Source organism: Dipodomys spectabilis, unplaced genomic scaffold, assembly GCF_019054845.1.
Source record: "Dipodomys spectabilis isolate Male_0828 unplaced genomic scaffold, ASM1905484v1 ptg000702l, whole genome shotgun sequence".
Lineage (NCBI taxonomy): Eukaryota > Metazoa > Chordata > Mammalia > Rodentia > Heteromyidae > Dipodomys > Dipodomys spectabilis.
In genome coordinates this window covers 307,248-449,474 of record NW_024871379.1, presented here as the reverse complement: position 1 = coordinate 449,474, position 142,227 = coordinate 307,248, and the positions used below count along the sequence as shown (strand labels likewise).

Below are 142,227 nucleotides of genomic sequence, written 5' to 3'. Positions count from 1 at the left end.
TGTTTTACCGACCTGTCCCTGCCCAGACAGTGTTACCAGGGCTTTGTGACAAATTTAACGTGCATCCCTGAGTGTCAGCCCTGTTCAAACTGCAGCCTATTGACACAGACTGGCCCTAGACTGCAGCCTTCTGACACAGCCTGGCCCAGGCCAGACTGCAGCCTCTGCACACAGCCCGGCCCTAGACTGCAGCCTCTGCACACAGCCTGGCCCTAGACTGCAGCCTCTGCACACAGCCTGGCCCAGACTGCAGCCTCTGCACACAGCCTGGCCCAGACTGCAGCCTCTGCACACAGCCTGGCCCTAGGCTGCAGCCTCTGCACACACAGCCCGGCCCTGCCCAGACTGTAGCCTCTGCACACAGCCTGGCCCTAGACTGCAGCCTCTGCACACAGCCTGGCCCTAGACTGCAGCCTCTGCACACAGCCTGGCCCTCCCCAGACTGCAGCCTCTGTACACAGCCTGGCCCAGCCCAGACTGCAGCCTCTGCACACAGCCTGGCCCTAGACTGCAGCCTCTGCACACAGCCTGGCCCTCCCCAGACTGCAGCCTCTGCACACAGCCTGGCCCAGCCCAGACTGCAGCCTCTGCACACAGCCCAGCCCTAGACTGCAGCCTCTGCACACAGCCCGGCCCTAGACTGCAGCCTCTGCACACAGCCTGGCCCTCCCCAGACTGCAGCCTCTGCACACAGCCTGGCCCAGCCCAGACTGCAGCCTCTGCACACAGCCCGGCCCTAGACTGCAGCCTCTGCACACAGCCCAGCCCTCGACATCACAGAAGACCACACAAGGCTCTTGAGGTTGAGGAAGCCTGCTAGCAGCCTCCTGGGGGCTGGGGGGCTGTCTCTGGCGGGACTGGGTGCTCCACCCAGCTGGAGCGGTTCTGGGACGGACGTCTTGGCAGCATCACTGCCTGATCTGTCTCCAGGGACACACAGGGGTCCCCAGAGCAGCACAGCAAGCCTGATGCAGGGTGGGGAAGGGCCGCTTTCCAGGCTGACACAGCTCCCTCTGCTCGGGCTCTGCAGGGGCTCTGCCTCCACAGCCCCGGGAAGACAAAGCACTCAGCCTTTCACAGCAGCTCTTTGACATCCAACCTTAGAAACATGGCTGCAGAGTTTTCCCTCTCCATGAGCAGGAACCTCGGGGAAGAGGGTGTTACTAACGCTGAGCTGTGGCGCTTTGCGAACACCCCTCCCCCGCCCCCTTCGGCTGGAATCACCCAGCCTTATCTGCCAGGCTCCCGGCATCTCGTGCCCACACCCTGTTCTTGGGGCTGTGGAGGGCGCTGAGCTCATCTGAGCGGTGACAACCTTCCCATGGGATCATCCTGGCAGTGACACAGCTGTCCTCAGAGCAGGAGCCTCGCCCAGATTCCTCCAGTCTTTCCTTTTCTGGCTGGGACTCGGGGATCTTTAAGAGCATCGAATGCTGCCCGGAATTTATGGCTGGGGTGAGGCCTTGGGAGGATTAGAATAAACCTTTATAACTGCTAGCTATTTGATCCAACCAGCAATAAAGTATGTGATTTCATGAAGACAAAATGCACTCACTGTTTGGAGAAGCCCTCTCCTGGCCTCTCTGGCTTCAAGTGCGGGCCGGTCGCCCTTCTTCCTCTCCCGGAACGCTCATTTCTGTTTGGAAATTCAGCTGCATCTCCAAGGTCAAATGTCAGTGCCGCCTTGGCTCCATGCGGTGCAGACACCAGGAGCTCAGAGGCAGTAGTTCCTCTCCACCTCCCAGGCTTGGGGGTCTCGCATGCCCACGGCACTTCCCTCAGCCTCGTCCAGCCTGGAGCTCTCCCCTCAGCCTCAGTCCCCTCAGCCTCGTCCAGCCTGGAGCTCTCCCCTCAGCCTCAGTCCCCTCAGCCTCCTCCAGCCTGGAGCTCTCCCCTCAGCCTCGTCCAGCCTGGAGCTCTCCCCTCAGCCTCCTCCAGCCTGGAGCTCTCCCCTCAGCCTCAGTCCCCTCAGCCTCCTCCAGCCTGGAGCTCTCCCCTCAGCCTCCTCCAGCCTGGAGCTCTCCCCTCAGCCTCCTCCAGCCTGGAGCTCTCCCCTCAGCCTTGGCCTCCAGCCTGGAGCTCTCCCCTCAGCCTCCTCCAGCCTGGAGCTCTCCCTTCAGCCTCGGCCTCCAGCCTGGAGCTCTCCCCTCAGCCTCAGTCCCCTCAGCCTCGTCCAGCCTGGAGCTCTCCCCTCAGCCTCAGTCCCCTCAGCCTCATCAAGCCTGGAGCTCTCCCCTCAGCCTCGTCCAGCCTGGAGCTCTCCCCTCAGCCTCCTCCAGCCTGGAGCTCTCCCCTCAGCCTTGGCCTCCAGCCTGGAGCTCTCCCCTCAGCCTCGTCCAGCCTGGAGCTCTCCCCTCAGCCTCGTCCAGCCTGGAGCTCTCCCCTCAGCCTCGTCCAGCCTGGAGCTCTCCCCTCAGCCTCGTCCAGCCTGGAGCTCTCCCCTCAGCCTCCTCCAGCCTGGAGCTCTCCCCTCAGCCTCCTCCAGCCTGGAGCTCTCCCCTCAGCCTTGGCCTCCAGCCTGGAGCTCTCCCCTCAGCCTCCTCCAGCCTGGAGCTCTCCCCTCAGCCTCGGCCTCCAGCCTGGAGCTCTCCCCTCAGCCTCGGCCTCCAGCCTGGAACTCTCCCCTCAGCCTCCTCCAGCCTGGAACTCTCCCCTCAGCCTCCTCCAGCCTGGAGCTCTCCCCTCAGCCTCCTCCAGCCTGGAGCTCTCCCCTCAGCCTCCTCCAGCCTGGAGCTCTCCCCTCAGCCTCCTCCAGCCTGGAGCTCTCCCCTCAGCCTCCTCCAGCCTGGAGCTCTCCCCTCAGCCTTGGCCTCCAGCCTGGAGCTCTCCCCTCAGCCTCGTCCAGCCTGGAGCTCTCCCCTCAGCTTCCTCCAGCCTGGAGCTCTCCGCGTGGGTGCTCGCTCCAGGTTGGCTGGTGGGAGGCGCCTGGCCTCGGCGTGCGGACTGCCTGCCCTGCGCCCCCAGGCAGAGGGGGGAGCGCGGGAGGGACAGAGGCCGCCATTTCGCCATGATCAGGCGGCAGGTCCGTGGCCCGAGGCGGTGGAAATCCTGCCTTCTGCCCTCTGCCCTTCACCAGCCACTGGTTCCCGAGGCCCCTCTGACTCCTGGAAGTCAGCAGCCACCATTCCCCACCACCCTCGGCTCAGCGGCAGCCCACACACTCCGGTGTGGGGCCTGGCCGGCGGCTAACAAACGCTCGCGTGCGCGGCCTGGCCGGCGCTCCTCCAGCTACGTCAGTTTTCTGCTGCTGTATTGGTTACCTCGCTCCGTGCGCTTCCGGTTTAATGCCGGGCCTCTGCCACCAGTTTCACCTGGGCGCAGCCTCCAGGCTCCACAGCCACCCCGGCTCACTTGCATACACCTGCGCATCCCCACCCCGAATTCCTTCCTTTGGGCTGAAGGTGTTTTACTGCAGAAGAGACGGACAGGAGCCAGGGCCGTCCCCCACCCAGGGTCACACGCTGGGTCTCTGCCTCTCACCCAGCACACACCAGGGACGTGTAAGCAAAGGCAGCTTTGTAAGAGCCGGCAGCACTTCCCGTTCCTCAGGGCTGGGGGAGAGAGGAAGGAGAACGAAGGGGGGGGCTTCCCTGGGCACGTGCACCCCCACATCCACGGCCACAGCGACAAAGGCAAAGGACAGGGACGCTCCAGCCTCCGAGCGGAGCAGTGCGGGCAGACTGGGGCCCACCACTGCCATTGCAGACCCAGCTCCGCTTCGCCTCCTCGCCAAACCGTACCTCCCTACCCTCTTCCCTCCCTTCCGCCTTCCCTCTCTCCCACTCTCCCTCCCTTCCCCCTTCCCTCTCTCCCACTCTCCCTCCCTTCCCCCTTCCCCTCTCTCCTTCTCTCTGAATTCTCTTCCTTACCCAAGGCCACCTGTAGGAAGGAATTCTATGACTTAGCCCTCAGCTATTTGCAGGAAATGACATTTCTAAACTTGTGAGTTCAGAGTTGAAATACATGCAGAGTTTACAGTAAACATTTTCCAAACGTAAGCTCCTGCCTTTGGAGACACGCTTAAAGTTCAAAAACCAGGGGACATAAGAGAGCCATTACAAAGCTACATTTAGATAAGTTTCAGTAAGAGCGAAGGAATTGGAAACATATGAATCGTAATTTCCTTTGAACCCGCTTGAAGCTAAAGATGAAGGAGCGGAGAGAGACTGCCCCACTAAATGTGTTCAAGAGCTTACTAAATCCAAAATATTTAAAACATGATGAAGACATTTAGGGAGAACATAGCTACAGCATGCACTCAGCTCCTCAGACCACGCTCACCAAGCAGGGGTCAGAGAGTTCTTAAATGTCTCCACAGCTCGGTGCTCTTACCTCGGGCCAGCGTGACTCACGGTGGTGCACAGATGCGTGAGTGCCTGGTGGGATGGCCTTCAGACCCACAGACACCGTCTAAGGTTCTCAGACGCGGGACTCACAGCGCGGGCACAGGAGTGGGCTGGGTGGCAGACCCAACAGAGAAACGAACACGCCTGAGATGCAATAAATATTTATAGGGCATTTTTCTTTCAGCCAAAGGCATTTCCTTTTTGTTTTTGCTTCTTTTTTCCGAGAAAATGCTTGCATAGCTTCAAAGTCTTCCCCGTACAATAGGCTGGGGCTAAATCGATTAGAACAGCGATGCAAATAGAAACAAATTAAGAAGAAGCACGACCAGCCTTGTTATCCAGAATATGGAGAATGAGTCCAGGCCAGAATGGGGTCTCTTACATCATCAAATAGCACAAAGACCCCAACCAAGCCACGTTTCCTCCAGACAGGGGATTGCTGTCTACCTCCGGTCAGCAAAGATCCCATTCTCCTCCAGCAGCCCCGGCATGATCTAGAAGGCTCTGCTCCCTGAGTCTGCAGGGTGCTCACAGGTGTGCTAACCTTCTGCAGAGCACTTCCAAGACCCTACAGCTGGGAAGAGCCCTTGAGTAAGATCCAGTCTCCGCTGAAGGGGCCTGGGAGACGGAAGGACCCAGCAGTCAGTGCTACTGGCCCCATTTCCAGTCCCGGCTGCCATCTGTACTGCCCTCGGGGTACGCGGGGGCCTTTTCCCTGTGGGATGCACAGCTTCCTGGCTGCAAGCTTGCCTAGGCCCCTCTCCGTGGTGACCTCATGGGCCCCTGGACCTCGAGGTCCCCTGACAGTGAGTGCAGCCAAGGCCTGGGCCCAGGGGGAGCCTGGGCTGCGAGGCTGTATATTTTATACAGCATTTAAGATCAGTGGCCCTGGGATTTCAGAGACAGGCTGCTGGGAGTCTGGGCTCAGACTAAACAGGCCGGGCTGCTCCACGTTTGGGCACCGAGTCCCACCGCTTGGCCCTGGTGGGGCCCGGCTGGTGAGGGGCTGAGAAGCAGCGTCTGCGTCTGCGTCTGCCTGGCGCTCAGCTCACCGCGGGAGACGGGGCTCTCCTCGTAGGCGGGTCTGGCTCAGGCAGGAAGCCTTCTCCCCTCGGCCTTCCTCATTGTTCACGGTCTTCGTTCGGCGGGTCATGTCCTTGCGGCTCTACCGCAGGCTTGAGGTGCACTCTGAACGAACGAAGGAGAGCGTGCTGATGTGGTCCCTGGCAACTGTCATCACAGCAAATGCACACACCCTCGCAGGATCACAGCCCCACAGCCTCCTGGGGATTCATGTGAGGTGCGCCCAGGGAGGCCTCCAGGCTTCGGCCCGCTGAGCGCACCTGCGGGCACCACGCCAGGCATCAATGGCCCCATTGTGCCAGGCTGGCCCTGCAGGTGCAGCCTGGCCCCTGCAGCCCTGGCAGGGCCGAGCGGCCCCCAGCTGGGCCCAGAAAGGGGCGACTTCCAGATAGAATTTCAGGAGGCCAGGTGTGCCTGGAATGTTCCGGCCTGCTCTTTCTGTGCTCTTTCTGCATCTCCTGTGCCTCCACCCCTCCTCCTCAGTGTGAGCCTGGGAAAGGAAGGGGAGAAATAAAGTGAAAAGTCCAACCGATGAAGGTTGTGCGGGGCTGGATTCAGAGAAAGTTCCATGAGAGAGAGAACCAGCCATTGCAGAGACCCCACGTCTTTTAAAAATTCTTTATTACTTCCAAATGCTATCATTTCATGGGCTTGCATCCAGTCACTTTAAAGAGTACCTTCCATCCTGTGTTTTCTCTCCTGCGCGGCATTTACCTCATGCCCGGACTATCGAGGGAGGCGGAGGCGTGGTGGGGCTCATGGAACCTCTTCTCCGAAGGTGCCTTGTGATCTGGGACCTGCTTTCCTCAGTGAAATGATTCAGGGTGCTGTGTGCCCCTGCGAGCGCTCAGCTTGGGCGTGCGCAGCCCTGGACGCAGCCAGCATCTCCGCCAGCCGGGCCGGCTCAGGATCCTTTCCAGTCTGTGGTGAGAAGGTTCTGGAAGAGGCCGTCACGGTCTGTGAAGAAGTGCCGGGCAAGGTGTTCGGTTCACTTAGAAGCTGTGGGAGACCAAGTGAGCAACAACTGAACGACCACAAACCTCCAGCTGGGCCCAGCCAGCGCCAGCCATTCCCGACCACTCTGCGCCCTCCCACAGAAACACGCTGCCGGTCCCGCACTGAGACCGCACGGTGTCACGCCAGGCCCGTCCCTCCACCCGCCCCGCCCGTGGCACAGACACAGCCCTGCTGGAAAGTTGCGTCACACTCTGTAGGGTTGGAGACGCCATGAATCTTGATTGTGGAGTGTGTTGTGACCCACCACAGAGCACCACGCACCCCAGAAAAAGCCGGGTGAGTTTGCTGCCTGGGAGCCGTTTCCCGCTGGCCGGCCAGGTGGGTCCCAGGTCATGGACGACGGCTCCTCCCTCCTGGGGAATCGGGGGAAACGCGGTGTGCACTGCCCCCAGGTCTACAATGAGGTCAAAAGTGGTAAGAGGTCATGGCCTGGGTGACCTGGGCACCGCTGCGTGAATGGAACCAGACTCCGGGCTTACTCCCGGCTCCCTGCTGAGGCCACTTGTGTTGCTCATGCCGGTCACCCTGGGTGCCTGACTTCTGTCCTTTCCACTGGAGGGGCCCAGACCCCCAGGGAGTCACTAGCCCGCAGGGTTCCATTGCCGGAGGAATTGTGTTCCGGATTCAGGTCTTTGGGTGATTCCATTTTCTTCCAAACACATATTCTTTGTATGTAGCAAGATGCTGCGGCTTGCTTGCTTGGAGAAAGCCATCATCCCACGCAGGAGTCTGATGGCATCCTAGTGCCAGGGAAAGTTCCGGAGGTGAGTGAGATGGCCAGGAGGGCTAGCTGGACACGCAGCGTAGGTCTGAGGGTGGAGGTTTACAAGCGGATGTCCTGCCTACAGGACATCTGAGACCCATCACTTTTTGTTTGATTTTGAAAAAGCTAATTGAGCTAAGCCAAGGGTCTCATTATAAACATTGGGATAAAGCCGTAATCATCGCGTTCTAAGCAGGGGCGTGCGGGAGAAGATGGACAGGTATTCCCAAGACCTCCTTTTCCTTTTCCTGCAGTAGGCCTGGCACGGAGGTACACATGCGTGCCCGGTGCCAGCTCTGCGGCCTCCTCTCCTCCCCCTAACCTGCTCGCCTCGGGGCTCCTGAGGACACGGCCTCTCCCCTCTGGTCACAGGGACCCAGACACACTCTCCACACCCCGCGAGCGTGCAGGGAGGTCCCGATCCACACAGGTTCGCAGGTTTAAGTGCGGGAGGCTGTGCACCTCTCCTGGCGGCCTGGGGGTCGGGACGCACACGTGCAGAGATGAGCAGCTGAGGCTCTCGCCCTGCCTTGGCCCTCTGCCGGACGGGGCAGGCATGCGCGTGTCCCCACCAGACCCGGGCCACGCCCATGCACGTGCCCATGGTTCCCCCACCAGACCGGAGCCACGCCCACACGCGTGCCCCCACCAGACCCGGGCCACGCCCACACGCGTGCCCACGGTGCCCCACCAGACCTGAGCCACGCCTACACGCGTGCCCCCACCAGACCTGAGCCACGCCCACACGTGTGCCCACACCAGACCGGAGCCACGCCCACACGCGTGCCCACGGTGCCCCACCAGACCCGAGCCACGCCCACACGCGTGCCCTCACCAGACCCGAGCCACGCCCACACACGTGCCCCCACCAGACCCGAGCCACGCCCACACGCGTGCCCCCACCAGACTTGAGCCACACCCACGCAGTGCCCTCCCAGACCAAAGCCACGCTCACGCGTGTGCCCATGGTGCCCCCACCAGACCCAAGCCACACCCACGCGTGTGTCGTCCCAGACCAAAGCCATGCTCACGCGCGTGCCCATGGTGCCCTCACCAGACCGGAGCCACGCCTGTGCACATGCCCTCGCCAGAGCCACGCCATGCCGTCGGGAAGCCGGGGTGACTCGGCGTCAGGCCGTAGCCGAGAGGTAGGGTCTTTCCCTCAGCACGTCCACCAGCCAGGGGAAGCCAAGGTGGGCCTCTCCACGGAGGAACAGTCTGGGGGTTCTGTCAGGACCCAGGGCCAGGCCCACCACAGCTGCCCCCCGGGGACGGCCACTCTGGAGACAGCCGTGTCTCCCGGGGAAGCTGCTGCTTTTCTCTTTGTGGTATACAGTATTCACAAAGCGTTGCTTCAGGAAACATGAGGGAGGCGTGGCCCGCTGGGGGTCAGTTCACGCCAGTCTGGGCCTTCTTCTCTTCTCTGTGGCATGGGATGGGTCCCAGGCCTCGCCCCGCATGCCTGCCCGGCTGGCGGCCAGTGCATGGCAGGAACTCAGGTGTGGGGCCTCCAAGGCCGGTGTCCTGGGGCTGGCTAGGCCTCCCTGGCAGTGATACTCGTCTTCGAGGCCAGAGCCAAGAGTCTCCAAGGTGGACATTGGTAGACCTCCAGGTGGTCTGAGCTGCTCTGAGAGGAAGTTGTGGAGCATGAACGAATGAATGGCAGTGAATGAATGCCTCCCTTTGTTGTGTTCTGGTGCCCAGGCTCCCGGCCACGGCCTCCTGTGCTGCCCAGTGCTGCCCAGAGCTTTTATTTGTAGTCACGAAGAGAACAGAGAATCTTCTCAGCTTCTCCAAATGAGAGCCACCTGTGGAGGGAGCGTCCGGAGCCTCGCAGCGCGGCCGCGGGCGCAGCCGGCATGGGTGCGCGGCGGGGGGTGCGCTGCCGGGACTGGCCGGACCTTGCTCTTCTTCACGGCTATTTCTAAAAATTTTATCTGATTTATTTTTATCCTACAAAATGAGGAAAGAGAATTCCGTTTACTTCCAGTTTTATTAAACAGGAACTGTAATTCTACCCTCCAAGGAGGTAAAAAGAAATAATTCATTAAACATGGGACTGGGAAAAGTTGCCCCATCCCGATACTGAATCTTTGCATCGTTGATCCAGAAGTCTTTTGGAGATGGAGGTGGGGGGGGGGACCCAGTGGGGGCGTGGAGGGGGGGTGCAGCACACCCTGGCGCTCCCCGGGAGGGCGCCCTGGGTCAGAGGGTAGAATCCGGGCTCCGTTCTGCCAGGCTGGGGGAGCTGTGTGCACAGGCTGGGGCAGGGGACTCCGAGGCCTGGCGTCCAGTGTCTCCCCTGCCCACTTCTGTCAGAGAGGAGCCCCGCAGGCCTGCGGGATCTCAGCACCCTTTGAAGTGGGGTGAGGCCTGCCCCCGCCCCCCCCCCCCGTCCTCCCCCCCCCGCCCTTCCCTCCCGCCTGCCCCGCCCCCACCCCACCCCGCCCCCACCCTGCCCCCTGCCCCATCCCGCCCCACCCCGCCCCCGGCCCTGCCCTCCCCCCCGCCTGCCCCGCCCCCACCCCGCCCCCACCCTGCCCCCCCACCCCCACCCTGCCCCCCTGCCCCGCCCCCACCCCACCCCGCCCCCACCCCGCCCCCACCCTGCCCCCCTGCCCCGCCCCCACCCCGCCCCCACCCTGCCCCCCTGCCCCGCCCCCACCCTGCCCCCCTGCCCCGCCCCCACCCTGCCCCCGCCCCACCCCACCCTGCCCCCACCCCGCCCCCACCCTGCCCCCACCCCGCCCCCACCCTGCCCCCGCCCTCCCGTCACGATGTGGAGATGGGAAGGGGACGTGAGGAAAGGTGACAAGGATCCGAAGGCCGCCCTCACACCCCCTATACAACCACTTCCCAGCCATCCTAAGAAAGAGAATGGGAGCAGGGTGCTCCGCGAGGCCACCAGGGCCTCTTGGGCGGCACCGGCTCCAGGGCTGCTTCACGGACGCCACCTGAGCCTCACTGCATGCCACGTTTATCAGGACGGCAGAACGTGCTGGGCGTCATTCCCCGAAGGTCTTGGCGTTCCAGGGGGTCACGAATACCCACCATGGCCGTTTGCAGGACACAGAAGCATCCTCTCCGCACCCCCAGGAGAAGGCAGGCTGCTTGGAGAACCAGGCCCGAGCGCCCTGCCGTGTCTGGAAGGAGAGGCGGGTGACGGCACAGGCAGGGTCAGCGGAGGAGCTGGGGACAGGCGGACAGCCCTGGGAGCCCCGAGCTGCCCGGAGCAGCGAGCTGGGGACGGGCGGACAGCCCTGGGAGCCCCGAGCTGCCCGGAGCAGCGAGCTGGGGACGGGCGGACAGCCCTGGGAGCCCCGAGCTGCCCGGAGCAGCGAGCTGGGGACGGGCGGACAGCCCTGGGAGCCCCGAGCTGCCCGGAGCAGCGAGCTGGGGACGGGCGGACAGCCCTGGGAGCCCCGAGCTGCCCGGAGCAGCAGAGCAGAGTGGGGAGGGGTAGACAGCCCTGGGAGCCCCGAGCTGCCCGGAGCAGCTAGCTGGGGACAGGCGGACAGCCCTGGGAGCCCCGAGCTGCCCAGAGCAGCGAGCTGGGGACGGGCGGACAGCCCTGGGAGCCCCGAGCTGCCCGGAGCAGCGAGCTGGGGACGGGCGGACAGCCCTGGGAGCCCCGAGCTGCCCAGAGCAGCGAGCTGGGGACGGGTGGACAGCCCTGGGAGCCCCGAGCTGCCCGGAGCAGCAGAGCAGAGTGGGGACAGGCGGACAGCCCTGGGAGCCCCGAGCTGCCCGGAGCAGCGAGCTGGGGACAGGCGGACAGCCCTGGGAGCCCCGAGCTGCCCGGAGCAGCAGAGCAGAGTGGGGGGAGACAAGACGCGCCTCTGGGCTCTGTGCTGCCCCCACTCTGCCTGGCACCTCACACCGCATGTGAGGCCAGGGCGAGGAGGCCGGAGCTCAGTGTGAGGTCAGGATGAGGAGGTCGTGGTGATCTGATCTCAGTGTGAGGTCAGGGTGTGGACGCCGTGGTGATCTGATCTCAGTGTGAGGTCAGGGTGTGGACGCCGTGGTCATCTGATCTCAGTGTGAGGTCAGGGTGTGGACGCCGTGGTGATCTGATCTCAGTGTGAGGTCAGGGTGTGGACGCCGTGGTCATCTGATCTCAGTGTGAGGTCAGGGTGTGGATGCCGTGGTCAGCTCTGATCTCAGTGTGAGGTCAGGGTGTGGACGCCGTGGTGATCTGATCTCAGTGTGAGGTCAGGGTGTGGAGGCCGTGGTCAGCTCTGATCTCAGTGTGAGGTCAGGGTGTGGACGCCGTGGTGATCTGATCTCAGTGTGAGGTCAGGGTGTGGACGCCGTGGTCAGCTCTGATCTCAGTGTGAGGTCAGGGTGTGGACGCCGTGGTCATCTGATCTCAGTGTGAGGTCAGGATGTGGAGGTCGTGGTCATCTGATCTCAGTGTGAGGTCAGGATGTGGACGCCGTGGTGATCTGATCTCAGTGTGAGGTCAGGGTGTGGACGCCGTGGTCAGCTCTGATCTCAGTGTGAGGTCAGGGTGTGGACGCCGTGGTGATCTGATCTCAGTGTGAGGTCAGGGTGTGGACGCCGTGGTGATCTGATCTCAGTGTGAGGTCAGGGTGTGGACGCCGTGGTCAGCTCTGATCTCAGTGTGAGGTCAGGGTGTGGACGCCGTGGTCAGCTCTGATATCAGTGTGAGGTTAGGGTGTGGAGGTCGTGGTGATCTGATCTCAGTGTGAGGTCAGGGTGTGGAGGTCGTGGTGATCTGATCTCAGTGTGAGGTCAGGGTGTGGACGCCGTGGTCATCTGATCTCAGTGTGAGGTCAGGGTGTGGAGGCCGTGGTCAGCTCTGATATCAGTGTGAGGTTAGGGTGTGGAGGTCGTGGTGATCTGATCTCAGTGTGAGGTCAGGGTGTGGAGGTCGTGGTGATCTGATCTCAGTGTGAGGTCAGGGTGTGGACGCCGTGGTCATCTGATCTCAGTGTGAGGTCAGGGTGTGGACGTCGTGGTCATCTGATCTCAGTGTGAGGTCAGGGTGTGGACGCCGTGGTCAGCTCTGATCTCAGTGTGAGGTCAGGGCATGGAGGCCGGGTCAGCTCTGATATCAGTGTGAGGTCAGGGTGTGGACGCCGTGGTGATCTGATCTCAGTGTGAGGTCAGGGTGTGGACGCCGTGGTCATCTGATCTCAGTGTGAGGTCAGGGTGTGGAGGCCGTGGTCAGCTCTGATATCAGTGTGAGGTCAGGGTGTGGAGGTCGTGGTGATCTGATCTCAGTGTGAGGTCAGGGTGTGGAGGTCGTGGTGATCTGATCTCAGTGTGAGGTCAGGGTGTGGACGCCGTGGTCATCTGATCTCAGTGTGAGGTCAGGGTGTGGACGTCGTGGTCATCTGATCTCAGTGTGAGGTCAGGGCATGGAGGCCGGGTCAGCTCTGAGCCTTTCACGGGACACCTCGGCCTCCCGCAGAGCACTGCACAGGAAGCCGGCCTCAGCACACACGCACGTTCATGTGACAATTCAAGCCGCATGCTTTGCCTTGCACGTACAGGACTGATGCTACCTAAAGGCAAAATTCCATTTCAAGCAGCCACAGCTGTCCCTGAGCGGTCGGCCCAAGTGTGGGTGTTTTACAGAATTCCAGGCACTGCAATGTGGAACTCATTGTCTGTTCTCCGTTCTGCTATGGTCCTGCGGGGCTCTGCCTGTTTGACACCGGCCGCAGCCTGTGTGCCTTGCTCCCGGTCTCCGCTGATGTTGTTCCTTACAGCTTCATTGACTGTAAGAAGCTGGTTCTGTCTCCATCTCCGGAGGGGGTGGAAGATCCAGGGGGAGGTTACACCCATGGTCTTTGGAGGCTGGCGGCTCAAGTCAGTCCCTCCTCAGTGGCTCAGTGGTGTGCCAGAGGAGCGGGCGCTGCCCCGCGCCGCAGGCCGAGGTGCGGGCTGGCACCGGAGCACCGAGAGGCAGCACGGAGCGAATGGCTGCCTTTGGCTCTTCCCTGCCTGCATTTCAGGCCTTGTTCTGCGGCTCTTCTGTTCCACGCTGCCCGCCTTTCCCTCCTTATGTCTAGTTTTTGTCACGTGACTGTCTTCTTATTTGGGCAACTCCAGTCTTCCTGGGGAACATCCGTGTCCTGCGTGGAGGCCGGTGGGTGCGGTGCCACGTCCCGGCCATGGCCTCAGAGGCGAGTGTGCTGTGCGTGGAGACGGCTCCAGGCTCTGCCCCCCCCCCGGCCTGGGAGGGAGGAGCTCTGCGGGGCGCCCTCCACTGCGCCTGCGTCCAGGAGAGCCGCAGACGGCTCATGGCTGAGGTGTTCCCAACGCAGCCACCTGGGGCCTGCGGGGCAGGGACTGGCTTGCCATGGGCCTGCAGAGGCCGCCGCGGTGGGCGGGCAGCTGGGGACACTGGGGGGGGGGGGTCAGCAATGTGCTGCCGAGGACCCAGGCAGAGAGAGACCCGCAGGGCTGGGGCCGCGGCTGTGAATCCTTACCCGAGTCACGCGACACTGCTCCAGGCAGCCAGGCATCCTCTGCACTTCGCGGTGGCCTTGAGGACAGGCGAGGATCGGTGGGCAGAGGGCGCTGACTTGCGGGCCGGGACCGTGACGGCAGCAAGCTTCCCGGGGGGGGGGGGTAGGCCTTGTGCTGCCCTCCACACAGTCCACACAGCCGGCCAGCTCAGAGCGTCAGAGTCCACACGGCCAGCTCAGCTCAGAGCGTCAGAGTCCACACGGCCAGCTCAGCTCAGAGCGTCAGAGTCCACACGGCCAGCTCAGCTCAGAGCGTCAGAGTCCACACGGCCAGCTCAGAGCGTCAGAGTCCACACGGCCAGCTCAGCTCAGAGCGTCAGAGTCCACACGGCCAGCTCAGAGCGTCAGAGTCCACACGGCCAGCTCAGAGCGTCAGAGTCCACACGGCCAGCTCAGAGCGTCAGAGTCCACACGGCCAGCTCAGCTCAGAGCGTCAGAGTCCACACGGCCAGCCCAGCTCAGAGCGTCAGAGTCCACACGGCCAGCTCAGAGCGTCAGAGTCCACACGGCCAGCTCAGAGCGTCAGAGTCCACACGGCCAGCTCAGAGCGTCAGAGTCCACACGGCCAGCCCAGCTCAGAGCGTCAGAGTCCACACGGCCAGCTCAGCTCAGAGCGTCAGAGTCCACACGGCCAGCTCAGAGCGTCAGAGTCCACACGGCCAGCTCAACTCAGAGCGTCAGAGTCCACACGGCCAGCTCAGAGCGTCAGAGTCCACACGGCCAGCTCAGCTCAGAGCATCAGAGTCCACACGGCCAGCTCAGCTCAGAGCGTCAGAGTCCACACGGCCAGCTCAGAGCGTCAGAGTCCACACGGCCAGCTCAGAGCGTCAGAGTCCACACGGCCAGCTCAGCTCAGAGCGTCAGAGTCCTCACGGCCAGCTCAGCTCAGAGCGTCAGAGTCCACACGGCCAGCTCAGCTCAGAGCGTCAGAGTCCACACGGCCAGCTCAGAGCGTCAGAGTCCACACGGCCAGCTCAGCTCAGAGCGTCAGAGTCCACACGGCCAGCTCAGCTCAGAGCGTCAGAGTCCACACGGCCAGCTCAGAGCGTCAGAGTCCACACGGCCAGCTCAGCTCAGAGCGTCAGAGTCCACACGGCCAGCTCAGAGCGTCAGAGTCCACACGGCCAGCTCAGAGCGTCAGAGTCCACACGGCCAGCTCAGCTCAGGAGCGTCAGAGTCCACACGGCCAGCTCAGAGCGTCAGAGTCCACACGGCCAGCTCAGCTCAGAGCGTCAGAGTCCACACGGCCAGCTCAGAGCGTCAGAGTCCACACGGCCAGCTCAGAGCGTCAGAGTCCACACGGCCAGCTCAGCTCAGGAGCGTCAGAGTCCACACGGCCAGCTCAGAGCGTCAGAGTCCACACGGCCAGCTCAGCTCAGAGCGTCAGAGTCCACACGGCCAGCTCAGCTCAGAGCGTCAGAGTCCACACGGCCAGCACAGCTCAGAGCGTCAGAGTCCACACGGCCAGCCCAGCTCAGAGCGTCAGAGTCCACACGGCCAGCTCAGCTCAGAGCGTCAGAGTCCACACGGCCAGCTCAGAGCGTCAGAGTCCACACGGCCAGCTCAGAGCGTCAGAGTCCACACGGCCAGCTCAGCTCAGAGCGTCAGAGTCCACACGGCCAGCTCAGAGCGTCAGAGTCGACACGGCCAGCTCAGCTCAGAGCGTCAGAGTCCACACGGCCAGCTCAGCTCAGAGCGTCAGAGTCCACACGGCCAGCTCAGCTCAGAGCATCAGAGTCCACACGGCCAGCTCAGAGCGTCAGAGTCCACACGGCCAGCTCAGCTCAGAGCGTCAGAGTCCACACGGCCAGCTCAGAGCGTCAGAGTCCACACGGCCAGCTCAGAGCGTCAGAGTCCACACGGCCAGCTCAGCTCAGGAGCGTCAGAGTCCACACGGCCAGCTCAGAGCGTCAGAGTCCACACGGCCAGCTCAACTCAGAGCGTCAGAGTCCACACGGCCAGCTCAGAGCGTCAGAGTCCACACGGCCAGCTCAGAGCGTCAGAGTCCACACGGCCAGCTCAGCTCAGGAGCGTCAGAGTCCACACGGCCAGCTCAGAGCGTCAGAGTCCACACGGCCAGCCCAGCTCAGAGCGTCAGAGTCCACACGGCCAGCCCAGCTCAGAGCGTCAGAGTCCACACGGCCAGCTCAGCTCAGAGCGTCAGAGTCCACACGGCCAGCCCAGCTCAGAGCGTCAGAGTCCACACGGCCAGCTCAGCTCAGAGCGTCAGAGTCCACACGGCCAGCTCAGCTCAGAGCGTCAGAGTCCACACGGCCAGCTCAGCTCAGAGCGTCAGAGTCCACACGGCCAGCTCAGAGCGTCAGAGTCCACACGGCCAGCTCAGCTCAGAGCGTCAGAGTCCACACGGCCAGCCCAGCTCAGAGCGTCAGAGTCCACACGGCCAGCTCAGCTCAGAGCGTCAGAGTCCACACGGCCAGCTCAGAGCGTCAGAGTCCACACGGCCAGCCCAGCTCAGAGCGTCAGAGTCCACACAGCCGGCCAGCTCAGAGCGTCAGAGTCCACACGGCCAGCTCAGCTCAGAGCGTCAGAGTCCACACGGCCAGCTCAGCTCAGAGCGTCAGAGTCCACACGGCCAGCTCAGCTCAGAGCGTCAGAGTCCACACGGCCAGCTCAGCTCAGAGCGTCAGAGTCCACACGGCCAGCTCAGAGCGTCAGAGTCCACACGGCCAGCTCAGCTCAGAGCGTCAGAGTCCACACGGCCAGCCCAGCTCAGAGCGTCAGAGTCCACACGGCCAGCTCAGCTCAGAGCGTCAGAGTCCACACGGCCAGCTCAGAGCGTCAGAGTCCACACGGCCAGCCCAGCTCAGAGCGTCAGAGTCCACACAGCCGGCCAGCTCAGAGCGTCAGAGTCCACACGGCCAGCTCAGCTCAGAGCGTCAGAGTCCACACGGCCAGCTCAGCTCAGAGCGTCAGAGTCCACACGGCCAGCTCAGAGCGTCAGAGTCCACACGGCCAGCTCAGCTCAGAGGCATCCAGAGTCAGGTCTCTGAAAATGATCCACACAGAAACTGCCATTTCATTCAACAAATAGGTTGTTTTTCCTCCTTTTTAGTGACTGAAAACCAAAACATTTTTTCAGTCCCCCTCCCTCCCTCCCTCACACACACCTAATTCAAAATGAGCACCTTGCTGCTCTCCGACTAGTATTGTGTTAACTAAATGAACCACGAGGGCGGACTTACTTCAGGGTCAGCCGAGTCCTCCAAGAGCCGATGGTTGAAGGAGTGAGGTATGACAGGATTGTGTTTAGAGGGTTCCTACGTTAGCCTCGGGGGGGAGCCCTCCTGGGCAGGTCTGTGGCTCTGGGAGTTCACGTGGGTCCCACCGCCCACACCAGCCCTGCTTCGACTGGAGGCAGTCCAGTCCACAGCACTGGGACAGAGCAGTGCCGACACTCAGGCTGCCGAGGGAGTCAGGTGTGGAGTGAAGCAGCAAACAGCCAGTGTGTGCCTGCCGCTTCCCGGGGCCAGCGTGTCCACCTGCTGCCACGTCCCCACCCCACGCCCAGCGTGTCCACCTGCTGCCACGTCCCCACCCCACGCCCAGCGTGTCCACCTGCTGCCACGTCCCCACCCCACGCCCAGCGTGTCCACCTGCTGCCACGTCCCCACCCCACGCCCAGCGTGTCCACCTGCTGCCACGTCCCCACCCCACGCCCAGGGTGTCCACCTGCTGCCCACGTCCCCACCCCACGCCCAGCATGTCCACCTGCTGCCACATCCCCACCCCACGCCCAGCGTGTCCACCTGCTGCCACATCCCCACCCCACGCCCAGCGTGTCCACCTGCTGCACGTCCCCACCCCACGCCCAGCGTGTCCACCTGCTGCCACGTCCTCACCCCACGCCCAGCGTGTCCACCTGCTGCCACATCCCCACCCCACGCCCAGCGTGTCCACCTGCTGCACGTCCCCACCCCACGCCCAGCATGTCCACCTGCTGCCCACGTCCCCACCCCACGCCCAGCGTGTCCACCTGCTGCCACATCCCCACCCCACGCCCAGCGTGTCCACCTGCTGCCACGTCCCCACCCCACGCCCAGCGTGTCCACCTGCTGCCACGTCCCCACCCCACGCCCAGCGTGTCCACCTGCTGCACGTCCCCACCCCACGCCCAGCGTGTCCACCTGCTGCCACGTCCTCACCCCACGCCCAGCGTGTCCACCTGCTGCACGTCCCCACCCCACGCCCAGCGTGTCCACCTGCTGCCCATGTCCTCACCCCACGCCCAGCGTGTCCACCTGCTGCACGTCCCCACCCCACGCCCAGCATGTCCACCTGCTGCCACGTCCCCACCCCACGCCCAGCGTGTCCACCTGCTGCCACGTCCTCACCCCACGCCCAGCGTGTCCACCTGCTGCACGTCCCCACCCCACGCCCAGCGTGTCCACCTGCTGCCCACGTCCTCACCCCACGCCCAGCGTGTCCACCTACTGCACGTCCCCACCCCACGCCCAGCATGTCCACCTGCTGCCACGTCCTCACCCCACGCCCAGCGTGTCCACCTGCTGCACGTCCCCACCCCACGCCCAGCGTGTCCACCTGCTGCCCACGTCCTCACCCCACGCCCAGCGCGTCCACCTGCTGCCCACGTCCCCACCCCACGCCCAGCATGTCCACCTGCTGCCCACGTCCCCACCCCACGCCCAGCGTGTCCACCTGCTGCCACGTCCCCACCCCACGCCCAGCGTGTCCACCTGCTGCCCACGTCCTCACCCCACGCCCAGCGTGTCCACCTGCTGCCCACGTCCTCACCCCACGCCCAGCGTGTCCACCTGCTGCCCACATCCTCACCCCACGTCCAGCCTGTCCACCTGCTGCCCACGTCCCCACCCCACGCCCAGCGTGTCCACCTGCTGCCCACGTCCCCACCCCACGCCCAGCGTGTCCACCTGCTGCCCACGTCCTCACACCACGCCCAGCGTGTCCACCTGCTGCCACGTCCTCACCCCATGCCCAGCGTGTCCACCTGCTGCCACGTCCTCACCCCACGTCCAGCGTGTCCACCTGCTGCCACGTCCTCACCCCACGCCCAGCGTGTCCACCTGCTGCCCACGTCCCACCCCACGCCCAGCGTGTCCACCTGCTACCCACGTCCCCACCCCACGCCCAGCGTGTCCACCTGCTGCCCACGTCCTCACCCCACGCCCAGCGTGTCCACCTGCTGCCACGTCCTCACCCCACGTCCAGCGTGTCCACCTGCTGCCACGTCCTCACCCCACGCCCAGCGTGTCCACCTGCTGCCCACGTCCCCACCCCACGCCCAGCGTGTCCACCTGCTACCCACGTCCCCACCCCACGCCCAGCGTGTCCACCTGCTGCCCACGTCCTCACCCCATGTCCAGCGTGTCCACCTGCTGCCACATCCCCACCCCGTGCCCAGCATGTCCACCTGCTGCCCACGTCCTCACCCCACGTCCAGCGTGTCCACCTGCTGCCCAAGTCCCCACCCCACGCCCAGCGTGTCCACCTGCTGCCCACGTCCTCACCCCACACCCAGCATGTCCACCTGCTGCCCGCGTCCTCACCCCACGTCCAGCGTGTCCACCTGCTGCCCACGTCCCCACCCCACGCCCAGTGTGTCCACCTGCTGCCCACGTCCTCACCCCGTGTCCAGCGTGTCCACCTGCTGCACGTCCCCACCCCACGCCCAGCGCGTCCACCTGCTGCCCACGTCCCCACCCCACGCCCAGCGTATCCACCTGCTGCCCACGTCCTCACCCCACGTCCAGCGTGTCCACATGCTGCCAAAGTCCCCACCCCACATCCAGCATGTCCACCTGCTGCCAAAGTCCCCACCCCACGCCCAGCGTGTCCACCTGCTGCCCACGTCCTCACCCCACGCCCAGCGTGTCCACCTGCTGCCCACATCCCCACCCCACATCCAGCGTGTCCACCTGCTGCCCACGTCCCCACCCCACGCCCAGCGTGTCCACCTGCTGCCCACGTCCTCACCCCACGCCCAGCGTGTCCACCTGCTGCCCACGTCCTCACCCCACGCCCAGTGTGTCCACCTGCTGCCCACGTCCCCACCCCACATCCAGCATGTCCACCTGCTGCCAAAGTCCCCACCCCACGCCCAGCGTGTCCACCTGCTGCCCACGTCCCCACCCCACACCCAGCGTGTCCACCTGCTGCCCACGTCCTCACCCCACGTCCAGCGTGTCCACCTGCTGCCCACGTCCCCACCCCACATCCAGCGTGTCCACCTGCTGCCCACGTCCCCACCCCATGCCCAGCGTGTCCACCTGCTGCCCACGTCCTCACCCCACGCCCAGCGTGTCCACCTGCTGCCCACGTCCTCACCCCGTGCCCAGTGTGTCCACCTGCTGCCCACGTCCCCACCCCACATCCAGCATGTCCACCTGCTGCCAAAGTCCCCACCCCACGCCCAGCGTGTCCACCTGCTGCCCACGTCCCCACCCCACGCCCAGCGTGTCCACCTGCTGCCCACGTCCCCACCCCACGCCCAGCGTGTCCACCTGCTGCCCACGTCCTCACCCCACGTCCAGCGTGTCCACCTGCTGCCCACGTCCCCACCCCACGTCCAGCGTGTCCACCTGCTGCCCACGTCCTCACCCCACGCCCAGCGTGTCCACCTGCTGCCACGTCCCCACCCCACGTCCAGTGTGTCCACCTGCTGCCCACGTCCTCACCCCACGTCCACCGTGTCCACCTGCTGCCACGTCCTCACCCCACATCCAGCGTGTCCACCTGCTGCCACGTCCCCACCCCACGCCCAGCGTGTCCACCTGCTGCCCACGTCCCCACCCCACGCCCAGCGTGTCCACCTGCTGCCCACGTCCCCACCCCACATCCAGCGTGTCCACCTGCTGCCAACGTCCCCACCCCACATCCAGCGTGTCCACCTGCTGCCCACGTCCCCACCCCACGCCCAGCGTGTCCACCTGCTGCCCACGTCCCCACCCCACGCCCAGCATGTCCACCTGCTGCCCACGTCCCCACCCCACGCCCAGCGTGTCCACCTGCTGCCCACGTCCCCACCCCACGCCCAGCGTGTCCACCTGCTGCCCACGTCCTCACCCCACGCCCAGCGTGTCCACCTGCTGCCCACGTCCTCACCCCACGCCCAGCGTGTCCACCTGCTGCCCATGTCCAGCGTGTCCACCTGCTGCCCATGTCCTCACCCCATGTCCAGCGTGTCCACCTGCTGCGGTGGCCATTGTCACACTGTGTGCCTGTGCCCTCTCCTTCTGCATTACTTGCTCCAGGGACTCATCTCTAAGTTGACTCTATCATCTCTTGCTTTTGAATGAACTTTATGGTCTAAATAGAGAACCTGCTGGAGACCAAATTGTGTCCCCAAACATGTAGGTGGAAGACGACCCCCGGGGTTGGTGTTTGGAAATAACACCCGTGGGAGTACTGAGGTCAGATGGGGTCAGAGGCCGAGGTTCCCGAAAGGAAGCCAGACCTGGCCCCGCTTGCTGCCATGCTGTGTGTCTGGGCCACCACGCTGGGCCCAGGCCCCAGAACGTAGCATGATCGATACGAGGGTTTGATCCGGTCCGTTATACCTGCCAAGACCAAGGCAGGCCAAGGAAAGAACAATGGCAGCATTTTCCTAGCAATGATAACGGCAGTGCTGGAGAGGATGATGCCGGTGGCGGTGCACACCGGAAATCTCAGCCCTCGGGCTGAGAGCAGAGGGCTGCCTCACGTAGCACCGTGAAAGTCCTGTGAGCAAGGCGATACCCCTCAACGCACAGACAATCGCTGATGGAGGTCATGCTGCATCTGTCCAAAAGGCCTGAAGGAGAAGGTCTACGCGTGTCCCGAGAGGCCGGGTAGGAACCTCTGCAAGACTCAGTCTCCAAAACACCAGCACAAGGTCCAGAGCGAAGCCTGCTAGCCTTGCGCAAAAAAACGCAGGTACAGTGCCCGGGACCTGAGTTCAAGTCCCAGTACTGGAACACACACACACACACACACACACACACACACACACACGTTTCAAAAAGTCTGGAAAGAAAGGACTAAATACACTTTTGATAGCATATTTTAATCTAAGAAAAACGATTAAATTTGAAGTTCAAAAATATAAAAGATTATCCAAAACATTTAGGATGGTAAGAGTTACCTAGACAATGCTGGCATGTGTTTAACCGTTGCGTAGCTTAAACAAGCAAAAGGCTCATGAACTATCTGCACACACAACTAGACACCAGCGTTCATAACTGGCGGGAGACGCAGGCCAGGAAGGACGGTCTGCCAGAGTCTGAGCTGAGGCTTCACGGGCTGCTCCAGCTCCCGCCCATGCTCCACACAGGCCCTCGGGGCCAGCAGGCCAGGACTGACCACTGCTCAGGTCTGGAGGCAGCTCTGGCCACACGTGAAGGACTGCCCACTGCCCCCAGGGTGGGCATCCAGCTCCCGGTCCCCTCTCGCTGGACCATCAGGACACCCTCAGCATGCCTCCTCTCCCCTGAGGCGTTAGGAAAGAGGGGAGCCGCAACCATGGGCGGTGGGTGTTCACGCCTGCAGCCGGTCCGCCCCCTCCACATAGCCTGCTGTGCCTTCAGCCGGAGCCTGTTTGTGGTCTGTGTGGGGTGGTCTTCCCTTCCACGGGGCCTGGCGCGGGGCCACAGGAGCCTGGGTCAGCCATGTGGAAGAGAGGAGCAGGCCGACACGGAGCTGAGCTGGTGGGCAGGGCTGGTGGCTGGAACCAGGCCTGTGCTTTGGAGCGGGGCTCTGTGGGCTGCAAGCTTCTGACAGCACAGGCCGTGACGGCAAACTTTGCCACACGTGACTGGGGGCGTGAGCCAGATTCTGAAACCCGACCAGGCAACACAAGACCCCAGGGACAGGCTGCGGCGTGTATCCAGGGCCGGCACCGACGCCTCGGAGACAGCAACCCCGCACGTGGGCCAACAGTGCTGGGCACCGGAGGGCTGCAGAGAGGCAGGGGTGGCCCGAGTGCCGCCGGCGCCTTCCGCACCCTCTGCGCAGACCAAGAACCGAGGCACAGACGCTCCGCGCCCGGCGGCCCGTCCACGTCCACAGCCGAGAACAGACACGACGCTGCACGCCACGGCGTTGCCAACGCCAGCCTCCGCGTCACAGATTAAAACGGTCCGTTTAAATATCTCCTTTCTACAGGGTGAATTTACATGTAAAGTACAAAGTGCAAATACTATGTGTTTTGGTTCTTATCTTTAATTGCGCTTTGGTGAGGGAGAGTCTCACATGTCTAGAAACTGCCAGGGGTAGGCACGCCATTCACCCTTGCTTCCGGGGCTGGAAAAAAAAGAGACAGACATATGAAGAAGGCTGCGTTCTTCACCTACCTGGAGAGCATGCCTGGCCCCAGTGCCCCGGCCCAGGCCCCGCATAGCCACAGCCCTCCTGGGAAGGGCTGGGGGCGGTCCACACTCAGGAGCCACAGAAAACACTGCGGAGACAGGCAAGCTGCAGTTGCTGGGAAAAACACCAGTGAGACTGTTTGGAGTTTAAGATCGAGTGGGGCACACATCCACAGTAATCGCCATCATCTGGTCTTCGGAGTGTGGTTGGGTAATTGCTTTCAGACCGGCCCTAGTTTCAAGTACAAGTGATTTGTGGTGGATTTGAAAAGCTAAAACCATAAACATTTGCTACACAAAGGAAAATGAATCACACGTCTTTGCTAACGAAGCGGTTTTAAATTACAAGCAAGGTGTGTGCTGGAGGTCCCCACTTAAAAGCCACAGCCCGTGAAGAGGCCGGCCGGGGAGCCAGCCCAGGTCACACAGGTGCGGGGAGTGTAAACAGCCCGCTCCGGTGGTCTTCCAGGGAGCAGCTCGCACCTGGCCGCCTGGTCGCGCAGGCCGGGTGTGGATTCACAAGAGCAAACACACACACGCGCGCACACACACACACACACACACACACACACACACACGGAAACCCAGGGCCCGGGCTTGATCTGCTCTCTCCTCAAAATCCAGGAGATAAGGTACAAAAACCCAGGACACTATATGTCCCCAAATTCAGCACTCAGGAGTACTCCTTAAAATGCAGCGGTACCGGACATTTCAGGCGATTGAAAACCTGGGCAGAACTTTAAAGATCTGAAAAATCAAGTTTGTGATTCCAGGTGGAATTGGAGGCCGGCCACGCCCCCTGGCCACGCCCCTCGCTGGCCCCTCCCCGGGCCTCGCCCCCCAGACCACGCCTCTCCCCTCCCTCCCTGGCCACGCCCCTCCCAGCCACACCCACAGGGTCTGCAGCAGCCTGCATTTCTGCGGCCTACCTGCCGCAGAAATGGAAAGGTAAGCCTGAACTATAGACACACTCACCTGTCTATTGGAAGCACTGTCGGCGTTGGCTCTGGGGGCTAGCAGGAAAGAAATGATTAAAAATTAAATACTCTTCACTTGATATATAATTTCAGACAGACATCAACTGGTGGTGTTAATCACATGAAGTAATACATAGTTGTAGACGCTATACATTATACATGAGCACACATCGGGAGCAGTGGGTTCTAAGTCATCATAAACATTCTCTAGCAATTCAAGTTTTCTAGTCCTTGTTTTGCCTTAAATTAATCAATTAATTAATTTTCTGGGACTGGAATTCAGGGCCCGGACCCTGTCCCTGAGCTTTTTTGCTCAAGGTTAGTGCTCTACCACTTGAGCCGCAGCCCCACCTCTGGCTTTTTTGGGGTGGTTAATTGGAAATAAAGCGTCTCCAAGACTTTCCTGCCTGGGCTGGCTTCAAACCATGATCCTCAGATCTCAGCTTTCTGAGTAGCTGGGATGACAGGCATGAGCCATTGGCATCTGGCCTCTTAACTTTACTTTTAAAGCATTTTGTTTTCAATATAGCCCATCAATTGATGAGTGCGGACATCTTCATCAGAGCCACATCTTCCATTGTGCTCCCTTGTCCACTGTTAGAAGAATGCTTCTCCATTCCTCAAATCCTGAGAAGAATTCTGCCCACTCACCAGATGATGACCTTCCTTCTAGAACTTTCCTGCACCTTCTCCAAGGAGAGTGGATTCTAGGGTGGAAGCTTGAGCCACACATTGGCACACAGTTCTTGAAATCTTTCAGGTTTATATTACCCCATGAAACTCTGTTAGCAGAAGGGAACTGGAGCTGGAAGATGTGCTGTCGGTTCTGTGGTTCCAACCCCAGTCCATTGGGATGTCCAGGTTTCAGTGCCAATGGGGACCGCACTGGTCAGCCCTGGTCCATCCGTGGCTGATGTCTATCTACTTACTACAAGTATACGGAGTAGCAGGGCTCCTATTGTCCACCTCCATCTCCTCTGTGTGCTGAGAAAATGCCAACATTCTCCAAGGATCCTCGGATGCCACCTCCACCTGCTCTAAGCCGATGGCTATTTGACCATGGGCAGCTTGTGTCACTTTGTTTTATGGCTAACGCCAATCTCTTAAAATGTGGCTGCAAATTACAGATATTTCACAGTAAGAAAAGAATTGATTTTTTTTTTTTGGGTCCAGTCGTGGGGCCTGAACTCTGGGCCTGGGCACTGACCCTCAGCTCTTCAGCTCAAGGCTAGCACTCTACCACTTGAGCCACAGTGCCACTTCCGGCTTTTTTCTTTTTGCTTATGTGGTGCTAAGGAATTGAACCCAGGGCCTCAGGCATGCAAGGCAAGTGCTCTACCACTGAGCCACCTTCCCAGCCCAGAATTGATATTCTTAAGTGCAAGAAGAACAACTTGCTATATCCATCTGAGAATCAGTGGGGGGAAATGATATGGAAATGCATGAAGGGCTGGCAAACATCATAGGTCAGTCATCTCAAAACAAGGCTCAGCGCTGCCTCTCGAGGAGGAGTGTTTTACAGAGACACCAAGGGCAGGGAGGCCTGGCAGACTGCCCGGCCGCCTGCCCAGCAGTTGGGGTAGGCAGGTTCAACGTCGCGATGGAGACGTAATTACTCCCAGCTGCCCACTACACAAACCCGGCTGGAGGCGATTCACCTGTGAGATTGCAGCTAGCATGGCTGTTGGGTTGAAAAGATAATTTGATCAGAAATCGGTATTTCTGAGGTTCAGTTCTGCATAATTGCCGCGGTTCCTCGCAGTGCGCTCTTTTGGATAATTATGAAATCACGTAATCTTTTCTGAACCTTTATTCCCCCAGGTCTTTATAAACACATGCTTTCTTGTCTTTATAACTTCTTGATTGCTTTCAGATAATCATCTTTTTTTATATTTTATGAGAGTGATCATTTAGATGGTGCTTTCCAACATGTCTCAACTGCAATAGCTTGAAGATGAAATCTGTTGTAATTGCTTAAAATCAGTGTGACTAAGTTGGAAGGCATCTATACCATGATTCCACTCCATATAGGAAATGCTGTCTGTATGTACAGACATATGCATTAGAATACTTCTTGAAACTGAGAATGAAGGCATTTTCTATGCTCTTACTCATTTCCTATATCTGTCAGACTATAAATGCACCTTGAACCGTTAGAAAAAACAACAAAAGCGGCAGAAACAAAAAAAAAAAAACCCCAAAAACCAGGAAACAAAAATCTAGTGACATTCTGAGTCCCTGAAGTGTGCAAGCGGATGGACGCTGGAGGGAGGCGGGAGTTCTGACTTCTCAGTCTTTCAAACGGACTGGGTAGGAGAAATAAGTCTTAATAGACTTGTGGGGGAAATGCGAGGGAAAACGTCAAAACCTTTATGGGAAAATGAAAAGGTTATGTGGTCAACTAAGAATGATACAGGAAGGCAGATCCCAGGCTCATTTCTGAGCGCGGTTCTCCTGTTTCCAGAGCATTGCTCGTGTTGGCTGGTGAGTGAGAGGGGCTGGTGTGGATCCGGGCTGTCTGAGGAGACAGTGAACCTCGGCGCATCCATTTGTCAAAGGACCTGCAGAAGATAACTGCGTCCTCCACAATGGAAGCATTCCCACACGGGACGGACACCAACCCTTGGGGGCCGGCAGCCGCCCCCGGTCCAGTGCCTGCGCTGCCTGACTGGCCGCTGCCTGTGCGTGGCTGAGGGGTTCCTTGTCCTCCTTGTCTGAGGACCTCCGTGGGGTGCGGGGTCCGGACACCCTATTCCTGCGGCCCGTGCCGTGCGTGGGCGCGGATCCTGCCTGCCCGGGGCCTCCAAAGGCGAGCAGCTTGCGTGGCGTCCGTGCCGCTTCCCCACGGCTATTTCCCCCGGGGGCGTCTGCTTCTTCTCAGCGTGTCCCGTTCGGCTTGGCCGGCGCGGTCTTGGAAAGACGCCGTCACCTTGCTGGGGATACAGCGCGCCGCTGGCCCCTGCATCTGACCGGGCAGAGCCCGTGCAAGCAGCCTGTCCTCACCCTGCCAGACCTCCACGAAGGCCGCCCTGGCCGGGCTTTCCCGTCCTCGGTGCTCCCGGGGGTGAGGCTGAGCAGAGGCGTGCCTGTGACAGCTGGGCCGCTGGGCCTGCGCGGCTGCTCGGAGTAGGTGACTTGGGCTCTGGTGGATCTCCCTGGTGAGTTTGTGCTTGGACCTCCTATGCCGGAGGCTTCCGGGGCCCAGGCCAGGGCACAAAGCCTATTCCTCTGTCCTGAGCTTTAGTGCTGCCTTGTGGGAGAGGGCATGTGGACATGCAGCTGCTTCAAACACTGCAGCCAGGCTTTGCCTAAAAAAAGGCTCAGCAGAGCCAGGGCAGGGAGTGAGGATCGGGCCTGCAGTGTTCCCTACTTGGGAGGAGGAGCTTGGGGGTGTCAGGCTGTGGCCATTGGGAGAAAAGGGTTTCCAAGAGCCAATCTCAGCCAAGAGCCGGGCCCTGTGCCATTTGCCTATCATTTCAGCTATGGCAGGAGGTGTAAGTGGCAGAAGCATGGTCTAGCCAGGCCAGGCAAAAACAAGAGCCAATCTCACAGACTGGAGCAGCCTAAGAGCGGCACCCGGCTGTGCCCTCGCAACCTGGGAGCCTGGAGGCAAGGTCGCGACACGGCGCATGGTCACTTCTGCATGCAGAAATGTCCTGCAGCAACATGCACAGCCTAGAACCCCACAGTGACTGTTCAGACACAGCAGCCTACAAAGTCAACACACAGACACAGTCAGCACACCGACACAACCACCTGTGGAAGACAACACACAGACATGATCAATACACAGACAGAGCAGCCTATGAAGTCAGCACACAGAGTCAACTGACAGAGTCAACACACAGACAGAGTCAATACACAGACACAACAGCCTATGGAAGACAACACACAGACATGATCAATACACAGACAGAGCAGCCTATGAAGTCAGCATACAGACCCCCTCAGCACACAGACCTGACAGTCAGCACACAGACCCCCTCAGCACACAGACCCCGTCAGCACACAGACCTGACAGTCAGCACACAGACCCCCTCAGCACACAGACCCCGTCAGCACACAGACCTGACAGTCAGCACACAGACCTGACAGTCAGCACACAGACCCCGCCAGCACACAGACCCCGTCAGCACACAGACCTGACAGTCAGCACACAGACCCCGTGGGCACACAGACCTGACAGTCAGCACACAGACCCCGTGGGCACACAGACCCCGTCGGCACACAGACCTGACAGTCAGCACACAGACCTGACAGTCAGCACACAGACCCCGTGGGCACACAGACCCCGTGGGCAAACAGACCCCGCCAGCACACAGACCCCGTGGGCACACAGACCCCGTGGGCACACAGACCCCGTCAGCACACAGACCCGACACAGTCAGCACACAGACCCCGTGGGCACACAGACCCCGTGGGCACACAGACCCCGTGGGCACACAGACCCCGTGGGCACACAGACCCCGTCAGCACACAGACCCGACACAGTCAGCACACAGACCCCGTGGGCACACAGACCCCGTGGGCACACAGACCCCGTGGGCACACAGACCCCGTGGGCACACAGACCCCGTGGGCACACAGACCCCGTCGGCACACAGGCAGCGCCGGGCAGTGGCGTGGGGGAGGGCGGCTCTTACTGTGGCGCTTCCTGGTGCCTGCCTTACCTTCCTCCTTGGAGGCGCCCAGGCAGCCCATGAGCTCGTGCACAGAGATGGCCTTGTCGTTGTTCACATCGCAATACTCAACAAACTTCTTCACACATTTCTTGGGCTTGGATTTCTTCCGAAGGAATCTCTTGAAAGGCTTGATTTCTTTCTTCCCGATGTCTCCGCTGGAGTTTTTATCGAGTAGCTTGAAGTACCAGTGCACCACGCGCTCTTCCAGGGTGTGGCTGGGGTCTGGTTCCGAGAGCCTGGAAGGAACACACCTGAATCAGGATGGGGAGGCCCACGCCGGCGCCCAGGGCCCTGCCTGCCGCCTCTCCACGCTGGGGAGGCCCAGCACCCGCGCCCGGGGCCCTGCCTGCCGCCTCTCCACGCTGGGGAGGCCCACACCGGCGCCCAGGGCCCTGCCTGCCGCCTCTCCACGCTGGGGAGGCCCACGCCGGCGCCCGGGGCCCTGCCTGCCGCCTCTCCACGCTGGGGAGGCCCACGCCGGCGCCCGGGGCCCTGCCTGCCGCCTCTCCACGCTGGGGAGGCCCAGCACCCGCGCCCGGGGCCCTGCCTGCCGCCTCTCCACCGTCTGCATCTGCTGGAGATCTGCTTTTCAGGCTCACTGAGGAAAGGCTTTTTAGCAGCGGCGTTTCAAGTGGGTTTGGAGTAGTGAGGGTCAGGATGGAGGCCTTGAGGACCAGTCCTGCATCCCAGACCCCACACAGCCAGCAGCGGGCTCGGCCACCGGCCGCCACCACTGACTGAGCTCCCCGCGTGCGGAGTTTCTACACAGGAACACATTTATTGCTTTCAGAGGAGAACTGTGCTTCCCAGAACATGATATGTAAATTAACATTCGGGTCATTAAAAAAAATTAACTTAGTACCCAATTGTCCTGTTTCCCATTAGCATCACCTCATTTGACCCCACGTCGTCTTTTAGCAAAGATCCGAGGAGAGGAGGTTTCGTGCAAGGCTTTAGTCTTTAGACCAGTGGACAAGCAAGCGCTTGGGGACAGGACTGAGACCAGTGTGGAGTGCAGCAACTCTGAACTCTGCACACGGAAAATTCTTTAGAGTGTTCAGACCAATGACTGAACAGTAATTGTCTCCGGGGAACCCTGATGGCTGAGGTGCCACTGCTGTTTCCCCAGAGAACCCCGTCCCCTGGTGTCCCCAGGGAGCCCAGTCCCCTGGTGTCCCCAGAGAGCCCCGTCCCCTGGTGTCCTGGGGAGCCCCGTCCCCTGGTGTCTCGGGGAGCCCCGTCCCCTGGTGTCCCCGGGGAGCCCCATCCCCTGGTCCCTTGGGGAGCCCCGTCCCCTGGCATCCTGGGGGAGCCCCGTCCCCTGGTGTCCTGGGGGAGCCCCGTCCCCTGGTGTCCTGGGGAGCCCCGTCCCCTGGCATCCTGGGGGAGCCCCGTCCCCTGGCGTCCTGGGGGAGCCCCGTCCCCTGGCGTCCCGGGGAGCCCCGTCCCCTGGCGTCCCGGGGAGCCCCGTCCCCTGGCGTCCCGGGGAGCCCCGTCCCCTGGCGTCCCGGGGAGCCCCGTCCCCTGGTGTCCCTGGGAGCCCCGTCCCCTGGTGTCCTGGGGAGCCCCGTTCCTTGGTGTCCTGGGGGAGCCCCGTCCCCTGGTGTCCCGGGGAGCCCCGTCCCCTGGTGTCCTGTGGGAAGCCCCGTCCCCTGGTGTCCCGGGGAGCCCCGTCCCCTGGTGTCCCGGGGAGCCCCGTCCCCTGGTGTCCCGGGGAGCCCCGTTCCCTGGTGTCCCGGGGAGCCCCGTCCCCTGGTGTCCTGGGGGAGCCCCGTCCCCTGGTGTCCCGGGGAGCCCCGTCCCCTGGTGTCCCGGGGAGCCCCGTCCCCTGGCGTCTCGGGGAACCCCATCCCCTGGTGTCCTGGGGGAGCCCCGTCCCCTGGTGTCCCGGGGGAGCCCCGTCCCCTGGTGTCTTGTGGGAAGCCCCATTTCCTGGTTCTGCTGGAGACAGAGGACTGTGAGTGCCCACTGGGTGCCAAACCCACAGGACACCTGGGCTCCATCTCCTGTGCAGGCAGGAAAGCCACGCTCACATGGAAAGCAATGTTATTGTCACGAATGCCTCTGACCCCCGTGCCTGAAGACAGGCCAGGCCGTGCACTTCGATGAATAGAAGCCTCCTGAGAATTTTGGCCTGAACACTTCCACTCGATCTTCCCGTGGTCCTCAGGCTCCGTCCCTCGGTTCCCTCTCAGGGCACATGGAGCAAGGCGGCTCCGGCTGGGGCCCGCGCCTTTCCTCAGTCCCTCCTGCACCCCGCACCGCACATGCCGCCTGCCTCGCACAGCCCACGGCCTCCCAGCTTTCCAGTGCCTGCGGCTGCCGGGCTCCCCGCCGCTCACGGCTCCGCGGCACGCGTCGGCTTACCGGCTGGAGGAGGTGGATGGGTCCGAGACCGCGTGGACCATGTCTGTGGACAGCGCATCCAGGATGCTCGTCAGAAACTCGTGCTTTTTGGCACCAGGACAGCCTGAAAAAATGTGCATGTTTTCCTGTTATTCACAGATTCACAAGGGACACCGAGGAGCGGGGACAGACTCCCCCCGGAATGGGAGGAGGGCGCTGGTGTGTGGACGCTGGCACACTGGGAGCCCTTCCCCAGGCCGTCCGCCCACAGGGCTGTGCAGCCCACTCCAGCAGTGCCGCCTAGGACGCTCAGACACGTGCACTCCGCGGAAGTGGCAGAGAAGACTCTAGAGAAGGACTGCTCTAGAACCATGTTGCCAAGTGAGTGTCCCAGTGAGAGCTGGCCCTGAGCTGTGCCCACAGCCGGGCTTGGTGGGAAGCGGTGCTGGCCCTGAGCTGTGCCCGTGGCTGGGCTTGGTGGGATGCGGTGCTGGCCCTGAGCTGTGCCTGCGGCTGGGCTTGGTGGGAAGCGGTGCTGGCCCTGAGCTGTGCCCGCGGCCGGGCTTGGTGGGATGCAGTGCTGGGCCCTGAGCTGGGCCCGTGGCCGGGCTTGGTGGGAAGTGGTGCTGGGCTGAGCTGTGCCCGTGGCCGGGCTTGGTGGGAAGCGGTGCTGGCCCTGAGCTGTGCCCGTGGCCGGGCTTGGTGGGATGCGGTGCTGGCCCTGAGCTGTGCCTGCGGCCGGGCTTGGTGGGATGCAGTGCTGGGCCCTGAGCTGTGCCCGCGGCTGGGCTTGGTGGGAAGCGGTGGTTCCGAGGCTGACAGATCAGGGGAGGCCACCCCGTGAAATCAGCCTGGCGCCTGCTTCACCGAGACCCCGAGTCACGTGCAGGGCCGTGTGCCCATGCGCTGAGCAGCACCTCCACGGACACCGTCTTAGCCGCCCCTACCACAGCCCAAGGCTGCTGCTCTCTCTCCAGTGAGGACACAGAGGCTCGGATGGGGTCCAGAGCATTAACTGACAAATCCCTAATGCACTGCAAACCGGCGGCAAAACTGCACGCGCACACCTCCCCCACAGCCAGGAGCCATTGCACCAAGCCTTGAGCCCCGACCTCCCTCCCTCCTCCAGGGGCCCTGCATTCTGGTAGCTTCCGCAGTCTTTGCTTGGGGCGTCTTGTCCCTGCTCTCCACGCATGAATGTGAGCTGTGTGTGCAGGCCCTGGGGTGCCTCGTGGGCTCCCCAGCCCGCATCGCCGAGCAGATGGGCGCTGGAAGTGGCATGCAAGACTCGCTTGCCTGATTTCATCCTGCGGCTGCAGCCCTGGCCCCTAGGCCTCCTGTCTCCCCAGCTGTGGGGATCTGACCCCTAAGATTAAGAGACGGGGCAGGAGCTCGTGTGATAGTTTCTGAAGGCTTCCTCATCAACAAACTCCACGGGTGATGATCGGCACCTCTGGATACAGCGCGCTTTCCCACGGGGCTCTTCCAGCAGCTAGCCCGGCAGCACGGAGCAGAGGCCCGCTGTTGACTCTGCATATTCCCCCAGAGAAACACGAGGGTCTGCCTTCCCATCCCCACACTCAGAGGAAGGAGAGGAGGACCGGGGGTGGTGCCGGAGGCGTGGCTGGGCACCGAGGGATCTTCCGGGGTCACCTGGGAATCCCCGTCAGACGCCCCGGCCCCAGGCCTCACCCGGACCCTCTCTTGCAGTGAGCCACGTTCTCCTTGGGCTTGCGTCTGAGCTTCTGGGGAAGGCTCACGTGAGCTGCCGTGGGGACAGACATAAAATCTATGCTGACACTTCTTTATGGAAAACAAAACCTTCACTGGGATGCCGGCCACAGCATCTGCATGTCCAATCAGAACCAGAGATGAGGAGCACAGAGAGGGGGGTCACGTGACACAGCTCCCATTGCTGACTTCTTACAAAATCTCCATTAAAGCGATACCACAATGAGCCAGCACCACCAGCACGGAATGGCGTGGAGCTAACGTCCTGTCTGGCGTGGCAGAAGTCTGACACGCTCCCCACTGACTGTAAACTACTCAGTAGAACACGGAAGCCCAGACAACCTGATCTTCTATCTTGAGCAAAAGCGTTTCCTTCACGAGCAACAGGGATGATTTTCATAACTGGTTTGGTAAAAATAACTGTCTCACAAAATACTGTCAAGGACAGAAACGCGGGTGGTGCCAGGGACAGGGTCTGCTGGAGAGCCGGCCCCTTGCATGCATGGCCAAACGCACGTGAACATCCTGTAGCGCAGGACGTGCCCGGGCATGAGGGGACGTGGGGCCCTGCTGGGCTCCACCGGCAGTGACTACCAGCTCAGCCCACGGGCCACGAGCCGCCCGGCCATCTCCTTAGTCACATCCAGACTAAGATGGGAAGTTACACTGTGCCATATTACACATCCACGCCACAGACCCCAGGGAGGGGAGGGTGGAATCACACTGTCTGACCCACCCTGTACCTCCGTAATGGGCCACACAGAGCACAGAGCAGCTGTGACCCAACCACAAAACAACGGGAGCTGTGTGGGTGTGAGTACCTGAGCAGTGGCTTAGAAAGGAGCAAAGGCCACACAGGAAGTCTCCACCCTCACACCACATACCACGCACCTCATACCACGCACATCACACCACGCACCTCACACCACGCAGCTCACACCACCCACCTCACACCATGCAGCTCACACCACCCACCTCACACCACGCAGCTCACACCACCCACCTCACACCACGCAGCTCACACCACCCACCTCACACCACCCACCTCACACCACCCACCTCACACCACCCACCTCACACCATGCAGCTCACACCATGCAGCTCACACCACCCACCTCATGCCACGCACCTCACACCACCCACCTCACACCACCCACCTCACACCACCCACCTCACACCATGCAGCTCACACCACCCACCTCACACCACCCACCTCACACCACCCACTTCACACCATGCAGCTCACACCACCCACCTCACACCACCCACCTCACACCACCCACCTCACACCATGCAGCTCACACCACCCACCTCACACCACCCACCTCACACCACGCAGCTCACACCACCCACCTCACACCACCTACCTCACACCACCCACCTCACACCATGCAGCTCACACCACCCACCTCACACCACCCACCTCACACCACGCAGCTCACACTACCCACCTCACACCATGCAGCTCACACCACCCACCTCACACCACCCACCTCACACCACCCACCTCACACCACAGCTCACACCACCCACCTCACACCACGCAGCTCACACCACCCACCTCACACCACGCACCTCACACCACCCACCTCACACCACCCACCTCACACCATGCAGCTCACACCACCCACCTCACAATACCCACCTCACACCATGCAGCTCACACCACCCTCCTCACACCACCCACCTCACACCATGCAGCTCACACCACCCACCTCACACCACCCACCTCACACCACCCACCTCACACCACCCACCTCACACCACGCAGCTCACACCACCCACCTCACACCACCCACCTCACACCATGCAGCTCACACCACCCACCTCACACCACCCACCTCACACCACCCTCCTCACACCACCCACCTCACACCATGCAGCTCACACCACCCACCTCACACCACCCACCTCACACCATGCAGCTCACACCACCCACCTCACACCACGCAGCTCACACCACCCACCTCACACCACGCAGCTCACACCGCCCACCTCACACCACCCACCTCACACCACCCACCTCACACCACCCACCTCACACCACGCAGCTCACACCACCCACCTCACACCACCCACCTCACACCATGCAGCTCACACCACCCACCTCACACCAGCCACCATACACCACGCAGCTCACACCACCCACCTCACACCATGCAGGTCACACCACCCACCTCACACCACCCACCTCACACCATGCAGCTCACACCACCCACCTCACACCACGCAGCTCACACCACCCACTTCACACCATGCAGCTCACACCACCCACCTCACACCACCCACCTCACACCATGCAGCTCACACCACCCACCTCACCTCATCCACCTCACACCATCAACCTCACACTACATACATCACACCACCCACCTCACACCATGCACCTCACATCATCCACCTCACACCATCCACCTCACACCATTCATCTCACCTCAACCACCTCACACCTTCCACCTCACTCCATTCAACTCACCTCATCCACATTACACCATTCATCTCAACTCATCCACATCACACCATACAACTACTCACCTCATCCACTTCACATCATCCACCTCACCTCATCCACCTCAAACCACCCACCTCACCTCATCCAGCTCACACCATCCACCTCACCTCATCCAGCTCACACCATCCAACTCACACCATCTACTTCAACTCATCCACATCACCTCATAAACCTCACTTCATCCACCTTACACCATCCATCTCACAACAGATGCCTCACACCATCCTCCTCATCTCATCCATGTTACCTCATCCACCTCACACCATCCACCTCACACCATCCACCTCACACCATCCACCTCATGCATCCACCTCACACCATCCACCTCACACCATCCATCTCGCTCATCCAACTCACACCATCCACCTCACACCATCCACTTCACACCACCCACCTCACACCATCCACTTCACATCACCCACCTCACACCATCCACCTCAACTCATCCACCTCACACCATCCACCTCAACTTATCCACCTTACCTCATCCACCTCACTTCATCCACCTCACACCACCCACCTCAACTTATCCACCTCACACCACCCACCTCACTTCATCCACCTCACACCATCGACTTCCCCTCATCCACCACATACCATCCAACTCTCATCCACCTCACCTCATACAACTCACACCACCCACCTCACACCATCCACCTCACACCACCCACTTCACACCACCCACCTCACACCATCCATCTCATGTATCCACCTCACACCACCCACCTCACCTCTTCCCCTCACTTTATTCACCTCACCTCATCCACCTCACACCATCCACCTGAACTCATCCACCTAACCTTATCTACCTTACACCATCTACTTCACACCATCCATCTCACTTCATCCACCTCACACCATCCACCACACACCATCCACCACACACCATCCACCTCACACTATCCACCACACACCACCCACCTCACACCATCTACCTCACACCACCCACCTCACACCACCCACCTCACCTCATCCACCTCACACTACCCACCACACACCATCCACCTCACACCATCCACCTCACACCATCCACCTCACACCATCTAGCTCACACCATCCACCTCACCTCATGGAACTCACACCATCCAATTCACACCATCCACCTCACACCATGCACCTCATACCATCTCACACCACCCACCTCACACCATCTACCTTTCGCTATGCACCTCACACCCTCTACCTCACACTGCCTCACTTAGCTCTGCAGGCCATGAAGACTCATCTTTCCAAAAGCACTGGCAAAGATGCAGGATGAAAAAAAGCAAAATAGAAGAGAAAACCTGGCATTTCAGTTTCCTTGAGTCTGAACTTCCTCCCACCATGTGACGTTTTGTGCTCTGGGTGTCCAGGACTCTCCCCTGTGCACTCTGTGAGGTGCTCCCCTGTGTTAGTGGAGGTGCTCCCCTCTGTTAGTGGAGGTGCTTCCCCCATTAGTGGAGGTGCTCCCCTCTGTTAGTGGAGGTGCTCCCCCCGTTAGTGGAGGTGCTCCCCCCGTTAGTGGAGGTGCTCCCCCCGTTAGTGGGGGTGCTCCCCTCTGTTAGTGGAGGTGCTCCCCCCGTTAGTGGAGGTGCTCCCCTCTGTTAGTGGAGGTTCTCCCCCCGTTAGTGGGGGCGCTCCCCTCTGTTAGTGGAGGTGCTCCCCCCGTTAGTGGAGGTGCTCCCCCCGTTAGTGGAGGTGCTCCCCTCTGTTAGTGGAGGTGCTCCCCTGTTAGTGGAGGTGCTCCCCCCGTTAGTGGAGGTGCTCCCCTCTGTTAGTGGAGGTGCTCCCCCCGTTAGTGGAGGTGCTCCCCCCGTTAGTGGAGGTGCTCCCCCCGTTAGTGGAGGTGCTCTCCTCTGTTAGTGGAGGTGCTCCCCTGGCAGAAAGCCCTCCTCCACACGGAGCCCCCTGTACCTGGCAGCAAACCCCTCCTCCACACGGAGCCCCTCCCCCTGGCAGCAAACCCCTCTGAGAGCTCCCGCCAAAGCCGGCAGACCGGGCAGGAAGACCTCTGCGGCATGGCCATGCCGAGTGGTCCAAGCGGAGGGCAGAGGCGCTCAGAGGGGAGGGTCTGTCAGCAGTAGCTGCTGGGAGCCCCACCTATGGCAAGTTGCGGAAGCCACCCAACATGCAGGGGGGGTGAGGATGCGCATGTGTGGTGGGGGTGCGGTGCGCGCAGGGCGGTTACATGCTAGACCCCACTGCCCTTGCATTTCATCAGACCACCGCTTGAGTTCCAGCTCTGCCCACAGAGCCCTGAAGCTGCCACCAACTGTTCCCAGCGCGGGAGCAGACACCCGGTCTCATTTGGGAATGCAGGGCTTGCTTATCCTTTGAGGCCACAGAATGTCAGGAGCATTCTCTACGCTCCTAGATTTTTAGCTGGGCGTTCGGCGGAATGGCTGACTGTTCTCTCCAGGGGACCTGGATGCTGTTGCTTGTTTTTCACGAGGCAGCCCTTCATTTTTAACAAATGGGCAGCCCAGCTCCCTGGACAGGTCTGCCTGGATGCCGCCAGCCTGGATGTAAGAGTGCAGCTGTGTCCCAGATTCCACGGACCAGCTCTGTGCCTGGCACTTACTCCATGGGGAGTGAGGCTGAGGCCCCAGGTAGCCCAGGCTGCGAAGTCATGCGTCAGGTGTCATGACCCCAGCATCCTGACAAGCACTCGCTCCACAGACCCTGAGCACGGGCAGGGAGTGGTGCCGGCACTGCGGGGCTCTGAGGACTGGGTTGTGTCTGTGTGCCGCCCAGGGCATGGGGGACTGGGAAGGCCAAGGTCCTCCAGACCTGAGGCGCTCTGATCACAGGCAGATCCTGGTGCTGCCCCTATCCCGGGCTCACACATTGTTGTTGGGGAGACTACTGGACCGGTCTCTGCAGGGACTCAGTCGCACACTGCTGCATCCGTCCTCCAACAACGCCCTCACCACTGTGGCAGGAAAGCCAGAGGTGGCCAGTGGAGGAGGCCTGTGGTGGCCATTCAGGGAACAACAGGGCTGGCCCTCCTCTAGGCCCATGCCATCAATGCTGGGAAACTCCAGAGCCTGTTCTGGGTCTGGGCTGGCCTCTTGGTGGAGGGGGGAAGCGGGGGGCAGACGGGTGGACACACCAGTCTCATTTGCTGCCTAGGGTCGTGTGGCAGGCCCGTCTCCACTGAGCACACAGCCCCTTGGGCCTCCAGTAAGCCCTCCTGAGATCTAAGCTGCTGCTGTCCTGCTCAGGACCGAAGGTGCCATGGGCAGAGGGGAATCTGCTCCCGGGCATTGCTGTCCAGTGCATCAACCCTGCCAAGCGATGGCAGGTCTCACAGTAAACGGACACTCGGCATCCCACCTGCCTGCACCTCCATGTCCAGAGGGATAAAGCCCCAGCAGGAGCCCTGGAGGAGGGAGGATCAGCGTGGCAGCAAGAGGCACAAGTCGCTGCGTGCACACTGGAATCTGAGCCTCCTTCAGTTAGACGCAGATGGGGTGAGTGTGTGTGGCATGTGTGTGGCATCTGTATGTGTATGTGTGGATGGCTGTTTCTGCATGCATGGTGCATTTGCGTGTGTGAGTGTGAGTATGTGTCTACATGTGTACATTGATCTGTGTGTGTGGATGCATGTCTGCATGCATGTGTGTGCGAGAGTGTGTGTGTGTCTGTGCTGTCCTGAACCTTCAAGGGATGGTCTCTGCTTCCTGAGCATCATCCTCATCGCTAAGATGCCAGGACAGACAGCCCCAGCTGCTGTGTAAAACATCTGCACGTCTCGCAGAGCCACGCGGGCTCCTGGGAGCATTCAGAGGAACAAGGTTACAGAGCAGAGAGGGCGGCCGACTGATGATGGAAAGACAGGTCACAGCCCAGGGACCTTGCTGCCCCTCCTGATGTAGGACGGCCCCTCCTGACATAGGACGGCCTCTCCTGACATAGGACGGCCCCTCCTGACATAGGACGGCCTCTCCTGACTTAGGACGGCCTCTCCTGACATAGGACAGGCTCTCCTGACATAGGACGGCCTCTCCTGACATAGGACGGCCCCTCCTGACGTAGGACGGCCCCTCCTGACGTAGGACGGCCCCTCCTGACGTAGGACGGCCCCTCCTGACGTAGGACGGCCCCTCCTGACGTAGGACGGCCTCTCCTGATGTAGGATGGCCTCTCCTGACGTAGGACGGCCTCTCCTGATGTAGGACGGCCTCTTCTGACATAGGACAGCCTATGCATTGGAAGGTAAGTGGCCACCCAGAAGCCATGAAGTGGATGACAGTATGCGTGCGTTCTGGTACTCTAAACAACCTAGTGAAAAGTCAACAAATGACGCTAAGGCAGTCCTGGAGCACAGGCTTCTGAGCCCCTTGATGCCCACTCTCTTCCTCTCTGCCTTGGGAAGATTTCTCCAATGTGGAGATTATTGTTGCATTTGAATAACCCAGCTTATCCTGGCCAAACGGATGAGTGGTTACTATCTAACAACATGAACGCCCAGGCAAGTTGGCTCACAGTAGCATGCAGAAATAGTAAAGGGTGCCCAGAGCTGTGACTTTCCAGCCAGGATGGAAGGTTCCCAGGAGGGCCAAGTCCTTCCTTCCCGAGGGGCCTGGTGACGCGACCCTTCCACTGCCCAGACAGCTGAGAGGGACACAAGGCGGCCAACCCCCCCAGCAATGAGGACATGGAGCTTGGTAAGTATGCTAACAAAACCGGCAAGAACGTGGACAGGATGGATTCATGGGACAAGGACTTAAAACTCCAAGCTCACCTACAGGAAACCCTTCTCCCACAACGCATCTCAGGAGTCCTCTGACCATGCATCTCAGGAAGTTAATTAGCAGCTAATTAAGGGGCAGGTGGTTGAACCTTCTCCAAGAGAGGACTGACCATTTTCCTGAAAGACTGCCCTTGATTTGACAAGTGAGAAGAGAACCAGAAAAAAAAAAAAACCCAATCACGCTGGTAGGGATGAAACATTTTAGCTGCTTGCGGAGCCCGCTGTTGTTATCAACAGGGTCTAAGCACTTTCTCGCCATCAGAGGTCACCTGGCACAGCCTTCCCGCCTGGGTACTCTGGCCTTGGAATGACCAATTAAGTTCTTCCAGAATTAAGCCACCAGGGAGAAAAATGACTCCATTTTATCACTGGCAATCATCTTCTCTAGCTCCATCGCCATTTCCAGAGGCAGGCCCTGTGCCCGCCCAGGCTTGCTCTGCTCTGTGCTTTGGCAAAGCTGCAGCTCACACAGACCCAGGACAGCCCAGCCTCCTGCCAAACACTGCACAGGGCACCACGTCCCCCACGGATGTGAGGGGAATCCACACAGAAAAATCTGGAGGAGAGTGAGTAAGAATTCCACCAAGACGTTTACAGAAATCAGGGGGACTTTCAGTGTACACCAGTAACCCTCCTCTCGGTTTTCCAGTTGCTCTGAGGTCGGTTTCTCACCCACAGTCTTCAGTCATGGGGATGAGGCTGGCATCTCTGCCAGGGTCCCAGAGCCGGGGTAGCAGACTTCCGCAGCCTGCGTGCTGCCACGAACCTGCACCATAGAATCTCACCCACAAAGCCAGCAAAGCACAGCTGGCTACGACCAGGAGGACGTGGTGTGTATGCTGACGCAAGTGCTGGGCGTAAATCCCTGGAGCACCAGAGGTACGCGTTCAAAGTGAGGAAGAACGGCTCACTAGAGGCTGAAGAAGAGGCAGCGGAAGCCAGAGTCCGCACTGCTTCATTTGGAGAGGGGAGGGCAGCATGAGGATGGGCAGCTTGTAGGAAAGCACAGATGCAAATGAGGCCCGTCCTCACAGCCACGCCACTCAGCACCCCCACGCCAGTTCACAGCCATGCCACTCAGCACCGCCACGCCAGTTCACAGCCACGCCACTCACCACAGCCACACCAGTTCACAGCCACGCTGGCTCACCACAGCCATACCAGATCACCTTAGCCACGATGTCTCAGCACAGCCACACCAGCTCACCACAGCCATGCCGGCTCACCACAGCCACACCAGATCACCACAGCCGAGCCAGCTCACCACAGCCACACCAGATCACCTTAGCCATGCCAGATCACCACAGCCACACCAGATCACCACAGCCATGCCGGCTCACCACAGCCACACCAGATCACCACAGCCATGCCGGCTCACCACAGCCACACCAGATCACCACAGCCATGCCGGCTCACCACAGCCACACCAGATCACCTTAGCCATGTCGGATCACCACAGCCACACCAGATCACCACAGCCAAGCCAGCTCACCACAGCCACACCAGATCACCTTAGCCACGCCAGATCACCAAGGTCACACCAGCTCACCATGGCCATGCCAGCTCACCAAGGTCACACCAGCTCACAGAGGCCACACCAGCTCACCACGGCCATACGGGCTCACCGTGGCCACGCCAGCTCACCATGGCCATGCCGGCTTGCTATGTGTGGGTCCCCTGCTCTCCTGACTTAGGGCTGTGTCCTGTGCAAGGGCAGCAGGGGTGATATGACTAATGAAATAGCCGCTCCACTTGACAGGCTGGAATGAGGCTGGGGGGATGGCAACTAAGGCTCAGTCAACTACAACTGCACCTGAGAACAAACCCCTGCTCAGGACAGGCAAGCATGGGGTAAGAACAATGGGTACTGCTTTCCCCTAAAGTTTCTTGACATCGTTTTGACCAACACTGCTCAGAGCTGGCATGGGCGCCTGTGGAGGTGCGGCTGGCGGCCAGTGCATCTCACTGTGCCTGGTCTTTGCCCGTACTCCGGCTCAGCAAAGGAACAAGAATCCCCGGATGAGCTGGTGAGCGCCTGGACTCTGCGATGCACAGTCAGAAGGAGGAGACAGCTGAGCTCAGAGGTGCAGGGCCAGCCTGTGATACAGCAAAACCCCGTCTCCATAACGAGAACCAGACGCACACTGAAGCGTACATGCCTGCCAGCCTCTGCTGCTGCATGCAGTCTCCTCTGAAACCACCGAGCAGAGCTAAGATCCTGCCACTCTCCTGAACTTGAGGCTCAGCACTGAGCCCATCTCCTCTCTGCACGGCTGAGGGTCTGGTGACCCTCCCCACACTAGACACCCTTGTATTTATGAACGACAGGTGCTGTGGGTGCTCAGCATGAAGAAAACCGTGTGATTAGCCAATCAGCCTGCAGAGCAGGCAGAGGCACGATGAGGAGATGAGGCAGGTTCACTCATACCGCACCTCAGAGGGCGTCTGGGCCGAGAGCTCGAGGCCCCTCCTCACCTCTGAGGGGACCCTGGGTGGCATGGGAGAGCCACGTGGGGCAGTGGCGGGGACCGTGTCCCTGAGGAGGCAGATCCTGAAGACAGCAGGAGAGCCTCAGGGTAGGGAGGACGCCACGGAGAAGACATAGCCCTGCTCAGACAGACCACAGTGCCGCTGCAAGAGGCTGCTCAGACACAAAAGGCCTGGACATGAGGGGCCAGGATGCTGGAGAGAGAGAGGTTGGGATGGTGGAGACAGCGACTGAGATGCTGGAGACAGAGGCTGGGATGCTGGAGAGAGATTCTGGGATGCTGGAGAGATGCTAGGATACTGGAGAGAGAGGCTGGGATGCTGGAGAGAGAGATGCTGAGATGCTGAGAGAAGCTGGGATGCTGGAGAGAGAGATGCTGGGATGCTGGGGAGAGAGGCCAGGATGCTGGAGAGAGAAAGGTTGGGATGCTGGAGACAGACCCCTGGATGCTGGAGACAGAGGCTGGGATGCTGAAGAGAGAGAGGCTGGGATGCTGAAGACAGAGAGGCTGGAATGCTGGAGACAGAGGCTGGGATGCTGGAGACAGAGGCTGGGATGCTGGAGAGAGAGATGCTGGGATGCTGGAGAGAGAGGCTGGGATGCTGGGGAGAAAGGCTGGGATGTTGGAGGCAGAGGCTGGGATGCTAGAGAGAGAAAGGCTGGGATGCTGGAGACAGACTCCTGGATGCTGGAGACAGAGGCTGGGATGCTGAAGAGAGAGAGGCTGGGGTGCTGGAGACAGAGGCTGGAATGCTGGAGACAGACCCCTGGATGCTGGAGACAGAGCCCTGGATGCTGGAGACAGAGGCCAGGATGCTGAAGAGAGAGAGGCTGGATGCTGCAGACAGAGGCTGGGATGCTGGAGAGAGAGATGCTGGGATGCTAGAGAGAGAGAGGCTGGGATGCTGGAGATAGAGAGGCTGGGATGCTGGAGACAGAGAGGTCGGGATGCTGGTGAGAAAGGTCAGGATGCTGGAGACAGAGGCTGGGATGCTGGAGAAAGAAGCTGGGATGATGGAGCGAGAGAGGCTGGGATGCTGGAGACAGAGGCTGGGATGCTGGAGAGAGAGGCTGGGATGCTGGAGCGAGAGAGGTGGGATGCTGGAGACAAAGGCTGGGATGCTGGAGAGAGAGGCTGGGATGCTGGAGCGAGAGAGGTGGGATGCTGGAGGGAGCAGAGCTGAAGAATTATCTACAATACTAACTAGAAAGTAATCAAGAGAGACCAGACCTTGGTAAGAAGGCACACTTTCAGAGGAACTGCCGCTCAATGTCTTCTGTCGGGATGTCTCTCTGAAGGTTCTCTACTTTTCTCAAGACACAGTGCAGCCTCCAGAGAGCTCCAGAGCAGCTCTTACTGCAGAGCTCTGGAGCAGAGCCTGGCTTGTGCTCCAGAGGCTCATTGTTGGCTGACCAAGACTGAGTGATCGCTTCCTGTCAACCAGCCTGGCTAGACCACCTGCTGCCTGTCCAATGTAGGCTGAGGATGAACGTTCAGCCCTGCAGCACTTTTAAAAGAACACAACACTGAACGTGACCATTCTGTGGGGTCTACACAGGCACCGCATGGGCCAGGAAGGGCCTGGTGTGCCAAGAGAAGATGGGGGCTGAACCCTCGGCCCTGCGCGGCTGAGCTATGCGCCTGTTGCTGTTTATTTATGGAAATAACATTCTCCTCCTCCCGGGAACGGTCTGTGTCCTGGAGCTAAAACTTCCTTGGGCTTTTCTTTCCTAATAAGGCAAATTATCCCCAATAACACAAGTGACGAGGTGGCCGTAACAGCACTCTCTCAAGATGTTTGTGCGCGTGGGGTAAGCTGGCCCGGCTCCAGGGCCTGCAGCCTGGCCGTCGCTTGGGGATGGTGCGAAGGCCCATCTGCTGTGGCCCCACAGGAGGCCCGTGCTGCCCGCCAGCCCTTCCTCCTCCCGCTGAGGGAGATTAGAGCTGTGTGGGCAAACAGGGAGAGAAAGCCCGGGAGGAGGCGACCCCAGCCCAGGGACCCAGGAAAGCAGAGCGGCCGGAGCCCGCAGCCCCCTGCCCGGGGCCCTGGGACAGCAGAGACTCCGCGGGACCCACGGCCTTCCACTCTGGGGAGAGTTAAGATAACAAGTCTGAGCAAGCAAAGCCCTGGACTGCGGGCATAGACCTGGGCAGGGGAGAGCCGGGCTGGCCCCGGCGTGAGGGTGTGACTTGACCAGATGCCAGAGCAGCCGCCTGGACAAAAGGTCCATAAAAGATGAACCCCACCCAGGAGCCTGGAGCCTCTGGGGCTGCCGGTCACCAGGACCCGTGTCTGGTTCTCTTAGACCAAGCCATCTGGGCACCGCCCCCCTCACCCGGGAAGCAGGTGGACGGCCTCGCCTGACCCCTCCGGGCCACCTGGCGTCTCTAACGCTCCACGAAACTTCACCTCTGCTCTGCTGCTACTTTGGCTCAGAATTCTCCCCTTCAGAGAAAACCCTGTCTGTCATAAAGCTCCTTCTTCCCCTGGCTGTTGATTCTTTTCTTCCAGTTTCTGTCACATGAGACACTTGGTACAGGGACCGCATCCCTCTGGTAGGTGGCTGACAGTGGCAGAGGGCGGGCTGGGTGCGGTGCCCTCCGGGTAGACCCGGCCAGGTGCCTTCCAGACCCATGGGGGGTCCTGACCTCACAGCCCCGTGTGGCTGGGGCTGGGCAGCTCTCGCTGCACGGCCAGCGGAGCGACATGGCTCCGGGCTCACCCTGGCTCCGGAGGGTGGCGCGCGAACAGTCTCGTGCGCTGACAGAGGTGGGGCCAAGGCGGTACTCACCCTGCAGCTGCCGGCCTTTGTACGCGTCCCTGGCCCTGGCTGGGTGTGCCCGGGCTGTGCTGTCACACTTGGGCTGCTCGTACCTGCGGGAGGGGCGAGGAGAGGGGAGGGAAGAGAAAGCCGCTGCCTGAAACCTGGAGACGCATTTTCATCCCCTCCCTGTGCGTCCTGACCCCAGGCCCCCTGCAGGAGCACTGGCTTCCCTCAGCCACCCAGGACTCAGCATGGCCTGGCGCAGCCCCAGCACCGCCTGCACCCCTCAGTTTACCCCACTCTGTCCCCCTGGACCGCGCCGACAAATCCATTCTCCCGAGGAGCCCGGGGTCCCGCCTGGGTGGGGGTGACCCACAGGGAGGGGCCAAGGGTGGGCGGGAGCCAGGCCAGGCCGGACCCTCAGCACTGAGTGGGTATCTGAGCTTCCGCGGGCACCGCTCCAGCCCTGACCGTTCTGATGCTAAAAGCGAGCAGCTGGTTGGAACTTCTGGAAGCATACCACCCTTCTCAGGGCACCTGTGGCACACACACGTCTCAGAGATACATTTGTTTTTGGAGTTCAATCTGGTCTTGGACTTGTGACCCTCCTTCCTGAACCTTCCGTGTGCTGGGATTACAGGTCTGTGCCACCACGAGACAGAGTTTCACACTGAATCTTCTGACTTGGAAAGTACCTTATGACCATGTGGGTTTTGTTCCAAGTGGGCCTGACGTAGCTCGAGAATGCTAGCACTGGTTCTGAACATCTAAAATCTATATTTAAGAATTCTGTCCCTTCTAAGGAGTGGTGTGAGATGTCTGTCATTTGCAGAAGACACGCTCAACGCCTTAGGAACTGAATCCAGTCTCTGGCATGCGTCATCCCTCCTCCTCCTGTCAGTTTAAATGTCCTTCTAAGGGTCAAGGGAACCCCCAGCCTGACTGCCCACCAGACAAGGGCTAGCTGCCATGGGGAAGCGCAGGTCAAGGTGCACGCGGCCCACGTGAAGGAGCAGGGGTCGGAGAGAGGCGCTGCCTGGTCGGAGCAGAGCAGCAGGTGCAGAGAGCCACCGTGCCTTCCCGAGGGGGAAGGGCTGCCTCTGTGCGGCCCTAACGAAGGGCTGGCAGCCGGCCTGGAGCCCGCTAGCCTGCTCCTCCTCTCTCCTCATCACTGGCCGGTGCCAAGTCCAGACCTGCTCTCCCCCCACCCAGGCTCCCCCAGGCCTGAGACGCAGCCCTGTGGGGCCCCGCCTCCCGGCTCGGGGGCCCGCCTCCCGGCTCGGGGGCCCGCCTCCCGGCTCGGGGGCCCGCCTCCCGGCTCGGGGCCCCACCTCCTGCCTCTGGGGCCCTTCCCCCCCCCCCAGGACCACGGCAGGACACCCATCTGACCCCACAGCCAGGAGCATTGCCATTTCTCAGTCTGGTGGCCCCAGTAGCATTTGGCACTGGGAAGAACCAGCTTCTGTCTCTGTCTGGGACTTTGACTAGGGTCTCAGGCAAGATCAACCACAATTCTTCTGCAGGGGACATGAGGGCTGAAGGCTAGCCTGTCAGAGGCAGCACACCCTCGCTGCAGCCTCCTACCGTGGCTGTCCCAGTAACCACGGAGTACACCCAAACCACCAAGCCTCTCCCTGAAGCTGCGTGTTTCAGGGAAGCGGGAAGGAGAGAGTCTGTACAGCAGAGGGTACTGAAGGCCACCCACCACGCACCCGTCCTCCTGGGGGGGACACCACAGGGGACAGGGCTGGGAAGCCATGGGGCTGAGCGGGGGTGGGGGGGCGGAGCGGGGGTGGGGGGGCGAAGCGGGGGTGGGGCAGAGCGGGGGTGGGGCAGAGCAGGGGGCAGGGGGGGGGGTGGCACTGACACCAGCGCTTTCCTCGAGAGCCCAGCAGTGCGGCCTCTTAGCTGGTAATCAAACCGATCTAATATTTAAATTAAACCCGTTCCAGGTAAGGGTTTATCTACGAGCATATGATCCAAAGCCAGCCAATGGTTCATTATATAAATGGGTCGGGGGTCTCGCAGGAAAGGGTTTTAGTGTCTATGAGAGAGACCCGCCTGAGGAGCTCTGGGTGGGGAAGCTCTTACTGGCTGTCAAAGAAAGAAAGTCTCTTCTTCTAAAACATGGTGTTATGCTGCAAACAGAGATTCTAACCAGGGTCACCAGGAGCAGCCCTGGCCAGTGGCAGGTTGAGGAATCTCGAACAGGAAGGGAGGCAAAGGCTCCTCGTAATGGTGACAACCTCCTGAGGTCTGGGAATGGCCCAGCCTCCCAGTGCTGTGCCGCAGAGTGCCCAGAGGCCAGCAGAGGACGGGACAGTCAGCCACAGAGCCGAGGAGCCGCACCGGACCACCCGGGCCTCCCCCAGCCCGAGGAGCCGCACCGGACCACCCGGGCCTCCCCCAGCCCGAGGAGCCGCACCGGACCACCCGGGCCTCCCCCAGCCCTGGAGCATCTGCCAGCCAGCCCCCCTGTGGTGTGTGCAGCCTTGCAGTGCCGAAAGTCAGGGCATCTGAGGAGCCGGTTCTGTCTGATATTCCTTCCCAAAGCTCAGGAAAGGGGCAGCTACTCCCTCCTGTGATCGGGAGCAGGGAAGATGACCACCGTGGCCTCTCCTTTGGAGCATGAAACCCAAACCAATTCTTTGCTGGAGGAAATCAGGATGGGGAGAGGACAGGAGGGTTCGTTTTGTGTCTGCTGGGTTATAACGTAAAACTTCTCTCCGATTCCTCAGGGATAAAATTCTAAATGCTGATCTCAGATTTCATAGCCAGTTGAGGAGTTCTGGCCTTGACAGCTAAAGGATTTTTGTTGGCCAGAGCCGAGAGGGCGTCTGCCAGGGATGTTTCACCTCCGTCCCAAACATGGCAGAGCGGGGGCTACGGCTGGCAGGAGCTGTCGGGGAGCAAGTGCTGAACGTAGCCGGGGTGGAGCGTGTGGGAATGCCGGTGCCAAAGAAAGGCTCTGGTCCACCCACAGGGGCAAAAAGATGTCCGGGCTGAGCCCGGGAACGCCACACTGCAAGCTGTGCAAGGGGCAGTTGAATCCAAGCCTCTCTTTAGCCGGCAGCGCGCCCTGTGCCAGCGTGCTGGTTCAGACAAGGCAGAGGCCACACTGGCCTTCCGGAACCCTGCATGGGGCTGTCGGACATGCACTGGCTCCAGGCTGCACGGTATGGTTTCTAAAGCACAACTGCAGCCGGCACTAGCTGTGCTCAGGGGCATGGAGGGCAGCTGGGCTGGACTTGACCTGGATGGGGCATGTCTGTTGTTTCCTGTCCTGGGGTCTACACAGCCCAATCCTCACTGAGAGCCGTGATCTACACAGACTACAACCCATTGAGAGCTGTGATCTACACAGCCCACTCCTCACTGAGAGCCATGATCTACACAGCCCACTCCCCACCCAGAGCCGTGATCTACACAGCCCACTCCTCACCCAGAGCCATGATCTACACAGCCCACTCCCCACCCAGAGCCGTGATCTACACAGCCCACTCCTCACTGAGAGCCATGATCTACACAGCCCACTCCCCACCCAGAGCCATGATCTACACAGCCCACTCCCCACTGAGAACCATGATCTACACAGCCCACTCCCTACCCAGAGCCATGATCTACACAGCCCACTCCTCACCCAGAGACATGATCTACACAGCCCACTCCTCACCCAGAGCCGTGATCTACACAGCCCACTCCCCACCCAGAGACATGATCTACACAGCCCACTCCTCACCCAGAGACATGATCTACACAGCCCACTACCCACCCAGAGCCGTGATCTACACAGCCCACTCCCCACCCAGAGCCGTGATCTACACAGCCCAATACCCACCCAGAGCCATGATCTACACAGCCCACTCCCCACCCAGAGCCGTTATCTACACAGCCCACTCCCCACCCAGAGCCATGATCTACACAGCCCACTCCTCACCCAGAGCCGTGATCTACACAGCCCACTCCCCACCCAGAGCCGTGATCTGCACAGCCCACTCCCCACTGAGAGCCGTGATCTACACAGCCCACTCCCCATTGAGAGCCGTGATCTACACAGCCCACTCCCCACTGAGAGCCGTGATCTACACAGCCACTCCTCACCCAGAGCCGTGACCTACACAGCCCACTCTTCACCCAGAGCCGTGATCTGCACAGCCCACTCCCCATTGAGAGCTGTGATCTACACAGCCCACTCCCCACTGAGAGCCGTGATCTACACAGCCACTCCTCACCCAGAGCCGTGACCTACACAGCCCACTCTTCACCCAGAGCCGTGATCTACACAGCCCACTCCCCATTGAGAGCTGTGATCTACGCAGCCACTCCTCACCCAGAGCCGTGACCTACACAGCCCACTCCTCACCCAGAGCTGTGATCTACACAGCCCACTCCCCACTGAGAGCCGTGATCTACATAGCCCACTCCTCACCCAGAGCCGTGATCTACACAGCCCACTCCCCACTGAGAACCATGATCTACACAGCCCACTCCCCACCCAGAGCCATGATCTACACAGCCCACTCCTCACCCAGAGCCGTGATCTACACAGCCCACTCCTCACCCAGAGCCGTGATCTACACAGCCCACTCCTCACCCAGAGCCGTGATCTACACAGCCCACTCCCCACTGAGAACCATGATCTACACAGCCCACTCCCCACCCAGAGCCATGATCTACACAGCCCACTCCCCACTGAGAGCCGTGATCTACACAGCCCACTCCCCACCCAGAGCCATGATCTACACAGCCCACTCCTCACCCAGAGCCGTGATCTACACAGCCCACTCCTCACCCAGAGCCGTGATCTACACAGCCCACTCCCCACTGAGAACCATGATCTACACAGCCCACTCCCCACCCAGAGCCATGATCTACACAGCCCACTCCTCACCCAGAGCTGTGATCTACACAGGCCACTCCTCACCCAGAGCCGTGATCTACACAGCCCACTCCCCACTGAGAGCCGTGATCTACACAGCCCACTCCCCACCCAGAGCCATGATCTACACAGCCCACTCCTCACCCAGAGCCGTGATCTACACAGCCCACTCCTCACCCAGAGCCGTGATCTACACAGCCCACTCCCCACTGAGAACCATGATCTACACAGCCCACTCCCCACCCAGAGCCATGATCTACACAGCCCACTCCTCACCCAGAGCTGTGATCTACACAGCCCACTCCCCACCCAGAGCCGTGATCTACACAGCCCACTCCTCACCCAGAGCCGTGATCTACACAGCCCACTCCTCACCCAGAGCCGTGATCTACACAGCCCACTCCCCACCCAGAGCCATGATCTACACAGCCCACTCCTCACCCAGAGCGGTGATCTACACAGCCCACTCCTCACCCAGAGCCGTGATCTGCACAGCCCACTCCCCATTGAGAGCCATGATCTACACAGCCCACTCCCCACCCAGAGCCATGATCTACACAGCCCACTCCTCACCCAGAGCCGTGATCTACACAGCCCACTCCTTACTGAAAGCCAGGGTCACACTTGAAACATCGGGGAACACAACTTAGGAAATATGGCCCCGGCCATGTCCAGATGATTAGAGATGAAAGCAGAAATCAGCCCAAGACCTGGGAGAGATAATACACTCTTCCATTAGTAGACTCCTCTCCTCGCATTCCAGATAAAGCAAAGAGCCATGCCGTGTGTCCAGCAGGCCACTCTGTCCTTGGTGCCTGGGACAAGGTTGCCAGGCTGCCCAGACTTACATAAAGCAGCGAGGAACAACTCCGGATAACATCCTTGTATTGTATTCTCGCTCTTTGAAAAAGATAATGTCAGAACACCAGCATTTCTATTCTATGCACAGCTAGTCCGGGGTCATGTTCCTCTGCTTCTGAAACACTTGCCCTTTGTGGTCAAAGCCAGCGGCCCGCGAAGGGCTGCACCTGGCCCCCAGTGAGGCCTGGCCTTCTCCCTGCTGGGGGCTCTGTGGCTCTCCTCCCCGTATTTGGCACCTGGCAACCCTCAGAAATGTGCTTTTCCCGACTTGTGGCTGGCCAGAGCTTCCAAGGCAGCCTGGGCCCAGGAGCTGGGGGGGGGAGGATTGTCCCAGAGCCACGGGGGGACTTGCCCCGGGAGTGGGGGGGCTCATCTCAGAGTTGGGAGGCTTGTACTGAAGCCAGGGGAGGGGCTCGTCCCGGAGCCACGGGGGGGGGGGGGAGGGCTTGTACTGGAGCCGGGGGGCTCGTCCCGGGAGCCAGGGGGGCCTCGTCCCAGAACCACGGGGGGACTCGCCCCAAAGCCGGGGGGTGGCCTCATCTCAGGAGCCAGGGGGGCTCACCCCGGGAGCCAAGGGGAGCTTGCCCCAGGAGCCGGGGGGGGGCCTCATTCCAGGAGCTGGGGGGGGCTCACCCCGGAGCCTCTGTGACCCCAGCCTGGCAGTGTCCGTGCTGGGGCAGGCTCTGCGCCCCCTCGCCCCACACCCCCTCTCGGTGTCCCAGGCACCTACCTGGTGGAGGTGCCGGGGATGGGCCGCCCCGTGTCCACCAGCACGCACCAGCAGTAGCCGGTGGACGGGTGGCACTGCACTGGCTTGTAGAGGCCGCCGTGGGCGCACTCCGGGATCACCACGTTGTCGTTCTTGGGGTGCTTGGCCTCCTCTAGGGCCGACTGCTGCTCCTGGTCACAGGAGGATGCTGGGAGAAGAGGGGGAGAGGGGGGTCAGCGGGGGATGGGGGCTCAGTGGGGGGTGGAAAAACGAGTGATAAGCTTAAAATCCCACACGTATATTCAGCATCATTTGTGTAGCTCGTTTTTGTAATGCTCCATTTCTGGCATCCGGTGTTTCTGTGGCTCTGCTGTTCTCCACCCGGTGAACAGCACCTGTTCCCAGCCATCACTGACCAACCCTGACAAGAATTCAAAGTTGCCATTCAGATGCAGACAGATTATCCTGTAATACAGTCGCTGGTTTGATTTCCCAACCAACACAGGCCTCTGTAACGTGCCAGCAAGCACTTCTTATCCCTCTGTTTCAGGGCTGAGCGTGTGATCCAGGCCGTCACTGGAAAAACGTCTGGACTTCCACTTTAAGACGCAAACCCCTTGGCTTATCGGCAGGATGGACTACTGCAGGGGGGAAGCCTTGTGAGGGAGAAGCCGGTGGGAACGGCGGCAGGGAGGCGCGAAGGTGTTCGGTGGAGGAACAGGCCCGTGGGAGCGGAGTGGAGGCTGGCTGTGGCTGGTCGGCAGGACCGCCTTCTCCTGGCGCCCCAGCCCACCGCAAGCCCTGTTCTCTGCCGCGTTTCCCTCCCAGCGACACCGCCATTGCTCTTGCCATGTTCTCATCTGGCCTGGCCCAAGGACAGAGACCCAGACTCTCCCATCCTCCACGCCCAGGCCTTCCTTTCCACGCGGGAGACAGTGCCGAGGACAGCCGGCTCCTCCGGCCAGGGGCGGCGTGGTAACGGGGAAGACCCGTGACCCGCCTGGCAGTGCTTCCTGGAATGTCTGCGCCTCCCTCCCTTCGGTCTCTTTCTGAAAGACCCTCGACCTCTCATTTCCTTGAAGATTTTATTCTGGCCGCCCTGATGCTATCCTCACTGAGCTCTTGCCCAGGGACAAGTTCTGGACATTTTAAATCTCAAAACTGGTCCAGGCCAAGAGAACGGGCCGCACAGATCTAGGCAGCTGGTCTCCCAAGGGAGGTCGCGAGCGAGCGAAGGTGTCCTGCAGGCCGCGGTGGCCCCAGACCTCCGCCGGGAAGAGGATCTAGACAGCAACCTCACAGCGTCACAGAATTAACCCAGCCAGGATTAAAGGCCTAAATGTAAGACACAAAGCCTCACAGGCCTAGAGGGTAACGCTCCTGAACACCTAGACGCTGGGTGAGGGCATGGATGGGCATGCACAGAGTCCCTGAAAGAATGGAGGATGGGGACGGGAGGACGGGGGGACGGGAGGACGGGCGGACAGGAGGACAGGGGGATAGAGGGACAGGAGAACGGGGGGCGGGGGGGGGACGGGAGGACAGGGGGACGGGGACGGGAGGACAGGGGGATGGGGACGGGAGGATGGGAGGATGGGAGGACGGGAGGACGGGAGGACGGGGGGACGGGAGGACAGGAGGACGGGGGGACGGGGGGGACGGGAGGACGGGGGGACGGGGACGGGAGGACAGGGGGACGGGGACGGGAGGACGGGAGGACGGGGGGATGGGGGGATGGGAGGACGGGAGGACGGGAGGATGGGAGGACGGGAGGACGGGGGGGCGGGGGGACGGGGGGACAGGAGGACGGGGGGATGGGGGGACGGGAGGACGGGGGGACGGGGACGGGAGGACAGGGGGACGGGGGGACGGGAGGACAGGGGGACGGGGATGGGAGGACAGGGGGACGGGGACGGGAGGACAGAGGGACAGGGACGGGAGGACGGGGAGGACGGGAGGACAGGGGGACGGGCGGACAGGAGGACGGGGGGATGGGGGGACGGGAGGACGGGGGACGGGGACGGGAGGACAGGGGGACGGGGACGGGAGGACGGGAGGACGGGGTATGGGAGGACAGACGCACACTCATCATCCCATACACACGCACACTCACCATCCCACACAGACGCACACTCATCATCCCACACACAGACACACACTCATCATCCCACACACACACTCACTATCCCATACACAGACACACACTCATCATCCCACACACAGACGCACACTCATCATCCCACACACAGATGCACACTCATCATCCCACACACAGATGCACACTCATCATCCCACACACAGACGCACACTCATCATCCCACACACAGACACACACTCATCATCCCACACAGACGCACACTCACCATCCCACACACAGACGCACACTCATCATCCCACACACAGACGCACACTCACCATCCCACACACAGACACACACTCATCCCACACACAGACGCACACTAATCATCCCACACACAGATACACACTCATCATCCCACACACAGACGCACACTCACCATCCCACACACAGACGCACACTAATCATCCCAACACAGATGCACACTCATCATCCCACACACAGACGCACACTAATCATCCCACACACAGATGCACACTCATCATCCCACACACACACTCACTATCCCACACACACAGACACACACTCATCATCCCACACACAGACGCACACTCATCATCCCACACACAGATGCACACTCATCATCCCACACTCAGACGCACACTAATCATCCCACACACAGACGCACACTCACCATCCCACACACAGACGCACACTAATCATCCCACACACAGACGCACACTCATCATCCCACACACAGACGCACACTAATCATCCCACACACAGATGCACACTCATCATCCCACACACACTCACTATCCCATACACAGACACACACTCATCATCCCACACACAGACGCACACTCATCATCCCACACACAGACGCACACTCATCATCCCACACACAGACACACACTCATCATCCCACACACAGACGCACACTAATCATCCCACACACAGATGCACACTCATCATCCCACACACACACTCACTATCCCATACACAGACGCACACTCATCATCCCACACACAGACGCACACTCATCATCCCACACACAGACGCACACTCATCATCCCACACACAGACGCACACTCATCATCCCACACACAGACACACACTCATCATCCCACACACAGACGCACACTCATCATCCCACACACGGACACACACTCATCATCCCATACAGACGCACACTCATCATCCCACACACAGACGCACACTCATCATCCCACACACAGACACACACTCATCATCTCACACACAGATGCACTCATCATCCCACACACAGACGCACACTAATCATCCCACACACAGATGCACACTCATCATCCCACACACAGACGCACACTCATCATCCCACACACGGACACACACTCATCATCCCATACAGACACACACTCATCATCCCACACACAGACGCACACTCATCATCCCATACAGACGCACACTCATCCCACACACAGACGCACACTCATCATTCCACACACGGACACACTCATCATCCCACACACAGACGCACACTCATCATCATCCCACATAGACGCACACTCATCATCCCACACACAGATGCACACTCATCATCCCACACACAGATGCACACTCATCATCCCACACACAGATGCACACTCATCATCCCACACACAGATGCACACTCATCATCCCACACACAGATGCACACTCATCATCCCACACACAGACGCACACTAATCATCCCACACAGATGCACACTCATCATCCCACACACGGACACACACTCATCATCCCACACACAGACACACACTCATCATCCCACACACAGATGCACACTCATCATCCCACACACAGACGCACACTCATCATCCCACACAGACGCACACTCATCATCCCACACAGATGCACACTCATCATCCCACACAGACGCACACTCATCATCCCACACAGACGCACACTCATCATTCCACACAGATGCACACTCATCCACACACAGATGCACACTCATCATCCCACACACAGATGCACACTCATCCCACACACAGATGCACACTCATCATCCCACACAGACGCACACTCACCATCCCACACAGATGCACTCATCATCCCACACACAGATGCACACTCATCATCCCACAGATGCACACTCACCATCCCACACACAGATGCACACTCACCATCCCACACACAGATGCACACTCATCATCCCACACACAGATGCACACTCACCATCCCACACACAGATGCACTCATCATCCCACACAGACACAACTCATCATCCCACACACAGACGCACACTCATCATCCCACACACAGATGCACACTCATCATCCCACACACAGATGCACACTCATCATCCCACACACAGATGCACACTCATCATCCCACACAGACGCACACTCACCATCCCACACAGATGCACTCATCATCCCACACACAGATGCACACTCACCATCCCACACAGACACAACTCATCATCCCACACACAGACGCACACTCATCATCCCACACACGGACACACACTCATCATCCCACACACAGATGCACACTCATCCACACACAGACACACACTCATCATCCTACACAGACACACACTCATCCCACACACGGACACACACTCATCATCCCGCACAGACATGCTGCATGGCGTCTCCTGTGCAGTGTCCACAGATACCCCAGCTCTGAGCTGCATCTCTGCATGGACCCTCTCCATTCTCCAATGGCCCTGGCTGGCCCTGGCGTTGGGAGGCCATTCACCGACTACACCAGTGATCACCAGCCTAAGCAACATGGCAGGCAGTGCAAAGCCTCCTCCTTCCTCCTCCTCCTCCTCCTCCCTTCTCCTCCTACTCCTCCTTCCTTCTCTTCCTCCTCCTCCCCTTTTTCCTCCTCCTCCTCCTTGTCCTCCCCCTCTTCCTTCTCCTTCTCCCTGTTGTCCTCCTCCTCCTTCTCCTCCTCCTCCTCCTTCTCCCCCTTGTCCTCCTCCTCCTCCTCCTTGTCCTCCTCCTCTTCCTCCTCCTTGTCCTCCTCCTCCTCCTCCTCCTCTTCCTCTTCTTCCTCCTCCTCCTCCTCTCCTCCTCCAACTAAATCTTCACTCCATCACTTCCACAAGAGGCCAAGCACATGACAAGACGCCACAGGAAACTTTAAAGGGTGTAAAGGAGGGAAAGCACACATGGGAAAGAGAAGGCCCCAAGAGTGTACAGCGAGGCACAAGCAGGTTTCTTCAGTAATACGTTAACTGCCGACGATGCAACCTAGGACTCCTTCCAGCCTTTGGTGTACTGTGTCGGCACTTCAAAATGAAAGAAATGAATTTAAAGAACACAGCTTAGCACCTATGAGAAAAAAATTAATTGATAAATGCTTAAATTGGGAAACGTTCTTGAACGAATAAAGAGCTCTCTTCCCAGTGAGACATGGTGAAGGAATTACTCTATTCTTTTCTAGTTTTAAGTTCTAAACTAAAGTATCATTTTTGTCTTGAAGAGCCACATCATAACAGAAAACAAAATTATTTCCAAGTGTCCAAACAAAAGAGAAAAGTGCCTTTTAGTTGGAAGTTATCTTGGAAAGTTGTATTTCTTAGGCTGAGCTCAGGGGAGGGCATGGCAGCTCAGGATTCACACCAACCACAGGAAGAAAGGCCCTGACCTCGGACTCCGCGCCCACCCTGGGAGGGTCTGGGCCCGGTCCACGTGCCCGGACACACCAGCCAGCCAGCACACCGCACACGCTGTACCAGATGTGATAAAAAGCTCATGATACAGACTGGAAGCCGCTTTGATGCTTTCCCATTAACTGAGCGGCTGATGTGTGCCAAATGCGTGGGCGTGGAAATGGAAGGCCCGGCACCGCCCGCAGGGCTTCGAGTTTTGTTTCCTGTGCCCGGCAGGGCTGGAGGCCGTGCTGGGGTCTGCCCCTCGCTCGAGGCGCGAGGCGTGCCCGGGGCACACAGCTCTCCTGGCAGAGCCCAAAGACCATTGCTGTGCTTTCAGAAAAGACACGCACGTCTTGCTGTCAACTTGAAATGTGCTTGTTTTTCATAAAAATGATTTAAAAACACTGCTGAAAATAACTCCATTGCATAATGTACCTGTGGCCATGAAACAATGCTTAGATTTGGGAGAAACTTCTACTTGCAGCCAGCATTTGATATGGGAAAACAAAGAAATTTTGTTCTAGCCCAGAAGGAGTTTGTATCCACGGCTGATAAATCTCGAGTGGCTGTGGCAGCTGCTCCTTGCTAGACAGGGACCGGTCAGGGCCCAAACTGCCCGGGGCTGTGGGAGGCAGGCCAGGGGGCTGGCAGCAGGCTGAGCAGGTAGTGATGAGCAAGAGAGAGAAAGAGTATGTGTGTATGAGAGAGAGAGAGACAGAGACAGAGAGAGACGGAGACAGAGAGTGCAGTGGCCACATTGGACCCTGCCGGCCATGGACTGAGTGTGGGCTTGGGGGCTGGGGGGTGATGGTACTTGGAGATGGTCATAATGAAGGCGGAGCTCGGGTTAGATGGGAAGAGGATGGACAGCGAGCGGGCAGGACCGGTCAGCTGAAGGCTGTGGCTGAGGACCCTGCCCCCCGCCCATGCAGAATCTATATCTTAAATAAAAGCCAGTTTGCCAGCGTGCACGTCTTCCGGGCCGCCGCAGCAGATGCAGCGCAGCCCTCTGCACGGTGGCCTGCCGGCCTTCCCCTGGCTAAGCAAGGCCAGGGGAGCTGTAGCTCCGTGGCCGGCCCCTGTGTGGCGAGGGGAAGAGCCCCCTCTGCCCCCTCTGCCCCTCTGCCTGTAGCACCGGCCTGGCAAGGCAGAACTTCCAGCTCCCAGTGACCCAGAACCAGAGGCAGGAGCCGTGAGAGCCCTGTGGGCAATCCAAGCCTCTGGCCAGCCAGCAATGCCTCCAGAGGAGGCTGGAGGAGGCCAGGACGGGCCAGGCATGGAGTCCACACACCGGCCTTTGCACATAGCGCCGGGGACGGGGATAGAGGTTTGAGTGAAGCCCTGTCGGCCACTTAGGATTCTGAACTTGCTATTAAGAACCATGTGCAGCCGGGCGCTGGAGGCTCACGCCTGTGTCCCAGCTCCTCAAGGGACTGAGATCTGAGGATCACGGTTCAAAGGCAGCTCAGGCAGCAATAGCCATGAGACTCTTATCTCCAAATAACCAACAGAAAACCAGAAGTGGTGCTGTAGCTCAAATGGTAGAGTGCTCACCTTGAGCTGAAGAGCTGAGGGACAGTGCCCAGGCCCAGAGTTCAAGCCCCATGACCAACAACCACAAAAGAACCATGCTGCAGACGCACAGCACGGTCGATAGAATGAGCTCAGGATGCACAGCACTGTGCATGGAATGAGCTGTGGATGCACTGCGCTCAGCTGATGGACTGAGCTGGATTCTCGCATCAGACCTCACTGATTTGGGGACAGGCGCAAACCTCACTCTAGTGGGAGGCCAGGCCAGGCACCGTCTTCACACGGCTGGCAGCCGTCGTTTGCTGCTTTTGTCCCGTTTCTGTCATTTCTGTATTTGACATTCTTTACCCTGATTAATTAACCAGTTTGCTCAAATGTTGAAATCTGACAAGTAAATATGACTGGAATTAAAGCTGCCTTCTACAATTAGGAAAGTTAGACAGACTGGGTCATGCATATTTTAAAGGATAATTAATGCTTTAAAATAATATATTTTTACAGTCCACATTTATAAGGGACTATTAATTATGGATCTGTTCATCTTTTCAAATGATCAAAACTTTGTAACTTAGAGTCTGATATTTTTCTGTTTTGGTAATGTTATGTGAAATAAACAGAATGGAAAGAAAAATGTTAGAAACAAAAAAGAAAATATAGCTTATTTTATTTCTCACTGAGGAATGCAATTTAGCCTGATTTAAGGCAGAAGTAGAAGATAATTATCTTTTGGCACTAATTTTAATATTTGCAATAAAACAAAAATGATGAACCCTGCATACAGCAGAAAACATTTCCACTGACAGACCCCGCAGACCTTGGATACACCACACACACGCCGGACATAAAACAGACCCGTGTTTAATGGCCAAGGGAGGAAGACAGATTTCTCTCCGAGGAGGAGGGCAATTTGCACTGCTGACAAAACTGTGACTTCTATGTTTTCTCTAGTTCTCCCGCAGTCTAGAAAGACAATAAACACAATGGCTGCAGAGGGGGGAGGCCTGGCCTCAGCTCTGTGGCAAAGGGGCCAGGCCAGGAGTGTCTCCCCCAGGTCTGCAGAGCCCCGCCGGGGACCTTGCCCAGCCAGCGGAAGAGCCGCGCTCTGACTCTGCATCTCCAGCTTTGCATTCTGCCTCTTAAGTACACAGCTCAGGGAGACATCAGCCTCGCACACAGGTTGCCCTCCATGTAATCCAGGAGGACGGAGCCCAGCACCAGGCTGACCGCACTGCATGCCGGTGACCACGGGGTCAGCCAGGGCCAGGGAGCAGAGGGCCAGCTCCCGGTCAGGGCCAGGACTGCCTGTGATGGCCGGGTTGGCGAGGAGAGCCATGCCTGGAGAGGAACCAGAGAGCCATGCCTGGAGAGGAACCAGAGAGCCTGCGGCCCACCACCGCTTCAGAAGCTGCCAGCAGTGCAGGTGTTCCCTCCCGAGGCCTGCGTGTGACCACCTGCCCTGTGTGACCACCTCCCCTGTGTGTGATCCCCTCCCCTGTGTGTGATCCCCTCCCCTGTGTGACCACCTGCCCTGTGTGATCCCCTCCCCTGTGTGATCCCCTCCCCAGGCCTGTGTGTGATCCCCTCCCCTGTGTGTGATCCCCTCCCCTGTGTGTGATCCCCTCCCCTGTGTGACCACCTCCCCTGTGTGATCCCCTCCCCTGTGTGTGACCACCTCCCCTGTGTGTGATCCCCTCCCCTGTGTGACCACCTCCCCTGTGTGATCCCCTCCCCTGTGTGTGACCACCTCCCCTGTGTGTGATCCCCTCCCCTGTGTGACCACCTCCCCTGTGTGATCCCCTCCCCTGTGTGTGACCACCTCCCCTGTGTGTGATCCCCTCCCCTGTGTGACCACCTCCCCTGTGTGATCACCTCCCCTGTGTGATCCCCTCCCCAGGCCTGTGTGTGATCCCCTCCCCCCCCGTGTGTGATCACCTCCCCTGTGTGTGATCCCCTCCCCTGTGTGATCCCCTCCCCTGTGTGATCACCTCCCCTGTGTGTGATCCCCTCCCCTGTGTGATCCCCTCCCCTGTGTGATCACCTCCCCTGTGTGATCCCCTCCCCCTCCCCTGTGTGTGATCCCCTCCCCTGTGTGATCCCCTCCCCTGTGTGATCCCCTCCCCTGTGTGATCCCCTCCCCCTCCCCTGTGTGTGATCCCCTCCCCTGTGTGATCCCCTCCCCTGTGTGTGATCCCCTCCCCTGTGTGATCCCCTCCCCTGTGTGTGATCCCCTCCCCTGTGTGTGATCCCCTCCCCCTCCCCTGTGTGTGATCCCCTCCCTGAGATGCTCCACTGTGGTATTATGACACATGCCTATGTATTCTTTGGATTTCAGCAAGTCATACCATATTATCACAATGCAAATTTGCAAATTAAAAGGAAATGAGACTCAACTGGTGTCTGAAATTCCATGGATCGCAGTGGCCAGAGTGTGAATCCTGAGGGTGCTTGCCATTTCTGCGTGAACACTGAACACAGGATCAAGCCGCTCCATTCTTCTTCCAGTTCCACCCCGGTGTGGGGCACAGATCACATCACAGGCAGGCAGCTGGAGTGCACTGGGGTTTCCCAAGCGCTCCGAGCGCCTGCCGGGCATGAGGTGAGTCGGCGCGGCCAGGCCAGGCCGGGCTCAGCCTGAGTCCGCATGGGTGAGGGAAGCCGAGCTACAAAGGCACCCTGTTCCCAAGCTGCTGGGGTGGCCTGGGCCAGCGCGGGGCCAGTGCGGGGTCAGTGCGGGGCCGGTGCGGGACCAGCGCGGGACGCTCCCACACCAGCCGCTCAAGGTGCTCTAAAAAGGCACCTTTCCAGCGGCGGAATGCACAGACCTGTTTCTTTCCCAAATTAAGTTCAGGTGCTGCCTAGCTGCGGCTCCCATGAAAAGTGTTCCAGAGCCACCAGCACGTCTAGAACGCAGGCCCCTCGTCTCCCTACCCCCAAGCGCGGGCACGTCCTTGAAGGCAGAGCTACTCTGGTCTCCAGCAGCACCCCGCACCCCCTTTACATCACGCCTGCCTGTGGGTAACCCAGTCCTCCGAACACTGATGGACCTCTGACCTTCTCCTAAGTGGGTGTGAAAACGCACCTCAAAGAAAACACAGACAGTAGGATAGCGATGCTGGATGCTCGTGCTTCTAGGCCTCTGCCCTATTTCTCTTCTCTGCGGGAATTTCTTGTAGCCCCTGAGCCAACCTGCCTCAGCAACTGACCACCATTGTAGCCCCTGAGCCAACCTGCCTCAGCAACTGACCACCAAGCTCAGAAGTTCCACGAGATCACAGGAAACATGCAGGCCAGCCACAGAGCACGAAAGCAAAGGCTACAGAAGAAGCTGGCTTCCTTAGACCACCCAACCCCCAGCCGGACTCAGAGCAAGCCCACTGTCCACAGAACATGAGACCACCCAACCCCCAGCCGGACTCAGAGCAAGCCCACCGTCCACAGAACATGAGACCACCCAACCCCCAGCCGGACTCAGAGCAAGCCCACCGTCCACAGAACATGAGACCACCCAACCCCCAGCCGGACTCAGAGCAAGCCCACTGTCCACAGAACATGAGACCACCCAACCCCCAGCCGGACTCAGAGCAAGCCCACTGTCCACAGAACAAGGGGTCCAGTTCACCCGTATGAAGCCCTGACAAACATTGTTTTGTAGCAAACACAATATATACAACTGGGAGGAATAAATTAGCCAAAAATATGGATGTATGGGAAATTAGGGTAAAGGCAAATTCTTACTAACAAAACATAACACACATTCACACTTCATCTCTAGAATTGTAGTTTGTGGCATCAACAGACTATTCCAAATAATGTAGAAAATTCAATAAAAGATACCGAATTGTAAACCGATTCTGATGACAGAGATGACGGAGTGGAGGCCTGAGCTGGGTCAGTGTGCACAGCACTTCCGGGACTCGGGACCAGGGTAAGGACACGCAATGCCCTCAGGGGTTCAGAGTGACAGGGCACCTCTTTTACCTGAATTTTTATTGGTCTTGTTCTGCCGACTTTTCACTTGCTCTGTCCAAAGTGTTGGGTACCGAGACGCGATGTCTGTGAACGAGGTAGAAGTCATGTTACATCCCGAGTGCAAAGCTCCTTCCTCAGCTGAGCTCAGCAGCTGGTCGAAAAGTCAACAAATTAATCTGGTAGAGAAATGCACACCTCACTTTCTAAAGGAAAGGAGACCAAAGGAAACAATAATCCACTCCCTACTCCCATTTCTACTGTTAGCAACAGTTTTCCTCATTGGAAAGTGCAATGAAAAGCTGTTTGAATGCAGCTCCATGTTGAAAGAGCTGGGTACTACAGAAAGATGCTCAGATAAACCCTGCAAAACAAAGGTAGTTACTCCCTTTTTCCCAATGACTATTTATGACTTTATCTCCTTCCTTTTTCTTTTATTACTGTCCTTTGGTAGTTGTACCTAGGAGCTGCCATTTAACATAGCACTTTATGAATACAATACACCTTGGTCCTTGTCACCCACCCCTGCTCATCCCCTCGGCCCTCATCTTAATTGGATTGCTGGCTGCATTCCCCCAATTCTCTTCTTCATCATCCACCTCCTCATTCATCTACCCCTCGGCCCTACCCTGCCCCTTTTCAATACTTGGTTCCTGGTGTTTTATTCTGCTGAACTTTGATTTTGTCTTTCCAAGGAAAGCAATACTTGAGTGAACTATTTGTTAAATGCACTATAACACACATGGCACTGTGAGAATACAGGCTCTGAAGCCTGTTCCGGGGCCTGGGATGTGTCCTGTCTGTGGAATGGGGTTGGAGGGTGTGGGGTGGCGGAGGAGAGCGCACACAGTGCTCTACCACGGTGACAGGAGCCACGCGCCCTCCACGCTCCGATGCATTTGCCGTGGGCATCCCCTGCAAATGCTCTCCAGACCATGACACCACTTGGCCTGAGCAGGGAACCAAGGCCCAAGACAACTACGACAGCAAAATGTAGGAAGTCTGAACTCATGCCCAGCGCTGACAAGATGTGAACGGGAGACGGCGTGGCTCCACACCCCCAGAATATGCATTTATATCGCTCAAACTGGAATTCTCAACCCAGACATTTCTCCACGCAAACGAACAGGCAGTGCTGTGCCACCTGGAAACGCCAAAGCAGCAAACTCGAGGGGCCACAAAGCGGGGGACGGGTGTTCTGTCTTCATAATTAGACACAGGACAGTGAGAAGACCCTGCGGCCCGCAAGTTCACACCTGTGTCGACACACTCCAGGAAGGTTTGTGCACACTTGTGGTTAAGAACCCGATATCGTGCTGGGCACCCGTGGGTCACACCTGTAATCCTAGCTACTCAGGAGGCTGGGATCTGAGGATCGAGGTTTGAAGCCAGCCCCAGCTAAGACTCTATTTCCAATTAACCAATAAAATGAGCTAGAAATGAAGCCAAGTGCCAGTGGCTCACACCTGTAATCCTAGCTACTCAGGAGGCTGAGATCTGAGGATTGTGGTTCAAAGGCAGCCAGAGGAAGGAAAGTTTGTAAGACTCTGGCTCCAGAAAGCCTGAAGTGGAGCTGTGGCTCAAGTGGTAGAGTGCCAGGCTTGAGTGCAAAAGTTCAGGGATGGCGCCCAGGCCCCGAGTTCAAGCCCAGGACTGACCAGATCCTCTTGAGCACTACACTTCATGACCTGACCTGACCTAAGTGCAATTTGGTGTCTTTTGGCCTAATGTTCTTTTCCTCTCACCTACTTCTGTAAACGCTTTCCACTTCCTTGCTGTGTGAGTTTGGGTAAGGAGTTTTCCTTTCTGTATTTTACATAAGAGTGAGACCACATTGACTCTTCTTTGAATGTCTGAGCGCTGAGTGACGTCTTTGTCAGGATGGCCTGTCTCTACTCCTCCCCCCTGACCATCCACCCTGCCCCCGACCGTCCACCCTCCCCCCGAGCATCCATCCTCCCCCCTGACCATCCACCCTCCCCTCGACCGTCCATCCTCCCCCCGACCGTCCATCCTCCCCCCGACCGTCCACCCTCCCCCCTGACCATCCACCCTCCCCCTGACCGTCCACCCTCCCCCCTGACCATCCACCCTCCCCCCGACCGTCCATCCTCCTCCCAACCGTCCACCCTCCCCCCTGACCATCCACCCTCCCCCCGACCGTCCATCCTCCCCCCGACCATCCACCCTCCCCCCAACCATCCACCCTCCCCCCGACCGTCCATCCTCCCCCCGACCGTCCACCCTCCCCCCGACCGTCCACCCTCCCCCCGACCATCCACCCTCCCCCCTGACCATCCACCCTCCCCCCGACCGTCCATCCTCCCTCTGACCGTCCACCCTCCCCCCTGACCATCCACCCTCCCCCTGACCATCCACCCTCCCCCCGACCGTCCATCCTCCCCCCGACCGTCCACCCTCCCCCCGACCATCCACCCTCCCCCCAACCGTCCATCCTCCCCCCAACCATCCATCCTCCCCCCTGACCATCCACCCTCCCCCCGACCGTCCACCCTCCCCCCAACTGTCCATCCTCCCCCCTGACCATCCACCCTGCCCCCGACCATCCACCCTCCCCCTGACCGTCCACCCTCCCCCTGACCGTCCATCCTCCCCCGACCGTCCACCCTCCCCCTGACCGTCCACCCTCCCCCTGACCATCCACCCTCCCCCTGACCGTCCACCCTCCCCCCGACCGTCCATCCTCCCCCGACCGTCCACCCTCCCCCTGACCGTCCACCCTCCCCCCGACCGTCCACCCTCCCCCCTGACCATCCACCCTCCCCCCGACCGTCCACCCTCCCCCCCAACCACCCATCCTCCCTCGACCGCCCACCCTCTCGCCTGACCGTCCACCCTCCCCCCTGACCGTCCACCCTCCCCCCTGACCATCCACCCTCCCCCCGACCGTCCACCCTCCCCTGACTGTCCACCCTCCCCCTGACCGTCCACCCTCCCCCCTGACTGTCTACCCTCCCCCGACCGTCCATCCTCCCCCCGACATCCACCCTCCCCCCGACCACCCTCCCCCCTGACCATCCACCCTCCCCCTGACCATCCACCCTCCCCCCGACCGTCCACCCTCCCCCCCAACCACCCATCCTACCCCCGACCGTCCACCCTCCCCCCAACCACCCATCCTACCCCGACCACGCACCCACCTCCTGACCGTCCACCCTCCCCCTGACCGTCCACCCTCCTCCCTGACCGTCCACCCTCCCCCTGACCGTCCACCCTCCCCCGACCGTCCACCCTCCCCCCGACCGTCCACCCTCCCCCCGACCGTCCACCCTCCCCCCGACCGTCCACCCTTCCCCGACCATCCACCCTCCCCCCACCCACCCACCCACCTCCTGACCGTCCACCCTCCCCCCGACCGTCCACCCTCCCCCCTGACTGTCCACCCTCCCCCTGACCGTCCACCCTCCCCCTGACCATCCACCCACCCCCCAACCGTCCACCCTCCCCCCCGACTGTCCACCCTCCCCCCGACCGTCCACCCTCCCCCCGACCGTCCACCCTCCCCTGACTGTCCACCCTCCCCCCCTCCAGGCCCCGTCCCGCACCCTGGCTCACCTTCTTCGTCTCCTTGAGGCTGAGTCTCCAACGCTGGGGCTGCGGCATCATCTGAATTCAGAACGGAAAAGATTTGCAAGGAGACTACAATTATGAGAGTAAGCTAAGTAAGTGTGCATACAGGTGCTGGGAAAGCCCCCTCGTAGCCAACCACCCCGTACCCAGGCTGGGGCTGCACAGCCACCCAGGAATGACGCAAAGGCTGGGGCGAGGGGCGGGACTGAGACCCCGCACCAAAGCCCTCCGAGCTTGACTGAGGCCCAGCACCAGCCCAGGAGGGAAATGCCAGGTCTGGTTCTGAGCACGGGGCCAGTGTTTGGCAGTAAGATGGTGATGGGCAAGAAAGAGCTGGAAAACCACGCGCAGGGAGCCCCCAGAGGTGCAGGGTGGAGGGTGCGGGGGGGGGGGGGGGGGGAGCCGGAGCAGCCACAGCCAGTGCATTGCATGTCTCTCCCCTGCGTGGCTGAGCCGGGCGGTCCCAGGTGTGAGGGAGCCCGGCCCCTCCCCACGCCTGCACAGCTCCGGGTCCCAGGGAGCCGGGGAGCCCGGGGAGCTGGAGAGCCTGGGAGGAGCTGGGGAGGAGCCGGGGAGGAGCCGGGGAGGAGCGGGGGGAGGGGGGGAAGCCTGGGAGGAGCCGGGGGAGGAGCTGGGGAGCTGGGGAGGAGCCGGGGAGGAGCCAGGGAGGAGCCGGGGAGGAGCCGGGGAGGAGCCGGGGAGGAGCCGGGGGGGAGCCGGGGGGGAGCCGGGGAGGAGCCGGGGAGGAGCCGGGGAGGAGCCGGGGGGGAGCCGGGGGGGAGCCGGGGAGGAGCTGGGGAGGAGCCGGGGAGCCGGGGAGGAGCTGGGGAGGAGCCGGGGAGGAGCCGGGGAGGAGCCGGGGAGGAGCCGGGGAGGAGCTGGGAAGCTGGGGAGGAGCCGGGGAGGAGCCGGGGAGGAGCCAGGGAGGAGCCGGGGAGGAGCCGGGGAGGAGCCGGGGAGGAGCTGGGGAGGAGCCGGGGAGGAGCCGGGGAGGAGCTGGGGAGGAGCCGGGGAGCCGGGGAGGAGCTGGGGAGGAGCCGGGGAGGAGCCGGGGAGGAGCCGGGGAGGAGCTGGGGAGGAGCTGGGGAGCCGAGGAGGAGCTGGGGAGGAGCCGGGGAGCCGGGGAGGAGCTGGGGAGGAGCTGGGGAGGAGCTGGGGAGGAGCCGGGGAGGAGCCGGGGAGGAGCCGGGGAGGAGCTGGGGAGCCGGGGAGGAGCCGGGGAGGAGCTGGGGAGCCGGGGAGGAGCTGGGGAGGAGCTGGGGAGGAGCTGGGGAGGAGCTGGGAAGCTGGGGAGGAGCTGGGGAGGAGCCGGTGAGGAGCCGGGGAGGAGCTGGGGAGGAGCCGGGAGGACTCCCTTCAAATGTACAATTCTTATTTCATGTACCGTGCAGCAGGCCTGGCTCTGATGAAGGCTGAGGATTGAGTGTCCCAGGCATAAGAAGCCAGCGGGGTACTGGGCAGAGAGGAGGCTAGGTGCAGGGCCAGTACGGGAGCGGCTGATAACTTCTCCACCCACAGACCCCTGGGTGCAGGTGGACAGCCTGGCCTGGGTGGCCGGGCAGAGGCTGGGCTGCCCAAGGGTCACTTCCCCCAAGGTCACCGCCCAAGGGTCACCTCCTCCAAGGTCACCGCCCAAGGGTCACCTCCCCAAAGGTCACCACCCAAGGGTCACCTCCCCAAAGGTCACCGCCCGAGGGTCTCCCCCAAGGTCACTCTTGCTCAAGATGACACAGCCCTCACCCAGCCTTCTGCGGCTCTGCTCCCCACTTCACTGCGGGAAGCCGCGAGCACTGGTCCATCCCAAGTATGCCCTCTTCCAGAAACCACCTAGCAGCCCTATGTCCTCGTGAGTGCTCCCCACACGGCCCACGCTGCCGAGTGCTCCCCCCACGGCCCACGCTGCCGAGTGCTCCCCACACGGCCCACGCTGCCCCAGTGCTCCCCACACGGCCCACGCTGCCCCAGTGCTCCCCACACGGCCCACGCTGCCGAGTGCTCCCCACACGGCCCACGCTGCCGAGTGCTCCCCACACGGCCCACGCTGCCGAGTGCTCCCCCCACGGCCCACGCTGCCCCAGTGCTCCCCACACGGCCCACGCTGCCCCAGTGCTCCCCACACGGCCCACGCTGCCCCAGTGCTCCCCACACGGCCCACGCTGCCCCAGTGCTCCCCACACGGCCCACGCTGCCGAGTGCTCCCCCCACGGCCCACGCTGCCGAGTGCTCCCCCCACGGCCCACGCTGCCGAGTGCTCCCCCCACGGCCCACGCTGCCCCAGTGCTCCCCACACGGCCCACGCTGCCCCAGTGCTCCCCACACGGCCCACGCTGCCGAGTGCTCCCCCCACGGCCCACGCTGCCCCAATGCTCCCCCCACGGCCCACGCTGCCCCAGTGCTCCCCACACGGCCCACGCTGCCAAGTGCTCCCCACACGGCCCACGCTGCCCCAGTGCTCCCCACACGGCCCACGCTGCCCCAGTGCTCCCCACACGGCCCACGCTGCCGAGTGCTCCCCACACGGCCCACGCTGCCGAGTGCTCCCCCCACGGCCCACGCTGCTGAGTGCTCCCCACACGGCCCACGCTGCCCCAGTGCTCCCCACACGGCCCACGCTGCCCCAGTGCTCCCCACACGGCCCACGCTGCCGAGTGCTCCCCACACGGCCCACGCTGCCCCAGTGCTCCCCACACGGCCCACGCTGCCCCAGTGCTCCCCACACGGCCCACGCTGCCGAGTGCTCCCCCCACGGCCCACGCTGCCCCAGTGCTCCCCACACGGCCCACGCTGCCGAGTGCTCCCCACACGGCCCACGCTGCCGAGTGCTCCGCACACGGCCCACGCTGCCGAGTGCTCCCCCCACGGCCCACGCTGCCCCAGTGCTCCCCACACGGCCCACGCTGCCGAGTGCTCCCCACACGGCCCACGCTGCCCCAGTGCTCCCCACACGGCCCACGCTGCCCCAGTGCTCCCCACACGGCCCACGCTGCCGAGTGCTCCCCACACGGCCCACGCTGCCCCAGTGCTCCCCACACGGCCCACGCTGCCGAGTGCTCCGCACACGGCCCACGCTGCCCCAGTGCTCCCCACACGGCCCACGCTGCCCCAGTGCTCCCCACACGGCCCACGCTGCCCCAGTGCTCCCCACACGGCCCACGCTGCCCCAGTGCTCCCCACACGGCCCACGCTGCCCCAGTGCTCCCCACACGGCCCACGCTGCCCCAGTGCTCCCCACACGGCCACGCTGCCCCAGTGCTCCCCACACGGCCCACGCTGCCCCAGTGCTCCCCACACGGCCCACGCTGCCGAGTGCTCCCCACACGGCCCACGCTGCCGAGTGCTCCCCACACGGGCCACGCTGCCCCAGTGCTCCCCACACGGCCCACGCTGCCTTTCTACCCCCACAGGGGCATTAAGAATGCACAGGTCCCCTTGGAAGTAGCAGGTCCTCCAGAGTCTCAGGCTACGCGTCTGGAATGGAGCTAAATAAAGCTCTGGTATATTTAAATTTGTATTACTTCTCTGTGCCGTCGACTCAGTGTGTTATGAAAGATGTCTATGATTTTGGCACTAAAGCCTAATTTTGTTTCATCATGAAGTTAATGTAAAGGTCAGTAGCAACACTGCAGCCTACAGTCCCATGTGGAGCAAAGCTGCTGGCCCTCCGCACGCCCAACAGGTACCTCCCACACTGCAGCCACTGACACACAGAGAGCGTCACCTGACCGGTGCACCTGGGCCCCTGCCGCCCGTGCCCACGGGCACCGGCAGAGGCCAGGATGGACACGTGTGTGTAGAACGGATAAAGAACTCTCCGGCTGTCTGAGCATCCATCCTTATTACCAGTACATGTTCAAGTTTTAACTCAAAAAGTTATTCCACGACAACAGAATTTGCATTAGCGACTATAATCATCGTGCAAATTCATTTTGAGATAATTACCTGCTTTTCCTGTGCCTTCCCGTTGGGGTAATTTTTCATTTACAGAACCTAAAAGAGGACATGAAGAAATAGAATTATTTTTGCTTGTCAAATCGTTTTGAATATAAGCAATGTGACTGTCGGGCACTGGAGGCTCATGCCTGTCACCCCAGCTGCTCACGCTGAGATCTGAGGATCACTGCTTGAAGCCAGCCTGGGCAGGAGAGTCCCAGTCTGAGACTCTTCAATAAATGACTCAGATAAAGCTAGATGTGGTGCTGTGGCTCAAGTGATGAAGCACTAGCCTTGAGCAAAAGACTCTCAGGGACAGTTCCCAGGCCACAGGTGCACACAAATGTGCGTGCACGCACATGCGTGCACACACACACACACATGAAATGTAACTATTTTATTCCATGTTGATTACTCCACAGCACTCTGCCTTCCTAATCGAATTATGCAAGTCTGATAGTATGACAGTACCTGCGGGGCAGTACCGCCGCGGCGGCCTGGCCACACAGCCAGGGCAGCCGAGAGGCTGCGCACGCAACACCCTTCAGCTGGACCCTCAGTGGACCTCAGGTGGACACAGGGCTGATTTTTCACCCAAAAGTGTCAGGTGCACACAAATGAAAGCAAATGTAAACGACCCTTCAAAAATAAAAACATAGGCTGCTGGAGGTATTTGAAGGCCCTGATTTGGGCTGTGGGCATCAGTACAGCGGCTGAGCGGCCACTGGCATGCGTAAGGCCCTGGGCTCGAGCCCCAGCAGCAGAAGAAAACGGTTCCAGTTGCCTTTCAGAAAAGAACATTGCAGGGCTGATGCGTTGAAGAGGGCTATCGGTCACTTGGTGACCACGTGGTTTGTGAGGGAATTCTAGCGTTACACAAGAGGACAGATGGACATCAGGACTCCAGGCACCGCACCGAACCGGCATGGTCCCCACACGTGAGCAGGGAAGTAGGAAAAGCCCCGGGCAGATCTAACCGTGCTGGGCCAGGACCTCAGCAAACACCTTCCAACACGACGTGTACCCTTGTCTGAATGGGGCCCTCACTGCAGCTTTATGCTATCTTAAAACTGTGTTTTGTTTCTTTTAGCATATTAAATGCAAGGCCAACGTCCAAACACCGAGGATGGAGATGGAGTGGGGCCTGGGGGCCCTGCCAGAGCCCTGCCTCACACACTGGGACGTGGGTCAGGCCGGGCCGTGACCCAGCCAGGCCAGGGCCCCATGCAGTGGGCAGGCCAGCCCACGGGCTGGCCACCCACCACACAGGTGTGCACATGAGGACACATCTATGCGTGAGTGTAGAAGGAGCTGAATCTTCCAGACCGTGCGCTCCCCTCCGCCTGGCGTGCTTCCTAACACAGGCTGTGCTCGTCTCCAGGCTGTTCTGTTGGGAGAGCCGGCGCAGAGCACAGGCTCAGAGCAGTTTCACTGGTGACAAAACTCACCGAGGACCACAGGAGACCTTCTGAACCACAGTCCCGCCTCCCCCAGGGCCGCCTCCGTGCACGCCTGGCTGAAGGCCCCACGTTTCACACTGATTCATACATACGTATTGTGTTTTGCTGCAATGAGTCAAAGCAGTTTGCTGCTTTGGACTGGAAATGGCAGTATTTCGGTAATAATTCTGAACCCAAGTATGTGGGTCTTCATTTGTGAGTGAAATAGAAATATGCTAAGTCGTAATTAGACTGCCCCCGTGGGAGAACTTTATGATTGAATTAAGATAATGTTTGATAATCTGAGGACACAGAAGTATAAACTGTCAACAGGAAATTTGATTAGAGATCGAGATAGGAAGGCAACACAGTTTCCCCCCTCCCGTCCCCCCATGGCCTTTCTCTCATTGAACATCCAACTTGGCTTGCTCACGGCCCTTGAATTCAGTCAGCATTAACTAAATCCACACAAAATAACTGCAGCTTGTTCTTCGTGTGGAAGAGAGAACTTCGCAATAGAACCAGAGTCCCTTCACCCAGGCCTGTGGCAAACACTGTGCCGCGTGGAGCTCCGTCTCCTGACCCAGCAGCCTCCCCTGGAAGGTGCCAGAACTTCCTTTCCCAGCAGCCACAGCCTTCAAACCCAAGGACTATAGAACCAAAAATAGCTCTTGGCTCCCCAGAGTTCCCACACGCACTGGGGTGCAAGGGCCACGCATCAAGCTCTGTGAGGTATTGCTGCTACGCAGGGTCCTCAGACCAGTGCCCCGAAGGGCATAACCAGGGGTTTCCAGTTGTGAGCGCTTGTCCCACTGGAGGGTCAAGGGAAGGGTGGCTCTTCCCGCCCTGGCGTGTGCCAAGGAGGGCCCAGAATCCACACTGGAGAGCGTGCGTGCTTCCAGAAGGAAGAGGTAACACGCTCTCAGCCCTGTCATTCCAGGCACGAGGTTCAAAGCCAGCCACACCCAGCGAACACAAAGGGCTGTGGACAGGCGGCCCCACAGAGTGGGCCGTGTTCTGCGGAAAGAGCCATCACGCACTCGAAAAACAGGCAGGCGCTGGGGCGTGGGCCACTGGGGCGCAGGTGGAGGCCCCACCGATGGAGCCCCGAGGACGGACAGCCACGGGGCACGGGAGGCTGGACCGCCTGCCTGTGTCCCTGGGGCCTTCCCAGAGCACCCCTCATTCTGTAACAGCACGAGGACGGAGAGAACGGCTCCAGCCCCCAGGCAGGGCACGGGGAAGATGGGCTGGGCTCTGGATGAACCTCCTCCTCTCTCTGTCTATCATTCTCCCTCTCTCTTTCTCTCCCTCTCCTCCTCCCTCTCCCCCTCTCCCCCTTTCCCTCTACTCCTCTCCCTCTCCTTCCTTCCCCCCTCTCTTCCTCTCCCCACCCCCTGCCCCCCCTACCCCCGCGCCTGCCCCCCGCCCCCCGCCCCTGCCCCACCGCCCCCCACCCCTGCCCCCCGCCCCTGCCCCCCCGCCCCCCCGCCCCTGCCCCCCGCCCCTGTCCTGCTGCCCCCCCACGCCTGCCCCTGTCCTCCTGCCCCCCTACCCCCCTGCCCCTGTCCCCCCGCCCCTGCCCACCGCCCCGCTGCCCCCCTGCCCCTGTCCTCCTGCCCCCCGCCCCCCTGTCCCCGTCCTCCTGCCCCTGTCCTCCTGCCCCCGCCCCCCGCCCCCACCCCCCACCCCCCGCCCCCCCCGCCCCCCGCCCCTGCCCCCCGCCCCCCACCCCCCCGCCCCCCGCCCCCCCGCCCCCCCGCCCCTGCCCCCCCGCCCCCTGCCCCCCGCCCCTGCCCCACCGCCCCCCGCCCCTGCCCCCCGCCCCTGCCCCCCCGCCCCCCGCCCCTGCCCCACCGCCCCCGCCCCTGCCCCCCGCCCCTGCCCCCCCGCCCCCCGCCCCTGCCCCACTGCCCCCCGCCCCCCGCCCCCCGCCCCTGCCCCCCCGCCCCCCGCCCCTGCCCCCCGCCCTCTTGCCCCCTGCCCCCCTTTCCTCCACCCTCCGACCCCCTGCCCCCCCTTTCCCCCTGCCCTCCTGCCCACCTCCTCTCCTCTCCTCTCCTGCTCCCCTGCCCTCCTGCTCCCTGCCCCCCTTTCCCCCCGCCCTCCTGCCCTCCTGCTCCCTGCCCCCCTTTCCCCCACCCTCCGACCCCCTGCCCCCCTTTCCTCCTGCCCTCCTGCCCACCTCCTCTCCTCCTCTCCTGCTCCCCTGCTCTCCTGCTCTCCAGCATGAAAGGCCTCCAGGAAACACAAGGGAGATTGAATCTGAAGTCGACCCTCCTTAAGAACTCTGGTGAACACCACTCCTGCGGCTTTCCTATGGCCACAGGCAGCTGGTGAGCGGAGGGCGAGGACGCACCCACACGGTGCGCTTCCTGAGGTTCGCAGAGACAAGGGGTTCTGCGCTCCAGTATCTGGGATTCCAGGCGTGAATCGCAGAGCCCAGCTGACGCTAGACGTTTACACAAACAGACAGATACTCTTTTCCCTAATCCATTCCTTGGCCCTAGATAATCAGTGCAAGCAATGAAGCGCAGTGTTAATGAGGAAAAGCACTGGGAGCGGAAAGGCCAGTGGGTGGTTCTGGAGGCAAGGCAGTATCCAGACACGGTGCAGATCTCACTGATTCTGCACACAATTTTCTTAGAAAGCTTCTTGTGCGGAAGACACTTTCCCTAGTGTCCCTAAGAGAGAGTGAGCTGTCCTCACCACGGCCGCTCTGCTCTGCAGGGGAAGTGGAACTGGGGGAGAAAGGATCGTTCAGCAGCAGGCAGCTCAGCACCGCGTGCTTTCCTTTCTTTCTGTCACAAGTTCACAAAACAACTATCAGGTATCAGCTTTTTTTAGGTCTTGAACAACACAGTAGTTTGACAAACAGTAAGTACATTTCGCTTCCTCACAGCACAGCGCACATGCTTACGGCAGATGGCAGTCCACTGCGTAAGGAGCCACTTGCAGCAAGTTCTCGATGCAGACGCTTCAATACTTCAGGAAAAGCTCGGGAAAATGTGTCGCCCTTTGTTTTTGTCACAGTTTTGTGCTATCCTGGCTGAGTATTACCACGTGGGGCTTTTGCGGGTCAGATCACTGTCTCCCCGGAAGGGCTGACAGGCTGCCCAGGGAGCCATCCACCCCGAGCCCTGGGTGGAACTGGAGCGCCCGGCTGAGGGAGGGAGGGAAGCCAAGGTCCAAAGCCAAGCATCAAAAACATTCAGTCATTTGTGAACTTAGACCTACGAGGAGGAGAAGATGACGAAGATGAAGAATTAGATTTGACACGAATATCAGGAAAATTGGGGATTCACAGGAGGGGAGGAAGGGCACTAACGATGAAGGAGATCACAGCATGACACACGCACGTGTATATGTACGTATGAATTGGCATCATAAGACCCACCATTGTTTGCAAAAGGGGCAGGAGATGTACTGGAGGTAAACCTGTCTAAGATATATGTATGTATCTATGGAATTATCACTAGGAAATCCCGTTGGTATGGGAGCAATTACCATATTAATGTCTAATTAAAAATTTAGTAATAGCAGAATCACAGGTAGCCCTTTCTAGCAAAATATTAAGGGAGACGCCATTGTATAGATTAGTATCCCGCCTATTTCACTTGTTTTTGGTACACCAAGTGGTCCTATGAGTAATAAGACCACTCCAACAAGCCACATAGAAACTGGCCTAGGAAGCACAGTCCATGTGTTATACACAAAATTAACATTTTTACACTCTGGCCAAAGGAAACGTGTCACGTCCACTGGTAACTTCAGCCTCTGTGGTTATATTTTAAAATGAAGATGGCCAAATCATCGTAACCTTCCAGAGTTCAGATGAGGTGTCTTCCTCTTGTGAGCCACCTAGATCTGTGTTTTCTCCCTCAAAATCAACCTCAAATAGTACATGTGATGCTTTGTCCAGTGACCCGGTCCCTTCTCACCGCCACCCACCGTCCACCGTCCTCCAGAACGGAACGGACATCCACAAGACCACTGCAAGGGGACAAGCACACGGGTCTGCGTGGAGGCAGAGGCAGAGGAGACCTACCCGGGCATCTGGGCGTCTTGTGGGCCACAGCGGTGCCGCTGATGGGCCTTCCGTTGGGTGTGACACACCAGCAATACCCTGTGTAGCTGTGGCACTGGACCTGTGGAGAAAGAACAGGCCGATGTGGCCACGCTGCCACGTGCCAGCCGACTCCAGGCCTGCGGCCACCTGGAGTGGCCACGCTGCCACGTGCCAGCCAACTACAGGCCTGCGACCACCTGGAGTGGCCACGCTGCCACGTGCCAGCCGACTCCAGGCTTGCCTGGAGTGGCCACGCTGCCACGTGCCAGCCAACTCCAGGCCTGCGGCCACCTGGAGTGGCCACGCTGCCACATGCAAGCAGACTGGAGGCCTGCGGCCACCTGGAGTGGCCACGCTGCCACGTGCAAGCAGACTCCAGGCCTGCGGCCACCTGGAGTGGCCACACTGCCACGTGCCAGCCGACTACAGGCCTGCGGCCACCTGGAGTGGCCATGCTGCCACGTGCAAGCAGACTCCAGGCCTGCGGCCACCTGGAGTGACCACGCTGCCACGTGCGAGCAGACTGGAGGCCTGCAGCCACCTGGAGTGGCCATGCTGCCACGTGCAAGCAGACTACAGGCCTGCGGCCACCTGGAGTGGCCATGCTGCCACATGCAAGCAGACTGGAGGCCTGCAGCCACCTGGAGTGGCCACGCTGCCACATGCAAGCAGACTGGAGGCCTGCGGCCACCTGGAGTGGCCACGCTGCCACGTGCAAGCAGACTCCAGGCCTGCGGCCACCTGGCGGCTCTGAGAGCCGCGTCTGCACATGCTATCGAAGGCCACATCCACACTCGCTCCTCAAGTACAGAAGGGACAGAGCCACGTGCAGCACCAGCCTGGCCATCCCCACAGGGCTCAGCCTCCACCATACAGCCTGGAAACGTGAATGGGAGGCCCAGCCTTTCCACTGGCCTGTGGCAGACTCAGGGAGAGGGGCTGGGCGTCCAGAGCCAGGGACGGTCTGCCTCCGCGGAGCCCCTCAATGACCACAGGGAGGGGCCTTGTGCCGCCCCTCCCCTCCTCACCCTCCCAGGGTGAGGGCTCAGGACTCCCTGGCACTGCCCCAGGCCGGGCGACAGGTGGGACCGCGTGGCTGGCCAGCGAGTCTACAGCGGTGCTATTCCCCCAGAGCTGCCCACTCATGAGAAACCGCAGGGCCGACTCTCACCAAACAGAGCCAAATGACAACTGCAGCTGCCATCCACCCAGCCGCGGCCCCTTCCACGGCCCGTCACCATGCTGCTCCTGGCCCTGACCTCACGCTCTCGGCACGTGTTCCTAATTAGACCTCAGCTCTGTGTCAGGCCGACGAATCTAACTCCCCAGTGGGGAAATGGCGCTGAGCCTCACACCCAGCACCGTGGAGGGCATGCCCGCAGTGTGCCTGGAGCCTCGAACCCGTGTCACCAGCCGTGTGTGACGCACAGGGGACGGGAGCTTTGTTCCCATGTCACACCAGGAGATTCCCCTGGGATGTGACAGCTGACTCCTCCTCCCGGCTCACACCCACACCTCAGCACACCCACCCCCAGCACACCCCAGCACACCCACACCCCAGCACACCCACACCCCAGCACACCCACCCCCAGCACACTCACCCCCAGCACACCCACCCCCCAGCACACCCACCCCCCAGCACACCCACCCCCCAGCACACCCACCCCCCAGCACACACCATGGCCCATGCCACGGCCCACGCCACAGCTCATGCCACGGCCCACATCCCGTGCCCCTGCGCCCCAGCGCGCCCGCGCCCCATGCGTTGGCCCGCGCCCCAGCACACCCACGCCCCAGCGCGCCCGCGCCCCAGCGCACCCGCGCCCCATGCGTTGGCCCGCGCCCCAGCGCACCCGCGCCCCAGCGCACCCGCGCCCCATGCATTGGCCCGCGCCCCAGCGCACCCGCGCCCCAGCGCACCCACGCCCCAGCGCACCCGCGCCCCATGCGTTGGCCCACGCCCCAGCGCACCCGCGCCCCAGCGCACCCACGCCCCAGCGCGCCCACGCCCCAGCGCACCCGCGCCCCATGCGTTGGCCCGCGCCCCAGCGCACCCGCGCCCCAGCGCACCCGCGCCCCATGCGTTGGCCCGCGCCCCAGCGCACCCGCGCCCCAGCGCACCCGCGCCCCATGCGTTGGCCCGCGCCCCAGCACACCCACGCCCACATCCCATGCGTTGGCCCGCGCCCCATCACACCCATGCCCACATCCCATGCGTTGGCCCGCGCCCCAGCGCGCCCGTGCCCCATGCGTTGGCCCGCGCCCCAGCACACCCGCGCCCCAGCGCACCCGCGCCCCAGCGCACCCGCGCCCCATGCATTGGCCCGTGCCCCAGCGCCCCCGCTCCCCGCGAGGTGAGTCACCTGGCTATAGGTGCCGTCATCACTGCACTCGGGGATGAACACCTGCTGGAACTCCTTCCGGGCTTGCTCCTGGGTGTATTTCCTCTCTGCCACACACCTGGACACATCTGTGGGGCAGAATGGGCAGGGCCGTCACAAGCCAGGAGCTAGGAGCTGAGGGGACAGACATCTGGAGACGCATAGGTATGAAGTACAGAGGAGGGGCTGGGGAGGCCGGAGGGGACAGGGAGGCTGGAGGGGACAGGGAGGCCGGAGGGGACAGGGAGGCTGGAGGGAGGCAGGGAGGCTGGAGGGGGACCAGGAGGCCGGAGGGAGGAGCGGAGGACAGGAAGGCAGGAGGGGGATTGGGAGGCCGGAGGGGACAGGGAGGCTGGAGGGAGGCAGGGAGGCCAGACAGGACAGGGAGGCTGGAGGAAGGCAGGGAGGCTGGAGGGGGACCAGGAGGCCGGAAGAGCTTCTCAGCAGGAAGCGCGTCCTGGAACGCAGCCTTGCTGTGTCCTGACAGGGACTGGTGTGGTGGGACTGGGGCCATCTGCTCTCTTCCAGATTCTGAAGCATCTCACAGAGTAGCTTCCCCAGCGAGATATGGGTCCAGGCCACGAGTGAGAGGGAAACTGAGGTGTGGGAAAGACTCCAGAGCACGGCTGTGGACGCAGGCTCTGACTGAAGACCAGAGGCCAGCTCCAGCCACGGGCAGCTCCGAGAGGCCGGCTCCAGCCACGGGCAGCTCCGAGAGGCCGGCTCCAGCCACGAGCAGCTCCGAGAGGCCGGCTCCAGCCACGGGCAGCTCCGCTGGGGGCCAGGACACCCCCTGGCACCCAGACACATTTGAGTGGAAGCAGAGGACAGTCACACTCGGCCTGGGGGGTGTGGAGGACAGTCGTGGGGGACAGTCATGGAGGACAGTCGTGGGGGACAGTCATGGAGGACAGTCGTGGGGGACAGTCATGGGGGACAGTCGTGGGGGACAGTCATGGGGGACAGTCGTGGGGTCAGTCGTGGGGGACAGTCGTGGGGAACAGTCATGGGGGACAGTCATGGGGGGCAGTCATGGAGGACAGTCGTGGGGGACAGTCATGGGGACAGTCATGGGGGACAGTCATGGAGGACAGTCATGGGGGACAGTCGTGGGGGACAGTCATGGGGTCAGTTGTGGGGGACAGTCGTGGAGGACAGTCATGGAGGACAGTCATGGGGACAGTCGTGGGGGGCAGTAATGGGGGTCAGTCGTGGGGGACAGTCGTGGGGGACAGTCGTGGAGGACAGTCATGGGGACAGTCGTGGGGGGCAGTCATGGGGGACAGTCGTGGAGGACAGTCGTGGGGGACAGTCATGGGGGACAGTCATGGGGACAGTCGTGGGGGACAGTCGTGGGGGACAGTCGTGGGGTCAGTCGTGGAGGACAGTCATGGGGGACAGTCGTGGAGGACAGTCATGGAGGACAGTCATGGGGGACAGTCGTGGGGGACAGTCGTGGGGGACAGTCGTGGGGGACAGTCGTGGAGGACAGTCATGGAGGACAGTCGTGGGGGGCAGTCGTGGGGGACAGTCGTGGGGGACAGTCGTGGGGGACAGTCATGGGGGACAGTCATGGAGGACAGTCGTGGGGGACAGTCGTGGAGGACAGTCATGGGGTCAGTCGTGGGGGACAGTCGTGGGGGACAGTCATGGGGTCAGTCGTGGGGGACAGTCGTGGGGGACAGTCATGGAGGACAGTCATGGAGGACAGTCGTGGGGGACAGTCGTGGGGGACAGTCGTGGGGGACAGTCGTGGGGGACAGTCATGGGGGACAGTCATGGAGGACAGTCATGGGGGACAGTCGTGGAGGACAGTCGTGGGGTCAGTCGTGGGGGACAGTCGTGGGGGACAGTCGTGGAGGACAGTCATGGGAGACAGTCGTGGAGGACAGTCGTGGGGGACAGTCGTGGGGGACAGTCATGGGGGACAGTCATGGGGGACAGTCGTGGGGGACAGTCGTGGGGTCAGTCGTGGGGGACAGTCGTGGGGGACAGTCGTGGAGGACAGTCATGGGGTCAGTCGTGGGGGACAGTCGTGGGGACAGTCGTGGGGTGAGTCGTGGGGTCAGTCGTGGGGGACAGTCGTGGAGGACAGTCGTGGAGGACAGTCGTGGAGGACAGTCGTGGGGGACAGTCGTGGAGGACAGTCGTGGGGTCAGTCGTGGGGGACAGCCGTGGGGGACAGTCGTGGGGGACAGTCGTGGGGGACAGTCATGGGGGACAGTCATGGGGACAGTCATGGGGGACAGTCGTGGGGTCAGTCGTGGGGTCAGTCGTGGGGGACAGTCGTGGAGGACAGTCGTGGAGGACAGTCGTGGGGTCAGTCGTGGGGGACAGTCGTGGGGGACAGTCGTGGGGGACAGTCGTGGGGGACAGTCGTGGGGGACAGTCGTGGAGGACAGTCGTGGGGGACAGTCGTGGGGGACAGTCATGGAGGACAGTCGTGAAGGACAGTCGTGGGGTCAGTCGTGGGGGACAGTCGTGGGGGACAGTCGTGGAGGACAGTCGTGGAGGACAGTCGTGGGGGGCAGTCGTGGGGGACAGTCGTGGGGGAGAGTCGTGGGGGACAGTCGTGGGGGACAGTCATGGGGGACAGTCGTGGGGGACAGTCGTGGGGTCAGTCGTGGGGGACAGTCGTGGGGGACAGTCGTGGGGGACAGTCGTGGAGTCAGTCGTGGAGGACAGTCGTGGAGGACAGTCGTGGAGGACAGTCGTGGGGTCAGTCGTGGGGGACAGTCGTGGGGGACAGTCGTGGGGGACAGTCGTGGGGGACAGTCGTGGGGTCAGTCGTGGGGGTCAGTCATGGAGGACAGTCGTGGGGGACAGTCGTGGAGGACAGTCATGGGGTCAGTCGTGGGGGACAGTCGTGGGGGACAGTTGTGGGGGACAGTCATGGGGTCAGTCGTGGGGGTCAGTCGTGGAGGACAGTCGTGGGGGACAGTCGTGGAGGACAGTCGTGGGGTCAGTCGTGGGGGACAGTCGTGGGGGACAGTCATGGGGGACAGTCGTGGGGGACAGTCATGGAGGACAGTCATGGGGTCAGTCGTGGGGGACAGTCGTGGAGGACAGTCGTGGGGGGCAGTCGTGGGGGACAGTCGTGGGGGACAGTCGTGGGGGACAGTCGTGGGGGACAGTCGTGGAGGACAGTCATGGGGTCCGTCGTGGGGGACAGTCGTGGGGGACAGTCGTGGGGGACAGTCATGGGGGACAGTCATGGGGGACAGTCGTGGAGGACAGTCGTGGGGGACAGTCGTGGGGGACAGTCATGGAGACAGTCATGGGGGACAGTCATGGGGGACAGTCGTGGGGGACAGTCGTGGGGTCAGTCGTGGGGGACAGTCGTGGGGGACAGTCGTGGAGGACAGTCGTGGGGGACAGTCGTGGGGGACAGTCGTGGGGGACAGTCATGGAGGACAGTCGTGAAGGACAGTCGTGGGGTCAGTCGTGGGGGACAGTCGTGGGGGACAGTCGTGGAGGACAGTCGTGGAGGACAGTCGTGGGGGGCAGTCGTGGGGGACAGTCGTGGGGGAGAGTCGTGGGGGACAGTCGTGGGGGACAGTCGTGGGGGACAGTCGTGGGGGACAGTCGTGGAGGACAGTCATGGGGTCAGTCGTGGGGGACAGTCGTGGGGGACAGTCGTGGGGGACAGTCATGGGGGACAGTCATGGGGGACAGTCGTGGAGGACAGTCGTGGGGGACAGTCGTGGGGGACAGTCATGGAGACAGTCATGGGGGACAGTCATGGGGGACAGTCGTGGGGGACAGTCGTGGGGTCAGTCGTGGGGGACAGTCGTGGGGGACAGTCGTGGAGGACAGTCGTGGGGGACAGTCATGGGGACAATCATGAGGGACTGTCATGGGGTCAGTCGTGGGGGACAGTCGTGGGGGACTGTCATGGGGTCAGTCGTGGGGGACAGTCGTGGGGGACAGTCGTGGAGGACAGTCGTGGGGGACAGTCGTGGGGGACAGTCGTGGGGGACAGTCGTGGGGTCAGTCGTGGGGGACAGTCGTGGGGGACAGTCGTGGAGGACAGTCGTGGGGGACAGTCGTGGGGGACAGTCGTGGGGGACAGTCGTGGAGGACAGTCGTGAAGGACAGTCGTGGGGTCAGTCGTGGGGGACAGTCGTGGGGGACAGTCGTGGAGGACAGTCGTGGAGGACAGTCGTGGGGGGCAGTCGTGGGGGACAGTCGTGGGGGAGAGTTGTGGGGGACAGTCGTGGGGGACAGTCATGGGGGACAGTCGTGGGGGACAGTCGTGGGGTCAGTCGTGGGGGACAGTCGTGGGGGACAGTCGTGGGGGACAGTCGTGGAGTCAGTCGTGGAGGACAGTCGTGGAGGACAGTCGTGGGGTCAGTCGTGGGGGACAGTCGTGGGGGACAGTCGTGGGGGACAGTCGTGGGGGACAGTCGTGGGGTCAGTCGTGGGGGTCAGTCATGGAGGACAGTCGTGGGGGACAGTCGTGGAGGACAGTCATGGGGTCAGTCGTGGGGGACAGTCGTGGGGGACAGTTGTGGGGGACAGTCATGGGGTCAGTCGTGGGGGTCAGTCGTGGAGGACAGTCGTGGGGGACAGTCGTGGAGGACAGTCGTGGGGTCAGTCCTGGGGGACAGTCGTGGGGGACAGTCATGGGGGACAGTCGTGGGGGACAGTCATGGAGGACAGTCATGGGGTCAGTCGTGGGGGACAGTCGTGGGGGACAGTCGTGGGGGACAGTCGTGGAGGACAGTCGTGGGGGGCAGTCGTGGGGGACAGTCGTGGGGGACAGTCGTGGGGGACAGTCGTGGGAGACAGTCGTGGAGGACAGTCATGGGGTCAGTCGTGGGGGACAGTCGTGGGGGACAGTCATGGGGGACAGTCATGGGGGACAGTCGTGGGGGACAGTCGTGGAGGACAGTCGTGGGGGACAGTCGTGGGGGACAGTCATGGAGACAGTCATGGGGGACAGTCATGGGGGACAGTCGTGGGGGACAGTCGTGGGGTCAGTCGTGGGGGACAGTCGTGGGGGACAGTCGTGGAGGACAGTCGTGGGGGACAGTCATGGGGACAATCATGAGGGACTGTCATGGGGTCAGTCGTGGGGTCAGTCGTGGGGGACTGTCATGGGGTCAGTCGTGGGGGACAGTCGTGGGGGACAGTCGTGGAGGACAGTCGTGGGGGACAGTCGTGGGGGACAGTCGTGGAGGACAGTCATGGGGTCAGTCGTGGGGGACAGTCGTGGGGGACAGTCGTGGGGGACAGTCATGGAGGACAGTCATGGGGGACAGTCATGGAGGACAGTCATGGGGGACAGTCGTGGAGGACAGTCATGGGGGACAGTCGTGGGGGACAGTCATGGAGACAGTCATGGGGGACAGTCATGGGGGACAGTCGTGGGGGACAGTCGTGGGGTCAGTCGTGGGGGACAGTCGTGGGGGACAGTCGTGGAGGACAGTCATGGGGTCAGTCGTGGTGGACAGTCGTGGGGGACAGTCGTGGGGGACAGTCGTGGGGTCAGTCGTGTGGGACAGTCGTGGGGGACAGTCGTGGAGGACAGTCATGGGGTCAGTCGTGGGGGACAGTCGTGGGGGACAGTCGTGGGGTCAGTCGTGGGGACAGTCGTGGGGGACAGTCGTGGAGGACAGTCATGGGGTCAGTCGTGGGGGACAGTCGTGGGGGACAGTCATGGGGACAATCATGAGGGACTGTCGTGGGGTCAGTCGTGGGGGACAGTCGTGGGGGACTGTCATGGGGTCAGTCGTGGGGGACAGTCGTGGGGGACAGTCGTGGGGGCAGTCGTGGGGGACAGTCATGGGGTCAGTCGTGGGGGACAGTCGTGGAGGACAGTCATGGGGGACAGTCGTGGAGGACAGTCATGGGGTCAGTCGTGGGGGTCAGTCGTGGGGGACAGTCGTGGGGGACAGTCGTGGGGGACAGTCGTGGGGGACAGTCGTGGGGGACAGTCACACTCGGCCTGGGCGGCTGGAGGAGCATGGGCGTCTGTTGCTGTGCTACCGTGCGACCTCCCACCCCGGGCCCTGCGGCTGAGACCCTGTGGGGAGGACATCACCCCCGGCGTCCTCTCAGCCTCTCTCCTGGGCACCCCCAGATCACACTACACTCCGGCCGCTCGACCCCACCCAGAGGCTGACAACAAGGTGGTGAGAGGAGACAACTCAAGCGCAGGCCTCACCCGACTGTCGGCGAGCCGGTGTCACCACCGTGTTGCCGTCAGTGAGGGCCGTGCTGCTGGCTCCTGGGAAAGCCCCCCACGGTCTCCCAACACAACGCACTGGACCTCCCTCTGAAAAGAAAAGACTAGAACAGGCGAAGGCAGCAGCGTCAATGTCGCCAGTGCCACCAGCAAAGCGGATCCTCTCGTTTGCGCAGGGGAGACCAGACAGACGCTACGTGAGGACAAGAGGCGTGTGCCCACCTTCAGCTCAGACACCAGCCAGGGCCTGAGAGCGGGGGCGAGACACTGCCAGGCCGATCTCCCAGCCCAGGATGGCGGACGTCCCGGCGTTGGGAGCTTCGCCAGGCCTACTGGCCCGGCTCCGTGCTCCAGGAACCCTCGTAGGCCGTCCGCCCCCTGCTCTGCCAGTGGCCCAGTGACTGCCTGCTGGTCACACCTGCGGGTGATGCCAAAACACCACAGGCACCAGCCAGGACTGCAGGGCTCTGCCAGGCTTGCGTGCTGCTGACTGCCTCCGGCGGACCCCGCAGGGGCGGGCCTGGGCCTCCCCGGGGGCACAGGCACCAGCCAGGACTGCAGGGCTCTGCCGGGCTTGCGTGCTGCTGACTGCCTCCGGACGGGCCCTGCAGGGGCGGGCCTGGGCCTCCCTGGGGGCACAGGCACCAGCCAGGACTGCAGGGCTCTGCCGGGCTTGCGTGCTGCTGACTGCCTCCGGACGGGCCCTGCAGGGGCGGGCCTGGGCCTCCTCGGGGACACCCACGGGGCACACCAGGGGCCACCGCAGGCTCCCGCAGCGGAGACAGCCCTCCGCCCAGCCCATGCGGCTGTCCGGTCTGGACCGGGCTTGCAGTTATAAGCAGCCTTGGTGAGTGAGGACCAGGCTGGGCTGGACAAGTTCTTGTTTCTTCAGGACAACTGTGGCTTGGTTCTCTGACAGAAAGGCAATGGGAGCAGGGGTTCACAGCCCCAACTGGGAGCGACGGAACCACTCACTACTCTTCATGCTCAAACCACCACGGAATGTGCTAGAAAAGCATCAGCCTCCGGACTTCATTCTGGATTGAGATTCTCTCAGACTTCACATTTGCCAGGAATTAGTTTGTTCTCAAAGCTTCAGCTCTCGGTGCTGAACCGAATATCGAATCCAAGTCACGGAATTCGAAGTCATCTCCCACGGCAGTTAGTCATGACAGACCAGGGAAGGTCGTCTGTGCTCTGTCCAGTGTGTCAGACCCTAGCACCCCAGGTGGTTTGGGCCACCTGCCGCCCAGAGTCCAGGCAGGACCCCTCTTCCCACCCCATCACAGGACAACGGCCAGCAGGCCCGCACATCCCTTCCTTCAGAAAGAACCGTGTGGTTCTGAGGGACGTGGCAAAATCACACTGCCAAGACCGCAAACTGCCTAAACTTTCGATCGCATTTAAAAGAATGAAAGAGAAACATTCTCTGGCCAAAACCCTGTCACCGTGTTGGCCGCGTGACTGAGGTCACCGTTCCCGCTCTTCACGCGCCATGTGGTTGAAGAAGTCAAGCACACACACCTCTTGACCGGTGGCTGTGCTGAGATTTCACGAGCGCTGAGATTTCAAAGCCTGAGCAAAACCAGTGTGCGCAGCTCGGTAGCATCTGGTGCACTGGCCGTGCGGGGACAGCCAGTCTGGTTCCGGGACGTTCCCTCCACCCCAGACGGAAGCAGCCACGCTGGGCAGGCGCTGCTCCCACGCGGGGACGCCTGCCCACACAGAGGCGGCCACACAGCTCGCCCAGGGAGTCTCACCGTCCGTGGCCCTGTCCTCACGGCACACTACTTCAGTCACTTGAAACGGGACACACACGGTGGGGGACGGCTTTGAACTCTGCGTGCAGAGGAATGCTGGAGAGGAACAGGGATGACGGGGGAGGGGAAGGCTGCTCCTGCAGAGAACCGCATCGCCAAGGTGACCCACACCCAGCGGTCTCCAGGGGCAGCGCCTCCTCCCTCGGGACCCCGTGTGCAGCAGAGCAGCGGCGCCCCGGGATGCGCCCGGGGGACCCGGTGTGGCGCTCACGGGTAGCCGTCCATCCATACCCACACCGGTGCCTCCATGCTGCCCAACAGGCGGCGCTGGGGAGCTGCCACAGCCCTCGGCATTCTGCCAGCGCAGAGAACACGGGCGAGATGGGAAGGTCCCGGTGGACACGGACGCCACCTCTGCGTCCCCACGGCCGCTCCGAGTTCAGCACTGCCACGGTGGCCCCGGGAACTCAGAGGCCAGGAGCGGCTTCGGTGGTCATCTTCTGCCAGGCCAGAGCTTGTGGGTGAGCCTGGATGGGCACAGTGCTGGCTGGAGACCGCATGGCACCGGACAAAGCAAGTCCTGCTCCTCGTGGGGCCACAGCCCGGTGCTCGTGAGGCCGCCTCTCACTGTGTGCTGGCAGCAAACGAAGGCAGATGCTATAAGTCATTGCCCACTTGTTACTCTGAGAAAAATGAGAAGGTCTTCTCGCGTAAACAGAGTTCCCTGTCGTCCATGAGGCCGGAGGCATGACAAGAGGCCAGCAGCGCAGGGACTCCTCCCCAGGCAGGGGCGCCCCGCTCTCCCCAGCCGGACCCTCCTCTCCAGCCCCACCCCGTCCCAGAACCTCAGTGATTACCTGAGCTTCCCATGACAACAAAGAAGGCCACGGCGGCAGGGACTGAGCTCCCCTTTCAAAGCAGACAGGCAGACAAGTCATAAACAGGAAAGCCGGGAGGTGGGAGTTTGGTTGGCCCCTTGTGGGGGAGCAAGTAGGGTGGGAGCCACCTCAGCGATGGGCGGGCCCTTCAGCTTTCAGTCCTGCAGCAGGGAGGTCGTCCACAGGCGTTCGTGGCGGCTACCAGCGGCGCTGGGCCACCAAGTCCTTTTCTGTGTGGGTGACCGTGAGCCGTGCCAGGCTGTGTCCAGTGCAGTGGTGCCAGGTGCCAGCTAAGCCCTGGGGGAGACCCTGTCCACACGCCATCTGCAGGCATTCCTCACGTTGCTGACCACGGGAGGGGACAGGACAGCAGCCGAGCCCAGGTGACCGCAGTCCAGAGCGGGGGCCTCCACGTCCCAGCGCTGCTGAGCCCCACAGGAGGAGGAGGGGGGGTGCTGGCCAGAAGCAGGCCCCAGGCCCTTGGCCCCGCCCTGCCGGCCCCCCACCCCGGCCCGCAGGGCACTCTCCCCAGCCATGGCACTGAAGACCAAACGTGTCCTAGTGCAGTGTGGGCCAGGGCAAGTCCCGGCAGAGGAGGGTCACACAGAGACAACGTGACTCCCTGCACAGAGGCGTGTGTCCATGTCCATGCACATGGACACACACACACACTCCCTGCACAAGGTGTGTGTGTACATGCACATACAGACACACACTCCCTGCACAAGGTGTGTGTGCACATGCACATACACACACTCCCTGCACAGAGGCACGCGTGCATGCATGTGCATACACATATACTTTGCACAGAGGTGCACACGCGCACACACATGCACTCTGCTGCCTTGTGGCACAGCGCTGGCTAGGCCCCTGGCCCCACGGTATACCTGTGGGTCCCCAGGGAGGAAGTCACAGTTGAGTCTACCTCAGTGTCCTTCCTAATCACCGATGCCTACAGAAAACACACAGGTGTTGGCGCTTCTGACCCGTTTCCATATTCTCCAACCTTAGAGAAAGGATGTTGGAGACACCTTTGCTGGGTTTTGTGGTGATTTTTCTGATGAGAACATCTTCGGGGAGTAGGAACTCTGAGTTCACCCGCTCCTGTCTCCACGTGGTGACCAGGTGCAGCACAGCACCTCAGCCAGCTCAGAGAGGCCACGGGCAGAGGGCAGGGACCAGGATCCCAGAGCCTCCCCACTGAGTCTGGGTGGAAGGCCAGGAGTGGGGCGCTCTCTGAGGACAGAGACGCCGTCGGTGTGGACGCGGCTGTGTCGTTCTGGGGTTCACACCAAATGGAGGCTGAGGCCCCACTCCTGGGTCCCGAGGATCACGGGCTCACTCCCGCTGTGGGAAGGGGCACACAGCACGGCACACGCCGGGTCTCCAGGCCCGAGGCTCTGCTCAGCCCGCCCGGATCCGGCACTGGCACGGCTGTGCGTGGAGAGCAGGAGAGTTCCGCACGTGCTCCGCCACCCCCCGCTTCTGGCCTCCGACTCCAGGGACGCGGCCTTTGCCGGCTGTCCTGATGACTCTGTTCAAAGCAGTCCCAAGGTCTGCTGGCATGTGACCTTTTAAGTTGTTTCTCCTTTTTTTTTTATGCAATGCCAGCCCCCTGGTCTCAGATCAAAAGAAAAAGTATTAACGCATTTGCTGAGTTCTGAAAACACAAAGTCCACAAATGTCTCTGAACTATGGGAAGAATCTGCTGGGGCTCCAGTCAGTGAGCGCTTATGCCAGAGCTGCACACACGAAACATTGCGTGTGTCATCCATTTTAATTCAACATTGTGGGCATTTCAACTGTTGTGTCCAAACCGGAACATCCGAAAGAGAGAGCCACACGTGTCTGTCACCCACACATGTGTGAAAATGTCCCCAGGACAGCCAGCAGCCTCTGTGCCCTGAGAAGGGACAGGGCCAAGGCCACCAAGAAAGCACTTAGGGGCTGGCCCCACTGGGCCCCTGGGAGCAGTCCTGACCTAGGTCTGACCATAGAACTTGCAGAAGCTACGCTCTTGGAAAACAGAAGATCCCAGCACAGATCATCCAGGGCTGCCAAGCCCAAGCCTGGGCCTCAGGCACGGACTCGGTCCCCACAAGCCGTCTCTGCCAGGGTGGATGTGTGTGCAGTGGTGGTGAGTGCTGTTGAATGCAGAAACGCTTCGTGATGTACAGCAGCCTGAAGGAGCTCTGCCGTCTTCATACTCCGCGCCAAGACCCGGGCAGGGAAAACTGGGAAACCGGGAGCCCCTTTCTGGGTCAATCCGGGCTAACCTGGGGCCTCTGGAGCCCCAAGGCTAGGCTGCCAGCGGCACAGGATGCCCGGCTTTGGTTGACACTGTGATGAGGGCTCTGCTCTGCCCTTCAGCCAGCTCAAAGTCCGCTACGCAGGCACTGCTGTGGCACGGAACACCCTGGAAGCCGGTGGGCACTGGTGCTGTAGATTCTCTGCTGTGTTTTTCTTCTGTGTGAGTTTTCTGGTGGTATCAGCTTTTACACTCAGGGACGTGCACACGCAAGGCAGGTGCTCTGCCATGTGAGCCACGCACCCAGTACCATTTTTGCGTTCTTGTTTGTTTGGGGGCTGGGATGCCACCGCAGCCAGCTTGTTTGTTGAGACGGAAGTCTTTCTCTTTGCCACACACTGGCCTTACACCACAATCCTCTGCTTCATAGGTGTGGGCCGCCAGGCTGTAATCCTGGTTTAGGTTAAACTTACTGAGGTGAAGCACATTTCATGTTTGATTTCTTCCCGATCCTATTTTGGGGGGGGGAAAGGCGAGCCTGCACCTGGGCTTGTGGCTGGCGGGACCTGAGCCCGGTGCTGCCCAGAGGGAGCGCGCGGCCGATGGGACCTGTGTCTGGTGCCCAGGACCTGTGCCTGGTGCCCAGGACCTGCGCCCAGTGCCCGGCGCGGCCGGCGGGACCTGCACCCAGTGCCCGGCGCGGCCGGCGGGACCAGCGCCCAGTGCCCGGCGCGGCCGGCGGGACCAGCGCCCAGTGCCCGGCGCGGCCGGCGGGACCAGCGCCCAGTGCCCGGCGCGGCCGGCGGGACCAGCGCCCAGTGCCCGGCGCGGCCGGCGGGACCAGCGCCCAGTGCCCGGCGCGGCCGGCGGGACCAGCGCCCAGTGCCCGGCGCGGCCGGCGGGACCAGCGCCCAGTGCCCGGCGCGGCCGGCGGGACCTGCGCCCAGTGCCCGGCGCGGCCGGCGGGACCAGCGCCCAGTGCCCGGCGCGGCCGGCGGGACCTGCGCCCAGTGCCCAGCGCGGCCAGCAGGACCTGCGCCCGGTGCCCAGCGTGGCCGGCGGGACCTGCACCCAGTGCCCAGCGCGGCCGGCAGGACCTGCGCCTGGTGCCCGGCGCGGCCGGCGGGACCTGCGCCCAGCGCTGCCCAGAGGGAGCGCGGCAGACACCGCGTACGGAGGCGATGGGATCTCCGCTTCCAGGCTACATGCTAAGACTTGCTAGCTGCTGGCTTCTAGAAGCATCTGTCAAGAGCACATTCTGATATGTTTGTATGTTCCTAAAGTTTCCTTTCCCTCCGTGCCGTAGGGGAGTAAACAGGCAGGGCAGGATCGTGTCTGGGGCGCCGTCACCCGCGCTGCCCCAGGGCTGCCTGTCACCCGCGCTGCCCCAGGGCCGCCCGTCACCCGCGCTGCCCCAGGGCCGCCCTTCCCAGCAGCAGGGCACAGCCGCACTCTGGTGATGTCCTGCAGCCCAGGCCCAAGCTGCTCATGGAGCAAGTGCCGGGAGAGCTCCTTCCTATCCAGGACACAGGAGCCCAGGGGCCCGCGGCAGGCGGCTGGACAGGCCCCTGACCAGGGCCCTCGGGTGACACCCCACCCTAGACCCCAGCAGAGCCATCCCTGGCCTCTCCAGGCAAATAAGCAGTATCTGGTGCCTGGGAGGGGGGCTGGTGGCTGGGGTTCAGGTACGGCTGCAGTTTCCCACGGGGTGAGGGCAGACCTGGGCCGGGCACTCCGTCCCCCGCCTCCCAGCCCCCCTCTGCCTCCCACCCCCCCCCTCCACCAGCTCCTCCTGTGGCCCCACGGGAGACCCTGAGATTGGGTTCCACCAGGGACCGCGGGGCCTGGGGTCCTGAGAGGAGGTCACGCCAGCACACGGCGTTTAAAGCAGCCTCTGGGGAATCATCTCCCCACGTCTTCCTTCCCCACCCAGGGTTCCTGCCAGGATGTTCCGCAGCCTTTAACGGCCACACCTCCGCCCAGACCCGGATGGCAGGAGAGTCTGAGCCTGAGGCCGGCCTGTGTCCGCGTGTGCAGCCACGCTGTCGGTGGGGCTCAGCACGGCAAAGCCAGGGCCCTGACGCCTCCCCTGTCCTCACCGGCCCCTTCTCTGGGGAAGCACGCATCTTCTGTTTCGGTTATATCATTTTGGGTTGTATCATTCAACCCAGACCTGGAACTCACAATCCTCCGGCTCAGCTTCCCAGGGGCCGGGATTACAGGCACGTACCCCCACACCAACCTAGCCAGTAAACACTTCCCAATCACATCAGAGTGAGATCTTGAGGCCACTGAACCCAGGTGTGTTTACTTAGAATGCTGCATTTGAAAAGAACAAATATCTCCAGGACCTTCCTGATTATAGGGCTGCAGCGATGTGCGCTGGTGGTGGTCTTTAGGGTTGTTATATTGTTTAGTTAGAAATAACTAATCAGTGCAGAAAATCTTCTCAAAGGGGGTTTTAATCTGTGGTCTCGTTTCTGAGAGAATAAGAGAAAGTTTCCCAGTGAAACGGCTGCTTGTGTTGTGAACACAATAGGAGGGTCAGCTCCTCCATTAACAATGGGAAGCATTTCAAAGTTTTCCTCTACCCATGAGTGTTAATTTGATTCCTAATCTGGAGAAGCGTGCCCTCAACGGCTTGCACACAGTGAACTCGTGCAATTGTAGAATCTCCATTTGCTAAAAAGAGGGAGAAAACCAAGACTCAACTCTAGCTCCCGTAGAGGTAGAGATCAGGAAGATCGGGGTGAGACTAGCCTGGGCAAACAGTTCATAAAACCCCATCTCAAAAGAAAAGGCAAGGCTGGTGGCACATGCCTGTCACCTCAGCTATGGTAGGAACTGTAAATAGGTGGATCAGAGTCCAGGCCAGTCCAGGTATAAAAGTAGTTTCCGCAAAAAAGGCCAGCCAGGCCCGGCCGCCGCTCACCTTTGCAGTTCCCGCGGTAGGCGATCTCTAGCTGGGGGTCCTTGCACTTGGCGCGCTGGAACTCACAGCGGGACAGGAAGGTCCTCCCGTCGGATGCGCACAGCGGCCGCTGCTGGGAGCCCGTGCAGTCCATGCTGCAGTCTCTGCCTTTGTCTTGATCCACTCTCAGGAACTTGGGGAGGAAAAGAAGAAGCCAGACAAAGTGAAGGCCTGTCCCGCCCTGCCACTGAGACGGAGATTCCCTGACGCCCCAAGGCCAGGGCGGGCCGGGAGGAGGGAAAGAAGCATCTCCCAGGTCTCTCTGGGAAGTCTGGGCAGCGCGGGGTAACCTCTGGCCCTCTGTTCGTGTCTGGCGTGAGCTCGGGGTAACCTCTGGCCCTCTGTTTGTGTCTGGCATGAACTCGGGGTAACCTCTGGCCCTCTGTGTCTGGCGTGAACTCGGGGTAACCTCTGGCCCTCTGTTCGTGTCTGGCATGAGCTCGGGGTAACCTCTGGCCCTCTGTTCGTGTCTGGCGTGAGCTCGGGGTAACCTCTGGCCCTCTGTTCGTGTCTGGCGTGAGCTCGGGGTAACCTCTGGCCCTCTGTTCGTGTCTGGCGTGAACTGGTGCATGCGCCTCCATCTGTGGGAGGGGTTTCTGCCCTCTCTGATTTCCCGCTGTGGAGCGTGTGAGTCCGTGCCAGGGGAGGCCCCCGGGGCCCCCTCCTCCCCTGCCCTGCTCGGAGGATGCCGCCAGGAATGGGCTCCCCCCACGCCGCAGGACCCCAGAGACACAGGCCAGCGGAGCACGGAGCATGGAGCACGGCGGCCAGCAGAGCACGGAGCGCGGCGGCCAGCAGAGCACGGAGCACGGCGGTGGCCAGCAGAGCACGGAGCACGGCGGTGGCCAGCAGAGCACGGAGCGCGGAGGTGGCCAACAGAGCACGGAGCGCGGCGGCCAGCAGAGCACGGAGCACGGCGGCCAGCGGAGCACGGAGCACGGCGCACGGCGCACGGCGCACGGAGCACGGCGCACGGAGCACGGAGCACGGAGCACGGAGCACGGAGCACGGAGCACGGAGCACGGCGCACGGAGCACGGCGCACGGCGCACGGAGCACGGAGCACGGCGCACGGCGCACGGCGCACGGAGCACGGAGCACGGCGCACGGAGCACAGCGCACGGCGCACGGAGCACGGCACACGGAGCACGGAGCACGGAGCACGGCGCACGGCGCACGGAGCACGGAGCACGGAGCACTGCGCACGGAGCACGGAGCACGGCAGCCAGCAGAGCACGGAGCACGGAGCACGGCGGCCAGCGGAGCACGGAGCATGGAGCACGGAGCACGGCGGCCAGCGGAGCACGGAGCACGGCGGCCAGCAGAGCACGGAGCACGGAGCACGGCGGCCAGCGGAGCACGGAGCACGGAGCACGGCGGTGGCCAGCGGAGCACAGAGCACGGAGCACGGTGGCCAGCGGAGCACGGAGCACGGAGCACGGCGGCCAGCAGAGCACGGAGCACGGTGGCCAGCGGAGCACGGAGCACGGAGCACGGCGGCCAGCGGAGCACAGAGCACGGCGGCCAGCGGAGCACAGAGCACGGAGCACGGCGGTGGCCAGCAGAGCACGGAGCACGGCGGCCAGCGGAGCACAGAGCACGGCGGCCAGCGGAGCACGGAGCACGGCGGCCAGCGGAGCACAGAGCACAGAGCACGGCGGCCAGCGGAGCACAGAGCACGGCGGCCAGCGGAGCACGGAGCACGGAGCACGGCGGCCAGCGGAGCACGGAGCATGGAGCACGGCGGCCAGCGGAGCACGGAGCACGGCGGCCAGCGGAGCACGGAGCACGGAGCACGGCGGCCAGCGGAGCACAGAGCACGGCGGCCAGCGGAGCACAGAGCACGGAGCACGGCGGTGGCCAGCAGAGCACGGAGCACGGCGGCCAGCGGAGCACAGAGCACGGCGGCCAGCGGAGCACGGAGCACGGCGGCCAGCGGAGCACAGAGCACAGAGCACGGCGGCCAGCGGAGCACAGAGCACGGCGGCCAGCGGAGCACGGAGCACGGAGCACGGCGGCCAGCGGAGCACGGAGCACGGCGGCCAGCGGAGCACGGAGCACGGAGCACGGCGGCCAGCGGAGCACGGAGCACGGCGGCCAGCGGAGCACAGAGCACGGCGGCCAGCGGAGCACGGAGCACGGCGGCCAGCGGAGCACAGAGCACAGAGCACGGCGGCCAGCGGAGCACAGAGCACGGCGGCCAGCGGAGCACGGAGCACGGAGCACGGCGGCCAGCGGAGCACAGAGCACGGCGGCCAGCGGAGCACAGAGCACGGAGCACGGCGGTGGCCAGCAGAGCACGGAGCACGGCGGCCAGCGGAGCACAGAGCACGGCGGCCAGCGGAGCACGGAGCACGGCGGCCAGCGGAGCACAGAGCACAGAGCACGGCGGCCAGCGGAGCACAGAGCACGGCGGCCAGCGGAGCACGGAGCACGGAGCACGGCGGCCAGCGGAGCACGGAGCACGGCGGCCAGCGGAGCACGGAGCACGGAGCACGGCGGCCAGCGGAGCACGGAGCACGGCGGCCAGCGGAGCACGGAGCACGGAGCACGGAGCACGGCGGCCAGCGGAGCACAGAGCACGGAGCACGGCGGTGGCCAGCAGAGCACGGAGCACGGCGGCCAGCGGAGCACGGAGCACGGAGCACGGTGGCCAGCGGAGCACAGAGCACGGCGGCCAGCGGAGCACGGAGCACGGAGCACGGCGGTGGCCAGCAGAGCACGGAGCACGGCGGCCAGCGGAGCACGGAGCACGGAGCACGGCGGCCAGCGGAGCACAGAGCACGGCGGCCAGCGGAGCACGGAGCACGGAGCACGGCGGCCAGCAGAGCACGGAGCACGGCGGCCAGCGGAGCACGGAGCACGGCGGCCAGCGGAGCACAGAGCACAGAGCACGGCGGCCAGCGGAGCACAGAGCACGGCGGCCAGCGGAGCACGGAGCACGGAGCACGGCGGCCAGCGGAGCACGGAGCACGGAGCACGGCGGCCAGCGGAGCACGGAGCACGGAGCACGGAGCACGGCGGCCAGCGGAGCACGGAGCACGGCGGCCAGCGGAGCACGGAGCACGGAGCACGGCGGCCAGCGGAGCACGGAGCACGGCGACCAGCGGAGCACGGAGCACGGAGCACGGAGCACGGCGGCCAGCGGAGCACGGAGCACGGCGGCCAGCGGAGCACGGAGCACGGAGCGCGGCGGCCAGCAGAGCACGGAGCACGGCGGCCAGCAGAGCACGGAGCACGGAGCACGGCGGCCAGCGGAGCACGGAGCATGGAGCGCGGCGGTGTGTGCGGACACACCCCACCTCCCGTTTCTGACCCCCCCTTTCCTCTCTCACGACCTGACCCCCGGCTCAGAGCTCGCTGCCTCCCAGGGTCTTAGTTACAGACCGAGAGGCCCCTGCCTGCTCCCGGCCTCATCCCTGCCCCACTCTGCGTGCCCCACGCCCTTCCTCCTGTCCGCCTGCGTCTCACGCCAGACAAGCCATGGAAGTGACTTCCACCAGGCACCGGAGCCCGGCACTGTCACAGGCGGGGCGTGGACGCTCACCCTTCCCAGGCATTTGTGGTCTGAAGTACACACCATCAGGATGTGTCAGAGAAGCATGGGAAAGAAAAGGAAAGAAAAGGCACCTCCGGGTGAGTGCAGCCTTGGTACCCACAACACTGCACCCTCGTCTTCTGAGGCCACAGACAGGCTCCTCTCCCTTCCAGAGCTCAGCAGCCTCCCTCCGTCCAGAGCATGAGCCAGGGTGGGCGTGACGGAGCCCCCAGGGTAGGGGTGACGGAGCCCCTAGGATGGAAGTGATAGAGCCCTCAAGTGGAGGTGATAGAGCCCTCAAGTGGAGGTGATAGAGCCCTCAAGTGGGGGTGATGGAGCCCTCAAGTGGGGGTGATGGAGCCCTCAAGTGGAGGTGATGGAGCCCTCAAGTGGAGGTGATGGGGCCCTCAAGTGGAGGTGATAGAGCCCTCAAGTGGGGGTGATGGAGCCCTCAAGTGGGGTGATGGAGCCCTCAAGTGGAGGTGATAGAGCCCAGGGTGGGTGACAGGGGCACCATTTCAGAAAGCACTCCCAGACAAAAAATGGTTCTTTCTCAAATTGTTCAATTTCAAGCAGTTTTGAGAAGTTGGTTCACCTGCTATGGTGACTCACATGCATCTCAGTCATGAGCAGAGGAAACACATTGCTGCCACCCCACACATTCCCAAACCCTGCCTTCACCCCGGTGCCCAGAGCAAGCACATGGTGTTCACCAAGCCACCCAGGTCACCCTGCCCCAGAGCATTTTCATGTGCTACGAGGGAGGGCACCCAGGGAATGTGGACATGGGAGGACCTGGAGGGACGGTGGCCCTTAGGACCAGGTGGTCCTCAGGGTGCACTGGGGGCAGTCCTCGGGGTGCACTGGGGGCGGTCCTCGGGGTGCACTGGGGGTGGTCCTCGGGGTGCACTGGGGGCAGTCCTCGGGGTGCACTAGGGGGGGGTCCTTGGTGCACTGGGGTCCAGTCTGCACCCTGCTGGCCCTACACAGTGGTGGCATCTGTTTGCAGCATGGCGAATTTCGACGGATGGACTGACTCTCAAAGCATGGCTGGAGGAGGAGGAGGAGCACGTGGTCCGTCTCAGTAGGGGGCCGCAGCCAGCTCCCTCCTAGATGAAATACAAAATTCCTGAAGCCTGTGGTGCTGGTGTGGGAGCAGCGGCACCGGACCCTGGCTGAGGACAGTTATCGCCTCTACATTTTTATTTGAAAAAAAAAAAAAATCTAGCTTTCAGGCATTTGGATTCTGACAGCAAAGCTTGATCCTTTAATGGTGCAGTGCTCACAATGGAAGTGTGCACTCCCAGAAATGAGAAAGCACACCCTTTATGCACGTGTTTCTCCTGCTTAGTATCAATTACATTCCCAGGGGACAGCGCATGGACAAAATTATGCTTTAGAACTATGTTGCATTTTTTAATAAACAGAACTAATGAAGAAAAATATAATAGTCTTGTTCTGTTCTTTATTAAAAGAATTTCATTTAGAGTACTCAAACTGAGTCACAGTAGGAAGCACTTTGCCAAATTTGGAATTAAGTCAATTGGACCACAAGTGACTTTCATGTTTTAAAAAGCCTTTGCATTGCAATAGCATGTTCCCGCTCTCTTATTTTTACAGGCGGCTGTGTTTGCACAGGTGTGAGCAGAGCAGGTGTGAGGAAGGCACACACAGGCCTGCACATCTGTGGAGAATGTAAGCCGAGCACAATGGATCAAAGACAGGGTCTACGCTTTTCCCTAATAAACGCCTACATCTAAGCCAAAAGAATACTATTTAAGTAAAGCCCAACCAGTTAAGAAACCCTCGAAAACACTCTCCGAATCAACGTGGATGGCATTCTCTGGTCACCGCCTCCGTACACGCCGCGTGACAGTGGACTTGAACACCAGGAACACTGCTGAGGTGTGAGAGTGGGTGCGGCAGGTTTCCTGGAGCCGGCCGTCTCCAAGCGTGGCAAACCCGGGGCCACGGCGGGGTGGGCAGCTACGCAGAGGGGCTGGCGTCTACGGGGGCCCCCAGGGAGCAGGGCTGACGGGAAGAGGGTGCTGTGACACAGCGGCGGGTGCTCTGCTTGGGGGGCTGGTCTCCACTCCAAAGGCCGGGCCTCCCCTGCCTCGGGGGAGCATGGCGGACACTCCCGCAGGGATTTCACCCCAGACAGAGAACCACGTGTCCCTGTCCCTGATGGAAGGATCTGAGCTGCTCCTGTGGGCTCTGCCCGGCTGTGCCCTTCCCGAGGCTAAGCCTGGCTCCTCCCCTGCCCAGGCCGGCACCCTGAGAGGACGGCTGGAAGTGCCTTGCTCAGGGCTCGGGGAGCGCCAGGTGCACATCCGCACCCAGCCCCTCGGGCTCCGGAAGGCTCCGTGCCAGCCCCTCGGGCTCCGGAAGTCTCTGTGCCAGCCCCTCTGGGCTCCGGAAGGCTCCGTGCCAGCCCTGCAGAGGTCCATGTGGAGCAGGACGGGCTGAGGCCGAGGCCTGGCTGGTGACCGGTGCTTCCTGAGGACAGAGACCAACTGAGGACCCCAAGCAGAGCTCCGAGGCCTCCCACATGGCAGAGAAGGCCCGGAATACGGGCACCAGTGAGCAGCCACACACCGCGGTGACCCCAGAGGCCTGGTGCGTGGAGGCAAAGCGGGCATGTGTGCACCTCCCTGCTCCAGCCCTGGGGAACTCCAAGGAGGAGAGAAAGCCGGCTTTCCCAGCATGCCCGAACGACGAAGAGGATGGAGGAACCCTCGGCTCAGGCCCTGCCCGGGCGGCTGGGACAGGCGGCACCGCGGGGACGGCGGCGAGGCAGAGGCAGGAAGTGGGCTCACCTGTGACAGGCCTCACAGAGAGCGAGGCACACAGCTGGGCACAGCGGGTCCCCAGGGGGAAGCACAACCGCGTGTTCACAGGCTGACCGGCCCTGGGCAGAGCAGGGCAGAGCTACAGCTTCGCTCTCCCCCTCTCCCTCCCCTCTCTCCCCTCTCCCTCCCCCTCTCTCCTCTCTCCCTCCCCCTCTCTCCTCTCTCCCTCCCCTCTCTCCCCTCTCCTCTCCCCCTCCCTCCCTCCCCCTTTCCTCTCTCCCCCTCCTCCTCCCCCCTCTTTCCCTGTCTAGCTCTGCCTTCCTCACCTGTGTGTGCCTCTTGCTCCCTCCACGCTCTCTCTGTCTTTATTGCTTATTCAAGTGGACACAGAACCTTTTATAGTGTTGTGCAGGCACGTGCCGGCCTGCACGGCCCTGAGCAGCCCTTGCGACCCCCCCAGCTTCTCAGCTCATTCCACACCTCTGTCCCCGCGGACCTGAGCTGCCCGCCGCTGGCCGTGGGCAGGTGCTGGCAGCCTCTTGCTCTGTGATTTTCTTCTTCTTTCCCAGAACATTTCTTTTGTATTTATTTTCCTTCCCTGTCTCCACTTCAATATTAATTTCAGTGATGAAAATGGATATCTTTGCTTCTCATTAGTACTTCTTGGAGAAAGGCGGCTCTTGGACTAGTCATTGTTCCCGATTCATGTTTATTTGAGTCTCAGTAGGAAGTTTGTTATTCTAAATTCTCCCTAGTCAGACGTCATGTGGATGATGTGACTTTAACTCTAGAATGACCTTTGACAGGAGATCATGACCTTTCTCAGCACATGCTCATCGCTCGGGGTCAGAGGTGAGGTATGTGTACAGTGGATCGGACAAGCAGGCCGGCGAGCTGGCCAGCATGCTGGGAGGGGACAGGGGCCGTGGGGCGGGGCCTAGCCCTCAGAGGACGCTCAGCCCTCATGCTGGAGCAGGGAAGCTGTGGAGATGCTGTGGAGGCTCAGGGTCCACACCGGGCCCAGCCGGCATTTGCTCCATCAGTGTCGTGTCCAGAAGAGCCGGGTTAGTGTGGACGTGAGGGCCACTCCGGGTCCCTCGAGGACTGTGCCTGAGAGTGCAGGGTGGAGGGGACAGGGGTGAGGGCAGGCGGGACACAGGACAAAGCCAGTGGGAGGCAGGGGTGAGGGCGGGCGGGGCACAGTGCAGGGTGGAGGGGACAGGGGTGAGGGCAGGCGGGACACAGGACAAAGCCAGTGGGAGGCAGGGGTGAGGGTGGGCGGGGCACAGGACAGAGCCAGTGGGAGGCAGGGGTGAGGGTGGGCGGGGCACAGTGCAGGGTGGAGGGGGCAGGGGTGAGGGCGGGTGGGGCACAGTGCAGGGTGGAGGGGGCAGGGGTGAGGGTGGGTGGGGCACAGGACAGAGCTAGTGGGAGGCAGGGGTGAGGGTGGGCGGGGCACAGGACAGAGCCAGTGGGAGGCAGGGGTGAGGGCGGGTGGGGCACAGTGCAGGGTGGAGGGGGCAGGGGTGAGGGCAGGCAGGGCACAGGACAGAGCCAGTGGGAGGCAGGGGTGAGGGCAGGCGGGGCACAGTGCTGGGCTGGTGGAGGCAGGGGTGAGGGTGGGCGGGGCACAGTGCTGGGCTGGTGGGAGGCAGGGGTGAGGGTGGGCGGGGCACAGTTCAGGGTGGAGGGGGCAGGGGTGAGGGCAGGTGGGGCACAGTGGAGGGTGGAGGGGGCAGGGGTGAGGGCAGGCGGGGCACAGGACAAAGCCAGTGGGAGGCAGGGGTGAGGGCGGGCGGGGCACAGTGCAGGGTGGAGGGGACAGGGGTGAGGGCAGGCGGGGCACAGGACAAAGCCAGTGGGAGGCAGGGGTGAGGGTGGGCGGGGCACAGGACAGAGCCAGTGGGAGGCAGGGGTGAGGGCGGGCGGGGCACAGTGGAGGGTGGAGGGGGCAGGGGTGAGGGTGGGCGGGGCACAGTGCTGGGCTGGTGGGAGGCAGGGGTGAGGGTGGGCAGGGGTGGCCAGTCACTAACACCAGCAGCCTGGCAGAGGCGCATGGTGTTAACCGGAACATTCACTGCCTCCCCACTTCCAGCCTCCCCTGACCTCTGTGTGCGCCTCTTCCCAGCCTCCTGGGTTCCACCTCCTAGCTCCTCCCACATCACCCAATCGCCCCGGAGGCTGCAGAGGCCCAGGCTGTGCCTGAGGCTCTACGCACCCAGTGCCACCCGCCACCACGCCAGCCTCTCCTCCACACACCGGCACATTTCACACCTGAGGGCACAGCAGGCAGGGGAGAGGAGAGAGGGCACAGCGGGCAGGGGAGAGGGGAGAGGGCACAGCGGGCAGGGGAGAGGGGAGAGGGCACAGCGGGCAGGGGAGAGGGCACAGTGGGCAGGGAAGGGGGAGAGGACACAGCGGGCAGGGGAGAGGGCACAGCGGGCAGGGGAGAGGGGAGAGGGCACAGTGGGCAGGGGAGAGGGGAGAGGACACAGCGGGCAGGGGAGAGGGGAGAGGGCACAGTGGGCAGGGGAGAGGGGAGAGGACACAGCGGGCAGGGGAGAGGGGAGAGGACACAGCGGGCAGGGGAGAGGGGAGAGGGCACAGTGGGCAGGGGAGAGGGGAGAGGGCACAGTGGGCAGGGGAGAGGGGAGAGGACACAGTGGGCAGGGGAGAGGGCACAGCGGGCAGGGAAGGGGGAGAGGGCACAGTGGGCAGGGGAGAGGGGAGAGGGCACAGTGGGCAGGGGAGAGGGCACAGCGGGGAGGGGAGAGGGCACAGTGGGCAGGGGAGAGGGCACAGTGGGCAGGGGAGAGGGGAGAGGGCACAGCGGGCAGGGGAGAGGGGAGAGGGCACAGCGGGCAGGGGAGAGGGCACAGTGGGCAGGGGAGAGGGGAAAGGGCACAGCAGGCAGGGGAGAGGGCACAGCGGGCAGGGGAGAGGGGAGAGGGCACAGTGGGCAGGGGAGAGGGGAGAGGACACAGTGGGCAGGGGAGAGGGCACAGCGGGCAGGGAAGGGGGAGAGGGCACAGTGGGCAGGGGAGAGGGGAGAGGGCACAGTGGGCAGGGGAGAGGGCACAGCGGGCAGGGGAGAGGGCACAGTGGGCAGGGGAGAGGGCACAGTGGGCAGGGGAGAGGGGAGAGGGCACAGCGGGCAGGGGAGAGGGGAGAGGGCACAGCGGGCAGGGGAGAGGGCACAGTGGGCAGGGGAGAGGGGAGAGGGCACAGCGGGCAGGGGAGAGGGCACAGCGGGCAGGGGAGAGGGGAGAGGGCACAGCGGGCAGGGGAGGGGGAGAGGACACAGCGGGCAGGGGAGAGGACACAGAGGGCAGGGGAGGGGGAGAGGGCACAGTGGGCAGGGGAGAGGGGAGAGGACACAGCGGGCAGGGGAGAGGGGAGAGGGCACAGCGGGCAGGGAAGGGGGAGAGGGCACAGCGGGCAGGGGAGGGGGAGAGGGCACAGCGGGCAGGGGAGAGGGGAGAGGACACAGCGGGCAGGGGAGAGGGGAGAGGGCACAGCGGGCAGGGGAGAGGGCACAGCGGGCAGGGGAGAGGGCACAGCGGGCAGGGGAGAGGGCACAGTGGGCAGGGGAGAGGGGAGAGGGCACAGCGGGCAGGGGAGAGGGCACAGCGGGCAGGGGAGAGGACACAGAGGGCAGGGAAGGGGGAGAGGGCACAGCGGGCAGGGGAGGGGGGAGAGGACACAGAGGGCAGGGGAGGGGGAGAGGACACAGCGGGCAGGGGAGAGGGGAGAGGACACAGTGGGCAGGGGAGAGGGGAGAGGGCACAGCGGGCAGGGGAGAGGGGAGAGGGCACAGCGGGCAGGAGAGAGGGCACAGCGGGCAGGGGAGAGGGGAGAGGGCACAGCGGGCAGGGGAGAGGGGAGAGGACACAGCGGGCAGGGGAGAGGGGAGAGGACACAGCGGGCAGGGGAGAGGACACAGAGGGCAGGGGAGGGGGAGAGGGCACAGCGGGCAGGGGAGAGGGCACAGCGGGCAGGGGAGGGCACAGCGGGCAGGGGAGAGGGCACAGTGGGCAGGGGAGAGGGGAGAGGGCACAGCGGGCAGGGGAGAGGGCACAGCGGGGCAGGGGAGAGGACACAGAGGGCAGGGGAAGGGGGAGAGGGCACAGCGGGCAGGGGAGGGGGGAGAGGACACAGAGGGCAGGGGAGGGGGAGAGGACACAGCGGGCAGGGGAGAGGGGAGAGGGCACAGCGGGCAGGGGAGAGGGCACAGCGGGCAGGGGAGAGGGGAGAGGGCACAGCGGGCAGGGGAGAGGGGAGAGGACACAGCGGGCAGGGGAGAGGGGAGAGGACACAGCGGGCAGGGGGAGAGGACACAGAGGGCAGGGGAGGGGGAGAGGGCACAGCGGGCAGGGGGAGAGGGCACAGCGGGCAGGGGGAGGGCACAGCGGGGCAGGGGAGAGGGCACAGTGGGCAGGGGAGAGGGGAGAGGGCACAGCGGGCAGGGGAGAGGGCACAGCGGGCAGGGGAGAGGACACAGAGGGCAGGGAAGGGGGAGAGGGCACAGCGGGCAGGGGAGGGGGGAGAGGACACAGAGGGCAGGGGAGGGGGAGAGGACACAGCGGGCAGGGGAGAGGGGAGAGGACACAGTGGGCAGGGGAGAGGGGAGAGGGCACAGCGGGCAGGGGAGAGGGGAGAGGGCACAGCGGGCAGGGGAGAGGGCACAGCGGGCAGGGGAGAGGGGAGAGGGCACAGCGGGCAGGGGAGAGGGGGAGAGGACACAGCGGGCAGGGGAGAGGGGAGAGGACACAGCGGGCAGGGGAGAGGACACAGAGGGCAGGGGAGGGGGAGAGGGCACAGCGGGCAGGGGAGGGGGGAGAGGACACAGAGGGCAGGGGGAGGGGGAGAGGACACAGCGGGCAGGGGAGAGGGGAGAGGACACAGCGGGCAGGGGAGAGGGGAGAGGGCACAGCGGGCAGGGGAGAGGGCACAGCGGGCAGGGGAGAGGGGAGAGGGCACAGCGGGCAGGGGAGAGGGGAGAGGGCACAGCGGGCAGGGGAGGGGGAGAGGACACAGCGGGCAGGGGAGAGGGGAGAGGACACATCGGGCAGGGGAGAGGGGAGAGGACACAGCGGGCAGGGGAGAGGGCACAGCGGGCAGGGGAGGGGGGAGAGGACACAGCGGGCAGGGGAGAGGGGAGAGGGCACAGTGGGCAGGGGAGAGGGGAGAGGACACAGCGGGCAGGGGAGAGGACACAGAGGGCAGGGGAGGGGGAGAGGGCATAGCGGGCAGGGGAGGGGGGAGAGGACACAGCGGGCAGGGGAGAGGGGAGAGGGCACAGCGGGCAGGGGAGAGGGCACAGCGGGCAGGGGAGAGGGGAGAGGGCACAGCGGGCAGGGGAGAGGGGAGAGGACACAGCGGGCAGGGGAGAGGACACAGAGGGCAGGGGAGGGGGAGAGGACACAGCGGGCAGGGGAGAGGGGAGAGGACACAGCGGGCAGGGGAGAGGGGAGAGGGCACAGCGGGCAGGGGAGAGGGGAGAGGACACAGCGGGCAGGGGAGAGGACACAGAGAGCAGGGGAGGGGGAGAGGACACAGCGGGCAGGGGCGGGGGGGAGAGGACACAGCGGGCAGGGGAGAGGGGAGAGGGCACAGCGGGCAGGGGAGAGGGCACAGCGGGCAGGGGAGAGGGGAGAGGACACAGCGGGCAGGGGAGAGGACACAGAGGGCAGGGGAGGGGGAGAGGACACAGCGGGCAGGGGAGAGGGGAGAGGACACAGCGGGCAGGGGAGAGGGGAGAGGGCACAGCGGGCAGGGGAGAGGGCACAGCGGGCAGGGGAGAGGGGAGAGGGCACAGCGGGCAGGGGAGAGGGGAGAGGACACAGCGGGCAGGGGAGAGGGGAGAGGACACAGCGGGCAGGGGAGAGGACACAGAGGGCAGGGGAGGGGGAGAGGGCACAGCGGGCAGGGGAGGGGGGAGAGGACACAGCGGGCAGGGGAGAGGGGAGAGGACACAGTGGGCAGGGGAGAGGGGAGAGGTCACAGCGGGCAGGGGAGAGGGGAGAGGGCACAGCGGGCAGGGGAGAGGGCACAGCGGGCAGGGGAGAGGGGAGAGGGCACAGTGGGCAGGGGAGAGGGGAGAGGGCACAGTGGGCAGGGGAGAGGGGAGAGGGCACAGTGGGCAGGGGAGGGGGAGAGGACACAGCGGGCAGGGGAGAGGACACAGAGGGCAGGGGAGGGGGAGAGGACACAGCGGGCAGGGGAGAGGGGAGAGGACACAGTGGGCAGGGGAGAGGGGAGAGGGCACAGCGGGCAGGGGAGAGGGGAGAGGGCACAGCGGGCAGGGGAGAGGGGAGAGGGCACAGCGGGCAGGGGAGAGGGGAGAGGGCACAGCGGGCAGGGGAGAGGGCACAGTGGGCAGGGGAGAGGGGAGAGGGCACAGCGGGCAGGGGAGAGGGCACAGTGGGCAGGGGAGAGGGGAGAGGGCACAGCGGGCAGGGGAGAGGGGAGAGGGCACAGTGGGCAGGGGAGAGGGGAGAGGGCACAGCGGGCAGGGGAGGGGGAGAGGACACAGCGGGCAGGGGAGAGGGCACAGTGGGCAGGGGAGAGGGGAGAGGACACAGCGGGCAGGGGAGAGGGGAGAGGGCACAGTGGGCAGGGGAGAGGGGAGAGGGCACAGCGGGCAGGGGAGAGGGGAGAGGGCACAGTGGGCAGGGGAGAGGACACAGCGGGCAGGGGAGAGGGGAGAGGGCACAGCGGGCAGGGGAGAGGGGAGAGGGCACAGCGGGCAGGGGAGAGGGGAGAGGGCACAGCGGGCAGGGGAGAGGGCACAGTGGGCAGGGGAGAGGGGAGAGGGCACAGCGGGCAGGGGAGAGGGCACAGCGGGCAGGGGAGGGGGAGAGGGCACAGCAGACCCCCGCCCCCATCCCGGTCCCGTCTGGGGTCCGCTCAGCCTGGGGTGTACACTGCATTCACCGGTTGCTAGGCTGGGACACAGTGTCAGAGAAACGTCAGACATCAGAACCAAATGTGGAGAACAGGAACTTCTCGGGGACAGAGGTGGGTCAAGAAGAGGCCTTAAAACCAGGGCCTACACTGGCCCTGAAGATCAGCAGGAAAGGGCTTCCGCCTTCAGCCAGGGCCGGTGGCTGTGCCAGCTCATGGCACAGGAGAGCTGAGGGCCCCAGGTGTCCACGGAGACTCTAGCTGGCCCCTGGAGAGCCCTCGTGTGCAAGGGACCTGTCGGCACGGGGACTGTGGGCCGTCCGTCGCTAGTTGGTGTTACAGGATCCCCTAGCAGCTGCCTGGCAAAGAACCAGCTGGAGGGGGGGGCACCGCCACCAGCCATCTCGCCCGAAGCCCCCAGGACCCAGTCCTGCTGGTCTGAGACACGCTCTAATCAGTGCAGTCTGAAGTGGATGCAATGCCTTGAAGCCACAGAACATTCCAGAGCAGCTCGACCGGCTGCTGGACAGCCACAGTGCCCCACCCGGCCTCACTTTCCGGGAACTTCTGCGGCATTCTTGGTGAGATGGCACCCGGCACTTGCCCACACGGCTTTCCTAAGGCTCATTTCAAAGCGTTCAGAGCAAATTGCAGTAAAATACATGTTAGGAAATATTAGCTGGGCCCGAAGGCCAGGCAAAGAGCTGAAAGCTGACACACAGGGAGTCCAGGGCCAAACCTCAGCCAAGGGGCTGCGTGACACAGTGAAGTCATCTCCAGCGAGGGCGGACATGGCCAGGCTGAGCGGGGAGACAGACACAGACGGGGCCCGTGGTGCCCGCGAAGCCCATGGAGCCCATGGCGCCCGCAGAGCCCACGGCGGCAGCAGAGCCCACGACGCCCGCAGAGCCCACGGAGCCCACGGCGCCCACGAAACCCACGGAGCCCACGGAGCCCACGGCGCCCACGAAACCCACGGAGCCCATGGCGCCCGCAGAGCCCACGGCGGCCACAGAGCCCACGGCGGCCGCAGAGCCCACGGTGCCCGCAGAGCCCACGGAGCCCACGGCGCCCACGAAACCCACGGAGCCCACGGAGCCCACGGAGCCCACGGAGCCCACAGAGCCCACGGCGCCCCCAGAGCCCACGGAGCCCACGGAGCCCACAGAGCCCACGGAGCCCATGGCACCCGCAGAGCCCACGGAGCCGACGGAGCCCACGGAGCCCACAGAGCCCACGGAGCCCACGGCGCCCCCAGAGCCCACGGAGCCCATGGCACCCGCAGAGCCCACGGAGCCCACGGCGCCCATGGAGCCCACAAAGCCCGCGGAGCCCACGGAGCCCACAGAGCCCACAGCGCCCCCAGAGCCGACGGAGCCCATGGAGCCCGCGGAGCCCACGGAGCCCACAGAGCCCACGGCGCCCCCAGAGCCCACGGAGCCCATGGCGCCCGCGGAGCCCACAGAGCCCACGGCGCCCCCAGAGCCCACGGAGCCCACGGAGCCCGCGGAGCCCACGGAGCCCACGGAGCCCACGGCGCCCCCAGAGCCCACGGAGCCCATGGCACCCGCAGAGCCCACGGAGCCCACGGAGCCCACGGAGCCCACAGAGCCCATGGCGCCCGCAGAGCCCACAGAGCCCATGGCGCCCGCAGAGCCCACAGAGCCCACGGCGCCCATGGAGCCCACAAAGCCCGCGGAGCCCACGGAGCCCACAGAGCCCACGGCGCCCCCAGAGCCGACGGAGCCCACGGAGCCCGCGGAGCCCACGGAGCCCACAGAGCCCACGGCGCCCCCAGAGCCCACGGAGCCCATGGCGCCCGCGGAGCCCACGGAGCCCACAGAGCCCACGGCGCCCCCAGAGCCCACGGAGCCCACGGAGCCCGCGGAGCCCACGGAGCCCACAGAGCCCACGGCGCCCCCAGAGCCCACGGAGCCCACGGAGCCCGCGGAGCCCACGGAGCCCACAGAGCCCACGGCGCCCCCAGAGCCCACGGAGCCCACGGCGCCCGCGGAGCCCACGGAGCCCGCGGAGCCCACGGAGCCCATGCCCACCCACCCCCGCCCCGCCCAGAGCCTGTCCACAGGAGAGGGAGGCCTGGCAAAGGCCCACACGTCCACAGGTTATCCCTTGCACATTTCAGAGCATGGACCCGGCAAGGACACAGGCCTGGCAGCACACAGCCCTGCACCCCTCTAATGCAGGGTGCCTGACCCCTGCACCTGCGACCCCCCACCTGCGTCCCCCCACCTGCATCCCCCCGACCTGTATCCCCCCCACCTGCGTCCCCCCGACCCACCTGCATCCCCCTCCCTCACCTGCGTCCCCCTCCCTCACCTGCGTCCCCCTCCCTCACCTGCATCCCCCTCCCTCACCTGCGTCCCCCTCCCTCACCTGCGTCCCCCCTCCCTCACCTGCATCCCCCTCCCTCACCTGCATCCCCCTCCCTCACCTGCGTCCCCCCCGCACCTGCGTCCCCCCCACCAGCTCCCCCCCACCTGCCCCTCCCACCAGGCGTTTGTTATGTGCTCAGTCCTTCCTGGGGGAAGCACACTCCTGACAGTGGAAGGAGCCAGGGCCGCAGCCATCCACGGCCGCCCCCTCCCATGTGCTCCTGGCCCCTCTGCCAAAGGACACCCACATGCCCCACACTGCCATCCCCCCCACCGCCGTCCCCCACCATCCCCCACCATCCCCCACTCCGCCGTCCCCCACACCGCCGTCCCCCCACCATCCCCCACACCGCCGTCCCCCCCACCATCCCCCACACCGCCGTCCCCCACACCGCCGTCCCCCACCATCCCCCACACCGCCGTCCCCCACCATCCCCCACCATCCCCCACACCGCCGTCCCCCACACCGCCGTCCCCCACCATCCCCCACACCGCCGTCCCCCACACCGCCGTCCCCCACCATCCCCCACACCGCCGTCCCCCACAATGCCATCCCCCCCACCGCCATCCCCCACCATCCCCCACACCGCCGTCCCCCACCATCCCCCACACCGCCGTCCCCCACCATCCCCCACACCGCCGTCCCCCACCATCCCCCACACCGCCGTCCCCCCCACCATCCCCCACACCGCCGTCCCCCCCACCATCCCCCACACCGCCATCCCCCACCATCCCCCACCATCCCCCACACCGCCATCCCCCACCATCCCCCACCATCCCCCACACCGCCGTCCCCCACCATCCCCCACCATCCCCCACACCGCCGTCCCCCACCATCCCCCACCATCCGCCACACCGCCGTCCCCCACCATCCCCCACCATCCCCCACACCGCCGTCCCCCACCATCCCCCACCATCCCCCACACCGCCGTCCCCCACACCGCCGTACCCCACCATCCCCCACACCGCCGTCCCCCACACCGCCGTCCCCCACACCGCCGTCCCCCACACCGCCGTCCACCACCATCCCCCACACCACCGTCCCCCACACCGCCGTCCTCCCCACCGCCATCCCCCACCATCCCCCACACCGCCATCCCCCACCATCCCCCACACCGCCGTCCCCCACACCGCCGTCCCCCACAATGCCGTCCCCCACACCACCTTCCCCCACACCACCTTCCCCCACATGGCCATCCCCCACCATCCCCCACACCACCTTCCCCCACACCACCTTCCCCCACCATCCCCCACACTGCCATCCCCCACCATCCCCCACACCGCCATCCCCCACCATCCCCCACACTGCCATCCCCCACCATCCCCCACACCGCCATCCCCCACCATCCCCCACACCGCCGTCCCCCACCATCCCCCACACTGCCATCCCCCACCATCCCCCACACCACCGTCCCCCACACCGCCGTCCCCCACACCGCCGTCCTCCCCACCGCCATCCCCCACCATCCCCCACACCGCCATCCCCCACCATCCCCCACACCGCCGTCCCCCACACCGCCGTCCCCCACACCGCCATCCCCCACACCGCCGTCCCCCACACCACCTTCCCCCACACCACCTTCCCCCACATGGCCATCCCCCACCATCCCCCACACCACCTTCCCCCACACCACCTTCCCCCACCATCCCCCACACTGCCATCCCCCACCATCCCCCACACCGCCATCCCCCACCATCCCCCACACTGCCATCCCCCACCATCCCCCACACCGCCATCCCCCACCATCCCCCACACCGCCGTCCCCCACCATCCCCCACACTGCCGTCCCCCACCATCCCCCACACCGCCATCCCCCACCATCCCCCACACCGCCGTCCCCCACACCGCCGTCCCCCACACCACCGTCCCCCATAGGCAGCCATCGATATCCCAGAGCTCCAGGCAGTGCCATTGCCCAATCCATCCAGCATCATGCATGGACCCAAACCCCAGAGTCCAGCCAAGAAGCCCCAGCCACTGGTCTGCATTATGTTGAATTCACTGTGGTAATGTCATTCTGAATTCTGTCTCCCACTGGCTACATTTCAAGTTCTCTGCGGCCCCCTCTGGCAGAGCCTTCTCTGCTACCTACGATTGTCACCTAGAAACAGGAGACCAGCCCACCAGGCCCGCCAGCTCCCCAAATGCTTTCCCCACACCCAGAAGGCCATGGTGGCAACCACGCAGTGGCTCTGTGGCTAACAAAACAAGGCCAAAATCCTGAAAAAAGAGCGATTTCAAAAGAATCATCTTGAAATTCATAGTTTAAATTATAGAGAAAGGAGAAATACCCGAAGGACAGGAAGAAAAGGGATGGAGGCTGAGGGAGGGACAGGGAGGAATGCTCGAGGCGGAGTGAGAAGAACAAGAACAGGATTCCCAGGGCGGGGGACGGGTCTGTCGGGAGCTCTCGGGCACGGGGGACAGGGCCGGGGCCCAGGGGGTGAGGATGGGGGACGGAGGACAGGGCCGGGGCCCAGGGGGTGAGGATGGGGTACGGAGGACAGGGCCGGGGCCCACGGGGTGAGGATGGGGGACGGGGGACAGGGCCGGGGCCCAGGGGGTGAGGATGGGGGACAGGGCCGGGGCCCAGGGGGTGAGGATGAGGGACAAGGCCGGGGCCCAGGGGGTGAGGTTGAGGGACAGGGCCGGGGCCCAGGGGGTGAGGATGGGGGAGGGGGACAGGGCCGGGACCCAGGGGGTGAGGATGAGGGACAAGGCCGGGGCCCAGGGGGTGAGGATGAGGGACAAGGCCGGGGCCCAGGGGGTGAGGATGAGGGACAAGGCCGGGGCCCAGGGGGTGAGGTTGAGGGACGGGGTCGGGGCCCAGGGGGTGAGGTTGAGGGACAGGGCCGGGGCCCAGGGGGTGAGGTTGAGGGACAGGGCTGGGGCCCAGGGGGTGAGGACGGGGGACGGGGTCGGGGCCCAGGGGGTGAGGTTGAGGGACAGGGCCGGGGCCCAGGGGGTGAGGTTGAGGGACAGGGCTGGGGCCCAGGGGGTGAGGTTGAGGGACAGGGCCGGGGCCCAGGGGGTGAGGTTGAGGGACAGGGCCGGGGCCCAGGGGGTGAGGATGGGGGAGGGGGACAGGGCCGGGACCCAGGGGGTGAGGATGGGGGACGGGGTCGGGGCCCAGGGGGTGAGGATGGGGATGGGGGACAGGGTCGGGGCCCAGGGGGTGAGGATGGGGGACAGGGGATGGGGTCGGGGCCCAGGGGGTGAGGATGGGGGACGGGGTCGGGGCCCAGGGGGTGAGGATGGGGGACAGGGCCAGGGCCCAGGGGGTGAGGTTGAGGGACAGGGCTGGGGCCCAGGGGGTGAGGTTGAGGGACAGGGCCGGGGCCCAGGGGGTGAGGTTGAGGGACAGGGCCGGGGCCCAGGGGGTGAGGATGGGGGAGGGGGACAGGGCCGGGACCCAGGGGGTGAGGATGGGGGACGGGGTCGGGGCCCAGGGGGTGAGGATGGGGATGGGGGACAGGGTCGGAGCCCAGGGGGTGAGGATGGGGGACAGGGGATGGGGTCGGGGCCCAGGGGGTGAGGATGGGGGACGGGGTCGGGGCCCAGGGGGTGAGGATGGGGGACAGGGCCGGGGCCCAGGGGGTGAGGACCGGGGACGGGGTTGGGGCCCAGGGGGTGAGGATGGGGGACGGGGTCGGGGCCCAGGGGGTGAGGACAGGGGACGGGGGACGGGGTCGGGGCCCAGGGGGTGAGGACGGGGGACGGGGGACGGGGTCGGGGCCCAGGGGGTGAGGACAGGGGACGGGGGACGGGGCCCAGGGGGTGAGGATGGGGGATGGGGGACAGGGCCCAGGGGGTGAGGATGGGGGACGGGGTCGGGGCCCAGGGGGTGAGGATGGGGGACGGGGTCGGGGCCCAGGGGTGAGGATGGGGGACGGGGGCCGGGGCCCAGGGGTGAGGACGGGGGACGGGGGCCGGGGCCCAGGGGGGTGAGGACGGGGGACGGGGGACGGGGCCCAGGGGGTGAGGACGGGGGACGGGGTCGGGGCCCAGGGGGTGAGGACGGGGGACGGGGTCGGGGCCCAGGGGGTGAGGACGGGGGACGGGGTCGGGGCCCAGGGGGTGAGGACGGGGGACGGGGTCGGGGCCCAGGGGGTGAGGACGGGGGACGGGGTCGGGGCCCAGGGGGTGAGGATGGGGGACGGGGTCGGGGCCCAGGGGGTGAGGATGGGGGACGGGGTCGGGGCCCAGGGGGTGAGGATGGGGGACGGGGTCGGGGCCCAGGGGGTGAGGATGGGGGACGGGGTCGGGGCCCAGGGGGTGAGGATGGGGGACGGGGAACAGGGCCCAGGGGGTGGGGATGGGGGACGGGGACAGGGCACATTACATCGGTGACACGGGAAAGAGGAGGGGAGAGCCCTCCACCGTCTATCTTCGGTGACGACAGCGTCTGACGTGGTGTTCGTCGACTGAAGCATGTTGTTCACAGGCCCCCATCTTCCAAAGCCCTGCTCCTCTGCCCTGTGCTACTTTCTGACCAAGAGTTCCCTTGGGAGCTGGAGAGGAGGCTGCCTGCCTGCCTGGTGCAGCTCCGTGACATCGTGTCCAGATCTCCACCGATGGCCCTCACCCCTCAAGCCAAATGACAAGAACCTTCCAGGGGTCAGGGACAGCTGGCTCAGAACAGCTCCGCCGGCCCAGGAGCAACCCCGCAGAACACCTTCCCGTGGCTGCACTGTGAACCAGCAGAGTTCAAAGGAGCTGCTGTGCAGATTCGGATTTGGGGTCTGAAGCGCAATGCCTCAGAAATTATTGTCAAAAGCCCCTGGGTGGCAAAAACCTGTTCAGCTGGCAACAGCAGTAAGGACAGATACAAGCAGGCAGTCTGACGGCGTAAGTATTCAGATGACAGCTTAGTCATCATCCTGAAACAGAACAGGTCTCCCTGGCCACTTGTCAAAAGCTGATCGTACCATACTGTGTTTTCTCCACCTGATCTTTTGACAGGTCAAGTTATAATTTTGAGTTGCGAATCGTGACTGAGCCTACTCTCCTCCCAAAGGGGTCTGTTCCAAAGCCCTGTGGCTGTCGGAGCACCATTCTCCCGACACAAAGTTTTCCTGTCTCTCACTTCAAAGGGTTGTACCCCATCCACACGGTTACCCACTGCAGTTCAAGGTACCCCATACCACACGCCCTGCCAGGACCGGAGAGCAACAAGCATTCCATCACAACATGGACCACGTTCAAGCTAAGGGTCCATGGAAGACTTAGCCACGCAGGCTCCCGCGACCCAGTCCTTGTGAACGTGTGTCTGTCCTATCCGGCAGTCCTCGTGGTTTATGGAAGACCCAGGAAAAGCCAGCGTTAGGGCCCTCAGAGCCACAGAGCCAAACACAACCTACACATTTCCACCCAAGTGGAAAACAAGGGAGAGGTTGTTCTGATTAAATAAATTCATCAAGTTTCAGAAGTGGGCCTGAAATACTGAGCTGTGCAAATGGGCTTCGAGGTGGAAAGTCAGGCCTCTAATGTGAGCAGCGAAGCTGAACGGGTAAAGGGAAGACCTTAGTGGAGGGTGGGCAGCAGCCCTCACGGCGCTCACACACTGAGAATGTCTTCCCAACTTAATGCTGAAAACAAAAAAAAAAACACAAAGGAAACTGAAACCTGGAACCATGAAATTCCTCTAAAAAGCATTGCTTCTGGGAGTGGAGTGACCTACAGAAGCATTGTTATGAGGAGCTGAAGGGCTTTCTTCCTGAAAACAAGGCCTGTCAGGCCTGTGTCCACTGCAATTGCATTAGTAACAGGAACTACTTCTCTTCCATTGAAAACCTATCATGTCAGCATGGAGGTACTACAACCATTCTTATTTTCTGCTTCTTTCCCACTGGCTAGAATTGAAGCATGAATATTTTCTTCGATAAAAGAACATAAAATGAACATCTTGTAAATCGATGTTTAGCAAATAATGATAAATTTGAAATACTGGACTATGTTAGAAATCTTTTAGTTCTATGAAAATGCAGCACTTTTAGCTGAGTGTAAAAGTTAAGTGAAAATAGTCAAATTTTCCAGAAACCTTTTTTTGCTGCACAAAAAAATTAAAGAAAACAAAAAAAAATATAGAAACAACCTTTTCCTGGGCTGACTTCTCTTTGATGTGCAGGCAGGAGGATCCTGCCTTAATATATCTAATATAAAAGATCACCTGCCAAGTGTGCTAATGGAGATTAAAGACATACCTTTCAAAGGGAAAGGAGAAATCCCTTTGGGTCTCCGAGGACAAGGGTCCTGGGCCGCACGGCATTGTGTCCTGGATTTAAAGTCAGGTTACATAGCTATAGGCTACATCTCTTGGCAAGAGAAGTAAATGGAAAGAACACCATAGTTACATAAACTGTCTTTTCTACACCTGTGTTCAACAAGATCAGGAACTCCCAGGGCACACAGGCAGATATTTTAACTAGAACATCAAGTTCACGTTTTGGCTGGGGTTTCTGCCTGCATTTTGCTGCTACTGATATCAATGGTGTCGATCTTTGCGATGCCTGGGGTCCCCCTGGGAGCTCTGCAGAGCCGCCTGGGAGGAGCCTGGGGAGTGACTGACCCAGAGAGCAGAGGACCCATCCTACACACACCTTCCCTTCCCCTCCCCGCTGCCACGCTCCGGTCTGTGGAGTGACCCTCACAGTGTCTTCCCCTCTCCATTTACACGCACAAATTGACCTGTGACTTTGATAAAAACCAATGTCCCTTTCCACCCGGCCCTGTCTGCCTCCTGCCTCTTCCGACAATTCACTCATCCCAACTGCATGAATATAAATCAAAAGTGACAAATTCCTCGGGAACATGAGAGGGGGCCTGATAGGAGAAATGGTTTTATTAATTGCAAATGTTGGACAGCATGATCCAGAAAATTCTCTCACAATGCGGTTGGCCTGTCCAGAGATCCAGAGGCCACAGCCCAGCAGCTCTGCCACTCATGTGGCCTAAGGGCCACTGCCTATCCCACGTGGACCGAGACCCACTGCCCATCCCACATGGACCGAGACCCACTGCCCATCCCACGTGGACCGAGACCCACTGCCCATCTCTCATGGACTGAGACCCACTGCCCATCCCACATGGACCGAGACCCACTGCCCATCCCACGTGGACTGAGGCCCACTGCCCATCCCACATGGACTGAGACCCACTGCCCATCCCACGTGGACTGAGGGCCACTGCCCATCCCACATGGACAGAGACCCACTGCCCATCCCACATGGACCGAGACCCACTGCCCATCCCATGTGGACCAAGACCCACTGCCCATCCCATGTGGACCGAGACCCACTGCCCATCCCACGTGGACCGAGACCCACTGCCCATCCCACGTGGACCGAGACCCACTGCCCATCCCACGTGGACCGAGACCCACTGCCCATCCCACGTGGACCGAGGGCCACTGCCCATCCCACGTGGACAGAGACCCACTGCCCATCCCACGTGGACCGAGACCCACTGCCCATCCCACGTGGACCGAGACCCACTGCCCATCCCATGTGGTCTGAGGCCCACTGCCCATCCCACGTGGACCGAGACCCACTGTCCATCCCACGTGGACTGAGGCCCACTCACTCAAGCTCTCTCTGATGCCACCCACAGTGACAGCTGAAATTGCCAAAGCAAGAGAATAGAGAATGATCCAGACTCTGCGACTGGTGACCCCACTGCACACAGCACGGGCTTCCTGCAGAGCTGAGGGGTGGCGCTGGCCGGCACCCGGCACTTGCTTACGACGGCCCTGCGAGGCGAGGTCCGACAGTCCTCTGAGGAAGGACACAGCCACGCCTGCCACAGGCTGCTTCCTCAGGCATGAGCAGGGCGCGGGAGAGGAAGACTGGCTTGGCACAGCCTGGGTCTGGAAGGACTGCTCGATATCCCATGACCTTCCTTCCCCACGCCAGGGCCGCTCACCAGCACTTCCAAGGCCACCGTGAGTCACCAGAGGCACGGCGGAGAGGAAGAACCGCGGGAAGCGTGGGCACCCGGCAGGTAAGTGGGGCACATGGTGGCCGAAGTTCCCCATCCAGGGGGATGGCACCACTACCCAGCCCCGTGCAGAATCAAGCCCAGACACCAGGGCCGGAGAGTGCAGGGAGCCTGGGCAGGCAGTTACCGCCTGGTCTCGGCTCTCTTCCAAGAGAAGGCAGGTCTGCAGGGCTGAGGTCTGACCCCAGCTCTCATTCTACTGAAAAGCTGTACGGCTTGGCCTCAAGTTGGAAAGCGCAGTATTTTCTTTGTCCAACGTGTGGAACATGATAGAATGTGAACCCGCTAAACACAGCCGCGAGGTTTGCACAGACCGGGCTCTGGGACGCCACCCCTGCTACCCGGTGACTCACGGTGGGTTTGGAAGAGCTCGCAACCCTGGCCTTGAGAAGAGAGGCTGTGGGCCCCGCTTTGAAGCTTGTGGATGGGAACGGCTCTTCCGGAGCTAAGGCTCCGCCAAGCCAAGCCTCCTACCCAGCTGCACCCAGATGGCTCGTTTCTGTGATGGGCGGAGAAGGGAGGACACCACACAGCTCCTCCCCGGCGTTTCTCTCTTGTGCTCCGTTGCACAAAAGCTGACTGCGACGTTTCTGTGAAGCAAGGTAGAGCCCGAACCGAGGGAAATCGCAACAGGGTTCGGTCTGCCCCACTGTTGGGCAGACACTGGGCTGCTGAGCCTAGAGACACCTAGCACTTTCTTTCCCAGTTCTGGGGACTGGGTGGGATTTTTCAATGGCTTAGGGAAGGATATCGGGGCTCTAGAGCTCTCTCACTCATTCCAGTGCTCTCTCCCACAGAGGCTGGGGGAGTAGGACTGAAAGTCCCCACAGCAAGAAATCAAGGATCAGTCACAGGTAATATGCTGCACGCACGCACGCACGCACGGGCACTGGCAACAAGCTAAGAGGAGCCGCCGTCCCCTGGTGTTTCTTTACTGGTGATTGCTTTGAATTATTCATAATATTATAGGATAAATCTGTTCCACAGGGTAAGTTTGAATTGGATAAGAAGCATGTGAGCCTATAAAGAAGGCTTTAGAAATTGATTACTAATACATAAACTGCTAGCATTAAAAAATAGTGGCTTTGTTGATACACAATCCATCTGCCATTCTCTTGCCAAAGCAAATGGTTCAATGGCCTTTTGTTCCCTCACAGGTGCACAACACATCTCCAGTGAAGGCAGAATATTTTCATCAAAGATGAAAAGCCACAAAGATGACTAACCTGACTTCGGCCCCTACGAATTTGCTCACTGTGCGTGTCCGTACAGAGCTAGGGCCCGTGTGGCCATCCCCTCCCGCCCAGAGCCGTGATCAGAGGCATCTGTGATGGGGGCTGCCAGTGCTGTCTACAGTCTAACTATACAACAAAGCCAGCCACATTTCATTTATCTGTCAGCCGATGCACGTTCAGCCAGTCCCAAGTTTATCTGCTGTAAATAAGTGCCACCATGAAGATGCACACACATGGTTTTGGTGTGGACTTTTGCTTCATAGTCTCATAGGCATTAATCTAGGAATAGGTTGTGAGGTAATACATATTCGGCCTGTTTTCCAGAACAGGTGCATAATTCTACACCTCTCTCTGAAGAATGGAGGATTTTCCCACATTGCTGTCAATGTTGGTTACTGACCAATGTTGGGCTTGACGGAAGTTCAGCTTCTCACATACAACAGCCAAGTACCACGATGGACAGGCTCACGTCTGTCTCTGCACCTTCATGACCGAGTGCAGTGATCAGCCAGAGGCACATCTTTGTACTCCACAGGGAAGAGGTGAGGAGCGGAGCTAAGGACTCCAGGGCCTGAGTCAGCAGACACAGCAAGAAGCCTTGCTGAGTGATCAGAATCGGGTGGCATGATGCCGGAGCCGGATGCTGGAGCCTGGGTTATGGCTGAGCTTCTCCCCGGAGCACGGGCAGTGGCAGCCCCAGCTGCTCCTCCCACACACACAGCCATCTGGTCCTAGTTGACACCAAGAATTGAAAAACACAGGCCCGCAGGAAAATGAAACCGCGCACAGTGCAGCTTTGAAAGCTAACCAACCTTAATTGGGACTCAAAAGTATTCTCATTTAGCTCAGCTCTGGTCAAAGGTTTGGAGTCCTTGGCTTATTGTACGATGGTCTGTAATGGACCCAGACTCTTAGATCAAAAACCAAGGAAAATAAACTTGCTGATTCTGAACTTTAAGTGGTGACTTACTCTGACCAGTTCCAAATGGCCCATAACTGCAGAAATCCTGGCGATTTGTATGCATCAGAGGCTTCAAAATACTGATACTTGTGGCCCAACAGTCCCATATCCAAACAGATCTGAAGTTAAAATCAGTAATGCACTTGAACACTCAGGCACAATGTTTCTCAGTGCACTATTATTTTAATAGCCAAACATATACAGAGTAAGCTAAATCTCCAGCAAAGAAGATTGCCTTAAAAAGTTACTATAATTTCACACATTATAAACATATATAAAAATGTAGGAAATATTTGTCATATGTTTTCAGATAATATTCTGAAAATGCAAATGAAGAGTATAGGATCCTGACTTTCTAGACACTGAACCTGGATGCACTCACACATGCACAAGCAGGAATGCACACATGCATGTATGTATGCACAGATGAAGCTGCTAAGTTCTCAGGACAGAATCGTGAAATCAGCGTTTTTAGTGGGATCACAGACAGGGGCTCCTGTGAACCCCAAGGTTTTACTCCCATCCCCTTGTTTAAAGCCATTCCTTTCTGTGTCTCCTTTTAAGAAATCAGGGACTATTCAAACCCTGGGGACGATGTGGCAACATGGCCACCACGCTGGACATGGGTCAGCAGCCCTGTAGGAAAACTGTGTCCTCCATCAGAATGGTAGCGAGGCAGCTCTGCCAGCCCCCACAGAGCTGTCTGGCCGGGGTCAGGTGACCTTGCCCAGCTGAGCACGGCTACTTGCCCACTGTGAAAAGAGCACCACAGCCGGTCCAAGTCCTGGCCTTGCCATGTTGGGGGTCTCACACAAACCTAGAATCCAGCCGGGCCTGCTCCTCTGCGGCCAGCAGAGGAAGACCTGAGTCAGAACCAAGTGCACTGCAACCCTCTGCTCCACCTGCAAACTATGAGTGTGCACTGACCCGCCCAGTCCTGCACACGTGCATGTGCCCCAAGCCCCGCCCAGTCCTGCACACACAGTGTGCACCGAGCCTGCCCAGTCCTGCACACATGCATGTGCCCCAAGCCCTGCCCAGTCCTGCACACATGCATGTGCCCCAAGCCCCGCCCAGTCCTGCACACACAGTGTGCACCGAGCCCCGCCCAGTCCTGCACACACAGTGTGCACCGAGCCTGCCCACTCCTGCACACACCCAGTGTGCACCGAGCCCGCCCAGTCCTGCACACACACAGTGTGCACCGAGCCTGCCCAGTCCTGCACATGCCCAGTGTGCACCGAGCCCGCCCACTCCTGCACACACAGTGTGCACCGAGCCCCACCCAGTCCTGTGCACACACAGTGTGCACTGGCCCCGCCCAGTCCTGCACACATGCATGTGCCCCAAGCCCCGCCCACTCCTGCACACACCCAGTGTGCACTGGCCCCGCCCACTCCTGCACACACCCAGTGTGCACCGGCCCCGCCCACTCCTGCACACGTGGATGTGCTGAAGGACAACCCATCCTCCCATTCTGTCTGCCCAACCCAACCAAGGCCGAGGCCATCTTTGGAGGCAGCTGCTGGTTGTGTCCATCCATGTCCCCTAAGCTCCTCGACTTCCCCGCTCCCAGCAGATACCATCCCAGCAACCTGGGGGGAGGCGGTCAAGACCGTGGTTCAAGGCCAGCCCAGGCAAGCAGCTGGGGAGCCTTGTGCCAACAAGAGCAACTGTGAGGTGGTGGTGCCCGCGAATCCAGCTGTGCAGAGGCTACAGGAGAGGCACGCACAAGCAACAAGAGCTGGGGCACGGCTACCTACCAAGCCAGGAACCTAAGTTCAAATCCTAATGTGAAGATAACAAAGATGGACATAAGACCGAGCAGTGAGCAGCCCCGGGGAGGGGGGCAGAGGCACTATGGAAAATAACACAGTGGCCCTGCAAGGCCCCACCATCCACCCTCTGCGTGTATAGCTGAAGGAACTAAGTCAGGGTGTGAAGAGATTTGCTCATCCACAGAGCCCGGGACGGATAACCACGGTTACATCCCGGCAGGAAGCGTGGCGTCCATCCATGAGCAACTGAGCAGAGTCGGGCTCTGCACACTGGGGAGAGAAATCTGGCACACACTACAGCACGGATGAGCCTGCGGGAAATGATACTACATGAACTAAGCCAGGGATTAAAAAAAAACACAAGCGCCGTGTGGAGATACAGAGGGTCAGTGTCATGGTGTAGTCTGGGTTTACAAGCTGAAAAAGCTCTGAGTATTAGTGGCTTAAAAGTATCAATATGTTTACCAGTACTGCATGGTAAACCAAAACATGATTAAGAGCTAAAACATTTTCAAGACAGTAAATTCTTTGCATGCTTTGCTTCAGTTTTGGGAATCTTTAATAAATAGTTTGTGTGCACAGAGACCATGGTATTCTTTTTAAATTTAGCAGATATTCAACTTGTAAGTAATAAACCCTCAGTTTCTAGCAGTTTATTTCCCTTCTTTGTTTTATGCTTTTGCAAAAAAAAAAAAAAAAAAAAAAAAAGATACTGCGGTGCCTAAAATGACAAAGGCAAGAATGCAGGACGCAGATTTCCAGCTCTTTGGCGTTTGTGGCTTTAGACATATCAAACACAGCCTCATTACGAAATAAAATGTCAGGGGGGAAATCTTATGCGATACTGGAATAGAAATCCTTTTAAAAGTTTGTTTGTCCTTGTTTAAACATAGAACAGCATAATGTCAAAAGAGAGATGGAGTTTAAAATATCATGTTTGTTGCAAAACAGCTTAAATGACCGGCTTTTGTATGAAAAAGTACAGATCTTACTGGGGAGGACAGGAGGCTCTGAAGGGTGGCTGTGGTCCCGGGAACAGGGGAGCAGCAGGAGGGCCCTCTGTGTCCACAGGGGAAAGACCAGCCCAGGGGCAGCTCTGTACGTAAAACGTCATCACCGAGGTCAGCAGAGAACAAGGTTGAGAGCAGGCCATCCTCAGGGTGGCTAGGTGGGGGCTGAAGTTTGAAAACCACTGAGTGACAGCCTGTGCTCTGGGCACGGCAGCAGGCCAGGCTGGGCTCCAGGGTGGCCCCAGCCCGCCCCCTCCCCCTCCCCCGCCAGCCCACCCCTCCCCCTCCCCCCGACAGCCCTGGAGGAAGATGGAGCTCTGTGGGTATCAGGCCTGCCAGCACCTCCTCCTGGCATGTGCTCTCCCCTTGCTTTGGAGCTAATTCACTGGCGGGTTCTGGTTGAGCCAAGGAAGGTAAAAGAGGCATTTTAATCAAAGAGTAACCATGAAGAGGATGCATTTGCCTTGTAAGGACAGACAATAATAACTGAGAGGGAGGTCGATTTACAAGCTTTTGACTAGTTTAATAACATGCTCAGTAAATCTTTTAACACAACAGATATTACTTTGTACCTAAGAAAATCTAAGTCAGAATAGTCCCTAATAGCCATTTCAAAAGGAGAATAAAATCTTTGACCAACAAGGTGAAAAACTGCATAACTCCATAAGCTCTCTAACCTGAGAAGACAATTCACTGCGACACATTTCACATGCCCTAAGCTTCACCAGGAAGAAAATGCCATTTTAAGCGCATTTGATCTGGTCCTTGGCCTCTTTGCGGCAGTGTGACTTCCAGAGACACTGTCCTGAAGGATCACAGCCCCTCCCCTGCCGTACCCAAGCCGCTGGCAAGCCTGAAAGCTGGGGTCCTGGGAGATGTGTGTGGTCCCAAGTCCCACGGCTCTGTGAGCCATGCTGGAGTAGAGGAGCCTCTCCAGGCCAAAGCAGCCTCTGGAAGCGAAGACGCTGAGGCCGGCGCAGGATTTACAGCCCCACCACAGCAGGCCAGGCACCAGTCCCTGGCCAGTCGACACGTCCGGGGAAGGCCAGTGCTGGGTCTTGGCCTCTCTCCCCACCCTGCTTCCTTCCCACACAAAGCTGACATGGAAATAAACACACTGCAGGTGCGTCCCCGATGGAGGAAGAATCCATCCTCTGGGATGCACACAGAACGCCAAGACCACGTGTATGCACAAATACTATGACAAATATGCTTTGTTCTGGAGGCTTCTGGTAAGGAATGGCCGCTGGGCGGCGCGGTGGGGGGAGGCCGGGAGGGGGGATCTCATACCGATCCAGCAGACAGTGGCCTAACCATTAACCGCCCCCTCACCAAATCCTCCCAGAACAGCTTTTTAACCCTTCTCCAGCCGCCAGTGGTGGAGGCAGCCACGCATGGGGCCTGGGGAGAGCCAAGCAGGGCTTTGGGACGCCCCGCCTCCGGAGCACCTCCACCACAGCCCCCTGCAGCCCGGCCATCCACAAAGCCGGCACGTGGCCAAGGAAGTCCAAGGCAGAGCAGTGAGTTCCTCTTTATAAGTCACAGCGCAAGACAGTCATTTGTCGGCACCTACGGCCTGGTGCTCCCTGGGGCGATTCCTCCAAACGTTCCTTCCCAGCGAGAGCTGGTCCACCAGGTGTAGTGCTGCGTCCCTACAGAGACGTTCTTCCTGTGCAGATGAGAAATGTGGGTGGAGGGGCAGAAGTAGCGCGAAGCTTGCTCTGACAGCTTGAGAGGGAAGCCAGCCTGAGGGCATTTTAGGGGAGAGACACGGGAGATTATGGAAAATTGCTGCAAGAGCATGCCTACTTTTTCTTGAGTGGTCACCATAAAAACCAAGAAGGAAACAAAAAGCAAAGATGAACACTAGACTAAAAGCAGCAGCAAGAAACAGAAACCAGCGGCTCTCTTCCTCTGGCAGAGAAAGAGAGGTTCCCACTGCTGACCTCTCCGAAGGGAGCCATTTGCTCTTGCGTGTGTCTGTCCTGTGGTCTGGACAGCCCCCGGCCACCCCAGACTCTGCCACCCCAGGCTGGCTGGAGCAGAGCTCGGGGCCACATCCGTTCAGGTGGCGCTGGGTCTTGGACGCGTGCAGAGGAGGCTTCGGACATGGCATCCGGTTTGGAATTTCCATTGGCTCACAACGGCTTTTACTCTTCTTCCTCAAGACTTGAAAACACGGTTGCTCCTGAAGTTCTTCTGCGAAGCTAACTGGCACAATTGGAGGGGATCTGCAAACCATGGCAGGTGGCTGGGCGCCCTGTGCCCGCACCAGCGTTCCGTGAGTGGAGGGTTACTCTGCCACGCGTGGGCACGCGGCGTGCTTGCACGTGGCAGCTCTAGGTCACTCACAGGCACCCGCAAGCAGTAAAAGCCACGGTAGCCTGGGTGAGCGGCACAGAGACGCCACGGGGCCCACCAGGCCCACGTCCGCCCCTCGCTCTCACCGCCCACTGCGCACAGCCGGCGGTGGGCTGGCACCGCACCCAAGGGTCGCACAAGGAACTGAGCCCGCTCCAAGCGCACCCTGACCTCCACCCTCAGGCGGGCACTCCTGAGACTCACTGTCCTTGCCAGCAGCTCCGCTGCCTGGCTCACGAAGCCCTGAGGAGCCTCAGTGTCAGCCCCCGACTCCAGAGCCAGGGCCTCCCATCACCCCGACTCCGTCCCCATCACCACAACCCCACTCAAGACGGACGCCTGCCTTCTGTCCACTCCCTTCCACGGGGCGCTGTGGGACACCATTGCAGGTTGTCTCTTCGTAGGAGACGTATTTCTGTCTGTCTGTCCCCCTGTCTGTCTGCCTGCCTGTCTATGACCCCTCAGTGGTGACCATCACCCACCCCACACACAGGGTGTCACGTAGGTTCCTGCACGGCTGTGTGTAGACAGGAGGGAGAGAGAAAGAAAGAAAATCCGCTTCTCTGGGATGACTTAGGGAGTCACCAGACACTGGACAGACAAGCCTGGCACATTAAAAGAAACAGAAAGGTTAAAGTAGAAAGAAAGAGAGAAAGAGGGAAAGAAGGAAAGAAAGAAAGAGAGAGAGAGAAAGAAAGAGAGAGAGAGAAAGAAAGAAGGAAGGAAGGAAGGAAGGAAAGAAAGAAAGAAGGAAGGAAGGAAGGAAAGAAAGAAAGAAGGAAGGAAGGAAGGAAAGAAGGAAAGAAAGAAAGAAGGAAGGAAGGAAGGAAAGAAGGAAAGAAAGAAAGAAGGAAGGAAGGAAGGAAATCTGAATGGGAAGCCTCGGTTTCTCTAAATTCCTTCCGATTTTCAGATATAGGAACTATAAATGGTTTCTAAGCCATGTACCAGTGAAATCAATAGGAATGAGCATCTTGTGTAAGAGCCCATCCACATGCCATCTGACAACACCATGACTGAGAAGACGCTGGGCATCCGGTGACCATGCACTGGTAAGAATGCATCCAGAGAAACGGACGCTGAAGTCTATCCTCCCGAGGTATTACTTCCCTGAGGCTGCCAGACGGCATGATGGACAGACCACGGGGAGGCCCTGCTCAGCCCTGAGGCTGACGCTGGTTCGCTACACTTACTGCTGGTCAGGGTTGAAGCCCATCATAAAAATGGCACGTCTGAGAACTTCTACTGAAGAACCCAGAATGCATTATTAATGTAGGAAATGAGCTCATCCCACACGCTGCTCCAACAATCCACTAAACGGACCGGCTTTGTAGCCTCATATTTAGCAAGCCTAGGGCCCCAGTGGACAGCCCCACCTCACTCCCTCCCTGACTTTATTTTAAAACCAAAATTCTACTTCAATGACATAACACTCTTATCTGATATTAGGGGAGCCATACTGATTTAACATGCATAGCCCAGACAGCTAAATAAAGTCTTTAGAAACACCAGGCTTAAAAGTGTCTTTTTTTTAATTCTCCAATTTAGAAATTTACATTCTGTGTCAAATCTTTAATGCCTGGAATGGTGAACCCACACTAGTGGCAGGGCTTGGGCTAATACACCATTAAAGAACCCTAAATCCCACCTCAGGCTCCTTCCCTGGAGGAGGAAAGGCTCCGTCCTCAGGAGGGAGGAGAGAGGAGGGCAGGAGGGAGGAGAGAGGAGGGCCGGCTACCCGGCCTGGGGGCGCTGGGCAGGGTGTAAAAGGCCGAGCTAGGCCAGCAGCACAGAAAAAGAACGGATGGCCACACCTGGGATTACATCTCTGATGAAAAGGAAGATCTGCTTTTGGCAGCTCCTTCCAAAAGATAAATGTTTTCAGAGTGAAGTGCTGATCTGACAGCCGCTGGCATCCGCCCTGGAAGGAGCAGTGTGCTCAGACTCAGCCTCGCTCCCTCTCTTCGCCCTCAGGCACTTCCAGAACACACCTGTCCAGGGCTGGGATCCACAGCCACCTGGCGGGGATGTCAGGAGGGCAGGGGAAAGAGCATCTGCGGGGCACGGAGCCCCGGCGGGGCTCCCGCCCCCAGGGAGGGCACGTGTGAGGCCTGTGACCCCACTGGGCACCGTGGCGACCGTGGACGTCTCCACAAGACGCACGTGGCCTGCAGAGCGCGGAGACGCAGTCGCCAGCACGCAGAGCCAGCTGCACACCCTGCCAGCCTCCCCCGGTCACATTCCCACTCAGCATCAACCCACCACAGTGGCCAAATCGTGCACAGAAAGGCTGGGGTGGTGGCCTGAGTGAATGGGATTCATCCCACACCTGACCTGCTGAAAGGGAGCCCTGGACACCTGGCCCCGGGGGCTGGAAGGGACATGACACTGGACACTTCCATGGCTCACAGTGTGACAATGAAGCCCAAGTGCAGATCGGCTTTAAGGTGAAGAAAATACCTGCTATGACATAATCCCAGCTACTCAGGAGGCAGAGATCTGAAGATTCCAGTTCAAAGTCAGCTGAGGCAGAAAAATCTTCAATTCCAATTAACCAGCAAAAAGCAGGCGGTGTGACTCAAGTGATGGGCCGCGGGTGTGACTGAATTCCAACTCTCAGTACTAGTGCATGTCACACACACGCGTGCACGCATGCACACACACACAGAGTTAAAGAAGAGCCACTAGCATTATCCCTACTGACAGAATTTCCAAATTAGCAAGTTATTTAGCCAACCATGGTGAGCACTCACCAGGCAATGGTGTGTACTAACAACAACCCCTTTTAAAACACTGCCTGGCACCCAGGGCTGTGTGGTCAAAGGACAGGATGGTAAGCCCTGGTCAGACTGCAAACGAAGTCCTGGCGGGAACCGGGCCTGTGGGGCTGCTACGCCTCCGCCCATGAGGGATGGGGGACCTGCACCGTGGCCACAAGCCGCTCGGCAGCACCAGGCAGATCCCAGTCCCGTCTGTGCACAGCCCTCCACCGGGGCAAGGCCCACCTCAGAAGGGAGGCCTGTGCACTCCCTGCACACCTGACTGAACAAGTCAGCTCTGCGGGGCAGCCAGCGTGACAAAGCTCTGAACGCGGCCCGGCTCCCAGCCTGCCCCCCCCACTCCCGCAGCACCCCTGACGGCAGGCACAGGCACACGATGCAGCGGGGCCCAGACCAGCCTGGCCCTACGTGGCAGTGAGAAGACTCAACAGGCCACAACCAAGCCTGGTGCGTTTCTTCTGAGACAGCAGAAACGTGGACAGACGCGCTCCAAGGGAGAGGACAGGCCCTGGGTAGCAGGGCTTGGACATGGACTTGGGTTTTGTGCTGTACGCAGCTGGAGAAATCACAGCCCACTGCAGGAAGGAAACCAGAAAAGACGCAGTGAAGTCTGTGTAGCAGACACAGAGGAATCACTCTTGGGATCGGCAGTCTTGCCCGGGAAATCGGAATTATCCCGCTGTTCCTGGCAACAAGTGTGGTGCCCTGGTGCCCCGGATGTACAGCTGTCATTCCTGGAGCCACCTGTGAGCACCGAGCGGGCTGCCGGGAAGGGCCGCCTCCGGGCCGCTCCAGCCCTGCGCCCGTCCAGCTCTGGTGGCCATCTCGGGGAGCAGCCCCCCCATCACAACACAGCAGCCCTGGGTGTCACCAACTCATCCCAGCCCTGGCCTGCCTGTGGAGACCCCTCCCACTGTGGGCAGGACCTGTGGGGAGAGCCAGGCAGGAAGCACTCTATCTATCTCTATTTTTTGACTCTCAAAAGGCAAGCGGACTCTGACTGCAGCCACCGTCCACGTGTCCACTTGTTCCTGGGGCTGGTGTCTTGGTCCCTGTACAGGTAAAACACTCAGTGTGAGCAAGATCAACTTGTAACTACACTTCCCCTTGTTCTACCAAGAGATGATGAAATTCTTCTCTAAGAACCGACGACAATGTTAGAGATCCAGAACAGCTTCATGGCGCGGGTCCGGTGGAGCCCCTCGCCGAGCCTCACCGAGTCCCACCGAGTCCCTCGGAAGCTCCTCAGCAGCCTTCTGAACCATCGACCACCCACGCTACCACATCGTAGGAGGGTGCCCACTTCTGCCCTAGGCCGAGAGGCTAGCCCACAGCAGGGCTCAGCAGGCCAACACGGGAGCTGGAAGGACTCACTGGACAGCCCACAGAGAAACTTCTGCCAGGAAGTTCTGCCCGGCATAGACACGAAGAATCTCATCCTGGCATTTCAGCAGTGCTAATGAAATAATAGTAAAATGGCGATCGGAAAAAGCAAAAGGATGCGACTGTGTTAGCACAACAGAGAAAACAGTAAAGCAAGTAACGATATCAGTAAAGGAAGAGCGGAGTGCACACTGTGCGAACATTATTTCTTCTCTTAAATGCCAGTTTAACTACGAACAAACCAGAGTGTCATGTACAATAAGATCTGCATATAATTATGTCTTCTCACGGGAAATCTTTCTGACACTGCCTCTGTGTGTTGAAAATCTATCTCCAGTTGGCCAGATACTGTAGTTTCCATCTGTGTCAGGTTGGGAGCGATGGGAAGAAGTACTAAAGAGCAACACTGACCACTATGCACTGAACTCATCAACCGCTTCGTGGCGTTGAAACCCCTTTATTCAATTACTTCAAGAAAACTTTTTATTTGAGTAACTGAAAAGCGACTTCCATGTGTAGTTTTTATCAGTGTGAGTTAACTTGGTGCTGTTTATCATTGTAAAACCACCCGAGAATGTCTCAGTTTTCACTTTTGTAGTTATTTGCTGTTAGCCTGTATGGTGTGAGGGTTCAACAATTGGTTCCAAATGCCTGAATTTTCCTTGTGTGTGGGAGAGCTGGACATTGCTATGCACGTGGTGATTCAAGCTCTAAAGACCTGCGAGGAGCAGACGTGGACACTTGCCCATAACTGAGCCATGGAGAGAACAGTGTGGCTTTGGTCTGCTGATGAACTCAAACATGGAAAATATTTATTTCTCAAATCTTAGCCAACTTCAAAGTCCTAATGGGAATTCATCATGTCAGCTTCGTGTCTTCTGTGGATCACATGCCATTCACTAAAGAGGCAGGCCTACCCTTGACCTCAGCTGGACACAGAGCTTCCAGTTCTCATGAAGGCCCGGCCAGCCTGCTCTGCCTGGAGATTGGACCTGGGGTCACGAGAGAGTCGCTTGCTCTCTTCTGAACCGCCACAACCCACCCACACCCACGCTCACCCACCCACATCCACGCTCACCCACCCACACCCATGCTCACCACACAACCCACCCACACCCACACTCACCACACAGCCCACCCACACCTACCGCACAGCCCACCCACACCCACACCCACGCTCACCCCCCCCCCACACCCACATCCATGCTCACCCACCCACACCCACGCTCACCGCACAGCCCACCCATACCCACACCCACGCTCACCCACCCACACCCACACCCACGCTCACCCACACACACACACACACACACACGCTCACCCCCCCCCACACACACACGCTCACCGTACAACCCACCCACACCCACTGCACAGGCCTCCCACACCCACGCTCACCTACCCACACCCACGCTCACCGCACAGCCCACCCACACCCATGCTCACCCACCCACACCCACACCCACCCTCACCCACCCACACCCACACCCACACCCACCCTCACCCATGCTCACCCACCCATACCCACGCTCACCCACCCACACCCACGCTCACCCACCCACACCCACGCTCACCCACCCACACCCACACCCACCCACACCCACACCCACACCCACACCCACCCACACCCACACCCACACCCACGCTCACCCACCCACACCCACACCCACCCACACCCACACCCACACCCACACCCACCCACACCCACACCCACGCTCACCCATACCCACACCCACCCTCACCCACGCTCACCCACCCACACCCACCCTCACCCACACCCACCCTCACCCACGCTCACCCACGCTCACCCACACCCACAACCACCCTCACCCACGCTCACCCACGCTCACCCACGCTCACCCACCCACACCCACACCCACACCCACGCTCACCCACCCACACCCACACCCACACCCACACCCACCCTCACCCACACCCACACCCACAACCACCCTCACCCACGCTCACCCACGCTCACCCACGCTCACCCACGCTCACTGCACAATCTTCTGAAGCTTAAAGTTTATAGTTTGCTCATGACCTGAATTTCAAATCTAACTCAAAACTGAAGTGGTATTTTTCCAAATGGTTTGGTTATTAGACATATTAGACAAGTGGGCTTCTGACTTGGAAGGACTCCTCCCCACCTGACCAGCCCGTCCTCTAGCGGTGCACTAGCTCGTCTTTGCTAGTCTTCCCAGAGCAGCAAACGCATTCAGACTTGTACAGCCCAAGAAGTGGAGATGCCATCGCTCCCCTAAACATCCGACATGAGCCAGAGGAGCATCTGGAGCGGACGGTGCGTGCGCCCCAGGCCTCCGCTGCTCAGACAGGGGAGCAAGGCTCTGCTCCTCCGGGTGAGGGCCGCCAGCAGCAGGGCCTGGCCTAGACTGGCTCCCCACTGAAGTCTCCTAAACCTGAATGTGGAAACGAATGGTTCGTTTCCCCACCATTTCCCCCTTTTACAGAGTAAATAAATACAAACAGGAATGGAAATAACCATTTCAGCTTCGATGATCCACATCTCCCCTCAGACCAACAACAGCCATTTACTACAGACCCACCCTACTTGGAAACTGATGGTTCTGAATGGAAGTCCTGGGGCTGGAGGTGTGGCTGATGTGGTAGAGCACCAGCCCAAGAGTGAATACAAGTCTTGGTCTCAGGGGAAAAAGGGAAGGAGAGGGGAGGGGAGAGGAAAAAGGAGAGAGAAGAGGAGAAGGGAGGGGGAGGGGAGGGGAAAGGAAAGGGAAAGGAATGGGGAAGAGGAGGGGAAGGGAAGGGGAGGGGGAGGGGGAAGGGAAAGGGGGAACAGAACGGGGAGAGGAAGGGGGAAGGGAAAGGGGAAGGGGAAGAGTAGAGGGAGGGGAGGAGAAGGGGGAGGGGGAGGGGAAGGGGAAGGGACAGAGAAGGGAGGGGAAGGGAAGGAGGGAAGAAGGAGGAGGAGGAGAGGAAGAGGAGGGGGAGGCAAAAGGAGGGGGAGAGGAGAGGGGGAGGGGAGGGGAAGTAAAGGGGAGAGGAGAGGGCTGGAAGGGAAAAGGGGGGGAGGGGAAGGGAGAAAAAAAGGGAAGGGGAGGGGGAAGGAGGGGAAAAGGAGGGGGAGGGGAGGGAGGGGAAAAGGAAGAGGGGAGGGAAGGGAAAAGGGCAGGGCAGGGCAGGGCAGGGGAAGTCCTCTCTGGTCTGTGACCAGAAAAGACGGGGAGGGGTCCTGACCAGTGTTTCTGAGTGTGAGGATGTGGCCGGCACTGGCCCTCTGGAGGAAGGGGAACACCCCGTCTGAGATAACTTGGGCCCAGGCCTGTCTGCGGACAGGGAGGCCGCCTCCTCTCATGAGCACTTCGGGCGGACTAGGGGAGGGCGGGCGTGAAGAGGGCCACTTTCTGGGTATGGACACAACTCCACTTAGTGAGATCTGAGATGAGTCAGGTAGTTCTCGCCCCAAAGCTTACACCCTCCAGGAGAAGGATGAAGGGGCCACGTTGTTTCTCAAGGACACACACACACACTGGATCCTACGGTTGGCCTGTCAAAATTCATGTTTGGTTCTCTGTCTGTGGGAAAGTTGAAGAACTGTAATCACTCTGCTAACCAAATGTCTGTTTACTCTTTGAACAGCATAATTATGTAAAAGCAAAACAAATTACACTAGCAAGTATCCCCTAGTCTCAGTCATTTGCAAAAAGCAAAGCCACGCAGTGGGCATGGTCTGGCCTGGAACATGTCAACATCTTCGAGGGATGAAAGCCTGGATCCCGATGAGGGAAGCACCGCACCGGCACCCTGAAGACCGCCCTGGACCGACTGGAACCCAGGAGGTCACACAAGGCCTGACCGTGCCATTTCCGAAGAATGGCTTTGGTGGGAAGGAGCTAATTACCAGGCAAAGCAGACTCTCAGTGCTGGCTGGACGTGATGTCATGGTGAGTACTGCCGTGTGCTGCCACTGTGCTGTGCCCACAAAGCACCTCTTATGGAGGAGAGACGCCGCACCTCTTCACCCCAGGCGCGGCAAACCAAACACCAAAAAGGAGGACCAGTGTTCTTGTTTGTTCTGAGATGAGAACAAGGGAGTCACCAGGAGGCGACTCACACTTCCCGGCTCACACTTCCCGGCTCACACTTCCCGGCTCACACTTCCCGGCTCACACTTCCTATCGCGGCGCTTCCTGCTCCACTCAGCTCTCCTAGAGCCACAGTGCACCACGAGGCAGGAGGTCTGCTCTGATAGAGCCAAGATCCGAACGTTGTGCAGTGACACCACAGATGATGAGCGGCAGTTCCAGTGTTTGCCACTCTTTTCTATGGACCAATGGCACCAAAAATACCACGGACCAGCTGTTCTCAACAGCTGCCTTTAATCCTCGGGACCCACTGGACACACACTGATCTTTACCTCTGCATTACAGACAAGGAAACTGAAGTCCAGAGCAGCCGCTTACCTGCCTGGGCCACTCCCCACAGGGCACAAGCCATCCGCCCGTGCACAGCCCAGACTCTGTGCCTCCGAGCCACTAAGCCTTGCAGACAGGAGCCGGGTTTTTGGACAAGGACTCAGGGAACCAAGGAGTTTCGGGGGGAAAAAAACCAAAACACCAAGATAACAGAAGGTGATTTGAAAAGAGATTCGCACCAGAGAAAAATCCAGGACACCTAGCATTCACCAGCAAGCAGTCATCCAGATTTGAATCCCAGCTCCAGTGCTTTTTATCCTTACTCCATTCCTGATTTTCTAGGCTGGAGGCAGGGCAGTAGAGAACATCCCACATATTTTGTAGCCTGAAACATTCCTCCACGCAAAAGAAACGCTGCCTCATATGCAAGGTGATTCGAAGGCAGCGTGCTTTTGGAATGTGGAGAGGGAGGCACCTCATGCCGCGTAAGATCAGCTCCATGGACCCCACAGCTGGCTGGTTCCAGGGCAAGCCAGGAGATGCTGGAGCAACATGGAGAGAGGCAAGGGGTTTAAACCCAGAGGATTCCGGAAGATCACAGGAGAAAAGACAAAACCGACTGAATTTTACACTGGTCTGAGTACTGAGTGGCACGTGTGTGTGCGTGCAGGTGCACACGCACACAGGCGGCAGGGGAAGACCTCCACCCCGCTCTGTTAGGAAAGCCAAGATACCTGCACGCGGTAGCTGCGAAGACCTCCACCCGCTCTGACCCGACCTCGGCTCCTCACCTGGGCTCCCAATGACCCTCAATGCGCTTGCGCTTCAAGTGTGGGTGAGACCCTAGGCCTGTGCTTCCCGCTGTCCACGCGCGCCTCAGCCCCCTCCCCCTCTCTCCCCCCCACGCAGCCCTCCTCCAGGACCCTGGGGAGGTAAAAGACAGACGGAGTGCGTGAGAACTTCCAGGCTGCAGCTGCACTTCTAATCTGGCCCCAGAAGAATCTAAGGTATGAGCACCGCGATGAGCGCCATGGGCACCGCAGCCCCTCCGCCCCGCGCTCTTCTCCTGGGACCCACACCCGGGAAGCGCCACCCTCCTGCACCTCTAACACTTGCTCAGAACACACTTGCCAGGGATGTTTTCCTTTCTGCAGATTGCATTCATTATGGCAGCGGGCGCGCGGTTCGCCAGCGCCGGGCGCTGCAGAGCAGCCGCGGTCGGCTCAGCCTCTGGCACTGGACACCCAGGGCCACACCGCAGCCGGGAGAGACCAACGCGGGTGGGGTCCCGCTGGGCTCCCGGGCTCCTGCCTGGGGGAGGCCCGCGGGCGGGGGACCGGAGGGAAGCGCTGCGCCCCGCGCTCCCTGTCCCCGCGCCCCCGCCCCCTACGCCCCGCGCCTCGGGTCCCCGCGCCCCGCGCCCCTGGCCCCTGCGCCCCGCGCTCCCGCCCCCTGCGCCCCGCGCCCTCGCGCCCCCTGTCCCCCGCGCCCCCGGCCCCTGCGCCCCGCGCCTCGCGTCCCCGCGCCCCGCGCCCCCGCCCCCTGCGCCCCGCGCCTCGCGTCCCCGCGTCCCGAGCCCCTGCGCCCCGCGCCCCCGGCCCCCGCGCCCCGCGCCTCGCGTCCCCGCGTCCCGAGCCCCTGCGCCCTAGGCCCCCGCGCCCCGCGCAGGCTCACTAGCCGGGTCCCAAAAGGCGCCCCCGCGGAGGGGGCCGCGGGCCGAGGCGCCCTCGCCCGGCGCGGCCACAGCCCGGGGCTCAGGCCGGGTCTGCCTGGCGGGGGGGCGGCGGTCTCGGGCTCCACGCCCAGGGCGCCCGGTCGGGATGGCCCTGGGCCGGGGTCCGGCTCGCCCGGGGCTCCAGAGCCACCTGTCCCCGCGCCTCGGGGCCCCGGCGCGCGGGGAGCGCGGGCCCGGCCAGGCCGGCCTCGGGGCCCCGCGTGGGACTTACCGTGAGCGCCGAGAACTTCTGCGCGGGCGCCGGCGGCAGCAGCCCGGCCAGCAGCGGCAGCCAGCAGAGCTGAGGCGGCAGCATGGTGGGCGCCGGCCGCGCGTGGGCCCCGCCGCGCTCCCCGCCCGGCGACGCCCGCGCCCCGCGCCCCGCGCCCGGCAAGGCGACGGCGGAGCCCGCGGAGGATGCGACGCCTCGCCTGGCCTCGCCTCGCCTGGCCTCGCCTCGCCTCGCCTGGCCTCGCCTCGCCTGGCCTCGCCTCTCCTCTCCCTCAGCTCCAGGCACCCAGCCCCGCGCGGTCCGGCTGCTGTCAAATACTCTCGGCTTCTCGGTCCGCCCGCCCTCGGCGCGGCCCCGCCCGCCCCCGGCCACACCTCCCCGCCGCTCCAGCGCCGCCGCCCAGGCCGCGCAGAGGCGCTGCAGCCCGGCCCCTTCCTACACACATCCCCGCGAGCACACGGAGGGCGCACCGCGCCGCGCGCAGCGCCTGCAGGGGAGAGCCTGCACACCCACTGCACCCACCCCCCCGCTCCACCCCACCCCCGGGGCCCTGCGTCAGCCACCGGGCTACAGCAGGAGTCCGCGGGCGGCCTGGCTCGCGGGGCCCGATGGCCAGGCCGCCCCTGCAGACCAGACCCTGGCCCGCTGTGGCCGGCCGGCCGCGGGCTCTTCAGCCTGGCAGCTGCGCTCAGCCACACACTGCAGCACTGGATGCCAGGCGGCCTCTGCCCAGGTCAATCCACGGCTAGCCGCTGCACAGCACCTGGGCGAAGCAGGTCCAGTGTGCCTGCGGGGGGACAGAGGGTCCCCAGGCCAGCACCGTGCAGGGGGGCATGGGGTGAGCTCACGCCCAGGCCCCGTACCCTCCACTGCGGACAACACTGTGGACAGCCTCACAGAAAAGGCCTTCATTTGGCTGCATGCAGAAAGCCTCAAGAAGAACGAGTTGATTGGCTTGGGGGGATGAGGAGGTTCAGAACAGAACATCGCCCCCCACACACACATCTCCCCCCCCCAGTCCTTCTCAGGGTCAGGGTCTGCAAGGCAGGCAGGCAGATGGGGAGGGAGGGAGGGAGGGAGGCGGCCTCAGAGTGAGCCTCGGGCGCTGGCTTGCGGCGGCGGGGGAAGCAGGTGGGCACGCAGCTGCAAACGATTAACTCAATCAGGAGCGTTATTAAGAGACTTAAATAAAAATTAAAAATAAAACAAATACCACATGGTGCTAATTCCGAGACTATTCCAAGATGAAAAAGGTCACCTCCAAAGGTGACAAGCCTCCTCTCAAAACGTATTTGCTAACATGGGTTTTCTTCAGCTTTCTCTCTTTTGAGAAGTGCAAACCTTTGGCTGACATTGTTGAAATGAGACGCTTTTCTCTAGAAACCCAGCAGTCTGGACCCCACCCCACCCCCCAAGCCTGGGCACCCCCATCCCCCAAGCCTGGGCACCCCCACCCCCCAAGCCTGGGCACCCTTACCCCCCAAGCCTGGGTACCCCCACCCCCCCTGGGCACCCCAACCCCCAAGCCTGGGCACTCCCACCCCCCCTGGGCACCCCACCCCCCAAGCCTGGGCACCCCACCGCCCAAGCCTGGGCACCCCCACCCCCCCCTGGGCACCCCACCCCCCCTGGGCACCCCACCCCCAAGCCTGGGCACCCCCACCCCCCCAAGCCTGGGTACCCCCACCCCCCCAAGCCTGGGCACCCCCATCCCCCCTGGGCACCCCACCCCCTGGGCACCCCCCAAGCCTGGGCACCCCACCCCCCAAGCCTGGGCACCCCACCCCCCCTGGGCACCCCACCCCCTGGGCACCCCCCAAGCCTGGGCACCCCACCCCCCCAAGCCTGGGCACCCCCACCCCCCCTGGGCACCCCACCCCCCAAGCCTGGGCACCCCCGCCCCCCCTGGGCACCCCACCCCCCAAGCCTGGGCACCCCCACCCCCCAAGCCTGGGCACCCCCACCCCCCCTGGGCACCCCCACCCCCCAAGCCTGGGCACCCCACCCCCCAAGCCTGGGCACCCCCACCCCCCAAGCCTGGGCACCCCCACCCCCCCAAGCCTGGGCACCCCACCCCCCAAGCCTGGGCACCCCCACCCCCCCAAGCCTGGGCACCCCACCCCCCTGGGCACCCCCACCCCTCCTGGGCACCCCACCCCCCCAAGCCTGGGCACCCCAACCCCCCTGGGCACCCCACCCCCCTGGGCACCCCCCCAAGCCTGGGCACCCCACCCCCCCGGGCACCCCCACGCCCCCCAAGCCTGGGCACCCCAACCCCCCCTGGGCACCCCACCCCCCTGGGCACCACACACGGAAAGGAAAGGCTTCTTCTCTCACCTTGTGCAGAAAGGACAGAAAGCAAGAGGTCAAACGTCCCCTGGGCCAGAGCGGGGGAGACTCCAGAGGGCAGAGCCTACCACGGGCGATCTGCTTCTCTCCCTCTGGAGACACGGACAGCAGAAGCAAGCCCCTCCGCGTTTTGAGCCCAGGAATCTCACCACATTCTTCATGTGTCAAGCCCAGAATCCTTGGGGATTTCAGAAATCTCGGTGTTACATATTTGTCCGAGACACTGACAGATGAGGCAGAGTTGGAGGTTCTGTAAAGATCCAGAGGTGTTTGCACAGACTGAAGGCCAAACTTCACTTTCTTGAAGGGCCTACAAGTGGAGTGGAGTGGGACAGCCAGTCTCCACTTTTGTGGAGAAAAGCAATATTACACATTTAAAGTGTTATTTAAATATTGTGTGCAACACTGGGACATGGCTGTGTGTCCGTCTGCTAGGCACAGGTCTCTGAGGATGTCACCCGGGCAGAAAGCCAGAGAAAGGACCCCTCAGAGAGGACCCTAAGTAACCTCACTGTTCCCAGACAGGAAGCAACCAACCCAGGCTTTCCACATGTACAGATAAGCTGTCCCGCGCAGAGAGAAGTTTCTTCTCTTCGAAGCGTGTTTTCATTTAAATTACAAGTGACGCATGCCCCCCTCTTACAATGTAGCTTATGGATCCAGAATGTAAACTTCTGACACTGATGGAAGTGACATCAAAGTAAAACGAGAGAAACTTCATCATCACCACACCAAGAGAAATTCCACCCAGTATACTGACTAGTCTCACCCTGCTCCCTCTAGCCACTGGTGCTAGCTTAGTGTCTATTTACTGTAAAATGCTACATCCGCACCGTGATTTCCATTCCAGTTACACACATGCCATAACTTAACTATGGCTGCTGGCTTCTTTGTCCTTAGCTAGAACACTTCCTGTTGACCATTTTCCAGCGGTATAAAATCCAAGTTTAACCAAACATGGCTGTGTTGCTCAGTGACTCTCCAAGCCCACCTCAGCTGTAATTCTGCCAGGTGAGACAGGACCGGCACCAGCACCCTGGGGGAGTGTGCACAAAGCACTTTGCCAGCCTCCTGTCCCTGTGCTATTTTCTCCAAATTTCCATTTTATCCTGAGAGGTTCACCTCAGTTCCCTGGGATAAATTCTGTGTTCCTGTCCCTCTAGACTGCCTCCCGCCCCTGGGCAGGCGGCTGTCAGCTTCCAAGCCTCTGTCCCTGTCTGGTGGCCGTCTTGCTTTACTTTGTTCCTCTCGGGTGACAAGCGGGCCTGTGGTCGGGTCCTGCAGCTCAGACTGCTGCAGCGCCACCACACTCAGCACCACGCCCGGTCCACTGCAGAGCCACCTACACGGTGATGGGACTCACAGCGCATCCGTCCACGGAGCCGAGGAAAGGCCCAGCGTGGCGCAGACAGCAGGAGGGCCAGGTGAACCTGACAACGCTGGCCTTAGCTCACTGATCTAAACTGCCTTTGCGTTTTCCTCCTCTGAGCCTAATCAGAGTGCCTTCCTCCTTTCTTCCTAGGGGATTGGGGAGGGGGCCTGTTTTTAAAATGAGGAGCACTCTGGGGAAGTAAGGACCACACAGAAACAATGTATCCCGACAGAAAACAGTGTAAGAAGATATCCAATAAAGAAAGCTTTCAATTACCTTCAGCAATTCCCCTCCTCCTCCTTCTCTTCCAGGTCGTCTTGCAGGCAGGCAGGAATTCCATTCACCCCCCCCCCCCCAGGGCCCTCCTCTTTCCCCTCTCCCTGGGCTCTAAGCTGAACATTAAGATGTACCCTACAGAAGGAAAAGCCTTGAGGTATTTCAGATAAACAGCCTCCTGCCCAGGACACGTGGCGATCTAAACGCTCGTGTGTGAGAAATGTCTCCTACTGTCCCCGGCGGGGCTCCACACCCAGGCAGCCATCCCCCACAATGACCCCCACCTCAGAACCCTGCCGGCATCTCCTTAGGGCGCTTCCTCCTCAGAGCCAGGGTCCCTTGCTGTCTTCAGACCAGGAAGCCATGACTTTTGTCTTGGCTAGTTTTACTTCCATCCTGGGACAATCTCTGACTCCTTTCGTCTTAAAGAAGAGATTCAGCTACACGGCTTTTGGACTATTCTGTCCCTAGTTATCCATGCCCAAAGAAAACCAGATTTATTAATTCCTGTGCAATAATTTAGTCACGAGAGCAAGCAGACCACTGGGTCTGCAGGTGGAAATCCTGCAAAGTCTGGGCACACACAACTGGCTCCTGTACCTGCCACACGTCCAGTGCTTTCTATGGGGCCTTAACTTCTAGCATCCTGTGCCTTCTCCAGCTTGCAAAAGGAGCTTTTCTGTGCACGGGTGCTCACCATGCTGCAGGCATGGGCGGGCCCTGGGGCCCGTGGGCGGCCGGGGTGCTGCCGGGGTGCTGGCGGGAGGCAGGTGGAGCCTCCCGGCTCCATGCTCCTTGGTAAGACTTGTCTGTTTGGACCTTGGAACTCACACCCCCCGCCATCTGGCTGTGACTCTTGTGCGTGTGTTCCAGCATCTCCAGAACTTTCTCCACAGCAGTGCCAGCTCTGACCCCAGTCATCACCAGACACGCAGAGCAAGATGAGCTCTTCAGTTCTGTGTGACATACAAACACAACTAGGTATGTTTTCAAGTTGAGATGGAGTTAGGAGACCATGTGACCCCCTGGAGCTGTACCTGGGGGGGGGGGGGCAGTTGCTAGTTGTGGGCTCTTGGGACCACAGACGCCTGCATTTTAATCAGTCAGCTGGGTGAACCTTGCAGCCCAGTCACCATTAACGTTGTGCTTAATTGGGGTGCTGTGCCGGCGTAGAGCCCTGAGCCCCAGGTGCCTCTCCCCTGGGGTCCCGGGGCCGGCGTAGAGCCCTGAGCCCCAGGTGCCTCTCCCCTGGGGTCCCGGGGCCGGCGTAGAGCCCTGAGCCCCAGGTGCCTCTCCCCTGGGGTCCCGGGGCCTGGTGAGAAAGGCAGCAAGGGGCGAGGGTGACTTGCCCGACAGAAGAAGGCCTTCGCTCATCGTTTATATTGGAAACGAGGATCATCAGAGGCAATTTTCTGCCCTTCATTCATTTTCAAGAACTGTACACTTGTTTTAAGTTATGGCTCTTCAGAATGTTAACATTTCTGATTTGTTTTTCCCCTGGAAACAACTGAAGAGAGGTGTGTACAAGGCATCAGACAGAAGGAAGCCATAGCTCTATCGACCACTATGGAAAGTAAAAGTACTTCTAAATAACAGGGTGCCATGCTTACGTGTATCTTTATTCACAAACCGGTGCCTGAGAGGTGCTGGGTCCCCCCGGTCTTCCCCGGGGAGGCCAGCCAGGAGGCCAGCTGTGGGCCAGGAGCCCCAAGTTCACTGTAGGACCCCAGGAAGGCGAGCTAGCAGACTGCTCTGCGGGACCATCCAAAGAGCCTTCTGGCACCTAGACTCACCCAGCTCTGGCCAGGCTTCAGACGCACGGATGTCAGAGCCAGCGGACCTCTGAGCACACCCAAGAAACCAAGCCGCTGAGCCAGAGTTCTGCAAGCAGGACAGGAGAGAGGCCTGCCACTCCCTCCTCCCCACAGTGGAGGATGGGCCCCAGGTCCAGAGGTGCAACCAGAGTCGGGGGAGAAGCGGAAGGACGCTGGACAAGGCCATCCCAGAGACCGAGTGGGAAGCGCGCTCTGATGCCGGCTAGCCTCTGCCCGAGCTGCTCACCTGCGTCTCTGGAAGGCCCAGCCCGCATGGTGGATCAGCTCTGAAGGACCTAGGTCTTCCTTTGCAAAACCACTCCCCCTTGCCTTTGTAGCCTGCTAATGTCGGTCTCTTCCTTGTGTATTTGTGAGGGTGGTGGCTACTGTCCTCTAGGGAGGAGCACCTTCGCGTGTGGAGGAACAGTGGGAGAGCAAACCAGTCTGCAAGACCCGAAGACTGCACCCCAGGAAGTGGACCGGGACATGGGGGGGAGATTGGGGGCGGGACATCGGAGGGGGAGGGGGAGAGGATGGGGGTGGGACATCGGAGGGGGAGGGGGAGAGGATGGGGGGTGGGACATCGGAGGGGGAGGGGGAGAGGATGGGGGTGGGACATTGGAGGGGGAGGGGGAGAGGATGGGGGTGGGACATTGGAGGGGGAGGGGGAGAGGAAGGGGGTGGGGAGGAGAAGTGACCAGGACATGGGAGGGGGAGGGGGAGAGGATGGGGGTGGGACATTGGAGGGGGAGGGGGAGAGGATGAGGGTGGGGAGGAGAAGTGACCAGGACATGGGAGGGGGAGGAGGAGAGGATGGGGGGTGGGACATTGGAGGGGGAGGGGGAGAGGATGGGGGGAGGGGGGGGTCCTCTGTGTCCTTTGTAACTCCAAGCACCCACCTTGTATCCTGCTGGCTCCAGCTCAGCACCGGCCCTTGGATGCACATCCAACATCTATTTTTACAGGGGAAAGCTGAGGTTCAGGTGATTTGTAGCTGAGATAAATCACACAAAAGCGCATGCCTGGAGCTCTCCTGTCCCGCCAGGATTTGGAGTTCTGTCCCTCGGTTCAAAGGGGTCATCCCCCGGCTGGCCCACGTGTCCCTCGGTTCAAAGGGGTCATCCCCCGGCTGGCCCACGTGTCCCAGCGAGGCTGGGGTCATCCCCCGGCTGGCCCACGTGTCCCAGCGAGGCTGGGGTCATCCCCCGGCTGGCCCACGTGTCCCAGCGAGGCTGGGGTCATCCCCCGGCTGGCCCACGTGTCCCAGCGAGGCTGGGGTCATCCCCCGGCTGGCCCACGTGTCCCAGCGAGGCTGGGGTCATCCCCCGGCTGGCCCACGTGTCCCGGCAAGCCAGCACTCCACTCTCCCAGCCACCTTGTTCCTAGAGGAGCCTCCTGTTGCCTACTGGGCTCGAAGGCCACACGCCTCTGTTTGTTTTCAGGTTGTCTAGGTGCCTGTCAAACGTGAGGCCTGGCTGGATTTGCCCTGAATTTAACGTTCTGAAAATCTGTGACTAACATCTCTGCTGTCCTAGCTCCTTCTGTAGAGAGGCCCGGACGGAGCCGGGCTACTCAGATCAGAACCCCTCCCCGCACACCATGGTCTCTGTGGCATGGGTCACAGCTGATGAGGCGTCTGTATTTGGGACCTTGGCAAGCCGGCATCTGGCACAGTCCTTGGCAGGCATGGTCCTTCGACACCTACTGAATTGTATGAGGAGTCCTGGGGTGGAGGGCAGGCCATCAGACTAGTAAGGTATAATCGCAGAGGTTGCAGAACTGAAGAGAAAGGCAGAGGAAGGGGAAGAGGAGGGAGAGGGGAAGGGGAGGAAGAGGAGGAAGGGGAGGAAGAGAAGAGGAGAGCTTCCCTCTGCAGAAAACAGCCGGCAGAGGTGGGGAGTGAGGGTCAGTCCCCAGGAAGATGTGTGTGTCCACCCTAGGATTACAGAACTTGTGCATGGTCCTGCATGGAAGGTCAGACCCACCACGGACAGTCTCCTACTCCAGATGACATTGGGCCCTGGGCTGGGAAGAAGCAGGAAGTTTCTGTAGGAGGCAGGGTCCTCTAGAGAAACAGAACCAATAGTGTGCAGTCGGGGCAGGGGCACCGGCTCCTTCCATACATGGGGCCTGGCAGTCCTGAGCACTATGGGGGCAGCAGAACTTGTGGCTCACGCCTGGAGGTGTAGCTACTCTGGAGGCAGAGATCAGGAGAATCACTGTTCAAAGCCAGCTGGGCTGGCTTGGGAAAGTGGGGGGATGAGCATGTTCTTGGGAGCATCTGCCTGCGGCCGTGCGTTCATCAAGGGCGTCGCAAGCAGCTACACATTAAACCAGCAGCGATTTGGAGCCACTGCAGATCTATGCTGCAAGGAGACTCTGTCTTCAAAGCAAAGACCCAGCAAGGAAGAAAACACAAGCCAGAGTGGGCAGCTCCGTCCACAAATTATCTATGTCTTTTGCTCTTTCCTCCTCCTGATATTTCCTGCTCCTTGATGGCCTCAAAACGGGGAGGACAGAGAAATTAAAAAGATTTCATCAGGGAGCCTT

The 142,227-nt window shown here is 61.3% G+C and overlaps 1 protein-coding gene across 4 annotated transcripts; it reads right to left on the bottom strand.

The window, feature by feature from the left end:
- Positions 1 to 21,731: 21,731 nt before the first annotated feature.
- On the bottom strand, positions 21,732 to 133,990 carry Smoc2 (SPARC related modular calcium binding 2). 4 transcript variants are annotated; one of them, XM_042672394.1, is made up of 13 exons: positions 133,867 to 133,990; positions 92,362 to 92,533; positions 78,336 to 78,442; positions 75,952 to 76,051; positions 70,474 to 70,521; positions 66,520 to 66,603; positions 62,956 to 63,030; positions 51,758 to 51,944; positions 45,315 to 45,397; positions 31,077 to 31,179; positions 28,671 to 28,945; positions 24,026 to 24,063; positions 21,732 to 22,985 (listed from the first exon to the last, which is right to left on the bottom strand). In XM_042672394.1, exons 1-13 carry the CDS (start codon positions 133,948 to 133,950, stop codon positions 22,968 to 22,970), a joined length of 1,374 nt encoding a protein of 457 aa, XP_042528328.1. In that variant the 5' UTR covers positions 133,951 to 133,990; the 3' UTR covers positions 21,732 to 22,967. The 4 variants fall into 4 exon arrangements, with proteins under 4 accessions (XP_042528328.1, XP_042528325.1, XP_042528329.1 ...); XM_042672391.1 differs by having other exon boundaries at positions 28,698 to 28,950; positions 31,091 to 31,179; XM_042672395.1 differs by having other exon boundaries at positions 66,520 to 66,570.
- Between the last annotated feature and the right edge of the window lie 8,237 nt (positions 133,991 to 142,227).

Bases quoted from the DNA above. Each gene is read 5' to 3' on its own strand.
- Smoc2 (XM_042672394.1), bottom strand. From the start codon at position 133,950: ATGCTGCCGCCTCAGCTCTGCTGGCTGCCGCTGCTGGCCGGGCTGCTG. The intron at 70,522-75,951 runs GTAGGTCTCCTC...GTCCTCTTTTAG, and splicing joins CAAGACGCCCAGATGCCCGG to GTTCTGTAAATGAAAAATTA. The intron at 31,180-45,314 runs GTGAGTACCGCC...ACATTTTTTCAG, and splicing joins CAAAGGCCGGCAGCTGCAGG to GCTGTCCTGGTGCCAAAAAG.